Raw genomic sequence first — 140,916 nt, 5'->3', positions numbered from 1 at the left:
CACAAGACAAAAAGAGACCTGCATCCTGGTATCCTTCCTTGCATCCTTGCATTTGTTCCTAAACTAGGGCTGCAGATTGTAAATATGGTTAGCCTGCATGGGTGCTAACCATGGCTAATGGTGAGAAAGGAAAAGGAGAATTGTACCCCAAACCTAACCCCTGTCTTCTGCTGGTGTAACTAGCATTGCGCCAGCAGAGATGGCTTCACAGCAGTCATAAAGCAGTCTCTGCCAACGAGCGCAGAGGGCTCACTGGCAGAGAGGCCAAACCAGCCTCCCACAAGTTGGTAGACCCACAGAGTCCTTCCGGAGCAGGTAAGCCCACACAGAAGTTTTTTTCTGACATATGTAAAAAGAAAAAGAATCATAATTCCTATCTATTTTTCAAAAAATATTTCTAATTTCCTTTTACAACCTTCCCTTCCCCCTTTGTTACAAAGATAACCTGAATGCCTCAGATTCATAAGCTCTTTATTAATAAAGGATCTGTTTTCATAAAGGAAAGAAATAGCACCAAACATTACCATGCTATCAACCAACATCGTTTTCAGAGAAACACTTGTTAGCAGTGACTGCAGTTAGTGCTGTTTGGACTGCAGCACAGAAAAATATCATGTGGCTCAGATGCACCGGACCAAGGATAGGCAGCTGCCAGGATGAGATCCTGATCTGGTCTAGGTTTGATGTCCCACCAACCAAGCCACTATGAAGCAGAATGTTTGAGTGCATAAGGCTGTAGAACCTGTCGCCATGTCTCCCTCCACCCCACCTGCCTATCAGAGCCATTCCACGGGCAGGTGAAGCCCTGCATGGCACTTGACAGGGTGCGAAAAGCCTCCTGAGACTTCCTGTGTGATCTTAAGCAATGTTTCCGGTTTCATTGGGAAACCGGAAGTATTGTTTGAAACTGGGCAAGAAGCCTTAAAAGGCTTCTTGTGTCCTGTTGAGCGTCACACAGGGCTCCATGAGCCTTGGTGAGTATTCCAGGGTGGAGTGATGGAGAGGGGCAGCATGTTGTGGACCTGCCTCGGGGCGCAATGGGGGCAGGTCAGTTACAGGTATACACACCAGTTGCAACCGTTTTCTGTGAACTAGTGACATGAAAATGGTGGTTCACTGCAGTATATTCTAACAGGCATTTTGCTTGTCAAAATGTAACACAGTACTTTCAATTTCTCTTCACCACCAAATTTGTTTTTTTCTTCCTCATTCTAAAGCAGATTAACAGCCCAATCCTATGCTTCCCTGCTGCCCAGGACTACAGCCAATCAGCAATTTTCACTATGTGATGATTGGTGGACTGTTGCTTGCATGTTACTGTGGAGTCATTCCAGGGGTTAATAAAAAGAGACAAGCTGGGCCAGACCTTTGGTCCTCCTTTCTCAGCATTCTTCCTGCCAGCGGTGACTTCAAATTCTTTAGGGAGGTTTGCAAACACATCGCAATCTATCCCTCACTCATCCCAGGGCAGGTAGATTGACAGAAATTTAAAGATAGCACTACTATCTCACGAAGTCCTGTGGCATAACTCTTGAAGGCAATGGAGCACCGTCCCTTATAGAACGTGGCAAATCCTATTTTAGAAAGAGAGCATGCAAGAGATGAGATCTGGAAAAACAGCTTTTGGACTAATATTAGTACAGCTTGTTGGGCTATCATCGCATGCACCTTTCATTGCAGGGTTAACTAATTCTGTAGCAACTAGATCACTTCCCTACTGTTTGTTCTTTGCAGAAATTATTCTGGTCTCCCCCCAGCCATACTGAATACTAGGATCCTACTTTATGACTGCAAATAAGTTTCTCCAATGCACCATTGGAAAGGAGCTTTTTTTCTTTGAATGTCTATCCAGGTGGACAGAACTAAATTGCTCCTGTCATTACTGATTTCCTAATACTAAAACTCTGGTTGATAGAGAAGAGTGTCTCTGACCAGGGCTGTGCTAGCCTAGGGACAGTTTCCCACATACTTAGCATGAGACTCTAGAGCTAGTATTTCCTGCCTGAAGGAAGCATTAAACATGTAAAAGAAGTTAACATTTTATCTGAATGCAGCTTTGCTATGTGGTAGGCAGTCTTGGACACTATAAGATGGGCTCACTGAGGCAGTAAACACATCTACATTGTTAAAAATTGTGTTGGGACTGTAAAGAGTGAACAGGTGTATAAGGTTACCAACTGTAGAAACAGGCAGTTTGATTGCATTTGCAATTCCTTGTGCGTCCATCCCCAAGTTATGACATGCTGTGTAAATAGCATTGTACTGTTGGTGACATTTTTGTAGGCTCTGATCTCGAGGTGAGCAGCTGAGCTTTTGTATGAGAGGGGTGTGTGTGTGAAGCAAGTATCAGGTTTTAAATTACACAGACGTGCTAGATCTGTGTAACCTCTCAGTAGCATCGCAGAGTGACACCTCTCAAAAGCTCTCATTCATATTGCATATATTAGTTCATTTATAGATGTGCAAATTCATATCCACTCCCAGATATTAAGATGAGCTAGCGTAGTATTACTCAAACTGTGGGTCATGACCCACTAGATAGGTCACAAGCCAATTTCAGGTGGGTCACATAGCACCTAGTTCAGTCACCATTGAAAATACAGGGGACAGAGCTGCTGGGCAGAGAGGCATGGTGCTTTGCCCTGAATAGGTGGGAAGTTGGGGCTTTGGAAAGGGAGGAAAGCTGTGTGGTTGGAGAAGGATCCAAGTCTGCATTCTTGACCTCTGAACAGGAATGTTTGAATTCTGAGCTATACAAATTAACAGCATGAACATGCTGGATCCTGGGCCCTTTGGATGGTCGTGGCGTAGGTTTGAAGCCTAAATTGATGGTGTCACTTCCAGTGATGATATCACTTCCTGTGGGTTCCGACACAATGCCTTTCTAAAGAGTGGGTCCTGGTGCTAAAACGTTTAAGAACCATTGAGCTAGAGACACATAGATTCATCTATGTATAGAAATGCTATTTACAACATTCTTTCACACCCTGGTGTGACCAAGAACCAGGAATATGGCTTTGCTGATGAAGGAGGCAGTCTTGATTTTTTTAAAGTCACTGAGGGGAGGAAGCGGGTTCACAACAGCCCTTTAGTTTCTCCTGTATAAGCAAGTGTTTGCCATTCACTCCTATGAGGGAAAAGTATAGTACTTGTTGTGATGGTAGAGCTTTGCATGTTGCAAGGACCTCACAGACAGGTGCGTGGGTGCAGTGTATCTTGGATCTTGCATTCAGAGAAACATTGCATCCCACACTCCTGTGGAATCTCTTCCAGGAAGGGCTAGACAACTTTTGCAACCACATTCCCAAGATACAGCACTGCTTGTAGGCAGTGAAAACTTGGCCATAGAAGATGTGGTCTTGTACTGTGCAGATCCTGTAGATAGATAGATTAGAACATTTACATGAGTGCATGGTGCATCAGTCACTAGAGACCAACACTACATGCCCCTCATCCTGACAGCCAGCCTGATTTAGGCTAAATTTTAGCCCAGTTGCAGAGTTGTGTCGGTCTGCTCGACAGCACTCAAGTTTGTTGTGGTGCATGGAATTAAAATATTTTTAAACGTGTGTCTTTTTTAATTCCTTAAGAAGTAAATTATGAAGCTTCCATTTAAACACTGAATGAAACAAAGTTGGCTTCTGCAGGTTAACCTGTATATGGTGGCAGTTAGTCAGGGGCGTTCCAGGTTGGGGGGGGGGAAACGGTAAGTTTTGCAGGCACCCGCAAAGTCCTGTAAGCTGCCCCTCCCCCTTGCCATTGGAGGCTTGGTAAGCAAGGGAATGGGTAGTTTACAAGTCATTTGGGGGGTGCAAAACTTACCATTTGCCCCCCCTCAGAATGCCTCTGGTTATGGTCATGATGTTCTGTATCTCTGAATATGAAATTCTTTCTGTTTCTCTCCCCTTTCCCTGCTTTCTTGGTCTCCTCTTCAAGCCCCATCTTCTTATTCAATACACTGCCTCCATTTTGCAGGTCATATGCCTCCCATTTTTACTGCTGCAGATATAAGACAAAGGAATTGAAGATAAGGTAGTCAAATGACTTCAAAAATCACTGGGCCTTGGCAGTAACCCTCCAGGATAGATTTATTCATGTGTTTTTACGCATACCTTGCTCTTCCTTCCAAGAGCTCACTTGTGGCTCCCAGTCAGTCACCCAAGAAAGGAGCTTCATGGCGGAGTGCGAAGTTTGCATGCAGGTGATCCCAGGTTCAGTCCCTCACAGGCCTGGGAAAGACTCCAGTCTGAAATCCTGGAGAGCCCATGCCTCTCAGACACCATCTCAGTATCTTAGGGCCCAGTCCTATCCAACTTTCAAGAGCCAATGGAACCATAGTGCAGCCCTGAGGTAAAGGAACAAATGTTCCCTTACCTTGAGGAAGCCTCCGGGACTTCCCCTACTCCTGCAGGATACAACACATGCTCCATTGGCATGGCTGCATTGGCCCTGGAAAGCTAGATAGGATTCGGCCCTTAGTCAATAGCACAACTGATTTTGAGTTAGTTTAAAGCAGCTTCATGAATTCACCCAGCCAAGCAGTGACAGGGCCAGACCTGCTTAGTTTCAACCATAGAAGTGGTTGAAACCATAGAAGTAGGCAGCAGCATGTGTCTGTAGGCCAGAGATGCTCTGTGGTTGACAGCTATTTGCTGTGTTGGGATTAGTGGCAGAAAGATTCTGGTGGGCTGCATCCTCTGTTTGGACTGCAGCACAGAGAAAAATATCATGTGGCTCAGATGCACCAGACCAAGGATAGGCAACTGCCAGGATGAGATCCTGATCTGGTCTAGGTTTGATGTCCCACCAACCAAGCCACTATGTCAAGCAGAATGTTTGAGTGCATAAGGAGGCAACTGGCTGTAGAACCTGTCGCCATATCTCCCATTCACGACATGTAGCTGGGTCATGGTTTGTTCCTGGTGATAGACATCCCTATTGAGAAAAATTGTGTGTGTGGGGGGGGGGATATGGCAATATCTCAAAAAAATGGGCATTCTTGTGGCCATCACACTTGAATACCTTTCTCATTCTTGGCTTGCCTTTCACAGCATTGTATGTTTACTTGGTTTGAGTACAGTTCTTCTGTTTGAATGGCCACAGATCAGTAAATTGTTTCAAAGCTCAGTACAAACGGGAGCCTGTGTTTCCAAAGCAGGCAATTGCTCATAAGCAATTTGGTGCTGTGTTCTTTTGCTGTTATGGCTTTGGTTCCTCCAAGATGAAAGTCATTCCAGGTGTGTACTTGGACCGCCACACCCAGAACAGATTGCTGGATCAGGGTGATAATTGACTAAGTTGCCATGTGATCTAGCAACCTGTGTGCACACTTGCATCACGATCACGCTGTTGGTCATGGAAGGCCATAATCCACACAAATTGAGCTTTAGAGAGAAACTGATTCTAATTACCCACGGCTAACAAAGGAGTACTTGTGCTTTAAAAATAATAATAGTAGTGGTAATAAATCAGATACTCAGATACTGTTATTAAATAATAATAGTAATAAATCAGGTGCCCTGAAATTTATCAGACAAGACACAAGACATATATGTGAAGTGTGTGTATTATAGACTATAGGAAAGCACTTGTTTATATTCTTTCACTGCAGTATCATGATGTTGCTGTTGTGGGTCAATTGCATTAATTTGTCTCCATCAGTGGCTTTGTTATTTTAAAAGAAAACATGCCTTTTTCTCATCTGCAAGTGTCCCCAAATATAGTACCCAGGTTGCCAATAGCAACCAGAAATTTAATTCTGGTAACGAGCAGGGAAAGCCTTCAGTGCCTCCAAAAACAACCATTTTTTTTAAATGCCAGGAACACGGGAAGGCAGAGAACACCTCTTTCAAAATTGGACCACACTGTCTCTTGTGCTGAGCTGCAACATCAATGTCATGGACTGGAAGGAGGGGTTACCCCCCCAGCTATCCCATTGAAATATATGGAAAAAATTTTGAGTTTCTTGGCTGAATTTCTTGTTGACCTCTAGAGGTCAGTATAAGCTACAGTTTGTAGTTGCTTCCTCCTGAAGCTCTTTGCATTCAGCCCTAGCACTATAAGCAGAGATGTGATTTTTGGGGTGAAACCACAAAACACCACTTTCTGCACTTCTCAATTTGTTTTAAACAAAACAAACTCTATAAAAAAAATAAAACACCTCTACATACTGATCACTGTAGTCTGGTTGGGCTGAACTGGGGGGGGGGCATGCATGGGTAATGGTTGTGGCTGCATCTGCTGACACTACATCAACGACATCACCTACCTAGTACATTTTTTAAGTGATTATAATTTATAATTGTAATTTATAAAAATGCACCCTTGGAATAAAAACTCATAGCACAACTTTCTGCACTAACTCCGTGGGGAAAAAAACAAAATCTGTGAAAAAGTAAAAACATTTAAGAACACATCTAACTATAAGCTTTGTTTGGATCTGTACTCTGTCCTATAGCATATATCAGTACGTTAACTGCAATCAGTGTCAAGCCTGCTGGAACCTCAATGTGCTTATGGTTCTACCCATTGTGGCTCACTCACACTCAGGCACAGAGGAATCTGTGCCAAACTCACACATTGCTGAGAGAGCTCTGACACTAAATGGTACCTGGCTGAAGAGCTATAAATTGCCCTCCTGTCTTCTCCTACTCCCCCTGCAACGCAGCCTCTGTGGTCACCAGCATTAGATATTGCTGGAGCATTCACTGGGCTGGACAGCAGAGGTGCAGCTGGGATCATGGGAAAGTAGTACCTCAGTCAGAAGTTTACAGTGGTTTGGGGTTCACCATAATATGCAGGAACAAAACATTAACGAATTAGTAAAGTTTGGATTAATTTTAAGAACATTGAGTGATATGTCCAGTTCATCTCAGCGCCTTTGCACTCATTGGTCAGAACACTGGAAGTGGGAGCAGATTTACTTGTCACTGGCCAATTTGGATAGAATAACCACCAGCACATTTATATTTCTATGGTGTTGGAAAGGATGGTGTATTCTCCCAGTCTAGGTCCAATTCACATATGTAAACCACTACTTGTGACATTTGGCTTGACAGTTTATTTAGATGTGAGCCCATGCGTGAGGAAGTCATTGTGACCCTAACTCCAACCCCACACTTCACTGGGACTGACTTACTCCAAATGAAGCTACCTGGATTGATTTGTCCAATGTATACCCCACTTTTCTCCCAAATGGGCAACCAATGCAGCTGAATACAGAGATCATATTCAGAGACCTGTTTTGAAACTCCCTAGCCTCTGAAGTGAGGCAGGTGGTGATAGAAGAGAGGATCTTTTTGGTGGTGACACCTGTAATGGAAGATCAGAAGATCATCAGGTGGATGATGTGGTGTTGACAGCTATTCCCATGTTTTGACGGCTGTTTGACAGCTCTGGGAAGGGCAGGGGAGGGCTGGCTCCACAGCTGTAATCAATCAAGGCCAATGGAGACTCTGATGGACACCTGAGCTTCATTTGACCTTGATGGGACTTTGCATGGACATTTACTGAAGAGATGGCTCACCTGAGCCGAATTTGGACTTAACAAGGGGCTGCAGGATAAAAGGCAGCTTCAGAAGGAGCAACCTACCTGACCCAGAGGCTACCTGGCTAAGGGAGAAGGGGACTGCCAGGACCCTGCTGGAGGACACAGAAGAGAGGAGGGACTCTGCTGCAGAAGACTGGACTGGGCTTTGGAGATTAGACCTTGGACTGGAGGCTTCAGACCTTTTCCCACTGAGTTAAGTGGAGTTTTTGGGATGGAAAGCCTCTGGACAAGAGGACTTGCAGGGAGTGTCAGTGTTTGTAGCAATAAATTCTTATTAATTGCTCAACTGATAAGGAGTTCTGCATTTCTTTGCACACCACAGCTGTTGTTCTTGGAAAAGGAGGGTGTTAATTAGCCAAAAAGTGGGCATTAGAAGGGAGTTGGAATAGTTGGATGGGACAACACCCTGCATCATCCATGTGGAATATCAACCCTGAGAAGAACTACCTGGTGCTGAAAGAACATCATGGGTTTTTGTTTCCACCATGCTGCCTAAACTAAGCTTTAATCTTATTCTTTTTACTAGTAGTGTGGGTTGTTATCATTCTGCTTTGGGTTTGACTGTTCTGATGTTTTTATATAGTTTTGTTTGATCAGTTGCTAAGCACATGTCAGTCCTGGAGGAGGAGGTAGCCACTCCCAGACAGGAAGAAAAGCTCAGTAAACAAACCCATGTGCTGTCCTTTTAGTAATGGCGTTTGTGTGAAAAGGCTGCCTGTAAAATGATGCTTCAGCAGCTTTTAGATGCTGTTCAGGGGCTTCTAGGGGGCTGAACGTGTCCAAAAATACAGAAAAAGAGGCAAACAATAGGGGATACAACACTGCATTCATCAAGCATAGTGAGATGGATTGTAATCATGTCCACCCATTTTAAAGTGTATATTATTGATGCATTATTTTTTGATGCAACACATTTTTAACTACACACGTAGGGTATTGCTGCATTTACGAATGACATCTCTTTGGAAGGTTCCCCCCCCCCCCCGCCCTTTATCAATCTGTATGCCATGATGCGATCTGTGATGTTTCTAAAGGAAGTTGTAAAATAATCTCCTGGCCAGCACTTCAACTGAGAGTCAAAGGCAAATAGATGCCTAGGCAGTCTCCACACGCTCTGTCACTAAAACAAACTGAGGAAAAATGGTGTTGGCAGAGGTGATCTCAATATATTAGCGATATGAACACCAGGCTGCAATCAAGCAATAAACAAACACACAAACCACTAAAAATTCACAGATAGCTTTATGCAACCATAACGCATCTGCCCTGCCTTTCTCTGCTAGAAATTGGCTAACAATTCAGAAAGATTAAAATAAAGTATAAAATACAGTATGAAATGCCATTAAACAACAATCACCAGTAACTACCACCAAATCAACCATGGAAAATAAGATGAAATAAACAAGGCCTCAGGTGCCTCCAGGAGCAAAGCAACTACAACCCTGATGTGCCACAGAGAAGGTCCTCTCTCACGTCACCACCACCTGAATCTTAGACAGAAACAATAGTCTCAAGAGCCTCACCCAGCTGATCGTAATGGACAGTTCATATGGGAGGAGGCTGTCCTTCAGGTACCTTTGTCCCAAGCCATGTGGAGCTATATGGTAATAAATGACACCTTGAATTGAACTTGGAAATGAGCCACATCATTTCAGTGCAAGTGGAATAGCAATGGTGTGATCAAGTCACACCATCTGGCAGCACTAACAGTGCATGCAGCCATATTCTGCACCAGCTGTAGTTTCCACATGTTCCTTAAGGGCACATAGAGCATGTTGCAAGAATCCAACTGGATGCATGGATCATTGTTGTCATGTCTGCTTCAGGTACGAATACATTTGGTGCACTAGCTTAAGCTGGCAAAGCCCCTCCCCAGTCACTGCCAGTCTCCCAGTACTACCCTCTGGAATCTGCCTGCCAGGAAAGACCTGAGCACTGCAAAACAGTGCCCCCTAGCCCCATTCCAGCAAGGCAGTCCAGAAGGAAGCCATGGTCAATGATGTTGAAAACTGCTAACAGGTTCAGCAGAGACATTCCCTTTGTCTAGTTCCCAGCATCAATCATCAACCAGGGCAACCAAAGCCATTTCAGTTCCCAGAAGCTAGACCCAGAAGCTAGACTGAAAGGGATCCAGGTAATTATTTTCATCCAGGAAACACTGGAGTTAAATGAACACTACTCACTTGAGCACCCTTACCCAAGAATGGGTGGTTTCAAGCTGACTGATCTTTACGCAGAATGGTGGGATCCAGAGAGGGCTTCTTAAGGAATGGTGAACTATGGCTACTTTAAGCAAGCTGATAGCACTCCCTCCATAGCTTGAGGAGGATTTCTGAGATGGAATGCCCTGGTCACACTGAGATGGAATTACATGGTCACACATGTAATCATGCCTGCACATGATCCAACCTAATGTGAATAACTACCATGAACTACCATGAAGTTGCAGTGTTTTGTGCTGGTGTGTCTCAGCATATTGGTGCACCATGAAAAGTGTGCAGGTAAGCTATGGGAGTTTGGAGCACAGTGCTTGAAAATTGCTGAAAATCACTACTGGGTTCTATGGTTCTGTTTCCAGGGCATCTGTACGAGTCTATCCCTCTTCCTCTGCCAGCTCTGCTCAGGACAGACAATTTGATTATACAGGCAATTGCTGTAAAAACAGAGCCATAAAATCTAGGAAAGTCTCCTGAAAACCAAAAGTGATATCGCAAGAGGTGAAGACCATAGAGAAGACCATAGAGGTCAGTTTGCCATGAGAAGAAAAACATTGAAAATTACTGGTTTTAGACTGGATCTGACTGTCAAGAGCCCCTTGGGTGTTTTGTTAAAATGGACGGAGTCATTATAATGTTATAAATAAATAAGAAAACAATTTTTCAAATTTGTTGCATGCCTTTTTTCCTGGCATGGAAAAGGGGAAAGTTGTGTGTGGAAGTGGCTGTCAGGATCTCATGGCATTCAAACCTCCAAGCTGGGCACTGTAGAGGTCAAGCAAGACATGGTATATGGGGAACAAATAAGATCCGCTGGAGCAGGGGTCTCCAAACGTTTCGGCACGAGGGCCACATTGTATATCTGACACGGTGTCAAGGGCAGTAAAAAAAATAAATACATGGAGAACCAATAAATGAATGCAATAAGTGGATGGGGTAGAAGGAGGAGGGGAGCAGAGGGCAAAATTGACTTGTACAGGAAGGGAGAGGAATCGGTTTTTAAAAGGTTTGGGGGGAGCAGAGGGCAAAATTTATTTGCACAGGAACAGGGCGGAATGGATTTTGAAAAAGCCTCAAGCAACCTATGATGCAAATCATAATTTTTTTGGTCTCAGTTTCTGCTTCATATCAGTTTAATGTACACTTTAACTTTAATTTATATTTATATTCCAGCTTCCTCAGGTGTAAGGAGAGCCTCCTTGGGTGTAATCAGGCAGGGCAGCTGCCTTGCTTTTCCATGGACTACTATGGGGAGATTTGGCCTCATCTGCCACACCCGCACCGCACGTCCCTGAGTATATTTCTTATTCAGCCGCTAGAGGTGCTGAATGTAATGCAATGTAATGGAATAATTTCTTTCCATTAGATTGCATTACATTCAGTACCTCTAATGGCTGAATGAGGAATACACCTGAATGAGGAAGCCCATCTTTTGAGTAATTTTTAGCCCTGAGAGGCTGGGGAACCTTGGGAGCCAGATAAAATCCTACCAAGGGTTGGATTTGGCCCCTGGGCTGGAGTTTGGAGACCCCTGCACTAGGGTGAGGATGGGTGTGTTAGCTACACCGCCCATGCTAATCTCTCGAAACTGCCCAAATTGCAACAGAAGGTATGAAAGGAGGTTTTGACGGAAATATGATTATTCTCATTTAACTCTGGCCAGAAGGCAAATGTAGATGTTATTCAGGAATGTGGCTGTGAACAGGAGTTAAAGGTGGGGACACGATAAAATCATATGGAGGTGTGAAAAGACATCTGGAGCATAAATGTGCCCTACAGCCAGATGGGTGCATTTTGTAGATGCCTGCAATGTCAGTCTGTGGCTGAGGCTGCAGCATGTTCGTTGGCAACAATATTTCGGCTCGGGCAGGGAAGCTGGCTGATGACTTCATGTCAGCTTCCTGGGGAGCTGAAGCAAGTCCAAACTCAAAGGGGTTCTAATTAGTGGCACGACGCCTCCAGCGAAGCCCAGATCGAGACATTGCCTCTCCTTCATGTGCAAGAAACAATACCACTCTTGACAGCGCAATGACAGGGTACTCCCATTCCCATTCCCCAGGGCTAGGCCTCTGACAAGAAGAAAAACACATGGCGAGAGATCTGATTGAAATGGCTTCTACGAGGTAAGGGATGAGGGGCATGTCACTGGAGCGGGACTGACACTCCCAAGACCATTCACTCCCTACCATCGCTGCCTTCCTGCTGTGCCGTTGCTATCATGCCTGTCAATTAGACCGCGGGGGTGGGGGGGAGGTGGCAGCCTTTGTTTTGTAGCAGTTGAAGATGATAGCCCTTCAGGATCCTTTTTGCTGCTACTCATTCTTTTCCCAGATGTGCAGGTTGCTGCCAGGGTTTGCTTTCACTCTGGCATTTATTTGGAGAGAGCAGGAAAGGCTGCTGCCACCACCCTGGGCATTAAAGGACACTCTAGGACACTGAGACAGGAGTGACCAAAGGAGTGCCTCCTTGTTAACTTCCCAGCTGTCCAGGCCGGGGGGGGGGGGGGCTGGTTGGCTGGGTTGCTTCTCTCTTAGCATCCCCTCTTTTCCTTCTCAGTGAGGAAAGAAAAAGAGGCTGGTCATTTCTTTCTCAGGACCTGCTAGCACTGAGCAAGAACCAGAGGCATAATGCACTGATGTTACATGTTGTCATCACTTCTGGGTTCTCCCTAGAGGAGGGAACCTGCACTACAGTGGCTTTGCACCCCCTGTTCCTTCTCCTGTGGAGACTCCCCTTTGAAGGAGAAGGAATGGGGAGGTGCAAAGCTGACAGTGCTTCCTCCACAACTAGGGTGAGCCTGAGGGGCAGCCATGCTCCCCCTTTGCATAGCACTTGGGGTAGGTGCCCCACAGGCTCTGCCCTCATTACACCTCTGCAAGGAGCGACCAAATATCTCTGCGGGGCATTATTTGCATGAACACAAGTACGTAACCTTCCAGAGCGCTTTGACAACACAAGTTTTGGAGCAAGGACCACTTTGAACATAGTACCTCCACCAGCTTTTGATCAGGTATGGCTAATTGTGCACATCTGCAAAAGTGGCCATCTCTGGTTGTTGTTCTCCCTCCTCTCTGGAGTGTTTCAAATGATGTTTCGACTCTGACTTGAACAAACAGGACAAAAGAGGGTTAATCATTCATTTTCCTGACCAGCTGCTCCTATGCCATGAATGCGACTGGACAGGGGAGATCTCTGAAGCTGGATGCCAAACATACAGCCCCAGCCTTCACTCCCTGTTGGCCTCCAGCTGTCATAAAGCGCAAAAAGCTCTGCTCGTAAACATCTAGGCTCAGTTTAGACTTCAGTTTACTCTCAACTGACAGAAGCAAAGTAAGTGACAAAAGCAAAGTCAGAAAAGGTGTAGTTCTCTTTTCTTTATTAAAAAAAAAAAAGTAGCATGGAGGGTAGGAACTGATGCTGGCAACTGAGATTCCTGCTCAATCAAAAATGAACCTGTACCAGAAAACAGCAAAGTCATCACTGCCATGCTAGATAATCATATAGGCCACAGTACTGCCCTCTGCATGTACAATTCACTTCCTGATCAGTTGTCTCACTGCACAAAGCAAAAACATTCAGGAGATGTTGATGTGGGGGGCAATTTCAAATATGCAGTTATTCCCCTCTATGTTCCAATGTGATATGTGCCCCAAAGAACAAGGCCCAAATGCACATTTGAATTAGATCTTGGTCTCTGACAGATAAGATTGGCAGGTCAGCTGCATCCCAAAATCTGGGTTTTTAGAAGCAGGACCTGGTGCGATCACAAGGTGGGACCCAATAATGTCACCAGATTGTCAATCCTTGACAAATTGAAATAATTGGCACTGGGGCAAAGCCCAGGGGTAACCGGGTAGAATTGATCAAGAAAGGGGTGAAGTTAGAGTGTAAAGGGACAGAGCCTAGTACCTGCCTAAAGAGGGCCTGATGAGAGCCAGGAGGGTAGTGGTTTGGGGGTTGAACTTAAAGCTGGAAGAACCAGGTTCAAATCCCCACTCAGTCACAAAGCTTCCAGGGTGCCCTTGGGCCAGTCAGTATCTCTCAGTTTCACCTATTTTACAGAGTTGTTGTGAGTATAAAAGGAAGAGAGGAACCATGTACACCATTCTGAATTCCTTGGAGGAAGGGTGGTAAAAAAATGTGAAAAAGTAAATATTCACCTTGGCCACCCACTTACCTAAGAAATTAGGAAAATGCTGGAGAAACTGCAAAATGCTGGAGGACAAACTGACTGAAGATAAGCAAGGCCAGCATTGGAGATCAGCATTCTTGGACCAAGGGCTATAATCCCTTAGATGGGTGCCTGGTGATGAAACAATTCTCTTGGCTGATCAGATCGCCACTCTGTTACTTCCTCCTCTCTCTGTCCCAGCTGTGAATGGAAAGCTCCCATTTACAGAAGAATATAAACAGCAGTGTAGCTGGAGGGGGTGAGAACCCAGGCCGGGTGACGCAATGAAGCCCCCCCCCATCATTGTATCACCCTTTCATTGTATCACCCATTGTATCACCGCACCAGTGCACATACCCCCTCCTCCGTGCATGTGTGGCCCTGGTCCCGGAAATGACTCCCTTTAGAGCTGTATGAGAACCAGGGCAGGCAGGAGGGCCCATTTTGCAGCACTTCCATGCACCAACAGTTGAGCATTGTCACCACCACCACCCCTAGCAGAGATGGTGGGAAACTGCCACTCCACCATAGAGGAAGCAATGGACCCTCCCCAGCCCCGGCCTAGCTATGCTACTGGATGTAAATGCATCCCAGAAAAGGATGTAAATGGATGGGAGACAGGAGGAGGCAATGGAACTCGACATCCTTTTCACACTCTTTTTCACCCGGTAGGCACCTATGGTGAGGATTACCAATCTCTAGGAATCAGCATCAGTCTCCAGCTGATGACTGAAAGCATCCTGGAGATTTTAACAGGGTCTTCTTGTCTTAACAACATTATGTCATGCTGCCCCATCCTCCCCATGGCAATCTTCCCTGTCTCCTCCTGTCTGGCAACGACATCTAGCCCTATATTTTTTTGTGCCTCTAGTGCTATTCAAAACATTGAGCCCTTGTAAGGAAGAGAAGGAAAAGAAAACCATGGTAATCTTTTAGAATATTTACTTCTGTACTTACTGTATTTCTACCCCACCTTCCTCCCCTTTAGGGAGAAAGCAAAACTGGGAGATTGAGATGTTCCACTCAGCAGAAAGTCGACAGAAGCTAAATTGATAGTATTATATTTTCTAACAATGAGGGTACAGCCATTATTGATTATGATGACCCTTCTTCATCCCAGACACTCTGGCTACAACCTGATCAGGTGTCTACCACCTGGTGAGTCGACTTCTCCTGACTCCAGCTTGAAGCTGTTCTTCAATCCAGCTGTTTGGGGGCCCAAGCCACCAGCTTCACCTTCTTTTGCTTTTCTTACCATACAGCCTGATGATGGATCCTTGAATCCTCAAAGCTGTGCTGCTCAACCTTTTGTGTCATTTTGGTGGGTTCTCGTAAAATTATTATTAGAATGTGCCTTTTTGCCTAAGTGAGTTACCTTTCCATAGCCTCTTCTGTTTCCCCTGCTGAATAGCTAAATGCCTTGGGTGTATAAATGGATCCACCTCAAATATCAAAGCCTTCCTGTTTTGATGGCCTGTGATGGGCTCAATGAGCAGAATGCCTTTAATGCAATCTTATTCTAGCTGGGAATTAAGAATAATGGGGAGGGGTGAATGGGACAGGGACTTTCATGTATTCTGTAGCTAAAATCAAGAAGATGACCCTAGGGCAATTTGAACATCTGAAAAAAGAACTAATTAAAAAATCAAAAGCCAATGTGGCTTTCACAAACCCCTAGGGGGAGAGAAACACTGATGGCAGGGGTGTTTGAATAATGAAGGTTTAGTGGAATTGTTGCTGTGTTTAATACATAACATTGATTTCTCTTGTACTTTATGAAGTTATTTATCAGCTTCGAAGGAAAGTAATTGAAAAGAGGACTTTTTCTTTGGCCTGAAAACATCACAGATCGAAACCATGAGCCCATTGTTGTTTCATGCAACATCTGAGTTTACAGAAAGAGATCTAAATTATGGAAAATTCTGCATTTCTTCAGTTTTTAGGTTCTGTACTTCATCTACAAATAATCAATCCTAGCTATTAATCTTATATTCTAAATACCAAGTTAGGGATATTAGTTCACTGTCAAAACTGTGAATAACTACTGTATAATGTTTATAAATCTGAAGATAACTAACAATACAACTGAGGACCATCAATAGGATTCAGTCGAATCCAATAATGCAGACCAGGGTGGCTGGTTTTGCCAAAATGACATAATTAACTGAATATTAACTGTTAAAGAGAAAAAGCCAGACAGGAGGATAACTGAAGACATCCTCCAGTGTCCCCTGAACTGGGGGAAAGTTAGGGGGAGCAATAGCCCCCCAATACTTATCTCTTGTATACTACAGTGCCCAAACAGACCTAATGAGCCTAATCCTATCCTTTCCTTCTGCCAATGCAGCCAAAAAGGTCCGTGCTATATCCAGTGGAAGTGGGGAATTGGGCGGCTTCAAAAGGGAAAGGGGAATTATTTCCCCTTACCCCTCCTTAAGCTTATTACAGCCCAATCTTATGCTTCCCAGCACCCACTGGGGCAGTGGCACCAAAACCGCTAGCACTATATCCATCAGGTGCCTGGAAGCTGCCAGGAGTCTTCCATCCCCTTCCCTCAAGGAAAGCCCCAGTCCTGGCAATGAGTCTCCTTGCATTTGTGCCATCTATTTTGCTGGTGCAGACATAAGAGCCTCCTTGTCACTCCCCTGGCTGCCTGCCAGGTCCTCTCAGTAGGCTCTTCCTCCCTTTCCCAGGACTCTCCTGCTTAATCTGTCCTGGGCTGAGGCTGGTCTTTCTTGTCCCTGCTTTCCTCCTTCCGTTCTTCTTCCATGCTTGGAGTTTCTCCTGCCTCCTTCCTCGCCTCTACTGTCCAGTGTCTGCAATCCTCTCCTTTACTCCATTCCATCTCACCTTGGTCCTTTTCTCAACCCACTTTGGTTTTGTTCTCCTCAGTTCCCTCCATTCCCACTTTTGTCTTTGTCTCCTGCTCCAAACTCCTTCATCACATCTCCCTGCTGGAATCAGTCCCAGCCTTCCCTGGCTATGCACCTCTGACAGCTGAGAGTGGGTGATGACCAATGACGTCACCGGCCATTGCTCTGTTGCACAGGTGATCCATGGGGCTTCATTTCCCACCAGCCGTGGCTCACAAGTTGGCCCAATATATTGCTGTCTCTCAATACAGCTGCATTTAGCAGTAAAGTAAGTACAGCTGATGTGGTTAGTGACCTGTGAAATCAAATGTCAACAATCTGAGAAGAGCTGGGAACTCAGGCTGGCAGAGATTTTCCCAGACTTGAGAAATAAATTGTGGGCGAAGTAAACCTGAAGTGTGAATGAGCAGGGAAGAACCATGTTCTTGTCCCTGAGATCCTGTCCCATAAATCTAAGAGTGCAATCCTTTTAAAAAAAAAAAATCAGTCTGAACAGCAGATGATTTGGTAGAAGCCCCTCACTCCAGCGGAACGTGAAATATGCCCCCACCATTGCCCCAATCCCATGGAGTATAGGGAATATAACAGTAGAATGCTAATACCCAAGTAATGGAGGTGGTACATTGGTAAATGTTGAAGGGCAGGAGCTCATCACAACACCCCTATAGGCAAGGCTCACTATGATCGTACCAAAAAAAACCTTTAAATTTCATGATCAGAGTACTTTGTTCTTCTGTCACTTATTTCTACTTTGAAATATATGCTCTTTCCTTTCAACATCAAGCTCATTTCATCCCAAACTCTTGGAGAGGTGTGCAATTTTTTAAAACCACAACATATGAAAACAGGGAAAGATGATGGTCTAGTCATTCTCACATGCGCTTAGGCAAATTTCTCAGTTTGCCTCCTTCTGACACCTTCTCAGCCAAAGTCCTTTAAAAAAAATTTCAGAAGCAGTCCCTGGTGAAGATGTCACCACACCTACTATCTGAGAAGTGCAGGAACTCTGTCCCCAGCCCCCCTTGACTGCACTTCTGGTTGCATCTCAGTGGTGGAGTGTCTGCATTTTATGCATAAAGTCCCAGGTTTGCTCTCTGGCATCTCTAGGTAGGGCAGAGAAAAATTCCTATCTCAAACCCTAGGTTACTTCTGCGAATCCGTGTTGGCAACACTGACTTAGATGGATCAAAGTTTGGCTTAACAGATACTAAGGGGGATAGAGGGCCTATACCTTTAACCATTGTATAGAAGAGGGGCTTTTGGCAGGGTTTTAAAAACCCTTCCATGCTGAGCTGCACCCAACAAAATTCTCTCTTTTATACAATGGCTAAAGGTATAGGCATCCACAAAGTGGGACAGAATACCATCTGATGAACTACTATTGTGAACTCTAATCGGTGGTCTCTCTCCCCTTTATTATGTGGATGTTAGCTCCTATCTACAAACAGAAGTTAATTCAAAGTGAAAGGACAAGAAAGGCTATGTTTTAAGCCAGGGACCTCATGTATAAATCTAGTTCCGGTCTGGTATCTGTCAAGGAAACTCAGATTTGCTAAATGTGCATGTAGACTCAAAATGCTCAGATTGCTATGACCTTTGAGAACCATATCAAAAAGTCTGGAGATCTTTCACTCTCTGATTTTCTTGCTGCTCTCCTCTTGCCTCATTGCATTCTTTCAGAGACAAATCCATTAATGTAATTCTTTGCTCTATCTAACTACAACATCAGAAGGTACAGAATGATTTCTGAAGCAGAACTCTTTCTCCTAATCACTTTACTTATCCTGTGGAAGGACAAATTCTATTTATAATTGTGCTCATAATGATAAGTGTGTTTGCTTCCTTTGTGGTGGGTTTTTCTATTCAGTTGACTACAGAACATTTGGATGAAGGAAGTCCTGATCTGTACTATACATTTGTTTCTGAAAACAGTACACTGCCCTAGAATAAAGGATTTAGCATTGGCAATCTGACCGTGTACCAGCATGGAACCAGAGCATCCCTCGATGACAGCTCATAAACATTTATCAGTGTATTTCTTACTGACTGCAGTAAAAAAAGAAAGGTTGGATTTGCTGCAAGGGTTAGGAGGACAATGCACTGGAAACTTCAGCAAGATGTATGGACTGTAGGCAGTAATTTACTAAGCAAAGCTTAAATGGCTTGATCACTAACCATCAATACACTGAAATCAACAGTTTGTGGGCTACACTCTGAAGCATTCATTAATGTAATGGTCACTAGCACTGAGGGCAATGAGAATTACCTGTGACAAGCCTGCTGATTCAAATCGAATTTTAGACAAAGCTTTTTCAGAATGGTTTATGGATGCTACCAAGACATACAGGCTTTTAAAATCTTCCTCCACATGATGTGCAAAAGAAAAGTTACAGGAATGTACCTATTGCCAACTTGCATATTAAGCACTTATGTGATACTAGAACAGTAATGTTCCTTTCTTGGGAGGCCTGGAATTTCTTGGAAGCTTACTTGGGCTTCTTCAACAAGAAGGTCAGGAATGGGAGACAACGTTCCCTTAATGACTGTTGGCCACTATTCCTGATTTTTCCTAGTTGCCATGGAGGGTTGAGAGTGTTCTGAGCAGAATAATTGTAACATCACTGTATTGTGTTGGGAGTGTATTATATGGGGAAAATGACAGACACCAACAACATGGGATCCAGGTTGCTGAAAGCCCTGGGACAAAGCCCTACACTAGGACACACCGCCCCCATCACATGCCAGGCTCATAGACATCCCAGCCAACCAGTAGTGGGTAACAGATGATGGCAACTGCTTCTCCTGCCATCTCCACTGGTCAGCAGAAGCAACCTTCAAACACAGGTGCCTATGGGAAAATGCTCCCATTTATAGATAACGGTACTGGCAGTGCAAGCCTCTTGGTCACCCTCTCATCACTACTGTCATCATTACTGGGCTTGCACAGTTGGCCTGGTTGGATGGGCCCTCTGATGGGAATGAGTTCTTGTCCAATGTCTGACATGGTTGGCCCGATTACAGCTAGACTATTGTACTGCCAAGGCAAGAAGAGGAGAGGACTACCAAGGTAGGAGGGAACTAACCAGATGGCAGCTTGCCAAGGATGGCTCCAAACCTGGAGCTGGCCTTGGGCGCCAGTACTAAAACTGCCCTTTTCGCAGCCACCACCTGCTTCACCTCAGAAAGCAGTGGCATCTAGATGAAGATTATCTTAATACTGGGACAGTTGTGTGTCAGGCTAGGTGGTCTTTTAGCATTGATCTAGGTGCTTGCATGCTCCCCAAGGCTTCGCTTGCAAATTTGAAGGGTGGGAGGGGGATCGCAAAGTACACAGACACTACAATCCTAGAAACATTCACTCAGAAGTAGGTTGTACGGGCCTTGCTCTCATGTAAGCAGGTATAGGATTGCGGCCTTACATAATGCAAGTGTAAGCAATCTGTTCAACTGTAGGACTTGTGTGGTGCCAGCTAACTAAACACAGCTGATAATTCTCACCAGCCTCAAGCAAATGGCATGTGCAAGCCTGCTTCAGTATCAAAGGCCTGTTTTTCATGAAGAAATTATGTCCCGTTGTCATAGAAACAGGTATAAGATGATCCAAGAATTACACAAAGTAGGCATGGACGTATTCCCAGCAACGTTCCCTTCATCTGTGTCCCACTTAGCAATTGCCTGAGGATCTCTCCGGCGCTGCTTGGCACCACCAACACTGGAATGAGCCCAAAATGCTGGAATTCTCCAAAACGCTGGAGAATGAGGTCTCCAGGTTTGACAACCATTCTCTGATTCGGTCTCACAAGCAAGCTGGGACAGAGCACCCACTACAACTGGCCGACTCAGAGCAATGCTTAAGAGGGGGACACAGTTAGAAAGGCTCTGAGATACACGGCAAGTTGCCTTTCAAAGGGATCATGCACAAACTCCATTGATTGTCTGATCCACCAGGCAATTCAAAGTGGTGGACACATCTGTTGTCAGTAGGCATGGTTCCACTTCTTCTGCTTTTTGGGGAAGGCTATAATCAAGCACCACTATTAGGTTGTGCTCCATGCTGAAGCATAAGCTAGGAGGGCTGAGAAATAAGGCTGGGTGTCCATGGCAGTTTTTGCATGTCCTTACGTTGGCAGTCTAGGATTGCTAACCCTCCAGGATTGTCCAGGAGCCTCCAGGAATCCACATCCATTTCCAGATGACGACTAAAAGCAATCTTGGAGATTTTAAGGAGTTTCCAAAATTCCAAAATCAATCTCCAGGAATAGCTTCAGTCAGCATTGGCCATTTGACACACATGTAAACAATCCAGTCGCCAGCACTGGACTTCTTCAAGCATCTCACATTTTGCAGTCATGCCTTTGTTCCATGGCAAGAGAGCAGGGACTTTGTTTCCAACGGGGGAGGAAATATAAAATCCCTGAGAGCCAAATGAACAGCAGACTAGCTACAGTTCCCTGCCTGCGCATGAGATAAGACATGTACAGGCAAAGCAAACAAACCGTAATGTGCAGCTTAGAAACAAATGGGAGCTCCATGCAAGCACTCAGCAGAATGCCCTTCTAGTTATCAACCGATCTATGACTTTGTCTGCAAGAGAACAGGTCCACTCCTGGGGAAAATGAAATGTCCTTTCCTTTCAGCCAAGTAGTAGCTAAATGTTGTCCCTGCATGGTGCCTCCACATTTCCAAGCAGGACTTCAAAGAAGTGAATAGAAAAAACAAATGATTATTCCTTCCTCACAGAAATTTCTGTAACCCTTTCGCCAAGCCCAAGTGTCTATGTATATGGAAGCTGTCATGTCACACATTTAAGACTTCAAAAAAATCTTAAAGTAAACCAGACCTTATGGGTATAGAGTAGTGAGGCCCATCCTAACCCTGTCCTCCAAATAAAATCTTCTTTGCATCCTTACCGGGAGATGCTCCAAGGCTTTCGGAAAACTGAAGCAGAAAATCCAAATGGCACCTGCCCCTACTGTGGAAAATAATCTAATAAATTATGAACTTGCCATAACCTGAGGCAGACCATTGGTCCACTGTGATCAGTGTTGTCTCTATAACCAATGATTTTTTAATCAGTGGCACCAGTCTTTCACTGTAGGTTTGATGGCATTTGGCCCCACTGTCACAACAAACACATGGGGCACTGCTCCACTGGGCCTGACCCTTCTAGAAGTCAACATGACTGGAGTGGCAGTGCATGACATCTGATGATAGTGCTTATTGAACGTGCCCAAAAAAGTTGATCAGTTGGCATGTCAGCTATGGCTAATAAAGAGCTATGCTATGGAGAGGGCTAGTACAGCATAGGACCTAGGCAGTGGTGTAGCTAGTAGGGGGTGGGAGCAGTCCGCCCTGAGTACCACCCTGGGGGGTGATACCACAAATGCCTCAACATCACAAAAATCGTGGTTGTTTGGAATAACCCCATTATGCTATATACCGTTGGATGTGGAATTTCCAGTGGAATGCAATGCAAAAAACTGGATTGAATTATCTCCTTTCAATCCAATGTTATGGCCAAAAAAACAGAAACAAAAAAAATGCATGGAACCCTATGGAAAATGAAACCAAGCCATATCGCGTGTTTACTAGTGCGTAAGCGAACTTGCCATAGTTCGACAGAAAAGGCAGGCTGAGAGGAATCCAATGACACCAGAATGGCTGCTATCCAATGAAAGCAGCCCCCAAAAAACACCCAAGAAGGAAGTCCCTCCCTCCAAGCAGACGAATGTATTGAGCTCTATGGAAAGCAAAAGTAAGCCACGTGGTTGTGTTTACTCACGAGTAAGCAAATGTGCCTTGGCTCCTGGTCGAGTCAGGCAAAGGGGAACGCAAGGCTAGCTGCATGGTCCCCATCTGATGAAAGTGGAGCTCAACAAATGCTCCAGAAGGCAGCACCCCCCCCCCCAAGAATGAAACAGAGGCTTGAACTGGTAAGGTGGGCACTGGGGAGGGCTGAAAATCTCACTGATTTTTTTTTATTGGGGGGGGTGTTATTGCAGGCAGGCTACAGAGAAAATTCACTTGGTGAAAGAGGGCTGGCTTTCCCTTATTTAATTATCTGTTTTTCTTTAATTTAATTATTTATAATTATTTTATTTTGCTTAATGATGTCACTTCCAGCCATGACATCACTTCTGGTGGGTCCTGGACAACCTGGTGGGACAGCTACTGGATATCTTCGGATTGAAACCAGGGAGTGTGTGTGCATGAATGGGGGGGTGGGTGAATGGGGGTTGGGTTGATGCTCCGGCATCGCCGACTTTATGTAATTGTGTGTGTAGGCAAATGTGGACAAGGCAAGTGGTGCTTTGCCCTTGGGAGCTGACAGAAGTTGGCTTCCAGGCATCCCATGTGCATGGGATGGAGGAAAGGAACAATTGGTGGAGATTCGTGGGTGGAAGTTGGCGTGCGGAAGCCAGGCATAAGGCTGGCAGGCAGAAGTCGGTGGATGTGCCTGGTGATGCTTGTGGATGACCACGACTCCCACCCCCCTCATGCTGCTTTTCTCTGTCTTCCTTCCAGGAATGTTGGAGTTTTCCTGCTCAAGAGCCCCTGAATTTCCTGCTAGCTGTGCCCGTCTCATCTCCACGGATGTGCCATGGATGATCCTCTGGCTTTCCATACATCCTCTCTAGTCCTTCAGTCTCTTGGAAGGAAGAATAAAATATGCAAAGCAATGCTGGAATTATTGTTTTCTGCCTTTTTGATGCATGTTGTGCATTGACCGGCTTCACAAGCAGGGCATCTGGTCTCAACTGAAAGATCCAAGCCCTTCTTCATGGTTTACAGAACCTCCTTAGATGCCACCTCAAAGGTAGATTGGGACAAAATGCCCCCAAACCACTAGCTCAGGTGTAGCTCCAAAAGCTCTATCTCAGGAGTGTCCAAAGTTTTTGGCAGGAGGGCCACATCGTCTCTCTGACACTGTGTTGGGGGCCGGGGGGAAAAAAGAATTAATGTACATTTAAAATTTGAATAAATTTACATAAGTTTACATAAATGAATATATTAAAGATGAACTTATATGAATGAATGAAGGTCTTGCAATAGCTCAAGGCTTATAAAAGGCCTTGCACAAAGCAAGGCTGGCCTTTCCTTTGCTGCCGCTACTGCATCACAGGTGTGAAACAGCAAGCAGTGGAGGGAGCCCTCATCCCACAGCTAAAGTGAGAGGTCAAACAGTTGCCCTCACGTTGAGAGCAGTTGCGTCCGGTCAATGTGGGCTCCAACAAATCTCTGGAGAGCCAGGCTCATTGAAGACTGGGGGCTCCCTGAGGGCTGCATTGAGAGGCCTCAAGGGCCGCAAGTGGCCCCAGGGCCGGGGTTTGGGCACCCCTGCTCTATCTGAATATTTAGGTCTGGGGGAGGGGGAGCACAGGAGGCAGCCCTGTGTCTTCTCATTTGGGGGGAATCTGTGATGGTGATTAGGGTGAGAAGCACTTTTAATGGGGATGCAACAGATTAAAACTCTGACCAGTTTCAATTGGAGGAAAACTTCATAGATCTCAGAGGACCAACATTTCTTTAAAGAAATTGTCCAATCCAAGAATTTAGGTTCCAAACTTCTGCAGGCTTTACTTGACAGTAAGCTCTATTGCAGTGGTTCCCAAACGTTTTAGCATTGGGATCACCTAAAAAAAAGTTTCACTTTACCAGCCACTCAAGCCTCTGTGGCTATAATGGTGACTGGGCAGCAGTGCCCCCCCCCAAAGTAGCGGGTTGTTTAACCCTTGAGGTGCATAGCCTAATCTACCCATGAAATGACCAAAAACTGGGTTGGGACCCACTGATGGGTTGTATAGTTTACTGCAGCATACACTGAGCATTTCTGAGCCATCTGTGACAGATCAGGAGAGACTGTGAGGTGCTGGCAGACAGCCTGATAAAAATGTCAATTCGGCTAAGAAGGCCAATTCCATGCTTGAGAGAATGTGAAAAGGGATGGAGAATAAAATGGCCAATATTATTATACCATTTCACAAATCAATGGTAAGGCCACATCTGGGGTATTGTGTCCAGTTCTGGTCAGCGCATCTCAAAGGACATTGTGGAACTGTAAAGAGTGCAGAAGAAAGCAAACAAAATGATGAGTGGGGCAGGGGCACCACCCTTGAGAGAGAAGGTTACAATGGAGGTCTGCAATTAGAAAGAAGGCACATGGGGGCAGAAATGACGGAGACATACAAAATTATTTAGGGGATGGATAAAGGGAAGTTCTTTTCCCCCTTCACACAACACCAGAACCAGGGGACAGCCACTAAAATTAGGTGTCGGGAGAGTTAGAACACACAGAAGGAAATTTGTCTTGACCTAGTGAATTATTAATCTGTGGAACTCCTTGCCACAGGGTGTGGTGATGTCACCTGGACGCCTAGATCAGTGTTTCTCAACCAGTGGTACTCATACCACTGGTGGCACTCAAGGTGGTGTCCAGTAGTATGCATGGGAGCCCCCAGACTCTGTAGCGAGATTGGCAATGCGACAAGTAACTGTAGGAGGCTCAGCTTTGCAGTGGCTTTTTGTGCTCTCAAAAAAGCCCTCCCATCCACCCTGAGCCTCTTAGCCGTGTTGCGTCTTAGCCATGTTAGCCTCTTAGCCATGTTGCATCTGACCTCCCACGCCAGAAGTACTGTAACTAGCAATGACATCCCTGTTACTTACACTGTACTTCCAATAGGTAGACCATGTGGAGTGGTACAATAGGGAACAAATGCTGAGAAACACTGCCCTTTAAAAGGAGATTGCTTAGAATTGTGGAGAAAAAATCCATCACAGATTACAAGCCTTAATTATGCATCATCTGGGTTTCCGAGGTAGCCTGTTTCTGAATGCCAGATGCAAGGGAATAGCAAGAGGATATTTATTTTATTTATTTGAGAAATTTATATCCCACCTTTCCCATGCCAAAGCAAATGCCCAAGGTGGCTTACAATACTCCATCATAAAGTACAAAGTATCATAAATGCTAAAATGTATTAAAATATTTTAATATTAAACATTATAACATAAAAAGCCAAAACAAAACAAGACACGTCGAGAACAGATAAATCCAGGGAGGCTGTCAAGTCACAGCCATAATTCAGAAGCCCAGAAGGCCAATATCTACTCAGCAACCAAATGCCAGAAGAAACAGGTACGTTTTGAGTCCTTGCCAAAACCTCATGGGGGAGAGTAGTTCTGAATTCCACCGGAAGTGAATCCCATAGTTGTGGCACCACTACAGACAAGGCCTGCCCTCGAACTGCCACCCCTCTCACTTGGGACAGAGGCAGAACCTCCCCAGATGACCTAAGAGAGTGGGCTGGAGTGGATGGAAAGAGCCTGGACCCAGATCATGGAGGAGGGTCTTAAAGGTTAGAACTAGCACCTTGAACTGGGACCGGAAGCAAATGGGCAGCTGTGTTACGTGAAAATCCCCCCCTTTTGGTCTTTTAGTTCTGATCTTCTTTTTCTATACCTGGTTATGCTATTATGGGCTATATAATATCATGCAAGCTAAACTGTTCTCCCAGCCTACAGGCCACATTTCCAGGACTTTGGTCAAGACATAAGCTCATTGTTACACAAACCCCCACCCCCAGTCACACCTTATGGGAGGAATTCTTGTGTCTTAATCCAATCACTGTTTAAGCATCTCCTAGACTACTGTATGCAAACTTGAAACTGCCTTCCATGATTTGGGTGTTGAAATGTAAGTTTCTGATTCATTGTATTGTACCTACATTATGTATTTTTTCCACACAGTCTTTGTTAAGTTCCCCTTTTGAGGAAGCCAAGCCCTGATTGAATTTTGCTGATAACTGATACCTACACCCTTATCCCCATTCAGACTTATACATATGAAAGCAGTACCCCAAGCACACTTGTGAAAAATTAATCAATAATTAATTATGTCATATGGGGTGACAAAAATTTATGGGCCCCGGGTGTCAAATGACCTAGCTACGCCATGGATCTAGGTGACTAATCAGTGACGCAGGACTTCCCTGGTTCAGACCTTGCCTTTGCCATAAACTCAGGGGATGTAACTAGGGTGGAGCCTGTGGGGCACTTGCCCCAGGCGCTCTGCCAAGAGCATATGACTGCCTACAGGCTCCACCTCAAGTTATGGAAGAAGGTGATATGGTTGTTTCGTGTACCCCATTCCTTTGGAATATGGGAGAACCCAGCCATAGCCTTCAGTTGAGAAGAAATAGGGTGCATGGAGCAGCCACAGCACACACCCCCTCAATTGGAGAGAACCTGGAAGACATGTTGCAATGTCATATGACATTGGGCGCAATCCTGTCTGGCATTTGGCCCAATGCAAGTCCCTTGCACCAGCCTGGGAGTGTTGCAAAAGTGCCATAAAGCATGCCATAAAGGATGTGTGCACGGATGTTTGCCGGCCTCCCCACACTGACACGCGCCCTGGGGAGAAGGTGAGTTGCATCAGCCAAGCTCAGTCAACACAGGGATCGGGGGGGGGGCATGAGGAAGTTGGGGAGGAGGCAGGAGGGAGGTAAGAGGAGGGCGGGTGGTGGGCAAGCCACTCCCTTTTAGCCTCAGCTTTGCAGCTGCAATATGGAGATAATACGAGGGTCACCCAGAAAGTAATGCACCACATTTTTTTTCTCAGCCTACAGTATTGGTACAAATGCGAAACTTTAGATATGATGCCAAGAGGCAGCACCATTAATTCTGAAGCTTATGTGAAGACATTAACCAAAGTCAAGAAGCACTTCCAGCAACTTCGGCGCCATAACAACCCAGGTGAATGTTTGATTCAACATGATAACGCTCCGCCTCACACAAGTTTGAGGACTTCGGAACACACCACTAAACAGGGTTGGACTGTGTTACCCCATCCACCCTACAGCCCTGACCTAGCTCCCTCAGACTTCCACTTGTTTGGGCCATTAAAGGATGCCATTCGCGGAAGACATTTTGAGGATGACGAAGAGGTGATTCGCACAGTGCAGAAATGGCTTCGTGACCAGAACAAGGAGTGGTACTGACAGGGCATACATGCCCTTGTGTCTCGCTGGAGGAAGGCCATAGAACTGGACGGAGATTATGTGGAAAAATAGGGAGTGTAGAAGAAACATCATTCTTTCTTGTGTGTAAGTTTCATTGTGTTCAATAAATAATTGTTGAAGAAAAAAAATGTGGTGCATTACTTTCTGGGCGACCCTCGTAGTTTGAGCTTACAGGTTTGTTGTAAGGATTACATCAATAGAACAACTTTGTTCATGCAGAAAGTGCTATACTAATTTATATAACTTCTACCTGACCACCAAAGAGCAAAGCCAAGTTCAGGAACATCCCCTTTAAACTCTATAAAACTAGATCAGAGTTGAGTCTTATTGAGAACAAAGAATTCATTTTTATTAGCTATACAATTTATGTATAGGTTTTATTTTAAATAAAGAATTTTTCACATTGTGTATTTGACTTTCTTTAAACCAACATGCAAATCACGATCCTGATTTTCTTGTTTTATCCTTATAACGCACTGATTTGAATTTTGATGGGGAAAATGTCACACATACCAATTATTTTCATGCACTGAAGTCCAACAGGGTGGATATGCTCTTGGCATTTGCATGCGCATTTGTTACGTGTCTGCACTGGTCTGATGTAAGCCTGCTGGCTCCCTGTTATTATTGCTTCCAATTTTTACATCCCTTTACAGTGCAGATCAGGCATTGTCTCTTGATTGGCAAAAGGGTTCAAGAATTCCTCCAGGGAAACCACACTTCGTTCCCATGTCAATCACTCTTTTCTCCTTTAATGTTTGATGTTTAATCACAGGGGATGAGACTAAAGCAGTGCACCTGACCCAGAAATGTCAAACCTTCTGTTCAGCCTCATTAGCAGGAATCATTCTTCATATATTATGTTACTCCGTCTGCACCCTTGTTTGTCTTGTTCTAGGTAGTTCAAAATCCCACCTAAAATAAAATAAAATAAATGAAGCCCTGAGAAGCCAAATATTTATATGTTAAAATCATGCTCACAAACTGTCAAAGTGAGACTAACTGCAGTCTTAAGCATGTCTACTCAGAAGCAAGCCAAACTGAATTCATTGGGACCTACTCCCAGGTACTCCCAGGTGTACAATGACCAAGATTGTCAGGGCAGCAGGGGAGGATAGCCTTTGCTTTCCCCATAGCAGAGTGGCACAGGAGCCTAGGGAGGCAGCACAAGAAGCAGGCAATCCCAAACAGAGCAAAGAGCAGACACAGGCTTATTTGTTGCAGAAGCATGTATTGGTAAAGGAGCAGGCAGAAGAGTAGTCAGTCAAACGGTCCAGAAGTCAGGGATACAGAGAGGCACAGTCACGATACACAGTCCAAGTCACAGAACAAACCAGCAGCACGACACGCAGAAACTCCACCACAGCAACCCACATTTGGAGTCTGCTCTTGCCCCCATATATACCGGGACCAGCCAATCGGAGCAGGGCGACCTCATAGTCACAAGACAGTCTTGTGACCCACTCTGATTGTCTGTCCAGTGATGCATTGCACCACTCCTCCACTGCCTACATGACTCTGCACACATCTCCCAGGTCACATGGCTCCCACCTAATACAGGTGCAGTTGATTGCTAATCATACACATACACAGTGCAGCTGTTCCTTTACTTGCATTTCTTACCAGGCCTGGACATCAAGGCCTCTCCTGCCACTCTCTGGCTTACAATAATTCAGGGCCTGGGATGCCAAAGGCCTGACAAAGATTTAACAAATTTGGGAAACAACTGACATTTTCTGCTGCATTAAAAAAATAGTCAAAAAGAGTCACATGCATTTGCACATGTGCATCTCCATTGACTTCAATGTACTCAGATTTTACAGACTTTTGGCATTAACAGACACCTCTCTCCCCTCCCCCCATCTGTTAAATTGAGGCTTCACTGTACGGGATTGCAACCTTACCAGGGCCTTCGCTAGAGGGGGGCCAAGATGGGCGTAGTTTGCCCACCCTTGCATTTATGGTTCTTTGATGTTTCTCCATACTTGTTCTTTAATTTTGCACAGCAGTATAGATACCCAACACAATTGCCCACCCTGAAAAAACAGCTGTCCGCCCATCGCTAGAATCCTGACTGAAGCCTGAGTTTACAGTCCAAACCTATGCATATTTACTCAGAAGGAAATCTATATGAATTCAATTGGACCAGTGGGAACTTTTTTCCCTTGACTTATCTGCTACCCAGATCTGGATCGAGTTCTATAGAGGTAGGGTTAAAGCCACACACACCCCAGTGGACCCATTCTTCAGTCTCACTACTATGTATTGTTTTTAAAAAGTACAGACGCACAAAGCACACACTTCCCGAAACATCTAATTTGACCTTTACTCTCAAGCATAGAATTGCAGGGTCTTTCAGGTAGGAGGTAAACATTGCTTTCTGTTAGCAGCAACTAGTCATACTGAGTTATATCCTTTCTTCCATCCAATCTTGCTATAGTGACCCTCATTTTTAAGTCTAGGTCCAGGAGGTGCGCCCTTGGGTTTTGGACAAGGGGAGGACATAGCCTCTGAAGAGGAGAGGGAACAATTAAAAACAAAAAAAGAAATATTTTATTTAAAACATTTATATACTTTCTTTCCTGTCTATATGCATATTAAGGATACTTAAAGCCTAATCCAATGCAACATCCTTTGTGCTGATGCAGTGGCACCAGTTGAGCTTGGGCTGCATCCTATGGGGGAAGTTTGCATGCTGGCAGGCTCCTTGAGGCAGGGGGACGTTCATCCCCTTGCCCTGGAGCAGGGGTGCCCAAACCCCGGCCCGGGGGCCACTTGCGGCCCTCGAGGCCTCTCAATGCGGCCCTCAGGGAGCCCCCAGTCTCCAATGAGCCTCTGGCCCTCCGGAGATTTGTTGAACCCGCGCTGGCCCAAAGCAACTTCTCTCAGCGTGAGGGCGACAGTTTGACCTCTCATGTGAGCTGTGGGATGAGGGCTCCCTTCACTCTTTCTCATCTGTGACGCAGCAGCGGCAGCAAAGGAAAGGCCAGCCTTGCTTTGTGCAAGGCTTTTTATAGGCCTTGAGCTATTGCAAGACCTTCATTCATTCATACAAGTTCATCTTTAATATATTCATTTATGTAAACTTATGCAAATGTATTCAAATTTTGAATGTAAATTAATTCCTTTCCCCCCCCCCCGGCCCCCGACACAGTGTCAGAGAGCTGATGTGGCCCTCCTGCCAAAAACTTTGGACACCCCTGCCCTGGAGTAAGCCCCAGCTGCTACAATGGGGCAACTCAGACCTGCACCTATTAAATTGCTGGTGAAAGTTCACGTTGCCCCATGTTGACAGATCAGGCCCAAGAAGGGGAATAGGAATTGGCATGCACTGATGCTGCCAATCCTGCCCCCTTCTCCTGAACCCAATCCATCTACCCCTGCCCCTATCACCAACTTCCCCCCCTCCACTCCACCCTGCCTCCCACACTGGCTTACTTGCTCTGGCCTATGCTGCTTCTTGCTCTGGGGTTGGAGGGCCAGCAGAGGCCTTCCCACTGACGCTGAAAACAGGTGTGTGGTCACAAAGCGCTTTATGGCACTTTTGTAACAGCCTGCACCAGTGGAGCGCGCAACTCCACCGACACAAGAAGGGGATAGGATTGGGCCACTAAAATATAAATATACTGTATATCATGACAAGGCATTTAAACTGATTTGGGTAGGCGAAGGAGAGGCTTGTGATATGTCTTTCAGTAATGTCATGGGCTCTAGCAAAGGCAGCCACCTTCCCAAAGGGCAATTAAATTCAAATGAAAGTGTCTTCTGAGTTGATGCCATTTGGATGGTTCAGTGACGGCTGTGCAGTCCCACAGGGGTAAACGACAAGCATTCTGCACTTCGCTGTGCAATTGCAGCAGATCCATGCAGATTTGTAGAATGCATGGATATAAACAATGGAAGAATTCCTGCAAGGCTTTGCTGATGGATGCAGAAAGAGTCCATTTATTTTTGGAAAAGCTTTTAACATTTCTTTCACTTCACTGTTCTTGAGAGAACACTTTCCAGGGTCTTTCCACAGTCCATTCCAACAATAGCTATGTTTAATTTCATACACATCTATTTGCTGATATATAGTCAATACATAGGCTTCCTAATAATGCCATAGATTTCCTTCAAGAACTTGGCAAGGATCCCAGATCTCTGATCATGAGCCAGGCAGCAGAAGAACCTCATGGGCTCTATAAACTTTCTGAAAATGCTGGCAGAGCCCAGTCCTATCCTGGGCCAGTCTACATGGTGCAGGGTCGCTGATGCAGTTTCTTCTGGATCTGCAGGCCAGCTGGGGACCAGGCCAGCCAGCCAGGAAAGGTAGGTAAAGAAAATTTTACTTACCTCCTTGGCTGCTGCCTCATTCCCTATGGCAGGGGTCTCCAAACTTTTTGGCCAGAAGCCTGCATCAAATATCTGGCACAGTGTAAAGGGCCAGAAAAAATTTTTAAATATAAAATTTATATAAATAAATTAGAAATGGAACTTAGATGAGTGAATAAATGAATGAATGGGCACATTCATTCATCCTCTCTGGTCCTTAGAACACCCTCCAGATGCAACCAGAGCACAGCTCCAATCATGTTTGGCCAAGTGGGCCAGAGGCTTTCAGGGGACAAGAAGCTGGCTGAGGGCTGGATAGAGGCTCACCATGGGCCACATCTGGTCCCTGGGCCAGGGTTTGGAGACCCCTACCCTATGGGATTGCTCAAATCTACACCAGCTCTTTTGCTGGTATAGCCTTGAGGAGTCTTCTGGGAGTATGTCCAGGCTGGGAAGGGGGTTCTTGATGTGGCTGATGTGATTGCCACCAAGATCTGCGCCATCCTCCCCCCTGATCTGCTCCATCCATGCCTGATACACACCCCAATCTGTCCCGATCCACCCCCACCACTGGCATAACTCCATCAGCATCTATCTGCAGGATGCTGTCAGCAGCATGTGTCCTTCTGGACCTTGCACCAATGGCGGTGCGCCACAGACCAGCAGAAAGGCTGCTGCAACAGGCTTCCGCTGGTCCTCCAGTATAATGTGTGGATACGAGGATTGTGCCATTAACCTTTGGACCACTGCCAGGCTGTAACCTTCCGAAAGAACGTTAATGCCTTATAACAGTGTTTCTCAAACTGTGGGTTGGGAGCCAATTTCAGGTGGGTCCCCATTCATTTCAATATTTTATTTTTAATATATTAGATTTGATGTTGCCATGGTATGTGACTCCATTTGGGGAAATGTTACAGCTTTTAACAATGATAGTCAATAGGACTTATTCCTGGGTAAGTGTGGGTAGGATTACAGCCTAGGATTGTTAAAATTTCCCTACTTGATGATGTCACTTCTGGTCATGACATCACTTCCGGTGGGTCCTGACAGAATATCATTTTCAAAAGTGGTCCCGGTGCTTTTTGGGAGTCTCTCACATGCGCTATTCACGAGTTGCTGAGTCACCCCAAATCACGCATTTTTGTGACTCAAGTTTGAGTCACTGACTCGAGTTCCCAACCTTGATAATCACAATAGAAAACAAAAACAAAACAGCAACTCTAACAAAAGCCAAACAATACCAGAAATCCCAGATCAGCAATCTCTACCCAATTCAAAAGTCTATGCAGTGGTCCCAAAGGTTTACTGGAACAGCCTAGACTCTGAAGGGGGAAGTGAACAGGTCCTTACGCTTCTGACAGTATGGCATACTATGCTACAACTTCGAAGGCCTTGCTCTGTGCAGAGCCTCAGATAATGATCTAAGTATGCTGGAAGGAATGTATGGGAGTCATACTGTTGTAATATGTCAGTCACACTGTTGAGGAATCCAGGAGCAATTCGGTGGTTGTAGTTTTTGCTGTGTATGAACTAATCCTTACTCACCATGCTTACGTTTTGCAGATGTCAAATCAAAGTGATTTTCAGGAGTCCTTCTATGTCATGTGACCAGGCCCGTAGCCAGGATTCTAGAGGTGGGGGGGGCAATTTTAATTTTTCAAGGCGGGCAATTATGTCAGGTATCTATACTGGTGTGCAAAATGAAGGATAAGTATGGAGAAATATCAAAGACCCATAACTAACCCAAATTTCATTAGGAGGAAATATTTTGGGTTGTGTTTTTTTTTTTGAAAGATGCATTCATTATCTGTAAAGCAATCTAACAATGATCTGCATAGAATAAATGCATCTCTGTATGCAATGTAAAATCTATTTGTCTACATAGAAATAACATGCAACTTGTCCTTTCATCTTGGACACCAGTGCAATACACAGACTTGCAACACTGCAAAAGTAAAACATATTACTATGATACAGGTAGTATTTACTTGTCTTGAAAGCCTTTCATTTGCTGATGACACAAGTAAATTTACTTTACCTAAAAGCAAGAGGAAAGATGTTGAAGTAAAATATAGCAACGCCATGGAACATTAGTTTTTTACATTATTCACTACTTTTAAAAAGCAGGGTACAGAAGATTTGAAACTACCTAATAGAGCTGAATTCTCCTATCTTTCTGAGAACTGAATCTTCTTAGAACCTTTTCCACACTTAAATTCTTGGTTCTCTTTAGCTCAAAAGCTAGGTATACTAAATTAACCATTCCTGAGTGAGACATTGATAGTCTTTGAGGTCTGTTAATTCGTGCAAGCACTGAGAAGGTCGATTCACAAACTGCTGTGCTACATGCAAAAGTTCTTACTGCCACTAACATACTGTAACAATCTTCAAATGCACTTCGGTGTCTGTATATTTCACTGAATAAATTTCGCTTTTCAATTTTGTTCTTCTCAAGAAAATGTTTTAAACTCTGAGATCTCTAGGAAAGATTCAAAATCTTAGAGGCCAGACCCTTGCTTTCCTCTCCCCCTCCCAAGGAGAAAGGCCCTACCAGACCCAACAGCAGAAATGCTCCATCCAAAATCTCAGCATCCAAACTTCTGGCTGGGGGGGGGGGGAACCCCTGGCCCTCGCTAGCTACGGCCCTGCATGTGACACAGATGTGACCTTGAAACTGATGACTGGTGCTGCTAATTTAGGTAACCAGAAGATTTAGCTCTAATTTTTACTCAATTGCTGAACATTCATAATGTAATTCATGCTGTAACCTGAGCAGCTTCTCTGGCAGGGAAATCAGAGTCACCTACTGTTCATCCTTGAGATCCTCTGTAGCAAAGCCTTCTCTTGTGGACAGGGAAGTGACTCCCTCAAGCTCACCAAGGTAAAGTGGGAACACTGAAGATGGAACCCCTGGAACCTGCCTTGAATGTCTTCAGTGATGGCTAATGAACCATGGTGAGCCTTGGACTCACACACTCTGCCTCTTCTCTATTCTCATTGTGTGAAGAAGGGAGGGCAAAAGTTTTTGCTTTCAATTTAGAAATAAACTGCATTTCCCCATTACTTAAGGACTTGGGCATCTGTGATTTATTAATGTCAGAAGCTGCTTGGGCTACAAATGAGAGCCTTGGGTTCTGAGAACAGCTCCCCAGGCACCCCATGACAAGAGTCTAGAACTGCAGCCCAGATCAAAAGGCTCTTGAGGTTTGGACAAGCTACATCCACCCAAGCTGGCAAATGGATCCCTCTGGAACTGGAAGGACTATAAAGGGCTTCTGGTTTGCACTGTGACCTTGCCTGAGAAGCAAGGGATGTAGCAGGCTCAAAAGAAAAAAAAAATGCTAATTAAGGTTTCGATACCTTGGATTTTTTTCCCCTAGCACACTGGCTCCCTGATTTACAGACAGTTGCGTCTGCACTTTCGCACAGGCCCAGTACATCCTTTGGTGGTGCTTTCATGCATGTAGGAACCAGATGTTCCAATCTACATACATTTCAACTTACGTACAGGCCCCTGGAGCCTAACCTTCATGTACATAGGGGACTTAGGGCACAATCCTAATCCCTTATGTCAGTGCTTTCCAGCACTGACTTAAGGGCAATGTAGCTCTGAGGGAAGGGAACAAATATTCCCTTACTTTGAGGAGGCCTCCGTGAGTGACACCCAATTGCAGGATGCAGCACATGTCCCATTGGCACCGCTATACCAGTGCTGGAAAGCACCGACATCAGGGGTTAGGATTGCGCCCTTAGTTGCAGAAGCAAAAGCACTCTGCTGCTAAGATCATTCTGACTATTCAAGTCTCTTCCTAAAATTCTTCACTGGCTTCCTGTCTGCTCCTTGATCCAGTGCAAACTCTTTGTCCTTACTTTCAGTGACTGTGGGCGCAATCTTAACCCCTTATGTCAGTGTTTTCCAGCGCTGACATAAGGGCAACACAGCTTTAAGGTAAGGGAACAAACATTCTCTTACTTTGAGGAGGCCTCAGTGAGTGACACCCAACTGCATAATGCAGCACACGTCCCATTGGCACCGCTATACCAGTGCTGGAAAGTACTGATATAAGGGATTAGGATTGTGCCCTCAAAGCCCAATTCTATACATGTCTACTCAGAAGTAAGTCCCATTGAGTTCAATGGGGTTGACTCCCAGGAAAGCATGCATAAGATTGTAGCCTTAGGGTCCAATCCTATCCAACATTCCAGTGCTGATGCAGCCACAATGAAGCCCTGAAATGCTCCCTTCCCTTGGGGAGGCCTCCATGACTGTCATTTCACTGCAGAATGCAGTGTTTGCCCCATTGGCATCACTACATCAGAGCTGGAAAGTTGGATAAGATTTGGCTCTCACTGTAAATGATGGAAAATTAAATACCATACTTCAACGCCACATAGCAAACAGAAATGTTAATTGAACCATAGCAATTTTAGCCACTGGCGTTTGTAGAGGGGTGTGAGCCGCACCAGGTGACGCACGGGGGTGTGTGACGTGCCCTGGAGGGAGGACGCGCTAACATTGCGGGGTTAGGAGCTGCCATGTCATGCCATACACCGTTGGATGCAGAATGGCCAGCGGAGTGCAGTGCAAAAAACAGATTTGAAATCGCTCCTTTTGTTCAAACGTTATGGCCAAAAAACCGGAAGGAAAAAATGCATTGAGCCCTATGGAAAGTGAAAGTAAGCAGTATTGCGCATTTACTTGCAGGTAGGCGTACTTGCCAAAGTCCATGAATGCAGCCCAAAAAAACACCCAAGAAGCTGCCCCCTCCCAGCTGCTAGCCTGAGCCCAAAACGAAGCCACATGGCCGCATTTACTCACGAGTAGGCGAACTTGCCTTAGTCGAGGCAGGCTGAGAGGCTCCAAGGACATCGGAATGGTCCTCATCCAATGAGTGCAGCCCCCCAAAACACCGGAGAAGGATGTTCCTCCCTCCCAGCTGCCTCCCTCCCAGTCTATGGAGCCCTATGGAAAGTAAAGCAGCCTCACAGTCGCGTTTACTCGCAAGTAGGCAGGCATGCCTTGGCTGGTGGTCAGGCCAGGCCAGGCAAAGGGGAATGTGAGGACACTAGAAGGGTCCTGATCCCATGGAGCTGGAGCGCAACAGAAGACAGTGTCCCGTCCATCCCCCCCCCCCACTAAAAATGACAAAAAAGAGGCTTGATCTGGTAAGGGGAAGTTTTCTGTTTTGCCCTTGCAAAGCCAGGTGGGTCTTTGTATAGATATGCCTGAAATAGAAGCACTTTAAACTGGGCACTTGGGAGGGCTGAAGATCTCACTGATGATTTTGGGGGGGTTGTTATTGCAGGCAGACTGCAGAGTAAGCTCCATTGACCACTATGGGACTTACTTCAGAGTAGACATGCATAGGCTTGGGCTCACAGGCTGCAATCCTACCCACACTTTCCTGAGAGTAAACCCCATTGACTACAATAGGACTTACTTCAGAGTAGATTCACTTGGTGTGAATAATCCCATCATGTTATATATCAATCAATGCGTAATTTCATGTAGAATGCAATGAAACAAACCACATTGGAATATCTGTGTTATAACAGAAGGTACAGTCAAAAAACCGGTGGGGGTGGGGTGATGGTAAATCACCATGCCCACCTGGGGCATTACCCCACCCACTACATGGGGTGACGCGTAGGCCTCCCACACCGGGTGACGTGAATCCTGGTAACACCGCTTTATTTTAGCTATGGTGGGACAAGATACTGTTTGCACTACTCGAGTTGAAACCTCTTCATACTATTGGGCTTGAAAACAAGCCTAAATTCCTGTGCCATGGTGAGAAATGACTGAGACACAGTCAACATGTGAGTCATCAGGTTAATTTTTTGTGAATGCTACAATAAATAGTTAGTCTTGCTTGACTGAACAGGCCAGCAATCAAGTTAAAGAAAGCGACCTGACTGATAGTAAAGGCTCTAGCTTCACTTACAAAGAAAAAAAAGCAACAATGAAATTACAGCACAAACCTATAGGCATAAAAAGTTTGCATCTTTGAGGACTAAAGAAATAACAAATGCATATTAAAAACTAACTTTGGGAAGATGATGAAAAGCTCTGTACAGTATAAGTATGGAAGGGAGGAGTGGGGTTATGTGCAGTCACTGACCCTGCCCCAAACTCTATGCATGAATCAGCTTTGCTGCACTGAGGTACAGGTTGTTCAGACAGAGGCTGAAGGCTCAATGCAGAAGAGGTGATTAGCACATGTATAAAATGTCTGGGGCAGGCCTGCCATCACAATCCTAATTCATCTTCCATTTTGCACAGATTTTAGTTGGTTGCATGGGGCTTTTTGTAGGCCTGCATACACAAGAAAAATTGAAAAACCAATTTTCCTTCATGGAAACAATCCTTTTAACTAAGATTTCTATTACATCGGATGCTGCCAAATTGTGTCATTCAAAACCCTGGAAGATCTCCGGCTGTAACATGAAGCCTATACATAGCACCAGCCTTCTGCTTTGCGAACATGTTCTCTGTGTTGAAGAATCTGAAAAAGGACAAAGAAGGGACTCTGCTTTTGGAAACAAGTTAACTGTTAAGGTTGCAGTCCTGAGCTGAGCACTCTTGGAAATACACACCAGTGAAATTAATGGAACTGAGAGTCCACTTGACACACATGGATGAGATTCATCCCAGTGTACGTACCTCTGGCAAGCAGCAAATTTTCATATGGTTGTGGAAAGCTCCAGAATGTGTTTAGGAACAGGGCATTAGCTGCCAAACACACAACCCACATATTTGTTGTTGCCATGCTTCCTGGTGAGCCCAGCAGTCTTGACTCTTCTCAAGGGGGTGTTGCTGGAAGAAGCAGAATTTTGTAGGTTCTTTGTGTAACAGAATTCAAGAAGTGCTGACAAGTCATTACAATTCATGTTCCCTATCATAATGATAGGCCTGGTATCATAGGTGGAGTTGTTCTAGAGTCTCGAGTCAGATAGAGGCGAGCCAAGGTCAGGTATCCAGTGGAATCTGTCCAAGAAAAAAATAGAGAAAAGCAGGTCAAAGGTAGAAGCAAGGTCAGGGCAAAAAAAAGGAGGCAGGATAACCATTCATAAGTAGTATGGTTACACCCATACATCTGAAGCAGACAACATATTATGGGCAGAGATCATAAAATATGAACAATACATTAGCAGAAATCTTATTATGTCCAGGATTTTTACACCTGAAAAACATTTCAATCAGTTACGCCTTAAATTTAAAAAACATGCATATGAGAAATATGCTTCTGGTTAGGTAGCCTTTCAATTACCATTTAATTCTGATTGCATTTCTGAACAGGAGCGTGTAATGCTGGCGGGAAGACAGTGTGGCAGGCTGTAATTGGATTCCCTACCCATTTTGCTGGTGAAAACCCAGTGCCTGGAAAGGTTCTTCAGGACAGACAAAGTATAATAGACCCTTTTAATGCTTTTAGTGACTCGGGGTCCAATTCTATCCAACTTTTCAGCACCGGTACAGCCACAATGCAGCCCCAAAGTAAATGAACAAATGTCCCCATACCCTGAGGAAGCCTCTCAGCTGCCCCCCAACTGCAAGATGCAGCATATGCCCCATTGACATGGCTGCACCAGTCCTGAAAAATTGGATAGGATTGGGCCCTTGTGCAATAGGAATAAATTGGAGGTACTGCAAGTTTGCAGTATATGTGGTTACAGCTGACAGATTAATGTATGTAAAATATTGGAAAATAAACAAGGTTCCAACAGAAAAGTAATGGGAAAACAAACTATAGGCTTCTTTTACTGTATCTAAATTAACAAGGCATTGAAGACAAAAAGAACACCAAAGCTAATAGACTGGATAAAATTGGTTACCTTATTTATATGTATTACTGGATGAACAAATGACCAAATCTCAATAGATGTTATACATGTATTCAATTTACTTTGATTTATTGTGCAGTATTGTATGTGGTCACAAGTACAGTAACATTCTGTCTTTTATATGCAAGTTAGGTACTATATATTACACCATTCCAATTAAAGGAAAGATATAAAGACTGTAACTCAGTGGCTCAGCATTTCCTGTCTTCCTTCTTTGCCTGTGAGCAAATGTAAATCCTGCTGAATTAGTTCCCCACTATAACTGCAATTTTCAACCAGTGTGCTGCAGCACAATGGTCTGCAGGTGTGCTGGGGGAATTTGGGTGAGTCATTTATTAGTAGGGCCATTAGGGGATGTGAGCCCCCTGCAAGCAGTGGAGGGGCCTTGTCAATTGTCAAAAAACTGATGGCATGCCTTGACAATTTTAGCACCTTGTCAATGTGGCGTGAGATGAAAAAGGATGAAAATCACTGCTCTGTAAAGACTGTGGAGATCTTATGGGGTATTGTTTTCCAGATCCGAACTCTTGATACATTTCAGTACAGAGCCAAGCAAAGCTATTATCACTAGGTGTCAGTGTGGACTAGTTTATTGTATAAAAATACGAAGTACCCTTTCTGAAAAAAAAAAATGGTTGTTTGAATTGGGTAGAAGGACAGCTGTCTAGTTAGAATGGGGGACAGCCCAATCCTATGCATGTCTACTCAGAAGTAAGTCTCACTGGAGTCAATGGGGCTTATTCCCAGGAAAATGTGGATAGGATTGGGCTGATAGTCTGTGGAAGTAACTAGTATATTTAGATATTTTTGTAATCTTCCAAACAACATCCTCGTTGAACAATTCATATTTGTTTCTGATGATTCATACACATTCTGAGTCAATTTTTAAATTTTTTAAAGCCATTCTGATCAATTTTTCTTCCCTAGCAGCCATCACAGTGCGAACAAATTAATAAACTGTGAACTTTCATCAGAATATGTCTGTAATATGGCTTTTGAGTTACTGAAATGATTGACACTTCTTAAGTGCTGCATAAACACATTTCAAGAAAGTGTGTTCCACTCATTATCTTTGCAAAGGTGTGGTTAGGGTTTTTCTTTTTCCCCCTGTAACCAGCATCCTTGTTTAGACTGTCATTGAGGATTAGCCGAGGTGAGATGATGCTTGACAAAAAGCTCTGTTCAACTCTAAAGCTTGCATATTTCTTCAGTGCCAACAAATGGTGGTCCAATAAGAAATATCACTTCCCCCATTTTGTATCTCACAAGCACACTGTTGCAAACTGCATTTTGCCTTGAAGCTTGTCTTAAAGGTTTGGATGTGGAAATCCAGATTCAAATTCCTCTCCAGCCAGAAAGTTCACTGGTTGGCCTGAGGCAAATCAGTGATTCTAAACATAATGTACTTTGCAGGGCTGTGGAATATATAACATCAAATAAAAGTTCACTGCAAACCCACTTTGATTCCTTGAGATATGGTGGAAATAAATATTTTGCTCACATTCCCTGTTACCTTTTCTTCCCCTGCTCCTCCACTTTTTTTTACTGGTCACCCTTGCCTCCTTTGTATCTTCCCTCCACTGATCAAAATTTAGACTGCAAGCTCCTCAGTGTAGCAACTTTTTTTTGCTTATTAACTCTATAAAATACCATATAGACTGATTGTGCTAACATGTAATAAAATTTATCTAGCTCCTTTTAAACATGCTGAATAAATAGTGTAAACCAACTAATTTTCAACAAGTTTGCACAATTTGGAATGAATTGCCATGTGACTGCCATGTGAACCGGAAAAACTGGCTTTTCAGATGTCAAACTAAACCATGGTTTAATTATGGTGTGATGCAAAGATCCTAAGCCTAATGTTCACACACTCCCTTTCCCCTTTGCACACAAAGAGGTAACAATGTCTACTTCCTGCCATGCTAGAACACGAGACATGTCACAACCTCTGAACTGAATTCAATCTCGGTCATAAACTGTGATTTAAAAAAGGTGGGATTTGGTGGATTCAGACATCATGATAAATCCTGGCCTTCTCTAAAAAATTAGAAAATTTTATTTAACCAGGTTTTAAAATTTTAACCCCAGGTTAAAAAATTGAAAATTTCCTTCCTTTTGTGTTCAAAGAGAGAAGAAGAGCGCATGAGCCTGAGGCTTGCAAAACCATTACTGGATTAGGAAATGAGTTTTGGGAGTTATAATTTCAATATTTGACCAGCTGCTATTACAGGATAGAATTCTAGTTGGCTAGCTCTTTGTGTTAAGTATTCAGTAGGCTGGAGTTCAGGCAGAGGATGGGGCCCAAACTTTTGTTAAGCTAATAAACCAGGTTAGGTAATGGTTCTTAACAATTCCCTGATGGTCCTGAATGGGAGTCATATATATCTATATATCTACCTGGTTGGGGGGGGGGGGAAGAGGTGCCAGCATTGGGTGACTCACTTCTCTCTGTATGTAGTCAGTGAGAAAGCAGCATGTGTTGTACTCATCCCCTCTCACAGGAATATATCCCACAGAGAATGTCTCTCTTCTCTCTTTTAGGTAGTCATCCTGCACTGTTCTCAATCTCTCAGGTACTGTACTAATCTCCTTCCCCTACCTGTGGCAAGTTCCAAGGCCTCTCCCCCTCTCATTAACCCTCATACTCCCCTTTTGAATGTTTCTAACTTCTGCAAACTTCAAGTGTTCTGTAAACATCTGTGCATCTCTGTGGGTGGTCCTGTTTTGGATATACAGTAGTCTGATCAGTATGCAAGACATGAGTTTGCTGTTGTAGGGAAAGATATCCTTGCCAAGTTAGGCAACAGGCACAGGCGAATGCAGGATCATCCTCCCCTTTACTCAGCCAAGCCAAGCAGTTCAGAGTAGACAACAAAAAGTGGTACTTGGTAATCCCTCCAAACTGGACCCTTACTCTTCAACAGCAGCTCATAAAGCAAAAGGAATTCAGAAAAATCTCCAACCAGACAAAAACACTCACACTGCATATGCAGTCCAAAATTCAATTGATCCACACCCATACCAGAGTTGCAAGTGCATTTGGCTGCTTGCAAACACATCTTCTCCCTTACATCAAAGTCGGGTATTCCTGGCATCTGTTTCAAGGAGGAAAGAGTGACAGCACTCAGCCCATGTTCACAAGTAGAAGGTTAACAGCTGTTATAATAATGAGCTTAGCTATACTGGGAAAATTCAGAAGTGTGCCTTGTCACCTTTTAGAGCACAGCCATTAGTGCTGAAGAGCTTTCCTCTTCTGATCTATCAAGTATCTGTGGTACTGATTCCTAACAATTGCATCATTATTCAAAATTGCATCATTATAGAAAACTATAAGAAACTGTCATAGCATATGTAAAATTGCACATGCTGCTGTGGTCAGAAAGCTAACTGCTGTGGTCAGAAAGCTAAATGAACAGCAAACTACAGTTCTTCAGGAGCCAGTTACAAAAGACGTTGTTGGTAGCAGAGTCAAATACAGGAAGCAAATGAACTCAAACATATCTCTGATAGAACTAAGGTGCTTCTTTTGGTTTCTGAAACAGGAGCAAAGGAACATTTGTGCTTGGCTGTTGTTTCCACTAAACCACCATATTGGATTTACCGCAAAACTGATGATATAATTATGTTTCTTTGTATTTATTCCATTTATTGTTAGCACATTTTAAAAATGGCTTTCTGTAACAGAACCCACTGTGCACTTGAAGTCACACCCAGTTTGGTCTCCTCACAACTCTATGTATGTTTCCTCAGAAGTAAGTTCTATAGCATTCAATGAGGTTTACTCCAAAGGAAGTGTGCATAGGATTGTGGCCTTAATGATTAAGCAGAACATGAAGTAGTCAACATTTTCTTGGAAAACATTTCAGTCTGACTGATTTCAATGAGAATGAAACATTTTAGGAGTGCTTTAGAAGTCTTGGGTGGTTTTGTGAATTGTCCTGATGATTCAAGACAAAACATTATATTCTCTTACCTATTGTTTTGACAGAATATAATTGCCTTCTTTCCCTGGAAATGTCTGAGTATAAAAAAAGACTTAGCAAGAACTGCCAATTTGACAAGTAAGGCCTGACACATGCTAAAGGAAAACCAACAAATTGGTGGGTTGAAAATGGCTATGGGTATGATTTTCATCATCTGAATATTCAGTGCTTACCTGCATTTCAGAGAAACTATGATTCATGTGACTAATGAAAATAGCTCTATCGACAACAAAGCAAGAACCTCTCCAGCCAACTACTACAGTACTTGCAAGTGGATCTGCATGGAATAGAACAAGCCTGCCCACTCAGAATACCTGCCCACTCAGAATAGAATACCTGCCCACTCAGTTGTGGGCAGGTATTCCAGTCTGCTGCTGAAGTTTGCATATTCAAAGAAACATTGTAAGGAAGTTAAGAACAAATTGTAAGCCCTAATCAGAGACATTGCCATGGAAAAAATACACAAGTCTCATTTTTTACTCCAGATCATGGAGAAAAAATTCTTGAAACCTGTGTTGTAGTGGTATTTTTAGGTGCGCAATTTTGTCATGTGCTTAAAACAGCCTCCCCTGTTTGTGGCTCTCCTTTCACATTCTTCTCCTGTTCCAGCAGTTTTCAGGTATTTGGCATTCGGCTCTGCGCTGCACCACTTCGCACATACTTTGGTGCTCTGGGGCTTCTAAGACACCTAAAGGAAAGGGGGTTAAGTGCTCCAGACACCAGGAACATATGGTCATTGGAAGCAAGTGAGGCAGAGCCTCACTTTAGCTTCCAGACCATCCAGACCTGAGCTCCCAGATGCAATCAGAGATGTTTTGGTGAAAACCAGAAGTGCTTTTAAAACACCTCCGAGGGCTTTCTGAGGCCTATAGAGAACACATACAGTGTCTCTGGGCCTCAGAAAGGCTCTTGACACCACCAGAACAAGGCTTTGGTCACATTTGAAGGCCTAGTGACCTGGAAGTGTTACATCACTTCCAAGTCACATGACATGCTGTGCCTCACCACCACAGGAAATTATCCAGTTTCCAGGCAGCCCAGGGCAGTCCGAAGTGCTTGAATATGCGCCACCTCATAAGGTGGCGCAGATCAGAGTAGACCCATTGGGGCTGCTGCAGCGCAACATGCGGTAAGGGGAAACAATTCCCCTTGCCCTGGGCTGGCCTGCAGTCAGCCCCAAACTTGTGCAGGATACAGCACAGGGCTCTGGCCTGCCTGTTTCCAGAGCAAGTTGGGATTGCGCTCTGGGTCATCTAAAGCTTGTAAGAGATAACATGAAAGCTGTGTGTACAGTGACAACCACTCTTGTACAAAACAATAACACACAATAACCAACACAATACAACACACACACACACACAATACACATACACAATACACATCTGGCCCAACTTGCTGATGTTTCCATTTATGGGGATGTAATTCAGGTTTTTGCTGCACAGCTAGCTGATATGAAAGCACAACCTTGATTTTTAATTAACTTATGCAATAAAGTGCACCCCTTCCAGCACCATTCAAACACACATTATCAAGCTTCAGAGTTGCAGTGCTACATTTGCCCCAAGATAACTGCACAGGTGGTTTATCTGCTATTTTATTTATTTGCTTGATTTATATCCTGCCTCACAGCCAAATTTATTTGCTAGTATATTTTGCATAATATACTATGCAAAACTGTAAGCAAAAATTGAGTTTGAAAGAAATGGACTGATTCTGAAAATACTTGTGCATCATTTTTAATTTACTTTCAATTAATAATTCCTAAGTGATTAGGGAAACAAGAAAGCGAAGGGAAGGGCCAGGACACATGCGCAGCATGAGCATGCATGTCTGTTACTGAATGGAGCTGCACTGTTCTTATGTTGACACCTATAACATAATGAGCAAGAACAACAAATGTGTAACTTTCAGTGTCAAGTATCTAAGTAATCAGCATTATTTACCAATCTCTGTAATGGCCAGCTGAATGGAAACCTACTACACACACACAGCTTGCTCTTTATTTTATTTATTTAATGACATGTACATCCTGCCTTTTTTCCATCCTGGAACAGAAGGTGACATACATATGCAAGGCTCACAAACCGTTCCCCATTGAGGCACTGACCAGATCTAGAACTGCATCATACAGCTCAGTCCATGCCCTGAGACCGTACCGGTATGTGGGCAGAACTGGTTGTTACAGATTGCCTGTGGCTTTTTAAAAATGGTAACAAGAGAGGAAAAAAAAGGGGTGATGCATTTCTGGGAGAAGTTCCAGCACACCCTCAAGGCTGTATTGTGTACTCTTCCCATTCTTTATAGCTGGTATCTTACAGGATTGGCTAGGCAAGTTGAGCAACACTAGTCCAGAAGGCACACAGAAGGAAAGCTCCTACCAGGAGCAGTACTCTGCATACTGTAGGAAGAGCAACAAGTCACAGTGATTGCCATGTGAATAAATTGCAGTTTTGATCTGTTAAGTCTTAGGTGAACCTGAAGGGTCTACAGGTGTGGTGGCCATGGAGGCATCCGAGGTAGTACTCAACAAGGCTTATTCCCAGAACCTGGTTTTAGGCTTACTTAAAAGTAATGCCTGTGAATTTGTACAGATTACATTTCTCCTCTCTCTGAGTAGCAACAACCTGTGCCTCTAACACAGTGTTTCTCAATGTTTTTACTCTGTGGTACCACTTCACATGGTCCACCTGTTTGAAGAACCACCAAAAGTAACTAGCAATGACCTAATCACCAGTTACTCCTGGGTTGGGAGGCCAGATGCAACATGACAAACACCAGTAAGAGACTCAGGGAAGGTTTTTTCAGTGCGGAAAAGCATGCTGTGGAGCTCTGCCAGGTGAGCCTATGCTTGTCTACTCAGAAGTAAGTCCCATTGTCTTCAATGGGCTTACTCTCAAGAAGGTGTGCATAGGATTGCAGCCCCAATTACATTTTGTCTTAAGCATGGCCATTTCAGCATCACCAAACCAACCACCATTTCCCTTCAGCCACAGGCAGTAGCAGACCCATAGTGTAAGCAGACTTTGCCTGTGGAATTTCCGCCTGCAGCTGTTTCAAGGCATGCAAGGTCTGTATGGGGACTGAGGGAGAATGGGCAGAGGGCAGCAGGGCTTCTGGTGCATTCAGTCGCCTCACAGACCAATCCTGCGCATGTCTACTCAGAAGTCAGTCCCATTAGAGTCAATGGGGCTTACTCCCAGGAGGCATGATAGTCAATGGGGCTTACTCCCACTGCCAGGAAAGCGCGGGCAGGACTGCAGCCTCAGTCCCGCGCGCCGGCTGCGGTGTCGAAGCGAACCCAGCTCCAGACGAGGGGAGGGACGTCGCCCGAGGGGCTGAAGGGAGACAGGAGGCGGCGGGGCACAGGAAGGCGGCGGCCTCCGCCTCCCTCTCCTCCCCTTCTCGCTGCCCGTGACGGCGACGCGGCGGTAGAGGAAGCGGGGCGGCTGCGCAGAGGTGCCGCCCCTTCGCCTCACACGAGCGGCTGGTGGCCGGCAGCGCGCTCCTCGTCGTGGTGGTTCCGCCGCCCGGCCGCCCTCTTCGGTCGGGGGCACGAAGGGCGGGATGGCGGCAGCGGCGGGCCCGAGCCCTGGGACCGCGGCGGCCGCCGTGGCTCTGAGGGACTCGCAGTGGTGGAGGCGCCGCCGCAGCCCCGGGGCGGCCGCCAGCTGAAGCGCCTCTCGTGCCCTCTCCCGCCACTGGGACTGGAAGGGCGGCGGGCGGGCGCTTCGCTCTGCGCCACCCCGCCCGGCGGCGGGTCCCTGTGAGCGCAGCGCCGGAGCCTGAGAGGAGCCGCACAGGAAGGAGGCGCGAGGAGCCATGGGCGCCAGGCAGAGCGGCCCCGCCGCCGCCAACGGCCGCGCCCGCGCCTACTCCGGCGGGGACCTGCCTTCCAGCAGCGGCGGCGCTAACGGGACCGGCGGGCGGGCGGCCGGCGGCGCAGCGGGGAGGTACACGCACCTGGCGCCGGGAGTGTACCACGCGGGCCCCGCCAGCTCGGCGGCCGGAGCGGCGGCAGCGGGTGCCCCCGCGGCGGCGCCCCGGAGCAGGTCTCTCGGCGGGCCGGCCGCCTCCGGGACGCGAGCCGCGCACTCCGCCTTCAGCATCCCCAACAGCAGCGGCCTCTACGGCTCCCAGGACTCGGTCAACAGCACCCTCGAGGAAGGGGGGCGGGAGCGTCCCGCGGCTGGAGGCGCCGGCGCCGGAGGGTACAGCGGCGGCGGGCCCCGGCTAGTCATCGGCTCCCTGCCCGCCCACCTCTCGCCTCACCTGTTCGGAGGTAAGAAACGCTCCCGAACTTGCCGCTGTTTCTGTTTTTGTCCGCAGCCTGAGGCCGGGATGGGGGGAGAGGAGAGCCTGCCCGACAGCAGCGTGCTGTACAGATTAGAGCCCGATCCTAGGTGGGTCTACTCAGAAGTAAGCCCCATTTTAGTCAGTGGGTCTTACTCCCAGGTAAGTGTGGCTAGAATAGCAGCCACAGAGCCCAATCCTAAGCTTGTCTACTCAGAAGCAAGTCCCATTGTAGTCAGTGACTGACTACTTACTCCCAGGGAAGTGTGGATAAGACTGCAGCCTTAGAGCACAATCCTATGCTTTTCTACTCAGAAGTAAGTCCCACTGTAGTCAGTGGGGGTTACTTCCAAGAAAGTGTGCATAGGATTGCAGCCTTAGAGAAGAGAAAGTGAAAATGCTGTCTTTTCGAGCATCCGATCTGTGTATGTGCATGCAGGGAGTTCTCAGTGTTGGTGAACAGAGCTACTGCTGCAACCAAACTTTGACTGTGACTGCTAACCTTGTCTAAATGCCACTAGTAGTGCTTCCCCCCTTCACTGGTTGTATGTGTCTGGAACAATTGTAACTCCACCTGACAGGTAAGTATCATGATTACTTTGTGCGGGAGGGTCACCGATCACATACCCTGTAGCCCAGTGATTCCCAAACTGTAAGTCATAGCTCCCTAGGGAGCCACAAGAAACCAGCCAGGGGAGCCATGGACTCCTCACAAAAAATCCACTGCCCTATACAGTGTATAGCAGTGATTCTCAAACTTTTAGCACTGAGACCCACTTTTTAGAATGAGAATCTGTCAGGACCCACCAAAAGTGATGTCATGACCAAAAGTGACATCATCAGGCAGGAACATTTTTAACAATCCTAGGCTGCAATCCTACCCACACTTACCCAGGAGTAAGTCCCATTTACTATCATGGTTAAAAGAATATACATAGTCGGTTGTTCAAAATACAGGTCTGTAGCATTTCCCAAAAAGCAGTCATATACCATGGTAGCATCAAGTCTAATATATTAAAAATAAAATATTGAAATGGAGACCCACCTGAAATTGGCTTGTGACCCATCTAGTGGTATCAGTTTGAGAAACACTGGCATATAGAATTGTAGCCCTTAATGTCAAACTGCGGCTAATGGCCCAGAGGGTCAAGGGAGCTGCTAGTTGAAAAAGTTTGGGAACCACTGCTGTAGACCAATAGTTCTCAAACTTTTTGATCTCTGGAGTCCTTTATGCTCCTAAACAGTCTTGGGGAGCCTCTCTATTGCATTTGCGGAGTCTTGGGGAGCCCCAGATTGCATGCAACTCAGTGCCAAGCTGATGGTGACCGCTTATGGGGTTCTCCTGGAGCCTCTGAAGAGGTCTCAGAGAGCCCCAGAGCTCCTAGAAGCACATTTTGAGAAATATTGCTGTAGCGGAATCCTTTTTTAAAAAATAAGTAAGTATGCATAGACTACTATTGTCGTCTATTCGTGGTGTAAGAGTGCTATGGGTTGCTCTTGGAAATGTTCCATACCATTACAGTTTGCTGCTGTAGTGTGTAGTTATTGTACGTATATCAGAAACTGAGGACACCACTTGTATACAGCCTGTAGTACAACGATGTGGTTGTGCATGGAGGCTTTCTAGAAAAATATTCTCTAATATCATCCTCTAAAAGTAGGAATGCTAGCCTGTGTCTTGGTTGCTAATACCCAATAAATATTGCCACTTTTCACAGTTGTACTAACTGATTTCCCTGTCTGCACTTCATCTTGAATATAACTTGCTATCAGTTCTCCTACCCCTTGTAGTGTAATGTGTTCTTCTTTTTCTTCCTGTTCTAGGAAAAAATAGAATAATTTTTCTTTCAAATTTAGCAGACTTGAATTGGTATGTTGGTGCTGTATTCCTCCACTGTTTTTTTAAATGCTTCTGAAACTGAACAGGAACTGAAAAAAAGAAGCAAAACCTTCACACTGCGCTTGGTATCATAAGTGTTTGTTTGGCCTTCAAGTTCAGTAGCTATTATTGGTGGCTCTTTAAATTATCCAGCCTACTACTTATATAATTAGGATTTAATTGGATAATGTATTTGTGCATCCATGCAGTACAGTATATTTAAATCTGACCAAAGTCTCTCTTTGGATATGGATTTGGAAAAATAGAAGTACTACTTGTAGAAGAACTTGTTCCTTTTTTTAGGTTAACAAAATTGCCCATGTTGAAGTTACTTAATCACTGAACAAAGTGATTGCAGCTGTGAGTTGAAATGGCCCTCACCATAAGCAAAATTCAGAATGGGGGGGGGGCACAAGTGATATTGAAGATTGCTGAAGTTGTGGCCAGATTCTGTGATGCTTCCTTGGGAGTAAGTTGTCACTGAACTGAGTTGACCTTGCTTTCAAGTTGGCATACATAGAACTTTTGTCCAAACGTGATATGGTCTCTTAGGCAGCTTGTACCTTAAACCTTGTACCTTGTGTGGTGGCTGGGTCTTGAATACTTATGGATATTGTGGTTTTATTTTTGTAACAGCCTTGTATAACAGCTTTGTAACAGCCTTTTAGTTAGGACAGGGGCTGGTAACATGTGACTAGTGGATCCCTTTCTCCACTGTTCCTCCCCCCTCCCCCAGTCTGCAGCAGATCACTGAATGTTATCTGTGATGGCAACACTGTTACATAGCAGCATGCTTCACCTCTTGATACACTGTTTGAAAGGAATGAGATTTTTCTTAAAGCTCTAGGAGCCTTGAATGAATGGTGGGAGGTGTAGCTATTTGGATCAACATCACAGTTAATTCTCCAGAAAATACCTCTGACAAACATCCTGTCTTCAAAAACCAGTTCAGTATGCTTTTTATTTTTAGAGAACGTGCTTAACCAGCATAAGGACTAATAATTTTCAAGCTAACAATATTGTTTATCATGTATTTTGTGCAGTGGTAATCTTGTTCTGTAAAATGGGTTGTTTGCCACTGTATTCCATTAGTTTTTTTAAGTAGCATAGAATCGTTCAGCAGAAAAAGGAGGCAAAGTGGAATCTATCTGTAATATCTGCAAACTATATGCATGTATATATGTACTCAGCAGATAAACAAAAACCTATTTATGAAGGCTGGCAACTTCTCATTCTTCTAACTCTTTGATCCATCTGATTGTGGCAAGAGAGAAATATTTGGCTTAATATCCATGTTCATGAGGAACTGCTTGCCCTTGAAGGAAGTAGTTGATAGGAAAATGATACTGCATGAATAATATTAGGATTTCTATGCCATATAGTTTTTCATACATTTAAATACATGTTGTGTCATTCTTTCACAGCTTTTCTTGGTGTATAGGTGTATCTTAATTATTATGGACTTTGGAAACCCCTATTTTGAAGGTGTGTTTAAAGATTGCAACCAGGTCATTTGTAAAGTACCTGGGGTATAGTGGACTACATGCAGAGAGTTTTATGTCTTTCTGAGCACTAATGCAGTTTTCATGAGGAAAAATGTAATGCTCTTCTAGATAGCAGTAAATGAGTCATTGAAATTCCTTTGTGGAATGCTGTTGTGCAAATGTTGCTGGTATCCATTGAACATTGTAACATAATTAGTGATAAGTGACTCTATTCGTTCCCCTCACTGCCATTCCATTTTGTAATAATTTTCTTGCTCTTATTTCCTTGTACAATGAAGATGTATACAGGCTACATCTGTTAATAATATTGGTTGGTTAATGTTTGAGTAATATGAGACTTGAGAAATTTGTTGACAATGTTGTTGCTTAAGTTCCTCTCAGACTCTATATATTGGGGATCTGTTTTGGTGTTGTTGACTCCAGGTAAGCACTGGTGAAAGTGCATTCCTGTGGTGGTGCTTCACATAGAAATAATGTTTAAATCAGTGGTTCTCAAACTCTCAGGGAACTTCTGCAGAACTGGAACTGGAGTGCAATCCACTTTCACTTTTAGAAGCCTGGGGAGCCATGCAGATGCTTGCGCAGGGCTCCCCGCAGCCCTGGGAGGCTGCAGGAGGCTCTGGTAAGTCCAGCCAAGCCCCTGCAGCCCCCTGAGCAATGTGATCCTGGAGATCAGTCCCTGCCTCCTTGCTGCCCCCACCCCTTAAGGGGGTAGAGGTCTTCAGGCTGGGGCCCTTCGGCATCCCAGTTTGGAAACTACTGGTTTAAATGTTTCACCATGTGTTGCCCTTCTACATGGAGTTGGTGAGCATTTGCATGGGGATATGGAGTATTCAACTGTATCATTTCTCTGTGGAGAACATTTTCAGATGTGCCTATCTGGGAAAAGTAACAGTGAAACTGGCTCTTTAGGTCTGTTAGGAAGAGAACAAAAAAAATCTGCAGATAGAATAGTGAAAATAGGAAGCAAACTCTGCAAGTTTTACAAACCAATTTTGGTTAAACTTCTCTTGTAAGATTTTACCTTTTTTCTATTCTTATTAAACAATGCTCATGTTTATCTTTTATAGTCTTTGTGTAAGATAATGATACTGTCAGAGTCCTCCTTAGGGGAACACTATTATAGATGTGATGTTCCTATAACAGTGGTATCTTGCAACCCATCCCCTCATGCCTGGAGGCTTTGCTTTAACTACTATTGTATGTTTTTATATTTCTTTGACCTTCAGAATGCCTGTTTGGTTTAGAACCATACAGTGGCATGTGGAAAAGATAGGTCATGAACTGCTGGCTCCTGCTGACTGCTGATTTCTGGCTCCAGCTGATTGCTGAGGTTCTTGCAAAGATTGTTGGAGTAGTGGAGCTTGATCTGGTCTAGCAAAGCACTGCTTAGTTCTTTTCTTGAGTTCTACCCCATAAAGTACAAAGAGGAAGCAGGCTGATGTCTCCCAGTCATACCAGGTAGTGTATTCCACATTATGCTGAATATGTGGCTGCTGAGGAGGCTATGGCTATTAGGTAGCATGTCAGCATTTGGGAGACTAGACAGCAGCTAGGGTCCTGCTTCTCATTTAAACAGTCATGGAGACATGACTGTTGACCTTTCAGTAGGCCCCAGTGGATGCAGCCATACAAACAGGGTGTGCACTGTTTCCTGCACAAAGGGAAGGTAGGTTATGGAAGCCTCTTCAAGGTAAAGGCACAATTGTTTCCTTACCTTATTGTTACTTTGGCACTGGAAAGTTGGATAGGATTGGACACTTAGGGTGCAATCCTAACCCACTTTCCAGCACTGACATAAGGGCAATGCAACTCCAAGGTAAAGGAGCAAATGTTGCCTAACCTTGAGGAAGTTTCCATGACCGCCCCGCAACTGCAGAATGCAGCACATGCCCCACTGGCACAGCTATACCAGTTTCCAGCTATACCAGTTATACCACAGCTAACCAAAGCTGGAAATTTGGTTAGGATTGTGCTCACAGTGTGACTTTGTGTATAAAGGAAAGGTCTGTGGATGAACAAGCAAGTGAAAGAGACTGCATCACTGCTGCTCAGGCTGAGCTTCTGGGAGGGAGGGCTTTCTTTTGATATTGATCCCCATGTATTTTTGAAGCAAGCCCTTTTCTGTTGGGATTATTACTGCATTGTTTCTTAAAATGTTGGTGACCATCTGTTCTGGCCGGCATGTATTTGTTTTTTTTGTTTGTATCACAGGAGTTACTGGCCATGAGCACTCAGGATTTTGTCAATATAGTAACTTAACCCAAGAGAAATCTTAAAAAAAAAAAAAAAAAAAAAAAAGAGGAGGGAGGAGCAGCAGCAGCAGCAATTAAATTGGTAATGAAAATTCTGACAGAAGGATCACAACACAAAATGATGCCTCATTCTGGTGTATGAGTGAAAATTTTACCATGTTCTAATCTAGACTGTGTTGGGAAGAAAAAAATATCCAGGTTATTCTGTTTTTTAAAATGTTGACCATGTGTTGTGGCTAATGTGAGTCAGAAAAATTACTGGGTAAACGTATTTGTTTTTAAAAGCATTAATATGTGCTTGCATTCTTTTTTTGGGGGTGGGGTGATGACCCCTCAAGGTATTCTTTGTGCTTTTGTGGTTGGTTTAAAAGTATTGGACATGTGCTCTGGCTCTTTTTTTTGGGGGGGGGGGGATGTGAGTTCTGTCCTGCTGGCTTTGCTCTGTGCTTTGGGTGTGTTTTGTTTGATATTATACCATATTTTGTCTTTTTCTTACATTTAAAGTTGTAAGTCATTGTAAATATCCCTGTCCAGCCCCAGGGCTCATCCCAAGGTGGGAGGACTATCATAGGGTTTAGAACCCAACATATCTCTTCTGGGGTGGGTAATTGCCTTAAAGAAGCAGGTACAGTTGTACACTTGTGTTCATAACATCTTTTATTTACACACAGTAGCAGTACACAGAGGTTCCTTCTTTACTCTCTGCTTTCGAAAGCCTGTGGTGTTACTTTTCACTGAGTGCTTGCAGTCTCTGTCCAGGGACTGTAAATTGTCTCCTGCCACTGGCTGCTCCTGTGGAACTTTGGCCTGCCTCATTTCTCCACCTAGCCACTGGCTTTGTTTTTTACTTTCTCCTGTTTCCAACCTGCTTGCCTATCTTGTGTATTGATTGAACTTTGATTTTCTTCCTTCTTGTACTGCTTTTCTTAAATTCCCATCACTTTCACCATCTATGCCTATCCTGATCTGTCTCTCTTGTTCTTTCTCTGGCTTCTCCAGTCCTTTGTAATACTTCTTCCATTTATCCCTCTAGCCTCCCCTTCAGTCCCCATTATCTTAGCCCACTGCCTCTTCTTTTAGTTCCTTAACTTCCCCAGCTTTCCTTCTGCCTTTCCTGTCATCCCTCTGCGTTCCTCCGTGGGTCCTCACTTTATCCTCTTTCTCCTATGTTGCCCTCAACATCCTCTTCCTCCTTCTCCTCTTCCTCCTTTGCTCTCTGTGTCCCCACTCTGATTCTTTTCCTTCCTTGTCCCCATCTCTGTCTCTCCCACTTCTTCCATCACTGTCCGCCTCCCCATCCAGCTTTAGCCCCCACCTTAAATCTCCTGCTTTCCTTGCCTCCCCAAACAGCCTTGTCCCCATAGGATTGTGTGAAACCTGGCCCACCCACTTCCCATAACTTTAACTGGGTCTTGTGAGATCTTGTTGTTCTCTCATCACATGTCTCTGGATAGCTCGTGAGGTTGTGGCAGTATTTTAATGATTGAAATGTACAGTATTTCTATTTTTGTTCTAGTCTCCAAAATATCCAAATTACACATAAATAAACCAAATGGGGGTGAAATTCTCGTATAGTCTTTGGTTTGCACAAGATTGTATATAAGCTTACTTCAAAAGTCCACTAGAGTTTATATGAGGCAGCCTATATCTTTTATTTATTCACTGTGTTTCTCAGTTTCACAGCCACGTTGTATCAGGGGTTGCAATACAGAAGTCTTACCCTAGTACAGGGGTGTCAAACATAAGGCCCGGGGCCAGATGTGGCCCATGGAAGCTTTTTATCTGGCCCTCAGGCTCTCAGATGCTGAGCAGTGCTGAGGTGTTCCTGCTATAAGGGCAACCCACACGAAAATTGGGCTTTCTCGTACCTTGAAATATGATAAAGATTAGTGTATTTTCTCTTCTGTCATTTGCAGCTAATGAGTTCCTAAGTGAGAAAAAGTGCTTATTTTGGTTATGACCTGTTTAATGACATCATTTCCTGCCTAATGACATCACTTCCGGCCCTCAGCAGACACCATGAAAGCTGTTCAACCCTCCCTATGAAACAAGTTCGACACCCCTGCCCTAGTACTTGTGTTATAGTTCACAAAACAGGACTAACAGTGCAATCCTGTGTATGTTTACTCAGAAGTAAGTCCTATAATAGTGGGTTTTACTCCCAGGTAAGATTGTGACCTGATGGGGCTAATCCCCAGTAGATGTGTATAGGATTGCAGCCCAGTTTGTGTTCTCCTTCTGCTTGCTGTTGAATCTGTCAGTATTTACAACTAACCAAGCACCTCTTATAAACATTTTAAAATTTAGACTATTCAAATAACTATCTACCTGTTACTTTTAAAATTGTGTATACACTGATTCTCTGCCATTCTTGTTGCTGCATTTTTCTTTCTCTCCCCCCATCCCCATAGTTCAAAGGTGGCTGGTATGAACCTGTAGAATAACTTTCAATTTGCTAGTACTTGGTGCTGTTTTATTGCACAATCTGTTTTGTAATTATGTTTTGGGATCAGTGTGGTAACAATGTATCTTCATTACATTGACTAATACTGTATTAACAAGTGTAGATTTTTTCCTTTAATTTTTTTTAAATCCAAAGGAATAGCTTTGTGCATTACAATCCTGTGTAGAAATTGGTGGTTAGTGGTCTGTCGAGCATGTCAGCCTGCATAGGATTGAAGCCTTAGAATTCAAAATGTGTTTTTTTTTCTAATTGTGTAAATATTCTGTGTTATTCCTTGCATAGCACTATGTAGGTTTATTCACAGCAGTTTATTGTAGTACTTGGTTTTTCATGATCTGTCAGTAACTCATAGGTTGTTGGAAGGCTGCTTTTCACTTACTTAAGCTTGTCCAGTTTTGGCACCTTGCAGTTGCCTTGTGTTTTGTGAGCATGCTTTGGGTGCCCCCTTGTTTTGCAGTCTCAGTTTAGATGCAGTACTTACTCTTTATACTGAACATCCTGAGATGGGCTTGTAATTTGCTCTAAATGGATTAAACAAAGACTTTGGTTCTTGGGCAACAAACGTATGGTGTTTACAGATATGGGTGGTGCATTAGTTATAAGCAATTAATTTTGACATTTTACTGAAGAACGTCTGTTTGGGTTTAGAAGTATAAGAAAAAAACTGACCTCTAATTTTGTCTGAAATTTAAACTGTGATATGAAAAACCAGTGCTCTGCAAAGGGACCAAATCAGCAAGCACTTCGTTTGGAAAAAATGTACAATTTCTACTTTAAAGTACTGTATATTTAGACCACATCCCAAATCTTGGGGTAGGCTTCAGCAGTTTCTCTTAAATGAGACTATCACATCTCCAAATGTAGTCTGTTTGATAGGGGTATGGAGGTTAGAAGGAGTCAAAAAGAAATCAGAAGAAAATATGGTATTCAAACCCTGGCAGAGTTCCAAAATGTTGTGTTCCCACTCATGTGCATAGGCTTTTCAGTCATATAAACTCAGAGTATTATTCCCTTGCTCTTCCTATATTCCTTGAGCATAAGCATCCTCTGTATTGCACTATTTAAGGTAAATGGACATACAGCATCTTGTATCTTACAATTCCAGGTCATTGTAAACTGAGGAAATGACAAACATGGTAGCTGTGAAGGGGATAATTTGGGAGCAGGAATGCAAGGGTATCTTCTCTTGCCTCTCTTCCTCCTGTCGGATTGTTGGCCTTACAGATGGTGTGAATGGGTTGGGTTGTCATTCCAGCTGATTAAAAAGAGGTTGTGTGATGAACCTCTTCCTTCTCTCCTCTTATGACATCCAGAGTCTCTTTATTAAGACTGAGCTTAGATTTTCATACTCATAACTACCATTATAGGAAGAACTCGTTGGCTCTTGTCATATTGACCATTCTGGCTATCATCATAAAAGTTTCTGGCATTATATTTGTGATAATAGATTCCTGTTGGCTGACAACTGTCCTGGAATAGCAGAAGCAGAGCTACTGTAATCGTGTAGTGCTTTCATCAAACTTCCTGTTTCTCTCCCTCTTTGGAAAAAAAGGTGGTAAAAGCCTGAAAATGAAAATTACTTATTGCAAAAACTAAAATCCCAGGAGGGAGACATGTCTGGCAAAAATCTAAATTTTCTCTAATAGAATTTGAACTACTGAACAGGTGTGGAGGGATGGGGACTTCAACTTAGACTGTTGCTATTTTGAGAATGCAAAATGAACTGCTGGTAGTCATGCTTTTTAATGTTGCACCTGCAGCCTCTCGTCTACATGACTTTTATCTTTGTATTTCTATTTACTGTCTGTAAATTACATGGTTTCTTAAGTGCGGAAAGTTCAGTGAATAGTAGTTAGGGATGTACTGGAAAAATACAGTGACTACTTAATGTGCAGTTTTAAAAAGTGAATTGGTTTTTCAGATCGGTTTTTGGCATTGGCATTTTGTCTACTCTCTTTGGGTGCCAAAAACAAATGTTTCACACAGCTTGGTGACTGCTTGCCGACAGGACTGTGAAATTTAGTGCTGCAAAACGAATCAGTAAGTATTTTATCTTGGACAGAAATTCATGAACTTCATTATACTTAGTTTAATCAAGTTTAGAAACAATGATTGGAATCTCTAACAAGGAAGAATGTATGTTGTATGCATGAGAATAGGAAAGATCCAAAATGGGAAAGATGCCGTAGATCTTCTGGGTGTATGCATGAGAAGAAGCTGTTGCTTCTTACTGGAACAATAACACTGGGGAATGACTTTAAAACCTTTTCTGCTGTGATATTTTTCTAATATCCCTGTCCTCATGGACTCTGTTGACAATTTCCCCTCCAATAGGAGCTTTGGCAGGTCAATTTAGGTGCAAAGAGAAGAGTTAAAGTAAGACCTCTATCTCAGTGGTGATGCAAAATCAGAGTCCTAGTGACTCCTTTGAAGGGTCTTTTGCATTTTATTTTTAAACCATTGGGAGTTACCATGGAGTTTGCTCTAACATCTGTTTTGACCCAGAGCATGTAAAGAAGGGTTCTGAGGGAAGTGGCACTAGACGGGAAATGATGCATATACTTGGTCCCCAGCAAATCTTTCCTCATGTATGGAGAGATAGGTTTAACCAGTTCCAGTCAAAAAAGTACATGATTCACATTCTTGTGATAAAACTAGTAGTGAGCATCTCTCACATTTTCATATATTGGAAACTCAGTATTAGACCCCAATGAAAATCTCTGTCCTATTCCCTTTCACAAAAATTGAACTCTACACTAGCAGTTTATGATTAAGAGCTCCTAGGTTAACAGTTCCTCCTGTCTGCCCCAAATTATTTGTCTTGGTATTTCTAGAGACGCCCTCTGGTTTTCTCTCTCAGTTCACCTGGGCCAAAGAACATATTTTTGGGCTCCACCTGGGCTTAATACAATGATAAACACTGAAGATATATTTTTCTGCTGCCCCCTCTACTTTTTATAACCTTAACTTCAACAGGCATATTCAGGTTAGCAAAACCACTATAGTTGGATTTTTCTCTTTAAAAGGGTATGTTGTTGCTGAGCACATGATGATCTCATAAGTCAAAAATTAATTTAGAGAGATTTCTAACTTAAATGATTTAATAGCAGTAAGGAAAAAAGGAGGCAAATTAGTTTCCTAGAGAGATATTTCAGGCACTAATACATTGAATTACAAAGTCTTTACTCTTTAGGTCAAGTTCATGGATTAGATTTTTGAGGTGTGTTTGGTCTTTTTCTGTAGACAGAGATCCTGTCCAGCCACCAGCATCTCTTGCTAGTACCATCAAGATCCTCCAAGCTTGCCATCTTTTAACTTTTCCTTGTCTGTACCTATTTCATTTGCAGTAAAACTCAGTAATTTTCCGTGAGTTTCTGCCAGAAACTTTTTAGAGTTGGTCATTGTGCATGTAACCCCCTAGGATTCCCTAGGAATAGATCCAATGGAATAAAAATGATTGAATCTATTTACATATTTATAGGTACAGTATAGCCTCTGTTCTGGCAGAAATGACATCGTAGAGATGTCATCCAGCCTAAATGTAAACAGAATCAGCATTTGACAGTCTCCCAAAGAACACTATTGCAACAATCATGGGTATAGAAACTCTGTATGCCAATATCCCCATAAAGATGAACTGCATAATTCAGTGTTTCTCAAACTGTGGGTCAGGACCCACTAGGTGGATTGCGAGTCAATTTCAGGTGGGTCCCCATTCATTTCAATATTTTATTTTTAATATATTAGACTTGATGCTACCATGGTATGTGACTGCATTTGGGGAAATGTTACATACCTATACTTTGATCAGGCCACTATGTATATACTTTTAACAATGATAGTAAATGGGACTTACTCCTGGGTAAGTGTGGGTAGGATTATAGCCTAGGATTGTTAAAAATGTTCCTGCTTGATGATGTCAAGTCTGGTCATGACGTCACTTCCAGTGGGTCCTAACTGATTCTCATTCTAAAAAGTGGGTTTTGGTGCTAAGTGTGAGAGAACCACTGGATAATTAGTATATCTGATGAAGAAGGCCTTCACAGATGCTTATGCTGAAGTAAATTGGGTAGATTTTAGGGTGCTACAAGACTCCATGATTTTCTTCTGTAGACTTAACATGATTGCTGGTCTTGCCTTCATAAATTGAATACAAAACAAAAACTCATCACCAACAAGAGAATTATGTTGCTACTGCGTGAAGTATTTGCATTTTTGCTGGTCTTTGATTATTGAATTTATTTGATTTTAAATTGTTTTATATTCTCAGTTAGCTGCATTGAGACTAATTAGTGGTGAGTGGGATAGGAATGAATGAATACATAAAATTTTTTCCAGATTACTTCTGATGTGAAAGTCATTTTACCACGAATTCACTCGATACCTACATTCTTAGGAAATGTGTGAATGTACAACTGAATGAGTTTATATCGGCATAAATGTTTGTCTATGAAGTAAAGGCTGAAGGTAAAGCAAAAGCTATCTATAGTTTTCTGAAATTATGGCACATAAAGTTACAGATGTTGCTAGGGGTGGTCTTGGAACTGAATATGGATCAAAAAAGTGGAGGAGTTATGAGAAGTGAAATAAAGTTCATCAATTAGGTAAGCAGATATGCCGGGAATCCAACAAGATAAGGCTATAACTGGTAGGAAGGAAAGGAACTCAGTGTTTTAATATTGTAGCTTGTCGTATGAATGTTTGTTTTGGCTACTCAGATGATTGTAATACCAGATTTAATTGGCAGCTCAAAGTCTCCTTACTAATCTTCCAGAATTCTTCACAGATGTGCATTTGCTGCATTTGAAAAGTAAATAAAAGCTCATAGTTAGAGGTGGTCTTAAACATTTTTGTTCGCAGGTTTCATTTTTCCCAAGGAGAAAAAATGCAGAAAGCGGTGTTCTTGTTTTTCTATCACTGAAAACTGATTCAGTTTGGCTGTACTTGTCGTAAGAGGCGACTAAACAGCCACTGGGTAGATGGGACTCGTCAGCCTGGGAAGGCAGCTCATCTGAGAGAAGGAAAACTCTGATCTCAAACCTCCACTGCCTTGTGGCTACATCCAGTTATGGAAAAGGCTTCAGGAGTCAACCTCAAGGCAAAATCAGGAGCCGGAGTCCCTGAGGCAGTTCATGGCTGAACACAGTCACGTTCTGGCAACTCCTGCGACGCCGCTGGAACCAACCGTATTGGCCTCTGCCTTTCCATTGGACCATTTCAGCGACGTGGAGAGGGGGGATTTGCTGCATGGGTAACAGCCTATCCTCCATACCTACTTTACCCAGGCTTCGCGCACTGGAGAGGACACTCTGTTCCAGAATCACTATTCGGAGCGTGACACCATAGTCTTCTGAGACTGAAGGATGCCAACAATCACTGAAAATCACACCACTATGCCATAGTGCAGGGGTGTCAAACATAAGACCCAGGGGCCGGATGCGGCCCTTGGAAGTTTTTTATCTGGCTCTCAGCTGCTGAGGTGTTCCAGCTGAAATGGCAGCCCACATGAAAATTGGGCTTTCCCAAATCTTGAATGATGATCAAGATTTGTGATTTTCTCTTTTGTCATTTGCCATTAATGAGTTTTTATATGAGAACAGGGTCTGATTTCTGGCCATTAGCTGCTTAATGATGTCACTTTCTGCTTAATGACATCAAATCCGGCCCTCAGCTGGAGCCCTAAATGCTAACTTCAGCCCTCTGTATGAAATGAGTTTGACACCCCTATCATAGTGTGTGTGTGGGGGGGGGGGGAATGGAGTGGGACTGGAAGTACAAGGGTAGCAATGTTGAAAGTTAAAATAAAATTCCATCTGTCAAAAAAAAAAAAATGAATAGCCTTTCCCCTCTGTTTTTCCTTCACACAAAGCTGTGTGATCCAAGGTGCTGATATTCTTTCAGGCAGGATTTTTTAAATCCCATATGAAATAAAGGTAGGATAATTCTCACAAGATAATTATTGGAAAAACCTTGAGCCTAACTTAGTTCTGAGGTGTTTTGTGCCTTGCATATCTTTCTCCTTTCAGCATCACCTCAACACTCTTAGTTTTGATCTGGTATTTTTTTTCATAAGCTTCTATGTTTTAATTCCTTCCACACAGAGGGTAGTACTGGAGAGAGTTATTTTCTTTGGGTAACTGCTTCCCAAAATTTTCTTAGTGTGTGGAGATGATAATCTGTCACTTGATTGAGTCATCAAGTGACAGATTATCTTCACACACAGAGAAAATATATTTCATGTAGCTAGCAATTAATGAGAGTATTAATATGAAAATGTGAATGAGCAGTAGTTCATCTACCCTGAGTGAATTTTCTGTGATCTTCAAAACTGAGTGTATGTGGCTCAAATTTCTATGGATTCCTAGTACCTCTAGGACTCCACCCTCCCTTGCAATTTGCAGTGGACTCAGAAGCTCCCATTTTGCTGACATCGGTGCCATTTTACAGAAGTACATAAATGCAATGATCTGGAGACAAGCTAGGGTTAACCTGATTTATAATCCACATTGAGATATTACTATTGAAATTAGTATTTGGAGAAGTTGAAAACATAACAGCCTGCTGAATCAGGCCCAGGGCCAATTTAGTCTAGCTTCCTGTATCTCACAGCAGCCCACCAGATGCCTTATGGTGCACACAAGACCACAAATTACTTGCATCTCACTGCTACTCCCCTGCATCTGGCATTCTATTTACCCTTGCATGTCCAAACGAAAATACCAAACTACACTTGGGTTTAACTTGGGCAACTTTCTTAAACAAGTGACCAATTTAACACATTAAACCTATGGAACACTTTCTCTCCTTCACCAGTCTGGGGTAGGCAAATGCGCTGGAGGATATTGTAGGGTGCAGGAGCTCTGCTTCTTGGTTCCTCTTATCAGAATGACTATTACACTATATTTTCAGTATTCGATCTCTCCTTGCATTAGAATTAGATCGGTCTGAGAGTAGTTCTTTTTTATTCCCATCTAAAATGTAGAAATCTGTTTAGCCTTGAATAGTCCCAAGTATATGGGTATGCTGCATGTTATGGTAGATCCTTTTTTTTGTAAACTTCCTTTAAGCTCACTCATTGAAGAGTCTCATTGTGCGATCTGTACATCCTTCTCTAGAAAGTGTCTGTGAATGTGTTTAGATTTTCAGTCACTTCAGCTGGGAATGCTTTTTGTCTTCTATAAAATAATTTAGTATGTAAACTACTATATTTTATTAACAGTGATCTTTAGCTTACTGGACTTTCTTTGTTCTCGTACCAGTAGATATCTTTGAAAAACAAGTACAAGAATTGTTCCCATGCTACTGTTTGTTCAGAGTGGATTTTTCTTGTGCTATCCAATGCTTTGGAGCCAGAGGTAGATGGAAAGAGGGATTTCCATTTGGTGGGCCGCTGTGAGATACAGGAAGCTGGACTAGATGGGCCTATGGCCTGATCCAGTGGGGCTGTTCTTATGTTCTTATGTTCTTATCTTTCATGTTTCTATATTGTGTGACTGAGATGTTGCCAGTGCTCTTTTCTGTTGCTGCTTCTTCCTTCCCTATCTTCTCTGGGTTAATTGCCATGGTGAAAAGGAATAATGAATCAGCAAGAGTGAGTTTTTTAGTTGCTCCAAAGAACGGGGAAGGTACCTCATTTTACTACTGAGCATCTTTGGTGTGTTCATGCAGAAGATAAGAAGTCAGCAAAATGCTAACATTTTTCCTGAATAGTTACTCTCAAGCTATGTAATTTGCTTTTTCATTTGCTTGTTGGACTAGCAGAGAGGCTGGGGTAGACACTAAAAGCAGTATTGTACTGTACAGGGGGGACCTCGGTATCCACTGATTTGACTCGCCCCCAATACTGGGATCCACCTTTAAATGCCTCGTGACAAGGAAAAAAAACCCAAAATCCAATTTCCTACCTTTGCACTGTTTACTTACTTTTTTTACTTTCTGAAACCTTTATTGGCATATCAAATGACTAACAATTGTACTTTACAATTGACATGACAATTTGCATAACACACAACAATTTAAACAAGATACTAGAATTATTTAAATTCTAACAGCATTACTTTAAGGATCTCGGATAAATAACCAGCAACAGCTGCAGTCAAGGAATCACAAACATCACTTATAAACTTGGAGAGAATAATATCAGAGGGGATAAGGTCAGAAGGGATCCAAGAACCAAGGTAATGATTCCGAATATCAAAGTGTGCTGGGCAAAGAAAGAGTATATGAAACAAAAAATCAGGAGTCTCATGACAAAAGAGACAGAGCCTTTTCTCCCAAGGAATGTTAAAAAAAACAGCCAGAATGAACTGCCGACGGGAAAATGTTGAGGTGAGCTAACATAAAGGCTCGTCTATGTAACGGATTGGTTAATGTATAAAAATAATTAGATGCATGATTAAAGGATGGGGCCAAACCAAGGGAAAGAGGGGAACAAACAGAATTGAGACTATTACTTAGATAATTCAAATGCTAAGAGCTTGTCTTTTATGAATGAATATGCTCTTGGAAGACTCATATCTGCCAGGGATTCTAATGAGAGGTCGAGAGAAGCAAGTTTATTTTCTACCAGCCGAGACCAAGAAGAAAAATAAGAATCTCTTAACAAATCATATAATAAGGAACCGGAATGAGAATTTAAAAACAGTTTAAGCCAATATTTAAAAGTAAGTAACCAGGCAGTAGTTGTTGGAAGATGGATACCTAATTCAAGGATAATTGTGGAAACACGAATTAAATTTGGAATCCCTAGAATTCTACAAAAAAAAGATGCTGCTATCTGATCAATATCCTTATTAATTACTCTAATCCAAATTGGGGCACCATAAAACAAATGAGAAAGAATTTTGGACTGAAAGATCTGGATAGCAGCAGGAACATACTGGTTACCTTCATTATAAAAAATTTTTAAAATTGCTTTAAGTTGGGGAGAAAGAGATGAAGTGATAGCTTTCTTATGAAGAGACCAAGAAAGTTTATAATGAAATATAAGACCCAAATATTTATAAGACTGGACTTGCTTATATATATTTGGACCTATCGTCCATGTTATAGGGGACCAAGAGCGGGAAAACACCATAATTTGAGTTTTGTTTGAATTGATTGTTAGGTCATTTATTGTACAATACTCCTGAAATTTAGCCAAGATGCAGCGAAGTCCAGATTTAGTTAGAGATAATAGTACTGCATCATCTGCATATAAGAGAGTAAAGACAGGGACCTTTGCACTGTTTAATAACTATAATTTCATTCCATTAGCTTCCACTATTCACCCCATCTAATGGCCGAATGTGGTATAGCATCTATACCAGTGCATTCTGGGGTGACAATTAAGGAGCATTGTCCTGGAAGTGTGTCTTTTAAAGCTGTTTTTCTACTGTTTTTATTCACTGGGGCTTTCAGAATTGAACCCCAGTGAATAACGAGACATGATCTATATTCTTACTTTTCTGTATGTGGGTAAGCCCTTTATCAGCAAAAATTTTTTATTTATACCTTGCTTTTTTGCTAAGAGTGGTTTACAATTAAAATGCATGAATAAGTGTGCATGCATGCTCACATGCAGAGAGAAACATCTTTTGATTCTCTTCAGTTAATGATATAGTTTAGGTTATAAGCTCTTTCCTTCAGAGGAATAGGGCAGAACAGGTTGATGGTAAAGAGATCAGCCTAAGAAAATGACCCGTTATGGATCTGTGGAGTCACTGATCAGTTCAGATCTAGCAAAACATAATTTGTTGGACTGCCCCAGGTGTTCCAAGCCTGCACACTATATCCTCTGGCAAACAGCTCTGAGGAAGGAAACTTGGTTAATTAAATAACCCAGAAAGCTTCGTGGCTGAGTAGGGACTTTGACCTGGTGGATCCAGGTTCAACTTTCAAACCACTGTATACTGAATTGGCTGTTGTATGCACTGTTAATGGGTACTATGTTCTGTGAGCAGTGCTATTTTCTTTTGAAGTAATCAAAGTACATTGTGTATAAAAGCAGAGTTGTATAATATTGTGGCTGGGATATACCATACACAGTTACTATAAGTAATTGAGGGAAAAATAAGCAGATTTACATTGTATTTTAAAATGTGGTCAGTTAATCTTGTCAGAGCAAACCAGAAAGGAAAATTACTTAAACGTTTTGGAGTGCTGCTTGCAAATATTTATCTGGTAGTAATATACTTGGGCTGTTACAGTACAGTCATATTAACTTGCATTACTAAATAGCAAAACATGTTGATCTGAAAGCTGTTTAATAATCAAAAATTCTCTGCACTGTAATGAACCAAAAGAGTTTCCATTGTACAAGGACTTAACCCAACAGATTATTTAAACTTGCCATTTTATTGTCTTTAATCTTAAAATGTTCCTGGAAACCTTTCATTATTAACTCTTGTGGCTAAATCCAAAATTAGTAGTCTGCCTAGCCATGTGTGTATATCTTAATTTGTGGCCTAAAAGAAAGCAACTCATTTGCCTCAAAGCTGCTGTTCATCTACCACTGCTCTTCTTTGAACTGTGTCGTATTCAGCTGTTGATGTTTCCCTTCTCAGGCTGAAAGTACCTTTCAGGATCTCTAAACCCTGTATATTGGAATTTGGGAGTGACAACCTCTGCAGGCATAGGAGTGGAGATTGCAGCTAAAGCAGGTTGAAACTAGTACTTAGTTGGCAATTAAAGATCTGCAAAATGGATCTGCGCACAAAATTCATGGTTATAAAAATTAGAGATAGCAGTCTGACTAAGTTGTCAAGTATCAATTTAGTCACACTGTAATAAGCCTTAAAAAAGATACAGTGCAATCGTATCCTTAAGTTAACACTGACTGGATGAGGATACAATTACTAGTAATTCCCTTGGACTGGCAGGACTCCTAAATGTGGGCGTAGTGCTCATAACAAAGTTATGTTATATTGGTGTGACCTTAAATTGGTGGAGAATTTTTTTCTGGTATAACGACACCAGGACAAGGTAAGGGGAAAAAGGTGGAGATTTGAAATATGGTGGCAGACTGGATAGATGGCTAGCTTAATTGATATTCAACACTTTGCTAGTTGTTAGACGTGCATCTCTTGCTGTATCTCTAAAAAGAATCAGTAAAGTGCCCAAACTACCACTTCTTCCAGCCACATTGGTGGATAGAATAATGACTGCCAAGTTAAGCATCAGGATGACACAAGCCCTGGCAAGGAAACATAGCTGGTATATTGGGGTGTACAATATGAAGATAAGTGAATTGGCAAAGGATAACAATATAATAGAAAGGACAGGTGCTTAGATCCCTTTAGCTAAACTGTGTCTGGAAACCTGAGGCAAAGAGCCACTAGAGACCTTAACACCACTGGTGCAATTGGGGCTACAAAGGTAAAGCATTTCACATAAATGAATAGAGGGGCTCACCAGGAAGTGATGCAATACCATCATCCCTTCCCCAAGTAAGATAAACTACTGATGAAGCAATTCTTTGTGCAGGCGATAGCAGAATCTCCCTTAAAGATAATATAGGATAAGTATGCAGTTTTGTCAGGATTATTTGGCTCAACATACCTGAGAAATTTACTGTCTGAATAGGGCAAGGCCTTGATGTCTGGGCCTGTGTATGTAAGCCCATGTAAATGTTTATGTGAACCAGTATGCAACTCTCTGTATCCCAGGTGAGGCCAACCTGACCAATGAAATGCATGTAAAAGTGCTGAGTCATGATGATTCAGCAGCTACAATACAAGTGAATGTAAAAGTGTAACCAGTGCACCATGGGAGCTGATGCAGTCAGTCATGAGAGGATGAGATAATGGGATGAGGTCGTCCTAAACGCGATTGGTGCATTGGACTATAAAAGGGAGGCAGGCACAACCTACCTTTGTGGGTTGTTGTGAGTCATTGGGTTGTAGTGTGGAATCGGTGAGAGTGGGAGTCTGTATTGGAGAGTTGGAGATCGTTGCTGAAAATACGTATGCTGCTTTTGCTTCTGGAGGGACTGCTTATTCGTGTATATTTTGTAAATACAGCTTGGTGGTGGACATGTGCCTTGTCCGTTGTTCCTTCCTGGGACTTGCTTGGAGCCAGCAATCAGCTGCAGTCTGCTAGGACTTGGCCCAACACCACAGGTGCAATTGGGGCTGCAAAGACAAAGCATTTCACATAGATGAATAGAGGGGCTCACCAGGAAGTGATGCAATACTTTCACCCCTTCCGCAAGTAAGAGAAACTTCTGATGAAGGTACTACTGATGAAGATGAACTACTTATCTACACATTCCTCAACAAGTTTGCACAAAGGGTGCAGTCACAGGTAGGCTCCCACCATGCCCTGAGAATGCTGCTTCTGTCTAGTCCTATTGCTGCATAATTACGGTGTTTGCTTTTTGGAGCAGGAGGCTTGGGTTCTAATCTTGTTGCATCTTCCTTCTCTATCAAATTGTAATGGGACACAAAAGGTAGACTTTCTTTTGTAGAGGTCCTTGTCATTTTCCAAAATTGGGAATCAAATCTATATCTTGTTTCCTGTTGAACTGCCAGATAAGTTTCATAATGCCTATCATTTTCCTCTTGTGAATTTTGTTCATCCATACGACCCCTGTCTCATTCTCCTGCAAATACTTGTTCCCATCAGGGAGTCACCAGTACAAACCTGTTTTGTGCTGTTTTATCAGCCTTAATATTGCCTATGTGATGACATTTGTTTAGTAGAGGAGTTCAAACCCTTTTCCTGTAAGCTTGTTGCTTAGGGTTCTGCATAGAAGAGTTCTGGTGACTGCTGTGGGAACTTGTAATGAGAAGAGTGCTGTGGGCTCTGCTGGCAGACTACATGTTTTGTGAGAGAAGGTGTAGAACTGGTTCTGTGATGATATCTTAATGTTCTGCCATGCCACATGTTTGGATGGTCTCCATGTTTAGCTAATATGGGGGTAGTTTGTGAGTGACATGGTGATTGGCGATGGCAGGTAGTAAAATAATTGCAGTGGACTCTGGAAAAGTCTGTAACTGTTTATCTTGGCTCCCCTGCTGGTGGCTGTTTTGACCTCTATTTTGGGAGACCATAGGATCCCAGCTACTTCTGCCAATGTAATTGCTGGCTCTTTTGACTATATAAGCTGCAGGTGCCTGTTGATTGTCTTGTAATGGCTTAAATTAAAACATGTTCAACTACCATTATTTAAAAGATTTTTACACTGCCTTTTCTCTACCAGAGCAGATGCCCAAGGTGGCTTACACTTTCTAGCTAAAATATACAATATATAAAAACAATAGATAAAATCTCTCTCTCTTGCATGCACACACACAAAGCCAATTGGAGAAGGGCAAACTACTTACAACCAAAGTACTGCCTACAGAGACTTAGGAGGCAGACAACCCATCGCCCAAATGCCAGATGGAATAAAAATGTTTTCAATTTATTATTTATAGCTTTCCATGTTGTGAAAATATAAGTGTGTGTCAACAGAAGAGGCCAAATGTTCTTTTGGACTTTTTAATTTTGCTTAAAACAAAATTAAATAAAAAGCACACAGCAGCAGTAAAAGACAAATTAGTGTGGTTATGGTTATGGTGCAGGGCAGGAAGTTTGTACTCCATGTATGTGAGAGAGCACCTTCCTCTGTCTTGTAATCAAATGTCACCATGACTCAATTGGAAAGGTAGGTGGCCAACCTACACAAGGGTATTTTTGGCTTCACAGGCTATTTATTTTAAATTTTACAAGGTTTATACGTCATCTCATTTTCAGAGCAACGCTGGACTATCTTGCCTGCTGTCTAATATTGTAATAGGCAATTGTTGTCCCAACCCTAGCATATGTAATTACCTCAAGGTTTGAATATTTGAACAGGCAGCATGTACTCATGCTTAACTCTGTAACTTTTCCTGACACATTGCATAAAAGGAAGGAGAATGGCTTTCAGTTCTGATCTGCATTGCATCGACTGGATTGCTTCCATGATTCCTGAACATTTGCATTACATTTGGGGTGATGTGTTTGTGTTTCCTGATGTAGTCTCTCTCCCAGTCAAATGGGACAAACCACATTTCTTACAGATTATCATCCATTGATTCTAGTGATTGTAGGCCCATCCAAAATCTTCAGGCATCTTCAAGCAGTGTGATGCCAGGTTTGCCTATAAAGCGTGGGTCCCAACCCACTTGGTAGGTCACAAGTTGGTTGCATAGTGCCTAGCCCTCTCTTCTGCACTCCTGAAATTTGGTCACATGTGCCAGCTCTCAAGACTGGTGAGTGTGTACAAAGGAGCATAGAACTCTGAATTCTTAGAATTGAGTCAGCTGTTGCAGAAGTCCAGCTTCCACTGTGCTACTGGAGTCTGTGTTGGATGGTGATCAGCAGTGAGTAGCAAGGTCCTGTTCTAATCTATCAGCCCCTTGCCCAGTTTGCAGTATTGTCCTCTGGCTTGGAACACAATTGATCTCTCCCCCCCCCCATCCCCACCTCGAAAAAAGTAGTCCTTGTGTCTAAGGCATTCAGCAATTGATAAGGGTGGCAGGGTGAGCCACCCTCCTCCTTCTCTCCAGGCTCCCATGGCAGGGAGGGCAGGAAAGTGACCAAAGTTTTCTCTCGTGTTGGCAAGAGATGGGAAGATGTGTGCATGCACTCCCTCTCACTCTCCAAGGAGCAGCTCCTCTGGGTTGGTCTGTGTTTGGGAGCAGTAATGAAGTTCTCTCCATCTGTGTTTGGGTGGGTTTTTTTTACTACTGGTCCTGTGTTAGGCTGCTAAGGGTAATGGGCTTTCATGAGTGCATGCAAAAAGCTATTCCTACTTGAAAGAGACAAAATGTGGACAAATACCTTATACTGAGTTCCTTGTTTCTGTTTTTATGAAAGTGCAGTCTGATTAGCAGTTCGATCCTGTGCCTGTCTGCTCGAAAGTAAACCTCATTCATTTCAATGCATTTTATCCCCAGCTATCACTTTTTGAGGGTAATGGTGGTAGGAGTGCAGCCTTTGGCATTCAGGCTGTAATCTGTGCCCACTTGTTTGGAAGTAAACCTGGTGGGGCCCATTTTCCTTTTTTTACATGTTTGGAGGTGCAGGGAGCCCTATGGAGGACTCCTCAGACCCCCTCAGGACACCAAACAAGGATCACCTCATATCCATGAATATTATTGAAGATTCTTGCCTATAGGGTGAAGAATTTCTGCCAATAAATCAAGCTCTGATCATAACCTCACCTTATGTGCAAGGTCACTCAGGGGTCTGGGCTTTTCAAGCAGCTTGCAGCACCAGAGAAGCAATAGGGCTGTTAATCTCCAGGGCAACCCCTCCAGGACAAAGCTGTAGCCTAAGTTAACCTTTTATTTTCCACCTGATAAAAAAGCAAGGTTTCCATTGAAATCAAGCAAGCGGCTTTCTCTTCAGCATACCCTGCTGCAGCCTCATTCCATTTTGCAAATGGTTGCATTTTGCAGAGGTCTATTTATTTTAAACACCAAGGTGTAATCCTTGTTTCCATTTGAAACAAAGTCCAGGCTATAATTCAAAGCACCATTACTTAAGAATAGCATCCATGGAAAGCAATGGGTCTACTTCTGAGTAAATAGCGTTGCAACTATGTGCAGCTGCACTTGCTCACAGTCATTCCTTGTTACTTGTCTTTCCACTATGAGTTGAATTGCACACTCCCAGTTATGTGTTATAAGTTGTGTGTTATATGTAGAGTCTGTGGCTTGACACATCAGGCACTTTAAAGAAGGATTTGATTAATGATTCTCTGCAGTGGTTCCCAACCTTTTTTCCTTTGCATACCAGCCCATTTCCATAAATTGTACCCCTCATATTAGCTAAACGTTTATAATTCGTATGAATTACATAAACCCACATTTCCTCTGTATGAAAACCCATACTTCATGTATTCATCACAGTATTCTCTCTTTTTATCTCTCTGTTTGTAGAACTGAAGACTATGCCTTTGCACTGTTTTGCACCAGAAGTGTCTTGAGAAATTCTTGGTGTTTGATCACTTTCCATATTATGTTACAGCAATTTTACTGTGCTGGTTTTCAGTCATTGATTCATACATGAATTGATGACCAAAAACTAGCTATTGGTGAGGCTTTCACAACCAGCTAGCTTTCTCCCTTCCTGCCTTGCTGGCCCTGCTAGGCATTCTGGAGCACTACCTGCCTTTTTCTACCATTATTCCGTTATTCTTCTCAAGTACCCCTAAAGGTCCTGTTGAATGCCCCTAGGGGTATGTGTAACCCAGGCTGGGAACCATTGTTCTACTGGTATGTTGTTTACAGTGCGCTTACTCTGATAGTGTTTACGAAAAGGTTGTTGAAGACCAGAATTTAACAAGTTAAAAAATAAAAATATATCTTATCTTTATTTTTTTAATAAATCAGATTGTACATTTCTTAGGTAACAATTACTGGCAGGTTATTTTTGGGAATTTGGCCTTGGGTAAAATCATACAACACTATAGTCAGACAACCCCTAAGTTTAGCCCCTGACTTATCCAAGGGTCATATAACATTCTGTGATTTTTGTCTCAAAACCTGCCTTCGACTTATCTGTGAGATAGACTTATAGGCGGGTGTCTGTGGTGCTCTTGCCGAGTTCGCTTTTATTTTCACAAATTGTATATAGGATTGCTTCATTATGGGTGATGCTGTTATGATGGGCAACAATTGAAAAACTTAAGTGGGAAAAGACAATAAGGTATCTACAAAAAAGGAACTCCAGATGCAGGGAAGAAGAGGGGGTACTTTTGACCCCACCTCACTGTTCGCTAGCTCCTTCACATGCTTCTCCAGTGAGTTTAGGTCAGTGGTCTTCAACCTTTTTATGCCATGACCCTAAAAAAAAGTATGAGACTGGGGATCCCCCTCCTCCTGGGACATTATCAACCCATCCTCCACCTACTCACCCTCCCACGCACACCAGCCCTGGTTTCCCTTAAATATTGTGCCCTTGCAACAACCTGTGAGGTAGCAGCCTGAGCAGGGCTGGCCTTAGGAGATGCAGGGCAAGACAGTGAGATTATAGGATTGTGCAGGATTATATCAATAATTCAGTTTTGATAAGACCATCCAATTATTGGTTTGGATCCAAGTCCTTTCTTGCACAGGCTTTGAAAGGTTGCTGTGACCTCCCCCAGTGAGGCTTTGCGACCCCATTGGGGTCGTGACTCACAGGTTGAAGAATGCTGCTTTAGGTGAAAGAAAGAAGTACTTACTAGACAAAGACAGCAGTTAGATTTCCTGCTGAAATGCTGGAGGAGGCAAGGAGGGTCACCACAGTTCATACCCTCAAACACTTGTTTTATGGGCAAAGTGGGAGTGAACAGGCCCAGCCCTATCTGCCTCTCTGGGGTGGGGATTGGGCTCAGGCTCAACTGAACTGCAGTAATGGGTTTGGCAGTGTTTTGCTAAGCTGAGGGGAAGCAGGTAGTAAAGTTATCCTATCAGGAAGCAAAATTTCTTGTTCTGGCGGGCTATGAGTTAGCACCTGTGTGCTGCTCTCTACTGCTATGGTTATTCCCAGAGATACGGGGAAGTGTGCACGTGCCATCTTTGGCTCCATACAGTTTCGAGGAGGGCTTTGGGAATATTTTCACCCCCATCCAGTTGTTCTGTAAAGGCCCCTCTGTGAACATGCCAGCCCCACCCCAGTTTTTCATTTCACACAAATGTAAGAGGTAATGAATAGGTACCTTGAAACATTTGCTTAAGATTTTTCTGCTCAGAAAACTTGTTTGGCAAGCTATTTCTCACAAAAATCACAACACTGAGAGAAGAGTGAACTCTGACATAATGCAGAAAATAAGTGCTGACTCTTCCTCTTTTCCACTGAATTTCATGTGTTCAGAGTCCAGTGGGCTTTGCTGACTTCCCTCATCTGTTTATGCTCCACAGATCAGTAGAGCACTTGCTACAGATTTTTATGTTCCCCTTTCTCTTTTTTATACCATTTGACTTCTTCAGTATTTTTATTAATGCTTTTTCAAATTGTTTTATCATGCAGAGCCTCCTAAACTTTATAAATCTTGGGGACAGTGACTGCATTAAAGCAATCAATCTGTGTTTTCTGTCTTTGAGACTTCGAATGAAGTACATAGGTTAGAAGATTTTAGCCTGAAAATTAGGATAGAAATTGATTTCTGACTATGTATATAGATGGATTGGCTTTCAGAAGGTATTTGGTACTTATGTTTTATAGAACACATGTTGAATACGCAGGCTAGGATCAACTATCAATTCTATTGATGTCTTGATACATTCTACTGTACAGACTCTGTGGCTGCTTGCTAAACTGGTTTTTGAGATGGTATTGAGGTTGTACAGATTTGTTCTAGACTACTTCAGCTGACATTTGGGGAAAGTTCTGATTTTTTTTTATGACCAGCATAACCATGGTTTGTTCTCAGATTATGGGTCTTTCAAGCATAGCAGATGCATGCAAAATTTGTGCTGGGTTGGAAACAGATTATCTGATTAGTATGTAGTGTTTAGTAAACTTTGAAGTTCTTGTCACACTCCCAGACTGGCATACACTTGAACGGATAAAGCAATACAATGATTTAAATAATGAGAACTTACTTACAGAAATGGCAGCCATTGCCATTCAATTAAATTCGACTGCAACCATAAAACTACTACTAAACCAGCTACACCACAAGATAGAAAGCCTAGGCAAACTGGGGGGAAAAACAGAAACAGCCATTCAGAGATGATACTAGGTAAACAACTCTAGAGAAGGTATCCCAGATACTATTTTTTTTTCTTTATTCCCTTTGGGTTGTGAGCAAGTTAGGATAGTCAGCTGTCTGCCCAAAGACTTGTGGAGTGAGTTCTAGGGACTTATTAGTTATTTAATTTCCTCTGTAAACTGCTTTGTGAACTTTTTTTGATGAAAAGCTCTGTATAAATACTATTAATATTGTTGAAAATGGCTTTATAGTGCAAAACAGAAGTCAGAAGTCTTAGTGATTTTTCTAATTTCTTGAAACTGTTTTTTCTGTCCTACAAATGTGCTTTCTCTTTGCTTTGCTATAGGCGTTAAAATGTGTTTGGTAACTCTGAACAGTGCTGTTACGGGCTTCATTTTTCATGTAGAAAAGGAGCAAATGGCAACAATTACTTTCCTAGAAAAATACATAATTTCCATTTTAAAAACCAGTATCATTTAACTCTGTGCCTGGAAAAAAATACTTTACTAATGAGGAATTGGGGTCAGAACCCCCCCCCCCAAAAACACACTGATATCAATTTCAGCTTAATGTATGCAAACAAGTATTCCCATGCATGAAGCAGAGATTCTTAAGTTGGTTGCTAGGGGTGGTGTGACTACCATACATATCTCTTTAAGTTGAACTGTTTGGCTTTGCTTGTGTCTGTCAAAGTAGGCAGACTTTATGGAGTGTGTGTGCTTGTACTACTTTGGGAACAACTTCTGTCATTGTCATTAAAACTGCTGTGAGCTCTTGCAATCCCATTCCTTTTTAGTCCTCTTTCAATCTCATCTTAACAACATTCCAGCAGGCCCCACTAAGTAGGATTGTGCACACCGGGCAGTGATAGTATTACCCAGGGCTTTTTTTCTAATGGAACGCGGGGGGACGGAGTTCCGGCACCTTTTTACAGGGGCCCCTCCCCTTCAGAGGCATTCCAGGAGGGGGAGGGAGCAAAACAGAGGCATTAGTGGGTGGGTGCTGGGGGGTGCAGGGTGGGCGGGCGCCTGGCCCCTGCCTGACCGCACAGCGACCCCCTCCTGCCCTCATCTCCAAGCTCTTGCCTGAGCCCAGCCCGCCTCCCTCCCCCCGCGCTCTGCTTCCCAGCCAGTGGAGGGCGTGGGGGCACGCGCCGACGCAGAGGAGGAGGACGGATAGCCAGCCAGCCAGGGAGACAGGCTGCGGCACCCACAGAACGCCCAGGTACTGGCTTGGCAGAGGAGGAGGGGAAGGAAGCTGGCTGGTGCAGGCCCCGTGCCAATCTGCAGCACGAGCCTAGGCGTGTCTACTCAGAAGTAAGTCTCATTGTGCTCAATGGGGTTTGCTCCTGGGAAAGGGTGCATAGCCTTGCAGCCTGAGATCCCAAACCTATGCATGTCTACTCAGAAGTAAGTTCCATTGTGTTCAATGCGGCTTACTCCTGGGAAAGTGTCATAGCATTGCAGCCTGAGGAGACAGGTAGAGGAAGGGCTCTGAGGCTGCAGTCCTCTCCACACTTTCCTGGGAGGAAGCCCCACTGCCTCTAGTGGGACTGACTTCTGAGGAGACAGCCATAAGCTTTGGCTCTGAGGCTGCAGTCCACTCCACTTTCCTGGGAGGAAGCCCCATTGACTCTAAATGGGACTGCTGAGTAGACAGGCACAGGATTGGGCCCTGAGGCTGCCATCCTAACCACAGTAACCCCCTTCACTAAAGTGGACTTCTGAGTAGACATGCATAGGATTGGGCTCTTAGGCTGCAATCCTAGGCACTTTCCTGGGAGTAAGCTCCATTGACTAGAACGAGACTTACTTTAGAGTAGACATACCTAGGATTGGGCTCTTAATCTTGGCAGAGATATATATCTGCACCCGTTTTCACTTGCTAAGGGCAGGTGAAAAGGGATTCTACGTGTGTACAACGTGCTGTACAGCCTTGCCAGAGATCCTCCTCATCCTTCCCCCACAAGCATGCCCTCCGACAGCCAGTGTTTGCAGCTCCTCTCCAGCAATGCACAGCAGCTGCTCTGGGCAGCAGAGAACATACAATTGCATGCCAATCGCCTCCCCAAAGACACAGAGTATTCTGATACCTGAATTAAACCATATTTAATAGCTTGTTTGCAAACATAGCTGTTTCTGTGTGCACCTAAGGACCCCTCTCGTGTAAGAATTCCTTTTTTGTTCTTACTCCCACAGTTGCTTAGAGTAATTTTACTACATGGAACTCATGTAAGCCATTTTTCGGAATCCATTCACTGCTTCCTCTCCTTGAAGTAGTGCCACCCTACATACTACCCGCTACAAGTGCACCTGTACAGTATTTTTCCCCATGTGTAGAAAAAGTAGCTAGGGGGAAGGGGATGTGGAGATTGACAGCCCAATCCTATGCATGTCTACTCAGAAGTAAGTTCATCTTTAGGGGGGAAGCACATAAAAATATTTTATTTCTCCATTAAAAAATAAATATTTATGCCTAATAAAGGTTTGATTGATTGATTGAATAAATAAATATATAAAAGATTAACAAGTTGTGAGTTCCTGCACCTTTTCTTTTACAAAAAAAGCACTGGTATTACCACCATCCCATTATCTTGTGGGGTCTCAAACTGATGGTTTTGCCATCTGTGGGCAGGAGGAAACTGCACAGACTTGTCTCATGCATTTCTGGAGTGCTGAGGGGAACCACTTCCCCATAGGCAGATATAGTACCACTCCAATAGCATCTGTAGAGAGGGATCACATGGCATAGGAGTGTGATAGGGCCAATTATGAGAAGTGGTTCCCGTGCGACTGTAATGCATGAATTGGGCCTCTGTAATGCTGTTTTTCTGGTTGATATGTCCAGTGAACAGTAAATGAAGCATTATGTCCTTGATCAGTGCAACTCAGGTGGCTGAGTGTTGGTGTTCATGTATCTTGCTTTTTCAGTTTTCTCTTTAGGGACACTAATGTGGCTCTGTTGTGTTCTGTTTGGTTTTTTTCTAGATAGTGCAGGGCAATAAGGAAACAGTCCTCTCATTCTATTTTTATGTAACTGCTTTATAAGTTTTTGTATAAAAGTTATACAAGTATTCTAAATGTGATTATTGATTATCTGACTTTGATTTCTACTCTTTCTCCATTAAAACCGTGGGTTTGTTAGTTTTGCTTTCAGATTGCTTTCACGTTAAGAATATTTGTTAAGTATTTAGGTAGTAACATGAAGTTTTGGTGTGTTAAAAGGCCATTGGTTTGATACTATGTGTGATTGCCAAGGTGACAGAGAAAAGAAATGTGATTCTCCAGTGGTACAGGGGCAGCTCAAACGAGCATCTGGGAAGCTTCTCCCTCTTGTGCAAACATGATCCAAGTTGTTTGAAAGGGGAAGGGCTCTCCCAGATTCCCCACATTGACCTTGCCTCAAGATCAAGATTCAGGGTTTTGCTCAATTAAATTGGACACCCTCTTACCCCACCCCTGCACCCTAGTAGCACAGTGGGGAGAAGATCTTTAGTTGTCTACTTCAATAGACTAAGATATTCTCAGCACCTTTCCACAGATCTTGAGGAAGGATGAAGAAGATGTTGACAGATCTCAGGATGACCGCCATGTGTAACAGGCAAGGCCATCAAGCTGCAGAGTGACCTCATAGCTGGCATCCACCTACCTTGCTAGTCTTTCCTCCCTTCCCTATGGTGGAAGATGGCATATGAAGTGCTCCAAGAAGCATGCTACAACATTTCTAGCAGTGTGGCCCCTTTCCACAGGTTGCTGCCTTTATTTCTCTCCAGGCTGTTGCAGACCAGGAAGTCCCAACTCTGTTTCTCCATCCCAGGGCCAGAGGGGTGCTGCCTCCCAGTGATGAGTGTCCTCCATAACTGAACACCCCTTTAAAACAACCCTTCCACTCTTGTCCAGTAAGTGGCTTTTCAGGGGCAGGAGGTAGGAGCCAAGGCATCTGCCTCAGAGCCAAGCAACCAGCAGGGCTACCCTACCTTCCTGTCAGCTCCTTAGGGTTTCCGAACACTATTTCTGTTCCACTTCTCCAAACCAAGCTGGGCCATTTGCCCCTGGTAATTATGGGGGACCAGGCTGCAGTCTGCCCACTATGGAGGGCTTTGTGGCATGGTTATAACTAGGGAGGTGTGCAACTCCTTAGCCACAGACATGCCCAGAGACCTTCCATGGCATCAGACTTTAATTCATTAGGTTCAAACACAAAGATGATCCCAGCACCATCATCCAGACTCCCAGGTGAGCAAAGGCCATGAGCATACCTGCCACCACAGGCCTTTGACCATAGCTAGCCTTGAGTTCTCCCAGAAAGCAGATGACTTGGAGAACCAGTCTTCCATGGAAGAGGGGAAGCTGCTGGAGGATCAGAAGGAACCTCATATGTTCCTGCAGGGACCCCATATGGGACCCCACTTTTAAGAATTCCTGCTGAAGGTCATCAGTGTCCTAGAACTCCCGCAGGGGAAGAAAGAGGAAGAGACTGCCGCTGGTCCAAAGCCCAACAGTTCCAGAGTGCCTTCCCACAGTGTCTTGACTCTCCCACAGAGGTCCTATTTCTCTATTTCTTCCAGAGGATCGTGGACAGTGGAAATAGTAGCCAATCTAGAGACTTGTATTTAAACGTATCTAAAAATACAGAAAAATCCAAATATGCATCCACATATGTGAAGTACATGCATTAAAGGTAGAGGTGTTTGAAAAACAATATTTATCCTACTCAGAAGTAAGCCCATCTTGTTTAGTAAGACATAGGCTGTAATCCTGTCTTACTCACTGAAAACGAACACCTCTAATTATAGGTGAGTCTCTCTTCATCTGCTAATCAGTTCTAAATTGTTGAAGTTTTTCTAAAGCTATTCTGCTCATATTGCACACTTTAATAATACCCAACAATGAAGGGGGACTGATAAATAGTGGGAACAATATTCTCCCAGCTTTCCCCTTTGTCACGGGATTAGCTATTGACACTATAAGCTGGATCAGATAGTTTGCCATTCCTGAACTCCCAGGCCTTGGGGATTGACTTACACAGGCTTGGTAAAACCAAACTTTATCAATTACACTTCTAGATATTACCTCCCCACTGCAACATCTGAGAGATTTTCATCTGGTGCTATATGCCCTGTATGAAAGTTGCAGACTTTGTATATATTTACTTATATTGCATAATTCTGTTTCTGTAGAATGTAACAAGGAAGCTGTATAGTGCTCAACAACCTTGACTGCTAGAAGTATTCCTCATTCTCTTTTGTTGCTTCTGTGAGTTCATGCGTCATTAGTTTTGCAACCATAAAGAGAACAGTTTTTGAAGCAGACAGAGTTCAAAGTGTTCAATTGTGTAGTGAAAGAAATTCTGCACCAAGTTCCATGCTTGGGTGGTTGCAGGTATGGAACATGCATAGACTTGACTGTGCCACTTCTGGTACTGATATGACAAGTGGTATAAAATGCACAGATATTTTAGGCTATAGTATAGTGGCTAATATGCACAAAGGACAGTCATTACAGGTAAGCATAACTCTGATTTACAGGATATAGGTGAATGCAGCTATACTTAAATGAAGTATATAATTGATTTTATAGCAAACTCTGTAGGCAAAAGTTAACACTCAAAGTTATTTAAACCATCACAGTGCTCAGATTTCAAATTTTAGCAAGTTTTTCACTAGTTCTTTAGTTCTTTAGTTCACTTAGTTTTTTCTTAGTAAGTCAAACCTTGGTCTTTGGGCAGGAGTTCTGAGAAGTAGTTATGTATAGTTTTAAAGCAGATTGGAAAGAGGCGTAGCACAAGACATGACGGAATTGTAAGCTTAGGTTAGTTAGGACCCAACTGTTATATTGTGTTTTGTTATGTTTCTATTTATTATGCCAGTAAATGTTCTGATTATTGGTTGATAGTTTTGACTTATTTGCTTTGAAAATTTCTGGCAAGAGTGAAGCAATTGACTTTTTGTGTTGGTATATGTAGTGGTGAAATTTCTGAGAGAATGAAACTGATACATCATGTAGTTCAAGTTTATTAGGCTGATCAGCACATAAGCCATACACCTATTTATCTAAAAACCAGAGTTTAAAACCACATAGAAACAAAATTTGGCTATATCCACAACACACTCTTTGCAAAGACTCCTTAACAATAATTTCAGTCTTAAAGAGTCCGAAAACATAGAAAATTTATGTATCCATTTCTTTAAGAATCTATCTCTTCCTGCTGCATATTTGGGGCATTGGAAAAAAGATATGCACTGCGGGGGTCTAATTCAGTTAAGGGACAATCACAATAACGCTGCTCAGGAGGAATCCTTTGAAAACTACCTTTCATTTCTGCCATTGGTAAAGCATTGCATCGTGCAATCATGTAAGCACGCCTCAACTTGGGAACCATCAGTACATTAAAATAAATGGGTAAAGAAAATTTATTGAGAAATTTAATTCCAAAGTAAGAGGGGAAGCATTTATGCTTAGCCTCCTTTAGAAGGTAATCCCAATTTTGAATGAATAGCTTTTCAACAAGCAGCGAATGGCTTCTTCCACTGAATTTTTCTAGTGACTGTAGGCCCAGCTCACATATTTTCATGTTAACGTTGTTATTCCATTTTACCCAGCAGCATTCTTGTGCTGCTAGTTTTGTGAAAATAGGAAGATTTTCAGCAATTGTTTGTAAGTCTGTATTTAAATCCGATAATAGCTTTCCAAATCAAGATTGAAATCTTTGGAAGTCCCAGTTCCAAACAATAACTTCAGAGGTTATGCATGGGGGTAGGGCTAAAAGCTTCCAAAAAAAGACTTGCTGGATTCGCTCAAGCTGTTCTATTGGTCCCAAAAACCAGATCGGTGAGCCATATAACATACGTGGCAATACCATTACTTTATATGCCATTAGGAGTACTGGCACGTACTGTTCTCCTTTGATGTAAAATTTTTTTCTCAATGCTAGTAGCATCAATTCAGTTTTCCCTTTAAGATACTGTATATGTTTGGACCATGCAAGGTTAGATTGGAACACTACTCCAAGATAGCGAAATTCATTAACCAGCTGCAACTTATATGGGCCAATTTTCCATCTTTCATTGGTCCTTCTTATTGATTTTGTAAAAACCATTATTTTAGATGTATCCTCATTTATTTCTAATAGTTCTTCATTACAGTAAGCAATAAATGCTTTAATGGCACATTTAAGACCAATCTGAGTTCTGGACAATAGATCAAGATCATCAGCGTATAATAAGGCAGGAACAGGAACCGGTTTGTTATCTAGTCATGGTGCATGTATATCTAAATCAAGTAATTTAGGAACAAAGTCGTTGAGATAGAGATTAAATAAATGCAGCACAAGAACACATCCCTGCCTAACCCCTCTTTCAACATATATGGGACGAGAAATAGCTCCATCTTTGTTTAACATATAAGGAGTTTCCAGTATATAAATTCATTATTAATTTTCACAATCTTTTAGGCATAGATGTAGAATTGAATTTGTTCCAGAGTCTTGTGTGAGACAGAGTCAAAGGCAGCTCTTAGATCTATAAATGCTGTATATAAGGTGCCAGGAGCATTTAATGCATATTTACTTATCAATGATGCCAAAGTAAAGCAATGATCGATACAAGAGTAGCCTTTCCTGAACCCCGCTTGCTCATCTCCTAGTATCTTCTCATGTTCTATCCAATCAAGCAGTTTCTCTTGCAATAGAGATGCTTACATCTTGCCAATCACTGTTAAAAGGCTGATTGGCTGATAATTACTTGGGTCTGTCCTGTCCCCTTTCTTATATATGGGCGCTACTAAGGATACTTTCCAAGCACTTGGGATAATTCCGTCCTTATTAATCAGCGTAAAGAAGGGTGCGAGTACCTGTGCCCACCAGATTGGGTCTATCTTAAAAAAACTCTGCAGGAATTGCATCTATCCCAGGAGTTTTCCTCAATTTAAGCCTGTTGATCAGCGTTATGACTTCCTTGCTAGTAACAGGTTCCCATTCAGTAAACTGTGCAGGATGGATCTCAAAGTTCAGATCTGGTTCATGTTCATGCTTCTTGTAAAGTTTTTTTTAAAAATATTTTTCCCAATTTACCACAGTTACAGATGATCCAACAACACTTTTTGGCTTCAGCATTGGAGTAATTAGTCGCCAAAGAGATATACCAGACGTCTCATTGGCTGCCACGATTATCCTATCCCATGTGGATCTCATAAATTGCTGCTTCTTTGTTTTCAAGAATGCTTTATATTCCCTTCTGGCTCGAAGCAAGGAGGCACGTGCATCTGGTGTAACAGTTTCCTTAAAAAATTTGTAGAGTCGTTTCCATCGATTTTTTAGCTGTCCTACAATCATTATCAAACCATCTCTTTGTCTGCCAACAAGTTTTTAAGATTCTTCTATTTCTCTCTTTAGATAGTAAAATAGGATGGAACATTCTAAAGAGTGATAACATATTTTTGGATATTATAGTTATGTCTGATTCAAATAAAATTTCTTTTTTAAGCTCTTGTACCTTTGCTGCACAAAGAATTTCTTTGGCAGCTTCTGTGGTTTTGGTTGTCCATTTCTGCCTTAGAGGCAGCATCTGAGTTTCTATTTGACCAATATCGAAGTGTAACACATCTTCAGCTTGCACCTTAATGGAAATAGGAAGATGATCACTTATTGCCTGATCATTCACTGTGCAGTTCAGTACTTTAGGATAATTTACATTATTGATCAACATACAATCAATGATGCTAGCTCCTTGTGGTGAGATGAAGGTATATTCACCACATGGATCAACTAAAGTATTCCCATTTATAATGGTTAGTGAAGGTTTAGAAGTCATATTTACCAATCTAGCTCCTGCCTTGTTAATAATTTTATCCTTAGAAATGCGTGATCCTTCTGAGGCCTTATAATAGAAAAAATCTTTTTTCCAGAAATTAGACAATAATAATTGATCGTCACTTGCACCAATTCTAGCATTAAAATCTCCCCAATTAGCAAGATAGCTTGGGGATAGTTGCCTTGCAAACTCTTTATATATTCTTCCAAAATTGTCCATTGTCTTTCCAGGTCTGGACTACAAATTGTAGAAGGGAGATACTCATTCACCATCAAGCTTTCTATTGAGTTGATAACTACCTTGACTGCCATAGCTAGTTTAAATGGGCGGGGGGGGGGGGAGAGATGACTTCCCTAATTTGTTAGACACAAAACTCAACAATCCCCTCTGCGGACGTCCTTTGCATTTTTCAGTTGACAAACAGAAAGAATTATATCCATCTAGATCCCAAGGAGTACAAAGTCAGGATTCTTGTATCATAATACAGTCAAAATCAGCTAAAAAGGGGATAGTCACAGGATCTGTCATAGCTTTATTCCAAACATTTATGTTCCAACCAAGAATTTTTAATGCTCTTGGGGAAGCAGTCCTACACTTCCTAGACTCCTTTAAACTAAAAAAATTAACCTTATTAGTTAACTGATTGGGAACATTTACAGTAGTTTCATTAGAAATAGAAGTAGGAATAACTGATCTCAATTCTTATAGATCCTGATTTGTATCCAAGTCAATAGATGGAAAAAGCCCAGCTCTGTGAACTTCTCATGGGCAAGGGTCTGAGGAAAAGGCATTGCTATTTAACACTATGATACTATCTACAGGCTCAGCAGTGTCACCAGCACTGTTGTTCACATTATCCACATTGTTACTTACTCCCGGAGTCTCACCCAGCCCGACGCAGGACTGGCTGCTTTCAAAATGACAAGGGCCTTCTGCAAGATTCAATATACAAGGCTGGGGAGTCTGTGTTGATGTTAATTCTGTTGTATCCTCTGGCTCTACATGTGTCCTTCCCTTTAACTCTACCAAATTTGGATTTGAGAATTCTGCAGTCAAGAGAGTTTATACTAAAGGATCCTCAATCTGCTCAAAATTTTCTACCATCTCAGGCCTTCTGCCCCCTCTATCCACAGTGCCGCTCTGTGAGCTGTGTATTGAAGTCAGCACATCTGGAACAAGAATAGCTGATACACTCTCAAAATGTGGGTCCATGGCCAGCAGCATCCCTGGCCGATTTAACTGTGGATCTATAGCTCCACTTTTTAGTGGGGAAGACAAAGGTGGCCTTTCCCAACATTTCCTCCTTGTTTGCATTTTCTGTACCTGATTTTGAGATTGTAAGCATGTTTTCCAAACTGGAATTAAGTTGCTTTTTTAAGGGTGAGCACCATCCTATAGAAATGTCCAAGTCTATTATATCACTTGTCATTTCAGGCTCCAGTAAAGCATTTTCCAAACTACAGCAATTCTGTTTGTTCTGCTCAAAAAGTTTCCCCAATTTGGCTTTCAGATCCATCAGCTCCACTTTCCCAGGAATTGGTTCATCTACCTTCTCAGTATTCTGGGTTCCTATTTTCTTATGGCTTACTGAATTGCATGTGTTTGTTAAATCTGGGTTCCAAAAGTGACTACTATATGGTCGTTTAGCATTCATTAATTTTTCAGGACCCAACTCTTTAAATACAGGCCGTGGAAAGATACTCATTCTTCTGAATCACCATATAAATAGAAAAATCTGAGATGGTACAGTTCTGGACCTAAAGTCTAGAAACAGCCTTTTATAGTCCTCCTGAGCAGGTAAGAAGTAGAAGTAATTAAGTTCTGTTGAAGCTATTCTGCAATTTAAAAGCTCTGCAAGAGAGACAAGAATTTTGTCCTTCTCCAAAGGTGAGCATCCCTTCTAGGAAGACTAATTAAAATCTGGTGACTTTGCAATATTCTGTGTACACCCCTCTGCTCTACATGCTTTGTACAATTAGCGCTTCTTGGTTTTACTGTTTCATCCAGGAAGGGAGATAATTTTTTGGTGTCCTTGTTGTTTGCCAAAGGTTGAAGCCTGTCCACACTCTGATCAGGTTGACTCAACCTCTGGGTCAGGATTTCCATTTGCCCTTCTATTTTATTTAAGCGTCCCAATATCAATATTAAGGTTTCTGCAGATATAAAACATGCTTCTCCCAGTTGTTGAAGGGTGAAGTCTGTAGTTGTTTGGGATAAGGTTCTACCACTAGTTGCACCATTTCTCTGAGAAGTGTTATGCTTGTTAGCCTTCCCCTTCCACTCAGCTGTGGATTTACTGCCTTCTGTCATTTGAGATACTAATACATCTTTAGATTGTGCAAGTTCTGACACCAGAGCCTTAGAATTGTTGCTGGTACTCACAGCATATGCAGATTCCAGAGAGGGGGAGGGAGAGAAGAAACTTTCAATTCCCAACTGCTTCTGTTTCTTCTATTTTCTCAGGGATTTCTCATCAGAACTCTCCAGGCATTTTGTGTGGGGGCTCATCTGCAATCTTTTCTGTCCCCTGTTAGGTGTTAAGTCTTTATCATGTTTACCTTTTGTGTTTTGAAGCTGGAGGGGAAGAGTGGAGACACCAGGCCTTGGATGCCAGCTGAGTCCAAAAAGAACGAGAACTCAAATTAGAGGTAGTCAGAGGGTGGGGTTGTTGATAAAATTAACTGATTGAGTTAAAAATAAACAAGGAGGTATAGATAAACAGTAGACCAAGTATAAGAATTAAAAGTATTCAATATAAAATAAAAGCATATGTTAAAATACAAGATATTAAGGAGTAGGGATCCAGTATAGCACTTCAGGAATAAAATTAGGAGTACAAAAACACATAAAAGGCAAACAATCAGGATCTGGACAAGTTAAAAATCAATTATAATGCTACCTAAAATTGATTTTAAAAGGAAAATAAAGCACAGCTTAAATATTAGTCATTATCTCCCGTTTGTTGTTGCTTTGTTCCCTATCACTGGGCAGAGTCCAAAACACAGTTTGCAGCTACCTCTTACAGCACATAGTAGCAGGCTTATTCCTCCTTCCCCTTTGTTGCCATCACCAACACTTCTTGGTCAGGTCTATCAACATTGTTTCTGAAATCCTTCACACAGCACCTTCACTTCGTTTGCTCTGGTTCGGAGTTTCCTCTTTACTCAGCTAAGAAGCACAGTAGTAGAGATTTTCCTCCTTCTATCTCTTTCTATTTGTTGTGGATGGATTGGTTAAGGTCCAATGGATTGAGGCAAGATCAATGGGCTAAGAGCCACAGACCAAGAGCCCTTTGGCTCTTGCCCTTTGGCTCCTGCCTCTAGGCAAGAGCCTGCTGTTAACAGCTACCTGTGGAGGTGAGGAGGAGGAAACAGCAATCAATCAGTCACCACCCCAGCCTATAACAAGCACAGCTGAGTCCTATGTCCACTCTTCCCAACCTTCTCCCAGACCCAGACTCCTTGAAAAGAATTGTACTGGACTGAGCATGCCCAAAAGTATGTCATACATCGTGTAGAAGATGTGTACCTTTTGAAGGACAATACCCAACAGGTCTGATTCAGGCAAAGTTTTTCTGGGGGGAAAATGTTACTAGTAGATGTATACATGTGAGAACCCCTCTATCAAAATGCAAGATGCATAGCATTTTGCCTTCTGGTTGTAGAACTTTCAAATGCCCTTTTCTCTGTAGATGTCACGTGGGGTTTGCAAAGTGGAAGTCTGCTTAGGAATGTGTGATTCCTGGGGAGCATGGTCCTCCTTTCTTTAACCATAGTTTAGTGCAGGGGTCTCAAACTCATTTCATACTGAGGGCCACATAGCATTCATGATGCCTGCTGAGGGCCGGAAGTGATGCCATTAGGCAAGAAATGATGTCATTAAACAAGTCATAACCAAAAATAAGCACTTTCTCTCACTTAGGAACTCATTAGCTGCAAAGGAGAAAATATATGAATCTTGATCATATTTCAAGATATGAGAGAGCCCAATTTTCATGTGGGCTGCCCTTTCAGCAGTAACACCTCAGCACTACTCAGCAGCTGAAAGCCTGAGGGCTGTATAAAAAGCTTCTGCGGGCAGCAACCAGCCCCCGGGCCCTATGTTTGACACCCCTGGTTTAATGCATTTGCACAGACACCAAACATGATTAATTTCTCTCAGGCTCTTTCTTAAATGAGTTTTTGCATATCATTTCAGATTTACTTAGGATAGAAACCTGGCTAACCTTGACCATGTTACATTTGCAAAGATATTAGTGCTGAAGCATCAGGAAAGCTGATAAATGAATGAGAGTAAATGCATGCCCTGGAGCGGGCTTTCTGATTTGCAAACTGCAAGTTGTAACACTGGCTCCTGCATCTGTGCTAGGTCTCTGAAGAAAACTGTTGTATTAGAATCTGCTCATTATTTATGTAATGGAAGTTTCCATTACCATTGTGTGTGTTTAATACTGAACTCTGATTTTTTTTTTTTTTGCCATTGATAAGGTTTTCCTCTCTCTCTTTACTGCTGCTGAGTTCCTCCAGGAACCAATAGGTACTGGTAAGTATTTCAGTTCAATTAGATTTTACAAAGTTTTGCCTTAGTGAGAACATTATGCCCTCACTTACCTTGGTGAAAACTTTGTAGACTTGCAGACAAATTTATCTCAGTGCCTTCTCTGATCTCCATTATTGCCTTGTTTGTGTAGTGATAGTATTGAGACTCTATAGGACACTTACTCTTTGCACGCTTTACAAGGGCATCCATTTATTAGTGGTCACAGTACATTGATGCCTGGGGTTGTTGTCTTTGTCTGCTCCATTTTCAAATGTGGAGTCCTCGGTGTTCTTCTGTTTTTATCAACATTGTACACGTTTACAAATAGCGTGAACATAAGCTGTCTCCTGTAATAGTGCTGGTTGTTATCATAAACCACTATTGCTTTTGTTAGCCATATATTGCAATATTTGTCCTACTGCATCTTTTACCATGGTACTTTGGTCTTTTCTGATACAGATTTCCCAAAAGCTGCTCCTGAGGGAACCCTCTGAAACATCTGATGTGGTGGAGGGGGCTGCAGTGGGGTGGGGCATTGTAATCTGGAAATGTGAGAGGAACCCTTACCTTAAGTGCTCCATTTGAATTCAAGGAAGTGTAAAGCAAGTGTAGCTAAGGCATCAAATAACTTTACTGAAAATTGGCGAACTCCCTTTTGTTGATCCCAAGTGCAAATATGTTTTTCATTGACAGAACTTGTTTTTTAAATTCATGATTTTTTAGGTCTTTATGATAACTCAGAATTCTTATCAGTCATCTTTTGTTTTTGTTAAGTATCACTTCTGTGGCAACTGAACAGATGAATGTGTGGGGTGGATTTTTTTTTTTGAAGTTTTTGGTACAACTTTATAAAAGTATCTTAAGATTAAAAAATCATGTTTACATGCAATTTTTAATGCACATATTTAAAGTTTGAGTGCATTCAGGCAGACCCCCTGATTATTCACTAATACCTTATGGAAACTGGAGAGTAGCTTCTAGGAATATACATCCCCTATTTTAAACAAGCTGTTAATATTTTAAACAGGATGTTAATCTGTGTTGGAAAGTATGCTTCTGGTATAACCTGCAAGAGAAACCACTCTTCATCGCATAGCTACTGAGGCAAAGACTATAATGAGCACTTGCACTTTCAAGTTCTAAATCAGAGTAAAAATGTCAGTTTTGTGTAGTTCTCTGTAAGAGAAAGGGGGGCACTCGTTACCCTTCAGGAGATGCCCGTACCACCACTAGGAGGCAGTCCAAAGTGTTTTTCACTGGACCAATTGAGTTCCAGAGCTACTGTCACTTAACGTTGTGGCTCAATGGAACATTTGGCTAAGGCAGTGGGAGGTAAACCCATGTTCCCAGTCTTGTCTGGTTAGGATCCCCTTTCATGCTCAAACCTTTTGGGGAGACGCAAGATACAGTCCTAATAGAGAACTGGGGTAAGAAGAAGGTGCTCCCAATGTCAAGGAAAGAAGTACAAATCTTCCCATTGCTTTTGAGCCTCCCTCCAGTGCTAATACTCCGGGGAGTAGGGCAGGTTCCAAGGCAAGTGAGGTAGAACTAAATTGTCCCGTAAGACCACCAGGTCTGTAGGGGGATGGGCACTTTTCAACAACCCCAAAGGGGAAAAAGGATCAGCAAAACTCATGATGCAGGGCTGCATGCAGCCATATGCCCATCAAGGACCTAAATGTGGGTGCTGAAGGCAGTGAGCACAGGCTCTTTGAGTTTGTCAAGACTCCCATGACAGGTTCTGGAAGGTGCCCATGTCCAGAAAAAACCAGAAGCGCATCCCGATGAAGGCAGTAGTTAAACACCTGGTGAATACCAGAGCAATAGAGCCAATTCTGTGAAGCTAGGCAATCTGGACTCTAGAACCAGGTACCCTATTAACCTATAGCATTTTGTTTGAGAATAATAATTGATATAATCAGTAGCAAAATATTTTGCTACTCATGTTCTTATTAAATCAAAGGATTTAATAAGGATTTAGGAAGCAAACTTTGTCTGTACTCTTTGTCTTGGACTTGGCTGGCAGAAAAATGTGTACTTTCTGGTTTGGATTCAAGACTGGGAACTAGGTTGGAGCTTGTCCATTGTGTTGTTCAACTGCCTGGCCAACTGCCAAGTTCAAGAGGCTGAGTAAAAGTTTGTGACTGTCACTAAAGCAGCATAACAGAACAGAAGAGGATAGTTGGAAATTGGAGAACAGTATAGCAGGTTAGGCCAATGGTGCAGGAATTTGGAGCCCTGCAAGCATATCTACTTGGAAATTCCATTATAATGAATTGGATATGATTGCGGTATCAGTGTTCATTCACAGTTGAAAGTTGGGATTTGCATTGAACTAGACGCAGGGGTGTCCATTGAACTTTTTGGCAGGAGGGCCACATCATCTCTCTGACACTGTGTTGGGGGCTGGGGAAAAAATTAATTTACATTTCAAATGCAAATAAATTTACATAAATGAATTTTTTGAGATGGAGCTTAATGAATGATGGTCTTGCAATAGCTCAAGGCCTATAAAAGGCCTTGCAGGAAGCACTGCCAACCTTTCCTTCACTGTTGCATCACAGCCATGAAACAGCAAACAGTGGAGGGAGCCCACGTCCCACAGCTCATGCAAGAGGTTGAACAATTGCCCTCATGCTGAGAGCAGTTTATTGGGCCTGCGTGGACCCCGGCAAGTCTCCGGAGGGCCAGAGCCTTATTGGAGACTAGGGTCTCTCTGTGGGCTGGATTGGGAGTCCTTGAGGGCCGCAAGTGGCCCCTGAGCTGGGGTTTGGATGCCCTTGAACTAGAGTGTGCTTAAGGGGTTGTCTGCCCTAGTCCTCTTTTTCTTATAGGCTGGCTGAATCATGAAGAAAATCCCAGTCAGAGTCCCATACATTTTCACTTGGTTTTGGACTGAGCCATGGTTTCTAGTTATTAATGAGGCCGTGCTGCTTGCTTTGCAGAAACAATGTAAACAACCTTCTGTACCTGTTGCCTGGTAAGGGGGTTTTACAGGGGAGAAGTAGTAGGTAGGGTGTTCATGTATTTGTAGGAACCCCCTCTAAGCATGTGGAAGACCCTTGTGCTGCATCCTGAGATAAAATGCAGTCTGGCATCTGTTTGAAAGAGGCATGCTGTGCCACCTTGTGTTGGTCCCATGGTGCTGAAGTACTACTGATTAAATCTTATGGCATCCTGACAAAGCATATTTGTGAATTCCCTAATCTTGGTGAAGGAGTCCATGGCTTCATTGGCCTCCAGGATGGAAGTTTCGCCTTCATACTGAAATACTTCAGTTGTTGTTTAATTAACTGTTTGTCACATTTCATTGACAACCAAGCATCTGCACACTTCAAGATGGCTGCTTCTCAAGCTTCTTAGAAATGCAGAAATCCTTGTTGCTAACATGGATGCAAGTGGATTTGATGAAGCCTGCTTGCAATGTTAGTCCCTTAACTTGTACAGGTGACCCGTCCCATCCCCTTATTGACTGATCCAGTATCCATGGATTCTCCCCATAGCCTCCTGCATGCCCATTAACATTGTATAGATCCTTATCACTGTGAAAATGTTCTTCCCTTTACAGGTCGCTATAAGCTTACACACATATAGTGCCTGCAGGCAGCCTGAATGCTTGAAAAATTTGGATTGAATGCTAAAAAGAAGTTTACTGTGTTATGTTAATATTCAGGCTGTCTTGACTGCTGTAACCTTGCACTATGAACTAACTAGCTTTAACTAAAAGGTAAAGTTTTGTTAATACATTAGTGATGATAAACAAATATGCCTGAAGAATTGGTGGTTACATTCCTGCTATTAGTTGATTAGTAGGAGTTTGGCATTCAGTTGGATGTAACTATTTCTAGAAAACTTGGTGGTAGTTCTAAGAATGAAAAGGAAAACTAGGATTAAAGGGCCAGTGTGGGTTGTTCTCTACTTTCATCCGCTCAAGCAAAAATAGTGTACATTGTATTTCCACATGACAGTCTTTTGTAGACTTTAAAAGAATTAGCATCTTGAAAAGGACTATTTTTAGGTTGCAAAAATTAACCCAGGTATGTGTGAATGCTGACAAGATACAAATAAATTCATTAATATTCTTATCTTATTGCTAGGCACACTAATGGTTTTGTATAGTAATGGATTTTATCACTGCCTCGCTGCATGTTGTGTCATTACCAGAAAGCACATGTCAATATTACAGACTTTTATAATGTTTAACTTTGTATGGCTAATGCAGTTACCTTCGTGCTAGTTAGTACAAACTTCTGATTAAGAGGGAGGAAAAGGGGTCGTGAATTTGTTGGTTCCAAGCTATTCAAAAAATTCACTGTTGTGTGATGTGCAGAAGCAGGTCTGTCTGGTGGGCAGAAAGACTCACGCATGTACAAATGTATGCAAAATTTTCTAAAACGGCTAAGAGTCATTGAGGTACAACATGTTTGGATTTGTGCCAATCAGTGTAAAAGTGAGAGTGTCCAGCATTATGATACTTTTTTATAGCAGCCAGCAGGTCTAAATACTTTTCTTCTTTAATAAAGGTTCTGAGGAGCTTTAAGTATAGAAACCAGGCATTACAATTTATTGTGATTGAGGCTGTGCAGATGTCTAGTCTCCCTGACCTAGTTTTGAGAGAAACTGATTTAATCCCAGTCCTAATTATGGAATTGTTTCTAGTACCCCTGTGTAGTGTCAGGGACAGAGAGATTCCTGCCTATGTAGGGAAAGGTCATGGCAAGGATTTTCAGACTGCATATCCATTCAGATCAAGCTGATCCCTGGAGTGATGTGCATCTACAATTGCAGATACCAATTTTTACTTCTAACTTTGATTTTTTCCAATGGAAACTGATACCAGCTAGGTTGTTAGTCTTTTTCTTTTGAGTACTTCCAAGCTTTATGAAGCCTTTTGAGCTCTTTGCATTGTGAAACTTTGCTGTCATATGTGTTTCTGTTTCTGTATTTTCTGAATATTTTTTCTTAACAAATCAGTTATCCATGTTTGGAACTATGCATAGTAAACTATTGCACACTTGCAGTCTTAGTCCTGCTGTACCCTGGACAGGACTTCTACTGACACAGCTATATAGCAACCCATTTAGCATAAAGATGTTTTGTAAAGAAGGTGGTGTGCGTATATTGTTGACATTACATGGCAGACTCAGTTAGTCAATCTCCAAGCATCTGTTTTCTTAAAATGGTGGTGCCCTGGAATACTTTTGCACAATGACCTTTTAAAAACCAAAAGAACTAGTTTGATTTATATAGAGCAATTCAGAACTGTTGGCAATGATTTTCTGGATTTAAAATGTTATTCTTTTCTTAACTCTTTAGGTTTCAAGTGCCCTGTCTGTTCCAAGTTTGTATCTTCAGATGAAATGGATTTACATCTTGTGATGTGCTTGACGAAACCAAGAATAACCTATAATGGTAAGAAAGTAAGCTAATTGCTACATGTACTAGAGCAGGGGTGCCCAAACCCTGGCCCTGGGGCCACTTACGGCCCTTGAGGACTCCCAATGCGGTCCTCAGGGAGCCCCCAGTCTCCAATGAGCCTCTGGCCCTCTGGAGGTTTGCTGGAGCCCACACTTGCTCGACGCAACTGCTCTCAGTGTGAGGGCGACTGTTTGACCTCTTTCATGATGAGAGCTCCCTCCACTGCTTGCTGTTTCACATCTGTGGTGCAGTAACGGCAGCAAAGCAAAGGCCAGTCTTGCTTTGTGCAAGGCCTTTTATAGGCCTGGTGCTATTGCAAGACCGTCATTCATTCATGTAAGTTCATCTTTAATATATACATTTATGTAAATGTATGTAAATTTATTCAAATTTTAAATGTAAATTAATTCTTTTTTTCCCTGGCCCCCGGCACAGTGTCAGAGAGATATGGCCCTCCTGCCAAAAACTTTGGATACCCCTTTACTAGAGTAACTGGTGTTTTTCATTTTTAACATTTGATTTATAATTTTTATAAAACTATAGAAAATTTTGTAGTTTGCAAAATTGTAGATAATTTTTAAAATTTGTTTTATAAGTTGCTTGTGTTTCCTGTGGAAAGGCAGGGCATAAGCAGGCCCGTCCCTTGGGAAGGGCAACTGAGGCCACCTTGAGCCCTGCACAGTGGTACACCTCACTTCTGGTACACACTTCTTCCTGTGTGGCTGCCACGAGTAAGCAAGAAACTGCTTTAGAAGCACAGGGGAAGGCTGGGGCTGGTCTTGCCCTGCCCCCAGTGCTTTGCTACAGAAGCAGACAAGAGTCAGAGGAGGAGGGGCAATCCTATGTGTGTCTACCCAGAAGTAAGTCTCAGTTATTTCAGTGGTACTTACTCTCAGGTAAGTGTGTACAGGATTGAGCCATTAGGACAGGGAGGCAGCAGTGGAGTTTTGCCCTATGTTGTAAACAGTGTTCTCATAATTGGCCACCTCTTTGTCCTTTACCATATTGCTACATATCCAGGGCTGTCACAGACTGAAATTCTGTACATGCAGCCTCCTCTGATCTTTACCAAATGAGAGAGAAATCTCTCTTAAGAGGCTAAGCACAAAGTTGTGCATGGGGGGTAGGGAAGATGCAAATTTCCTATTGCTGAGATTTATGAAAATTGCTTCTTTAAAATGGTGTTTTGTATACATCATAGGATATGCATGCCTCAGGAAATTTCCCTTATTATAGACTTTTCCCCACCATTTTTTCCTACCTTGCTTCCTAGTTGGTGTTTTGTTCCCACTTTTTTCTTCTTTCTTTCGTTGAGGTGTTTGTTGTTTGCCTCTTCATAGAGGCAATATTATTAAATATATGTTTAAAGATGGATCCTGTCCCTTAGGAAAGGCAGCTGGGGCGGCCGCCCTGGGCCCTGTATTAAGTTGAATTTTATTTCAAGGGCTTTAATTGGTATTTTATATTTCAATTTAATTATTATATTGTCATGTTCGCTGGGTTATTTGAATATATATTTAAAATTTCAATAAAGGGAAGTGTTTCTAACTTACTATTTGAGTCTCCATGGGCCCTGCACTCTTCTAGGGACAGCCCTGAGTGTAGGTTTTGTAAATCAAGAAATTATCCAAGCCTTACAAATTTGATAAAACTTGAGCCAGCATAAACACCTGTTTACCCAAAAGTACTCAACCTTGCATTTTGAATGACGCCCACCCTAGTCTTTCCATAATGCAACAGTTCAAACTTACCCTGGTTGTGGCATTCTTAAAGTTTTGCAGAGCCCCTGCAGTTCTACTGCTGTAGTACTTGCATGCAGCAGAAACATTAATTGTCAGGACTGTTGTATCAACTTTAAGGGGAAGTGGTCTGTGGAGCACATTGGAAAAGAGAAGATAGGAGCTGGATGTGTGAATAGCAGCAAAATGTAAATTTTAGGTCACTTAATAGGAGTTAGTGGTCTTGGCTCTCCTTGCCCTGCCTGGCAACCCCTCCCCCCACCACACACCACACACCATGTAAAGAAGGTTTTGAGGAGAGTGAGGTTTCCTTTACTTGCACTGTGGTATGGAGTGAGCAAGAAGCAGTAGGGGTGTATCTTGCCATTTCTTCCCTTGTTTAAATTTCTGAGCAAGTCAGAGCAAACTCTCCTTCTCTTCCAAACCCTCCAGTTTACTTGAGAGGATTTGAAAAGGGGGCATTAGCTTGCTGCACTTGTGCAGAGATGTAGATAACAGCAGGCAACTCCTTCTCAGGAGTTGTACATGTCCTTTTCAGGACATGTATATCATGTCCATTAGAAATGGACATGATATACAGTGGAGAGCCAAAAAAAAGTCAGAGTTCCCACAAGTCTGCACAGGCTTCTTGAAAAATTTGAAGGGCTCATGTAATATAAATGTTGGACCCATAGCAACTACTCAACTGCTGTTTGTTGTAAAAAGTTGAGACCTCAACAAGTCAAACTTGTTATCTAAGATTTTTTTATCTTCTAATTTTTGAGAGGGTAAAGCATAAAGTAACTTCTACTAAGTTTTAAAACTGGAAATTCATTTCCTCTATGCCTTACTGACAGCCTTTTTTATTCTCCCGTCTGATCAATTTCTATTTGTCTGAGCTGCATTTCATGCTGCCTTGTCATATGCTCGCCTAAATGTTTTTAGTGTGATGTGCTATATTATATGACAGAGAACAGCACAGATTTCATCTGTGGTGCTCTAGGGCCAGCTTACTGTGTCAACCCACTTTGTACTAGATTTACACAAAATGTTTTGCTTTTATAACCTTGAATCTGTCTGTCTTCCCTTTCAAGTGAAATCTAATACCCACATATTAAGTGGTTACAAAAAGCACAAAGTGTTTAACTTTTCTTTCTCCCTTGGAGACTCTTGGCACACCTTGATGAACTGTTTGAACAGCACTGCTCCTTGTGAGATTCTCTGGGAGGTGGGGGGAGGGAGATGAACTGTTTCGCTGTAATCCCATATTCTTGGTTATGAGAAATGTTTCAAATGCTTAGGCAGCATCATTCATTGTTTTGGAGCTAATAATCATACATTTATATGGCAACCCTTTTCAAGCCAGAATAAATATTTCAAATTCCTTGGCAGCAGCATACCATTTATGCTACCTGGGTAGCTTGACACCTGATCTTTTTTCCCCAGACAGTATTTAATGCTGCACCTGCTGGCTTGTTATTGAGTTGAGATCTTTTAGAAGAGCATGAATAACATAAGCTATTACTACAACTTTGATGAAATCTTTTGTGTTTTGTGCTAGAGATAGAAAGAGGTGGGTGTGACTGGTAGAGTTCTGCTACACTTAGAGGTGGGCACTATTGTCTCTCTGATTTGAGGCAGTAACAACCACATTATGATCTTCAGTGTGGTGACTTGCATTTGTGCCAGATGCTAACTTGTGGTCAGGCTAGTCTAAAATGTGTACTTGGAATTGTGTATAAAGTATGTGTTCTTGAAACATGCCTAGAGAAAAAGATGGATCAAAACACATGGCAGTTTTTAACAAGGCTTTATCATTAACACTTCAGTCCATTTAAATTCTTTGTGCAAATTTAGTGAGAGCAAATGATATAATGGATCAGCCTGTAGGTGAGCTTATCGGCTCCTTTTGTTGTAGCTGAATTATACCAGACCACTGGTTGGTCTGCTATGCACTTTTGTAGTTGTGTGCCCTTAAGACGAGATGATATGAATTCATTGCTGGATCTCTGTATAAGCCATGGTTTACTTGCTCTTTGTCTGTGCCACCATCTAATGTAAACACTCTGGCTGTAGTCTGTCTTCATGTGACCTAACTGTGTATTAAAAGCATATTTTTTTCTCACCTGTTTACCCCTGCCTCCATGCCTGTTTTTCTCTGTTGTCTCCATGTCTAGATTTTTAAGCTCTTTGGTCATCTTTCCACTATATGTAAAGCTCCATGTACATTGATGACGTTCTGTGTAAATAATTAGTTGCTGTGTGTCATCTAGTGACTTTGCTGCTTTTTGCCTTTGTGATGCAGCAGCTGCTTCCACTGGTTACTACTCCCAATTTATTTTGGTTTCTAAAGTACTATCTGTACATGGATGTAACTGTGTTCATGTGGCCCATTTTTTATTATACATATGTATAGTGTTCAAAAACATGGCAGCTGTGACTAGGTATTTGCATTCAGAAAGACAAAGCATCAATACACAAGGGTGGTGGTCACTTATGGGAAGAGTCTTAGGCTTGATGATCAAACTGAGGGCAAGTTGTTGAAGTTTGGCAGACCTGATGAGAAAACCTGTTAAGAAATTGATGGGGGTGGGGGCTGAGTGGATGGATTTGACATTGAACTAGATTAATTCTTTCACATTTGTAATTGGTCAAAAGTTGAAGGAACTTGCAAAGTCTGAGGGGAATGTACAAAAGGCATAATGATAAGTTTTCCCTTTTATCACAGTAGTCATTAAGTTACTGTTTATAGCACTGGTTCCCAACCCATGGTCCATGAGACCCTGAGAAGTGGTCTGTGAGATCTCTAGAAAACAAATGATCTTTAATCAAATTCATTGTCTCCTGAGCGCGTGCTCCCCCATGAACCACTGGAGAGGATGGAGAATGGACCGCCCACAGCTCCAACCAGCACTGAAGTATCAGTTGCTACTGTGGGCAGTTCATCCTCTGCCATCTCTGGTGATCCATGGGAGAGCAGTTGCTTGGGAGTTGCTTCCACGTGGACCACCAGAGAGTGGACCAGCTACAGCTAGCAACAACAGCAGCAACCTACAAATCTAAATAATAAATCTAATAAATCTTCTCTAATTATTAGAAATTGAATTGAATTTTTGGTGTGCAGGGGCATAGAGGTGGAGGGAGGTCCACGGTGATTCCAGTTTTGCCTCAGTGGTCTGTGGGTTCCTAAAAGTTGGCAGCCAATGGTAGCAAATACAACGCAGCTGCATAGATGACCTGGAAGCAAAGTTAAAAGAATTCAATACAAGGGTTTATATATTTGGGTACATACACAAGTTACTTGAGATTTTTTCAAAGCAACTTTCAGGAGAGGGTAGATCTACTATTGCTATCAGCAGTTTTCAGCCTTCTAAAAACTGAAGGGCCATCTGTTATATGTGGATTTTTTTTGTTTGAGAAAGGTGAACAGAATGCACTGAAGCCCATTTGGACACTTAACAGAATTCTGCTATGGAAACCTGTTCTAACTACTCTAAAATGGATTTAAGTAGTTGGGGAGATAGAAGTGGGGGGGGCAATAGTTTCTTCAAAATAAAGTCTCTTTAAAATATAGACTATGGGACATGGTTTAATTCTAAAGTAGCTGAATTCTGAAGTAGCTGGGTGGGAACTGAAGTACTGTAATTCCTTCTCTAAAGCGTGTTCCAGCTGACAAGAGCAAGAGTGGTCAAATGACTCTTCTTCCTGACTGTCCATTCATTAAAATGGGGATAGCAGTAACTGTGTTTGCTGTAATGCAAGACCAAGCAAACTGAATATCTTATGGCTGTTTCTGTTTAAGCTTTGAGGAATATCTGTGGAATCTATCACACAGCAGTGGTTCCCAAGTTGGGGTATATTTACCCCAGGGGTACTTGAAAAAGAATTGAATGATAGGAAAAGGCAGGTCTGTATTAGAATGACTTGCAGAAATGACAAGGCAGGAAGGAAGGCAGCTGGTTGGCTGTGAAAGCCCCAGCAACTGCTAGTTTCTGGCCATCAATTCATTTATTGTCAGATATAGCTGTAGTTGAAAACATATAAATCTGAAATAACAGCAACTATGTTAATTACATTTTACTAATATGAGGGGTACAGTTTATGGAAATGGGCTGCCAGGGGGTACACAAGTGAAAAAACATTGGGAACCACTGACATATAGGCTTCTAATGCTTTTGTAGTGACATCTGCAAAACATTACCTCTATATTGTTGTAGAATTGGTCTGCAGATGTATACTAAGCCTTATTACTGACTAGAAGTATTAATACTTCATAAAATTTTTACCCCATCCTTTAGGTAAAACTCTCAAGCCACTTTAAAAAAATTGATAAAAATCAATAATAATAAACACAAACACAAATCAAGCAATATAAAATCAGTGAGCCCCTGAAACACAAGTCGTCGACAAATAGAGTTTTTCACCTGGCTTTAAAATGGACTTAATGGTAACGTTAGGTGCATCTCCCTAGGGAAAGCTTTCTACAAACAGGGCACTACCACAGAAAAAGCCTTCTTGGAGATCCCTAATCACTGCATCCCTTAGATGAGATTGGAACTTGGAGCAGGGCTCCATGGCTAATCTTCTATCCAATATGGGAGAAAGGGTTTCTTGGGGTCAAGTGTTAGACTGTGAACTAGGCATAGGTATAAGGCAAGCACATAGCTGTAGGCCTGTTATAAGTGTTGGAGAGCAAACCCATGACAGTATTTGATTTACCATCACTGCATGGAATTCCTGACATCAAATATACCAATGCCACTTGCCCTTCAGCAAATACTTTACTTGAACAGTCACCTGAAGTGCTACCACTATTCAAATTGATAGTCTCTCAAAATACTAATGAAGAGCTAATGAAGTGTCTACAAAAAGCCATTGGAAGACACTTCAGAAAAAATTACTGTGTTTTGAATGCAAAAGTAATTCTGCTCTCCAGTGTCTGTTGGTAAGAAAAATCTGATCATGTTTCAGCTTCATGATTGCAGTCAATGTGCACTTGCTCTCTGCTGGATAGGAACTACCTGAAATGTCCTACATTTAATCAGTTGTTAGCTTGAGAGGTCATTCAGAGGGTGTCATAAATTGCATCTGCAACTGCTGCAGTCTTGTGACTGCTGGGAATTGCACTTTAGGGTGGACCTTGAGCTTTATTGTTCACTATATTTATGCAGTGGTTTTTATATGATAGCCCCTAAGCATCTCATAAGAGAACATAATTATTTTGCAGATTAGCTCTGTGATCCAATAAAATAGGACTGTTTTTTCAAGGAGTGCTCTGTCTTAAGCCATTTGTTGGTTTAGAGTGCTAACTTTCAAGTGATACTTCAAAAATATGTTTAAAGGCCAAACTTAAGGTGGTTTGTTTGTTAAAACTTAAGTCCTAAATCTGTCATTCTTGATATTTGCAGGGTGGATTTTGTTTAGAAAGTGATGAGGTTTGAATCTGTAGCAAAGAACGTTACTGACTTGTGCATTTTATTTAGCAGCTCCAGTACCATGCAGAGTTGCCGTTTGTTCCTGCCTTGAGTTTTCCCCAGGATTGGAAGGGACAATATTTTTTTCTATCTCAAATGAAAATATATTACTGTTAATTATTCCTACTTTGAGTTGCAAAACCAAACAGTCTTGGTTTGCAGTAGGGGGAGGTTTTTGTTCTTTGTCATGGTCTCAATGCAGTTGTACACAATAGAGTTCTGTGCTTTTACTGAGCAGAACTCTGACATTTTCTAGAACTCTGTGATCTCTATGCCTAAGACTGAGAAGAAAGACCCCTTCCTCCTTTCTTTTTGACCAGGGCAGTAGCAGCAGCTAAAGCAACACTGCTGAGTTTTGTGGACCTTGGAAATAACCTGATGTAGCAAGAATAGTGCTACGTTAACTAACAACTTGTAACCTTCTGCATGCAGTACTATTGCAGTTTACATTTAAACAGCAGTGAAACACCATGTTTTCTTAATAGTGTTAAAACTGTGCCTACTTAATGCTTTATATAGTGATACGATTACAGGGCTTTAATCCCGGCCATTAACCTTATCTTGAAAGCTTTACATAATTGTCTTGGCCACATTCTGTTGTTGAATTGAATTTATAAAATGCCAGCACAAAGTGACATATTGAAATATAGCACTAGGTATCCAGAATGCTTGTCTAAACAGTTCGTAAACTAAAGGAATTGAAGAAATTCCATAATGTGGATGGTTGTGAAGTTTGTGAACAATCTACAGCAAAATATTTTAAACCTTCTAAGACCATATCTAGTCTTATTCCTCAACAAATAAAACTTCAAAAGGAGATTCTTAAAACTAAACCAAAATTTATTAGTATGGTTCTATTCCTTCATGAAACAATTGAAACGATGGTTTTCTCCCCCACTGCGAGTGCTTCAATTTAGTAGAACAAAGCTATGAAGATTGAGCTATTGCTAGTTACTGTGTTGTGATAGGGCTGGCATGCCTGTCAAATGACTAAATATTGTCAATTGATCACCACTATGTAGGTTACACCTGTTTTATTTTATTTTATTTTATTTTACACCTGTCAGATTGCCTCTCACCCTTCAGCAATCTGAGCAAACTTGACATTGTTGCAGAGATTTCTCGCTCTGCTGCTGTCTGTGATAGCTCTGGGCAGACTCACAGCCGAATCCTATTCAACTTTCCACTGCCGATGCAGCTGCATTGGAGCCCTGGGGTAAGGAAATAAACAATCCAATGAATGCAGCCCCCCAAAAGCACTAGAAAAGGAAGTCTCTCCTTCCAAGGGAAGTGATGACTATATTGAGCTCTATGAAGAGTGAAATTAAGCTACACACTTGCATTTACTCATGAGCAAGCAAACATGCCTTGGCTCCTGAAGGTTAGGTGAAGGAGCATGCAAGGTTTACCAGAGTAGTCTTGATCCGATGAATGTGGAGCTCATCTAGTGCTCCTAAAGGCAGCCCCCCATAGTATAGTAAAAGAGACTTGAGTAGGTAAGACTTCTTTCCTATTCTAGTCCTGTAAATCTAGTTGGGTGCTAACAGGTTTGAGAGCCATTGCATTTTCCAGACTCCTTTCCCTCTCCCCTGCCTTGTGGAGCCTCATTTCCTCTTCTCATCACTTGGGGTTTTAATGCTGTTCAGAGGGAGGCTTTGAATCTCAATGTAGCCCCCCACCCCCCAAAAATGTTGGGACTTTATACTGATTTCATCCCAAATCACACTGAACTGGTTTAAATGTAAGATCTTAAATTGAAGTGGGCACTAGATAGGTCTGGATGTCTTAACTGATTTTTTTTTTTTTGGGAGGTGGGGTTCAGGTTATTGCAGGCAAGCTGCAGAGAATTCACTTGGAAAAGGGCTGGCTTCCCCATTTCATCATCCCTTATTTGTTTTACTTTAATTATATTTACAGTTTTAGTTTGCTTTATGATGTCACTTCTGGCTATGATATTACTTCCAATGGTTACTGAACAGATTGTCATTCTAAAAAGTGGGTCCTGGGCTAAAAGGTTTGAGAACCACTGGTCTAAGGAATACAGTGTACTATGGATTTTATAGCCATTGCTTGCTGCATGAACAGTGAAAGGGGATTCTTAAGGAAGTGTACTGCAAGAGGTTAATGCATACCGGAGAGCAGCTATTTGCTTGAATCTGCCTTATGTCAAGCTCTTAGTGATACTGAAGGATTGTCTTAAAATAAGCTGGTGCAGATTTAATAGGGAAGCTGGAGCTTTTGGTGTGAACTAAACTGTACTTTTATATTGTGTATGAAATCAAAATATTTATGAATCAGGGTATGAAATGATGATTGAGTTGTAGCCTGCAGGTTGAGTCTCATTATTCGCGTGGGTTCTGTTCCCAGAACTCATGTGGATGGCAAAAATCGCACTATAGCAAATCAATTTAAAAAACAAAGTCTGTTTGCTCCAGTGATTTAAAAACAGCCTTGCTGACCTTTGTGATGTTAAGATAGTCATTAAGACAACAATCCAACAATCAATCTCTCTCCTGACTCTGGAGAGAGACGATCTTCCCCCCTTTCTGTTCAGGGGAAGGGAGGGGGTCTCTTGAAAAGAGAATGATTGATGGATTGTCAGCTGGCTGCCCTCTCTCCAACTATTGTAAAGGACTGTTTTCCTTTAATTTAAAGGGCCCTTCTCACCATGTTAAGATAAAAATCTCTACAACATTACGAAAAGCAATTTTAAGGGGTGCATTTTTTCCCTTCTCCAGGGATCAGCACGTTCCTTCTCATTTGCAATGGCCATTTGTGTTGAGTCAAATCCATGTATAAAAAATCCGTGTATAACAAGGTTGGACCTGTATATCAAAAGCACAGCTTCCCAAGTTGGTGCATAATACAGAACTGCAGTTTAGTTCAAGCCAGAAGTGGAAGCTTGAAATCCTTCTTCCTGGATTTCCTTGGAGGGGGGATGTGAGCTCTCCAAGGCTTTTTCTTATAATGGAAAACCTTGGCTTCCCATTTAATCTCTCTTGGACCACTGGCTGTAGTCTCCTGTAGAAATAAATTCTGTAGATATGAGCCTCTTGCCTACAAAAGCTTGCGCTACAACAAACCAGTTAGTTCAGTGGTTCTCAAACTTTTAGCACCGGGACCCACTTTTTAGAATGATAATCTGTCAGGACCCACCGGATGTTATGTCATGAACAGAAGTGACATCATTAAGCAAGAAAATTTTTAACAATCCTAGGCTGCAATCCTACTCACACTTACCCAGGAATAAATCCCATTGACTGTCACTGTTAAAAGCATATACAGAGTAGCCTATTAAAAATACAGATCTGTAACATTTCCCCAGTGCAGTCACATGTCATGGTAGCATGAAGTCTAATATATTAAAAATTAAATATTGAATTGAATGGGGTACCATCTGAAATCGACTCGCGACCCACCTAGTGGGTCTCGACCCACAATTTGAGAAACATGAGTTAGTTTTTGAATGCCAGAGAACTTTCTGTCTGCCCCCTACCCTGAAATACATTATGCCTGACTGGATTAAGAAAACCTCGTAGATTAAAATGACACAGAAATTGATACAGAAATTGAAGTGGAATTTGCTGGTCTTTCTTGCAGATGTCATGAGGCACTATCTTATTGGTATCTTTTATAGTGTAGGACTGTCTAGATGGGCTGGCTTTTCAGGGTCTTGGGTACAGACCCCTCCTTCAGACCTTTTACTTTTGGAGACAGTAAGAGTTGAACTTCATACATGCATCACTTTTCTGTCATATGACTTGGAACTTTGCTTATCTCTATTTCTGAAGCTTTTGGGGCAGCCAGATATTTTCAGTGGTATTTGGGTTTTCATTGTTTTTCTTGAACTAGTTTGCATTTGACAAAATTGATAAAGTAAATGGGACCCAAGAGAATCAAATCTGTCCATTGCTTTCTGAAGCCCACCGACTCTGTTCTCTACATTTTCTTATAACTGTTGATATGGTGCATGTGTACATTGAGGTCCTCAAACAGTGAATGAATGATCCTAAACTTATTCTGGGAGGTAGAAATCATTGGGAGCTTTTGGCAGATACACCTGTCAAAATGAGAAAGTTGGCACAGGCACAATCCCATTAACCTGCCATTGTCACTGTACTCATTTTAACAAAAAGAATACGGCCTTGCAAATGTCTTTTGTCCAACTACTGCACAGACAGATGGTTAAAACTAGTCTTTTTCCATTATGAACAGTAGTAGTCTATCTTCCCATATTTGGAAGTGTAGAGAAAATAGGTTTTATTCAGGGCTTTTTTTCTAATGGAACGCGGGGGGACGGAGGTCCGGCACCTTTTTGTAGGGGCCCCTCCCCTTTGGAGGCATTCCAGGAGGAGGGAGCAAAATAGAGGCATTCGCTGGGTGGGTGCTGGGGAGTGCAGGGTGGGTGGGCGCCTGGCCCATGCCTGACCACACAACAACCCCCTCCTGCCCCCATCTCCAAGCTCTTGCCTGAGCCCAGCCCGCCTCCCTCCCCCTGCGCTCTGCTTCCCAGCGCAGCTTCCAAGCCGGTGGAGGGCATGGGGGACATGCGCCGACACCGAGGAGGAGGACAGCCAGCCAGCCAGCCAGCCAGGGAGATGGGCTGCGGCACCCACGGAATGCCCAGGTACTGGCTTGGCGGAGGAAGAGAGGAAGGAAGCTGGCTGGTGCAGCCCCCATGCCAGTCTGCAGCACGAGCCTAGGTGTGTCTACTCAGAAGTATGTCTCATTTTTCTCAATGGGGCTTGCTCCTGGGAAAGGGTGCATAGCCTTGCAGCCTGAGATCCCATACCTATGCATGTCTACTCAGAAGTAAGTTCCATTGTGTTCAATGGGGCTTACTCCCGGGAAAGTGTCATAGCCTTGCAGCCTGAGTAGACAGGCAGAGGAAGGGCTCTGTGACTGCAGTCCTTGCCACACTTTCCTGGGAGGAAGCCCCACTGCCTATACTGGGACTGACTTCTGAGTAGATAGGCAGAGGAGGGGCTCTGAGGTTGCAGTACTCTCCACACTTTCCTGGGAGGAAGCTCCACTGCCTCTAGTGGGACTGACTTCTGAGTAGACTGGCACAGGATTGGGCCCTGAGGCTGCCATCCTATCCACAGTAAGCCCCATTCACTAAAGTGGACTTCTGAGTACACATGCATAGGATCAGGCTCTTAGGCTGCAATCCTTGGCACTTTCCTGGAAGTAAGCTCCATTAACTAGAACGAGACTTACTTCAGAGTAGACATACCTAGGATTGGGCTTTTAATCCTGGCAGAGATATATATCTGCACCCGTTTTCACATGCTAAGGGCAGGTGAAAAGGGGTTCTACGTGTGTACAATGTGCTGTCCAGCCTTGCCAGAGATCCTCCTCATCCTTCCCCCACAAGCATGCCTTCCGCCAGCCAGCGTTTGCAGCTCCTCTCCAGCAATGCACAGCAGCTGCTCAGGGCAGCAGAGAACATACAATTGCATGCCAAGCACCTTCCCAAAGACACAGAGTATTCTGATACCTGAATTAAACCATATTTAATCGCTTGTTTGCAAACGTAGCTGTTTCTATGTGCACCCAAGGACCCCTCTCGTGTAAGAATTCCTTTTTTGTTCTTACTCGAACAGTTGCTTAGAGTAATTTTACTACATGGAACTCATGTAAGCCATTTTTCAGAATCCACACACTGCTTCCTCTCCTTGAAGTAGTGCCACACTACATACTACACGCTACAAGTGCACCTGTACAGTATTTTTCCCCATGTGTAGAAAAGCTAGGGGGAAGGGGATGTGGAGATTGACAGCCCAATCATATGTATGTCTACTCAGGAGTAAGTTCATCTTTAGGGGGAAGCACATAAAAAATATTTTATTTCTCCAATAAAAAATGGTTTATAAATATATAAATAAGTAAATAAAAGATTAACAAGTTGTGAATTCCTGCACCTTTTTATTTACAAAAAAAGCACTGGTTTTATTAGTAAATTTGAAGCAATGCAAAGGCTTACGGTAATGGTTCCCAAACTGTAGGCCATGGGTGTGCAGGGGGTCACAGAAACTAGCCAGGGCAGCAGTTGAATGATGATTGGAGCTGTGGAATCCTCGCGAAAAACACACCACTCTATAGAATGCATAGGATTGTAGCCCTAAGGGGGAGCCATGGGCAATGGGCCCAGTAGGTCAAGAGAGCCACCAGTTGAAAATGTTTGGGAACCACTGGCATACGGGAATGTCAGAGCCTTTAAGATGAACTTGATCATTGTTAAAATAATGCTGCTTGTTGTGAGAGGTTCGCTGAATCTATGTAGTGGCAAAAGTACATAAGTACAAATACAAATTTTTCATGAATTTCTCCGCATGCCATCCTATAAACATACCTGAGAGTAAGTCCCATTGAAATCAATGGGATTATCTATGAAAAGATATGCATAGTTTGAGCTGTAAGTTGCATGTAATATATTTTTGGACTGAAGCTGTTGGAGCCATTGTTGCTTGCCCTAGCATGTAAGGTACAAAGGATGTGGTTGGGATTAACAGTAATCAAAATGTCTATATATAAAGATCTAAATTTTTGAATATTAAAGTATTCATACAAGTTGGGGCAGTTGTCATTGGCCAAAAATAGCATTTTATGCTCTGTTGCTTCTATACTATTGCCAATGTAAAGCATATTATTACTCTTCATTTTCTAGGCGCGTGCACATTTTGTGCTGCTTTTGTGTTCTGCTATCATTGAGGGCTCAAGAACAAAAATATACTCAGGTAACATGCCTGATCTTTAAATGGTCAAGATTATAGTGCTTGTTTCCATCCTTCTCTACACTTTCCCTGCCCGCTTCCTTTCTTGCTGAAACTGTTTGTTTGTTTTGGATGCTTTGTCTGAATGGCAGCTATTCCTGTTATGCAGCAGAGCATGGACTTTCATTGGATGCTTTCATAAATGCTATATTTATTGAAGGCTCAAACTTTTGTTTTGCTGTCTGCCTTGTTCATGGTACCTTGATCTCTGTTAAAACTATAGATACTTACTTAGAAAAGTTGACTCGCATTGCATTATGAGTGCATGAAAGCTGACACAGCTAGATTTGAAATAACTATCCACAAAAGCACATAGTATATTTGAATTATTCAGAATGACTAACAATAGGTTTTGATGGCTTTTTAAGTGGCTATCTCCTCCAGCGCAAAAATCTGTTTTAGTCTATTAAATAACCAATCGACTTATTGAATATGCTCAACAGATAGAACTGAAAAATGGCTAGAGATGTTTTGTAACCATGTTTGAGTCATTGGCTTTATTTCATATTGTAAAACATTTTTGCTGAATGAATAGAGGAAACTTAAGTAAAACAGAAGAACTGACTTTAAGAAGAAAAATTCTTCCAAAGCCTGACTTCTGAAACAGCAGATTTAATGTGTTTTGCCCAACTTTAATAACAATAGTGGCAATTTAGCATGTGACTCTAAATGTCATGTGACATCTTATCACTACATTGTACTTCACCTACAATCTAAAGTAGAAACTGTTTTTCTTCGGCTCTTATTGAATGACATGCAGTACATTCTGTTTGCAACCTGATATCTGTTGTAGTTCACATAGTTTGTCTGTAAAATGAAATCTGAATTTCTCAAGTTCAGGGGGAAAAAGAGATACATGGCTCACATAAGCAGTAGATAAGGTTTTCATTGTGCTGTACCATATAAGACTGCGAGTGAGCAAATATGCTCTTTCATATAAAGATCTACTACATGGGAGAGGTATTCTAGCGTAGCAGTTGCTCTTACTTGCTACTTTTATATGCAGTTTTTTAAAAAAGATTTTCTCCAGAAATTTGTGAAGTATGACAGCCAAACGAGATGATAATGTAGATGCTAAAAATATTTATTTATTGCTTTTTCACAAATGATGTTGCATGGAAGACTTGTAATTGGGAAATTCAGTGTGTTTGCATCATGTGGTATATTCTATTAGATGATACAATGGTGGGAAGAGGTTTGGAGCAGTGCTCGCTCAGTACTCCTTAAAGCTTCTAATTGACTCTTGAGAATTTTGGTGTGTGTGGCTTTTTTCCCTAAAGAGTTCCAGGTCATACATGTACAAATATAGCCTGAACATGCATGGGAAATGTCTGTGAAAATTTGGAGCTTGAAAGAGGTATGTAAGAGAAATTGCACAGCTTTGGTGCTCCATACTGCTGCTTACTTCTTCCCATAGCTTTAGAAGCATAATAAAATACATATAAAATAAGCATATTTGAATATTGCTTATTTTGCATAATGGCATACCTATAATGGTTCATAATCCTGCTTTTCTTGCCATAGAATGGCTGTGGTGTTGGCTCAGAATGTTCAAGGTTGTCATCTATTCCCCCCCCCCACTATGGTTCTGTTTTCTAAACTAGTCCTGAGGACAAGTTCCTTTGTTTGCACTTGATCAAGAGGAAGTAAATAGTTCAAATTTCTTAAGTACTACAGTGGACCATCTTGCTACAAGGAGTTTCCATTATAGTGCAGAAGGTTTTTTAATTTTTTTATCAAGTTCGTCAGATCTTAATTACTACAGTTAATACCATAAATGTTTATTAACAAATGAGGTACAGAATAGCTAGTACGTATTGCATCACTGGAATAAAATTAGCAGATAGATGTAGAATGAAGCCTGTAGTTCCCTTTAGGCTATTTGTGGCTCAGGGACAAAAGCTGTCATGAAACTGCCTCCATCCTGTTTTGTGGTCCTGACAAAAGTGCTCCTGGGTACTATGACTTTCCCCCCAAAAGTCTCCAGAGTAAGGGCATTGCTTTCACTCTAGTTTGGCTTGGAGCTCAAAGTAGAACTCACATTTGTCTTTTTTTTGGGGGGGGGGGGGGAGGATGAGGATGAAATGAGCCTACTTTTTTCCCCACTCCCTCCCCCCATGTTGGCTATTCTCCTGGAAGCCCCAATTTGGTGGAAGAAGCTTCTGCCAATGTCTGCAGTCTAGAGTTCAGAGTATCTAGGGGCGCGCAAGACTGAACCTGACAGGTTCCCTATATCAGATAATCCTTACAATGAAAACAGGCTTGCTTTATTTTTTAGCTTTAATTGGCCCACATTCATCCAGTCATATCAGGTTTTAAGAGATTGGGTGGGGGGAGCACAATTACTGCCAGTAAGTTTATCTCATACTTTGCCCTTATTCATTCCTTCCCCAGATTTTGAAGTAAATGAACAGGATAGGCAAGAGGGGGCATTTGGCTTGGCATAAGTTAAAACAGTAACAAGAAATTAACATGCCTATTCTGTTTCTTTATCACTGTGGCATTTGGGGAACCTCCAATAGAGAAATTTCTAAAGCATTTGCCTTCTGTTGTACAGGAGTAAGATCAGCATTATGTTGCTGTGGGACTCAAGTAATTTTTGGCATTTATATCATTTGCACAGTGTTGTAGTGAATGCAAAGTACTCTTTAAACTACCTACATAATTCTGACAAAGCTAGTTAATGAATTCCCAGCAGAGAAGGTGATTTGAACCAGGAACTTCCAAGCTCATGTTATTAACCATTGTGCCATATCTCAAAGATAAACATGAAAAAATACAGGCACTTTATGTGAATATTGTATGCATCTGTATACAAGGCAACTTGATGACCCCAGGCAGATGGCTCTGTCATTACCCATCCAGTATGCAGCAAGCTGGACGGGAGTGGTTGCCTCCCAAGCTGTGTTCTGTGCAGCCACTTTAGGTGATTGGCAGCTGCAGAGTTTAGCAGTGACATGATGGCACCACCGAATGACTGGCCCCTTTAAACAAAAAGGTTGCTTACCCCTGCAATAAGGGGCATTTTTCTGAATCGATTCAGCGATACTGTTAAATTTACTTATTCCATTTATTTCTCCATAATAGGAAAGTTACTGCATAGGTAATGCAGTTTTGTTCTGTGATGAAGTACGGTGAATCAATAGGTTCAAACGAAATAGTGTTTCTTTGTAAAATACAGACAAAAAAATCTAGGCCTGCCTGTTCAAGGCAATCAGATTGCCCTTAACTATCCCACAAGAACTCGGAGATTAGAGTTTACCAGTGTGTGTTATTATTTTACTTAAAATTAAAAACACATAACAAGAAATAAATCTAAGAATCACTTCCGTTCTTGCAAACCAAGGGTGTGCTATCTTGCAGATACTTGGCAAATTGGCAGATACTTAGTTTTCTATAATTGGAGAATTATTAACCTTCATATATCATGTTTTAAATTGTCTGAAAATTAATATTCAGTTTTAGACGTTTTGTGTCATGTACAGTATAGTTCTTCAAAATTATTTGTTCTAACTTTTGTTTCTTCATGGACAGAATTAACCACTCTTCTTGTGTTGCTATATTTTACAACAATAAATGTTGAAATGAATTGAAAAGATTAGTAACAGAAGCTGTTGTATCATCTGTGATGTAAACCTCATTGTCTCCCTCTTAAAATATTCTTTAAAGGATGCTTATATCCAATGCAAATGGTTCTTTTGCTTCAGTGAACAGAAGCTTTTTAAGGATGGAAATCCTTGTATTTGTCTCTGTATGTGTCTCTAAACCTGTGGTGTCCTTTGAAATGCATATGAGGACTGTTTTAACATGCCTTCCCTATTTTTAACCCTCCAAAACAGATTTCTGCTGATTCTGTCCAAGTCTGAATTCAAATTTTTCACAAGTTTCTGGCAGGGTGGAGAGGATTATGGTTTGGGATAGGATAGGGGACTAATCCCAGCAGGCTCTAGTAGGCCCTTATTAACATTGGCTTGGCATATACAGTATTCTTCCCACCAATCTTGCTGCCTTAGAAAGTAATGCAAACTGGCCCCATCTATGCCAGTCCTGGCCCACCCTCATTGCAGCCGTTGTAGTTGCTTTACACAATGTAGTTGGAAGTTGACTGCTAGAAGAGATTCATATCTTTGCCGTCTCCATCATGCATCCCATGTACTTGACAGAGGTGCCCAAGGAACACTACTGTCCAGTTATAGCTAAGAGAAAGGGCTAACTTATGTGGGACATGGGCCCTCCATGTCACTGTCATCTTCCCCAATTACACAAAAAGAGGTGTGACTCCCGAAATCTAGCACCTGAATTCAAGCGCATGAGTTTATTTTGTAGAACTCATCCCTTAGGTTTCACCCAGCCTTTCCCACAAATTATTAGGAAACCATAAGGCACAATTTGCAATCAACAGGAGAGCAGATGTCTCATTTCTATATTTGATTTTGAAAGAAGTTTATAGTGACAGCTTTAGCAGTAGGAAGCCCATTTGAGTGATAATTGCAAGTACGTCAGCCACTTTTTCCCATGTTGACAACATGTGATAAAGGTCTCTGTTCCATAAGGGTACACAGTATAAAGCGTACACTCATTTTTAAATTTTCTGGTCTGTATGTGATTTGAAGTATTTATGACATGCTGTTTGTCTTGTTTCTGCAGGGAGGAAAGTTGGTGTTCCCAACATGTTGGGAACCCAACATCCCAACCCCTTGTTTTAGGACAGATTTCCATCAGGCTAAACCAAAGTCCCAATCTTCTATTTTGTGAGGATCTTAACTTCATTCAGTGTTGATGTGTTGGAACTCATTTGGCCTGTTTTATTTGAGAATATTCTTAAGCTGATAAAATTGTTTTGGATGTTTCTATAGAGGATGTGCTGAGTAAAGATGCTGGAGAGTGTGCAATATGTCTGGAAGAACTGCAGCAAGGGGACACAATAGCAAGGTTGCCTTGTCTATGCATATATCATAAAGGGTAAGTAAGAGCACCGTTCAATAACCCAACATTATGAGATGCTCTGAGTTTCCTGTGATCCCTTAGAAAAGATCAGGACTGCATTAATGTAGTTTCTTAAACAAAATGCATACTCTCAAAATTGATTCTATCATTGTTTTAGGACTGTAATGTTGGTAAATTCCTTTTTTCCTTTCCACTTTGCTACCCTGGTAACACGTTAGCAACAATCTCAATGAAAGGAAAAAATGGAAGACAGAGCTATAATAAAGATATACAGGTGTAGCCTATTTATCCACGGATTTTTATCCATGAGAATGGGGTGGGGGAACTGAAAGTCACACACACCTTTGCCTCCTTTGCTCTGCGCTGGTGTCTTGATCCATTTCCAGGCAGCCCAAAACATTGTAAAAAGGCTCTGCCTCACCCATGGAGGGAAATTGTCCTGGAGCCCTAGAAGAGGTTCCCCTTGCAAAGGAACAGTAACACTCCTGGAGCCCCTGAACCAGCAAAGAGGCTGAAGAGGGGAAGGGGGAGCTGAATATCTCTGTAGCCAGAACATGTGCAGCAAGGTGGAGCGCGCGCTCTCTCTCTCTCTCTCTCTCACACACACACACATAGGGGCAGGTGTGGCAGCAACAGAGGGGATCGCTTTAAAAAAACCCAGGGAGTGTTTGCCAAATTTCCCCTCCCCCATTGAGATGGTGCAGGCAATCACCAACACAAGCAAACCCCTCCCCCCCCTGCAGGCTATCACGGACACAAGCAAGCCTTCCCACCAAGCAAAGCATGAGATTTAGCCTACAATCCTCTCCACACTTTCCTGGGAGTAAGCCCCATTGACTATAATGGGCCTTACTTCTGAGTAGAAACGCATAGGGGTGGACACTTAAAAGATCAGCATCCCATGTGAAAGAAGCCAGGCAGCTGGCAATGGGGAGGGCTGAGTACGGAGGGGAGGGGATTGATAACAGCTGCCTTAGTTTCCTTCCATCTGGAAGTGTCAGGCTGCAGTGTATTTGCATAACTCTATGGAATTTAGCCCAACGCATTTTTTGTTAATCATGCCGAATCACGGATAAATAGGCTCCACCTGTACATCACATATATATAACTATTGTTAAATGGTTGGAGTGGGGGCAGCACTTCCTTTCAGTCTCTCTGAAGTGACCTCCCCTTTCATGGTCTCTCTGAAGTATAGCACATGGGAGCTGATGCTTATTTCCCCCTTCCCCACTAGACGACTTTGAATGTCCTTATGCTTTTCTAGAGGGGATTTAGCAGCAACTCAGGGAACATCCTCTGAGAGATTTTTTTCCCCACTACAAGTCTTTTGTGTCTTGTTTCTGTTTTAGATAGGAAGCCTTAAACATTTTTAAACCATGTTGGTTTTGCACCATTTCTTAAAAATATTATGTATTCCCTTACTTTATGAATAAAGTATTTATTCTTCCAATGAGTGGTACACTTTATGTATGGTATTGTAACCTACCACACTTAACAGCTCTAATGCTTTCCTTGGTATGTGTTAATGCTGCTTTGTTATTTATTGCATTGTTCCAGTTGTTTACTGCAGCCTTTCACAAACCGTGGGTCAGGACCCATTAGGTGGGCTGTGAGCCAATTTCAGGTGGGTCAGCCACCATTGAAAATACAGAGCTGAAAATACAGGGTACAGAGCTGCTGTGGAGTACAGGCCCTGGGTGAGAGAGAGGTATGGTGCTTTGCCCTGAACAGGTGGGAAGATGGGGTGTTGGAAATGGCGGAGGGCTGTGTGGTTGGAGAAAGAGCCAAGTCTGTATTCTGCTTTGACTTCTGAGGTGGAACGCTTGAATTCCGAGCTATTCAATATAACAGCAGAAGCGTGCTGTGTAATAGGACCTTTTGGCTGATCAGGGATTAGGTTTGAAGCCTAAATTGGTGATGTCACTTCCAGCCAAGATATTACTTCCAGTTAATGACATCTGGTGGGTCCCAACAGACTATCATTCTAAAGTTTGAGAACCATTGGTTTACTGTATTGTTGTAAACTGCTTTTGAATAGACTCTGACAAATTTATTACAGCTCTGTCACAGGATCTTTGAAAAGGGGCCTTCATTCAAATTTGACATTTTGTTATTAACAGTATTTATATACCGCTTTTCCTTGAAAAGTTCACAAAGTGGTTTACAGAGAGAAATCAAATAACTAATGGCTTCAGTTTATACATAGAAGTGTTGAAAATGGTGTTATTTTTTTACTCAGAAGTAAGCCTTTTGTGTTCAATAAAACTTGGACTGTAATCCTTATTCACTGGAAACAAATACCTCTACTTATAAATTTAATTCATTTATTCATCAATTAAGTGAAATCATTAATTGGGGTAGAATAATGTAATCAGTGACACTCCTATTTACTGTGGTCACTGCATTCTGATAGTGCAAGCATTTACATAGAAATTTCCTGCATTTAGTAGTATTAACCATTGAGTAACTGTATTTCATATTTCAGGACTGAATTTTATTTTTCTTGTCTCTCCTTCTAATAGATGCATAGATGAATGGTTTGAGGTAAACAGATCTTGTCCTGAGCATCCTTCCGATTAATGATGGAAGTTCCTGTTTTTGTAGGTAACTCCTGTTTCTTCCCCCCCCTATTAGACCATTCCCTATCAATACCATGCTAGTTGTTTCCACCTTCTAAAACACTTTCCTCCCCTCCTCTGTGTGCAAACCTCAGAAGTAAAACAAGAACTTTTCATGTTCAGAAGAATCCTCTAATTTGCCACTTTAAACCCTTTCAGTCAGAGCTGGCTTAGTTCAGGGATATTGCCCATCAGAGCTGCATGTGTGCTCAGACTAAACAGTGACCATAGTGGTAGAACGTGAATTACTGCTCTCGTTTTTCCTAACTACGATGGAAAATACAGGCGGCTTTGTCTGTCGGCTGCATCCCTCCTGTGGAGCAGTTTCTGGAAATAACTCCATGGGAGGTTCCAAGGGCAAAGGTGTTCTTCCTCAAAATACCCAGCAAAGCAGTGTTACAGTGTGATGCAAGAGGTTGGCTTTTGTCAATATTGGCCAGCACTCATGATTGTTTTTATAGCACATTGCTGGCTTATCTTTAAATCTCAAAGTTAAGTGGTGTTCAGAGAGAAGGGCACTTTTTTTTTTTAAAGAAAAACTGCTGGGGCTTACTATACTGTGCTACCAAGGAATATTATTTTCTTCTCTGTTTTCTTTGTAGTCTCTTACACTGGTTGGCAAATGTAAAGGATTTGAAATTGCGACTACAGGAGCTAATTTGAGAGTGGACTCGTGTTCATTTTGGACCGGAAAGGCTAAGATGGAACACTGCAGATGGACACTGCTAAGATGGACAAATGATGCAAAGTTGGAAGCCCAGTGTATTAAACACTTATCTAAAGGAGACACAGGGATTCTGAAAATGCTGCACATCCTGTAACAATCCACTTCCCACAGACTTTACAGACAATATTTTTGTATCTACAGGCCAAAGTTACTAATTTTCAGTTTAATTTTTTTAAGCTGTTCAACAGAAGCTGGATGTTGTCACATTCTTCCTTGAATGGAAGCTGCGCTGGAATATTATACAAGGAAGATAACATTTTGTGAGTTGGAATTCTTTCTTCTCCTCTCCCCTCCCCCGGGGGCCGCAAATGGCAAATGGCAAACTGAAATACAGTCAAGCAGTGTGAACTTGTCCATGAAATTCCCCACCTTGTTACCAGTATGCCATTCACATTTTTTTCTGTGAAAGAATGAAACATTCCTTGACCTGGGAATTTTGTTTTGTATGTAAAGCTTTGTCAGAATGCAGCCCAAAGAGCAAAATGTAACCAAGGCATATTAATTGACGTTGTTGATCAGGCTATAGAAATGTTGAAATTTGCAAACTGTGTTCATTCCTGTATAAGAATACTGAAATCCACTCTTACTACTTGTGGGTATCAACGCAGCAGCAAAAAAAAAAAAAAAATTGAGAGCATAATCTAGCAGCTATGCAATTTTTTTTAAAATAGGGAAATAAGAATTACCATCTCAAGTGCTGCCAGTTAAGGTAATTTTAACGGGTATTTTTTAAAATGTTTCAGGTAGTTATTTCTTGTACATTTTACTGTCTAGGTTGTCCCTCTCTGAGGAGCCACAAGAGGGCAAGCAAAGTGAGACATGTCATGGGGATGGGACCTAGATTGACATTGTTTGTCTCTTTTTTATTGAAGGTTGTCTCAATGGCAGATCATAATAATTTGCATCTAACCGCATTGTTTGGGACTTTGACAGTAGTTATAATTATGGGCTCAGTTGCTCATCCTAAGCATCCATAACTGGGCATAGGATTGAACACCTCTATTTCTTCAACCAATAATACTTTATTATACAACTGTGACTTTTCATACGTTGTAAAGTGAGGTATCTGGAATGGGGTAGGGAAGAACTCAACAAGTTAAATGGTGAGTTAATATTTGTCCCCACAAAGAAAGGAGACCTGTTTGGAAACTATTAAAGTATCTTGTGAAGTTTGTTATAAGATGGAAAGTGTTGAATAAAGGTGACTGGAATTTTTAACATATTTAAATAGCAAAAATAAGCTGTATGTGACATTATTATCCGTAAAGACTTATTTTAGCTTTCTTCAGCTTAAGAATGATTTTTTCCCCTCTCCCACTTCTTTTAACTATCTGTGTTTTCATTTGCAAAAATCCAAGTATAAAGACTGCTGTTATTTACCTAGTGTCTGTGTGCTCTTGGGTGGGCATAGCAGGTATCCCGCTAATTCTCTACTTCCATCAGAAATAAAAGAAAGTGTACCCATCCACCATTATCTCTATTCATCCATCCACCATTATCTCTAATTATCTCTAAACTGATTTTAGTCTCTAGTGTGAATAGGTGTTCAGTGCTATAGCCAGCAATCTCTGACAGAAGAGAAAGAGCGCACACTATTCTGATTCTGAATTCTGATCGTATTCAGCATGCTGTTGTAAACAGTTATTTGATGGCAGTCTTGGAATTCCAGCCTTTTTTGTGCCTTCAGTATGCAGAAGAAGGGCGCTGTGGGGGTTTTGCCGAAGAGAAGCAGTGAATGGAGGAAGAGAGGATTGTGTAACCTTTTACTGGCCCACCAATTTTCTTCTTGCCCCCCACAGCTAGTTTTGACTATGTGATTGTGTTCTTGGAGCATAGTTCACATAGAAAACAAGCCAGAGAGGAGTTTCAGAGGAAAAGCAGGATGTTGGGGAAGAGTAATTGCTCCCTCCTCCCATGTTTGCCCTGAAGTGTCGTCATCATTGCCTCCCCTTACCCTACCTGCTTTGCCCATCAGAGATCCTGTGTTTGGCAGCAAACATCTACTTCCATCATAGGACAGAAGCAATGTAGGAGTTTCTGTAGGTTTATAGTCTTGTATTTTTCAAAATGGGGAAAGATATAGCATGGAGTAAAGGTTTTTTAGCCTATAGACAGTGGCATCAAGATACTGCAGCTCTTCTTGTGTTTCAAATGTTCTTTATCTTCTGATGGTGAAACCTTGAAATAACATTGGCTTTAACTTCTGCAGCTGCAGCATGTACTTCATCATACATTTCAGGGACATCCCTTCCCTCAAAAATAAATGGTGTCTGCAGTGATTGTTATAACTTTTCAAGGGGTGTTAGTACTTTATCCCAGCCACAGCATGTGGTATTGTCTAAGCCAGTGGTGCTCAAACTGGTAGGTCATGTTTTCCAGAAATTTACAAGGGTCACTTTTCCCTTAAGGGGAGTGACCCAGAAATGAGTGTCCTGATGGCATCACAGTGATTGCAGCACTGCGGGCTCAGCAGAGCATTTTAACGTTCCTTTGCAGGATTGTGCAGCCTCCCAGAGGCTCACAACCCGCTCTGCAAGCCTCCCCTCTGCAGTGGTGAGCTCCAGTCTGTGGTCAGAGCCCACTTCCATTCTGCAGTCGGAGCTCAGCTTTCCAAAACCAGAAGTGGGCTCCGACTGCAGACTGGAGCTCACTGCTGCAGGGGGGAGGCTTGCAGAAGGGGCCTCGAGCCTCCAGGATCATCCGGGAGGCTGCATAGTCTCCCCGGTACATTAAAATGCTCCTGGGTACCCTCAGTGCTGCGATCACTGCAGCACCCTTGGGACACGTCCCATCTCAGTCCCCGCCCCTGTCAAGACTTACCAGTGCTGCTCAGACTCCTGAAGAGTTTGAGAACCACTGGTCTGAGCACACCAGTACTTTAAATATAAATACAATACACTTGCAACTTAAAGTAACTTTTTGGGTTCATGTTTTCCGTAATCCTGTTAAGTCTACACCTAAAAATGTCAAAAGTTAATACTTAATATGTGAAGCAACATGTATCAGAGAGAAGCTCCTTGAAGGAAGAATGGAGTATAAATACACCAAATAAATTAGGGAACCAGGATTGGCTGTTTTGTTGGCATCCTTCAGTCTTGGAAGACCACGGTATCGCGCTCTGAATGGTGGTTCTGGAACAGAATGTCCTCTCCAGTGCGTGAAGCCTGGGAAAAGTAGATATGGAGGACAAACTGTTTCCCATGCAGCAAATCCCCCCTCTTCATGTTGCCAATGGAAAGGCAGAAGCCAATACTGTTGGTTCCAGCAGCGTCACAGGAGTTGCCGGAACGTGACTGTGTTCAGCCATGAACTATCTCAGGGACTCCGGGTCCGGATTTTGCCTCAAGGTTGACTCCTGAAGCCTTTTCCATAACTGGATGTAGCCACAAGGCAGTGGAGGTTGGGGATCAGAGTTTTCCTTCTCTCAGATGAGCTGCCTTCCCAGGCAAAGGAGTTCCATCTACCTGGTGGCTGTTTAGTCGCCTCTTATGACAAGTACAGCCAAACTGAGGGCCTGTTCTTATCCCCAGCCCTCAGGGGAAGATTGGCTGTTACTGTCTATCAAATATGTAGTCAGAGGTAAATGTGGTGGTGATGCCATGCAGTGTGTACTTGAAACAGGAATCTTTACAGACTGAGGACTTTTCAATCCGGCTTTGACTTGTGTCCAAAGTCCTTCACAGACTTGGGAAACACTCTCATTCATTTAATTTAAAAGCTGCTGTTCAATTTGCTTCAGTCTCCTAACAAAAGCAGATACATTCAGTTAGACATGTTTATCTGCTCAAATACATTTTTTAAAACTGAAATGCCCATTTCAGGTTCCTGCCTCAGTATTCTCATTTCCTTAGCAATTTTTTTTTTTTGCCAGATTGAAAAGGTCCTGGCAATATATAGCATTTTACTTTGGTAATGCAGATATACTGGTATGGAAAGTCCCCACTCTGCCATTGCCAACAAGATAATCTCAGTGCTGATCTACTTGATAGCACAACTTGCTATTTATACTTCCTTGTCTCAGAATTTAAGCTTCAAATCCCTTTCCTCCTAAGCCAGCACACTCTACAGTCTCAGAGCCTTGTCCTACCCTGCCACTTTGAGCAACTCTCTTATTGACCTCAATTAGCAGTTCAGGACACAGTCCTTGCCAGACAAGGAACTTTTTCCATAACTTGGGCTACATCCACTCTCTTGTGTCCAAGCAGCATAGCTTGCATCAGCTGACTCTGGCTTCTGATCCATCCCTGCACAGTGCAACAAAAGCTCAAAACTGGCCAGGTTCTCTATTAAATACACTGTCTGTACTGTGTTCTACTGGACATATGGGAGGGGGGACGACAACGACAGAAGTGCATTGTTCTAAACTAGTTCAGTGAAGAGGCCAAACTATGATTGCAGTACCAGAAGTGGAAAAGGAACAATGGAAGTTGTTACTCTTAAAAAATTCTGAGACTATTGGAAGGCATTCTATAAACAGAACCCTGATATGTTGGTGCCACAGTTGGTAAAATTATAAATGTAATGTGAAGCAGTGCTGGACATTAATTAAAAGCCACCATGTGTCTAGCGTTTGTTTGAAAAACAGACTTGATTTTAGTAGTTCTGAGTCTGTGAGTGGCCAATCCACAAGGCAGCCGGTCAGCATACTGTTTCTTTAAAAGAGCTCCCACCAATGGAGGCAGTGCTTACTTGTGGCAGCCATTAGTCCAGGCAGTGGCGTCACTACGATTCAAGTCACCAGGTGCGGGAGGCCTGTGCGTCACCCCATGCAGTGGGCGGGGCAATGCCCCAGGTGGTGGGTGTGGTGATGTACCATCGCCCCACCCACACTGGTTTTTTGGCTGTACCTTTTGATAGAACACAGATATTTTAATGTGGTTCAATATTTCAATATTTCAAAGTTCTTCTATTTCAGGCATATCAATACAAAGACCCTCCTAGCTTTGCAAGTGCAAAATAGAAAACTTCCCCTTACCAATTCAAGCCTATTTGTCCTCCTTGGGGGGGGGGGAACGCTGCCTCCTGGAACATTTGTGCTCCAGCTCCATCGGACTGGGACTCTTCTGGTGTCCTCACATTCCCCTTTGCCTGGCGTGACCACCAGTCAAGGCACGTCTGCCTACTCACGAGTAAATGCGACCATGTGGCTGAGTTTGCTTTCCATAGAGCTCAATAGACTACAGGAGTGAGGGAGGGACCTTCTTCTCAGGTGTTTTGGGGGCTGCACTCATTGGATCGGGACCATTGTGGTGTCGTTGGATTCCAAAGGAATCCCTTTCCGAAGGACTATGGCAAGTATGCCTACTCACGAGTAAACGTGTAATACGGCTCACTTTCACTTTCCATAGGGCTCCATGCATTTTTTCCTTCCAGTTTTTTGGCCATAACATTTGAACGAAAGGAGCAATTTCTATTCTGTTTTCTGCATTTCACTCCGCTGGCTATTCCATATCCAATGGTGTATGGCATGACGGGGTAGCTCCTAACGCTGCAAAGTTAGTGTGTCCTCCCCCCATGGCTTGTCACACACCCCCGGCGCATCACCCGGTGTGGCCCATACCCCCCACACCCCTCTAGCGACGCCAGTGAGTACAGGTTCTGGAACATTTAGTGTTCTTGTTTTGTGTTGTGACACAAAGTAGTTCTTGTGTCTATAGGATATTGCTTTGAATCCTAGGGCTGTAAGCATTAATTGGCAGATTGACTAAAATTAACTGGGGGCAAACTTTAACCTATTTGTGAAAATTTTAATGGACAACTGTGAGTAAAGGGATACTTGTGCTTATTTTTGCAGCTATTTTGATTTTGGCATGTTAATGATGGTGTGGGATAGAAACAAATAGTAAAGATGGACTTTTCACTTGAATGAAAAGTCAAGATTGAATGGTGGTGCTCTTATATTAGGGTAATTTGCACTTCCTTCCGTATCTCAAAAGGCACTCAATATGAGGTTTTAATCATTTGGAAATATCTTTAAGTTTGGTTGATTAGTCAAAAGACTTGTTATAAACTAGTTAATTGATGGCCCTAAATCTCTGTGCACTGCAACCTTTGAAACTTTGCTGTGCAGTGAATCCTTAAAATCCTTTTTTCTTAAAACCTTTCTCTACCTCTTAGTGTTGGTGGTAGCAAAGTATTCTTGAGGTAAGCTACAACTGAGTAGGACAATTCCAGAACAATTGAGTGTTAAAGTGAACACTGAGAGGTATGGTTTGACATAGTGGCTTTCTGCTCCTTACTGACAGGAAATCTTAGTCTTCTTGATTCTTTCTATTCCAAGGAACCCCTCTGTGTTGCAGGGTATCCTTGGAAGAGTTATAGGATGCTCAGTTTCAACAGTCCTGTTGGGGACTCAGCATGGCTCTGTGTGAACTGGGTGTGTCCCTATAACGCATGCACGCACACGGTTTCCTTGCACTGTTTATATTGCAAGGCAGGATTGGTAGAGGTAGACAAGTTAAACTTAAAGGAAACTTGTCTGTTTACTGATCCTCTTGTTGAGGAACATGTGATGGGTTTCCAAGGATTTCCTACAACATGATTTGAAAGCCACTGTCTATCGTGTATATATATATCTGTCAGAATGTTGCAGGAATATTTATTTTGGTTTTGCAAGTAGAATTGTGTTTTCACTGGCTTTGAGAAGATACAATAATAGTTTAAAGTACAGAGATGGGAACAAAGATGCTAAACAAGTGATGGCTTGGGACAAATTGTACCAAGGCTGCAGTCTTAAACTCACTCATAGGAGGCTAAGCCCCGTTGGACACAGTGGAGTTTAACTTCTGTAGGATCACACTGTAAGAAGGTGTGAGTTCTTAGGCCATTGACATTACTGTGGATAAAGTCCCTACTGTGAATCCCTTGTTCAGATTAACCATTTCCACAACATTAGATGGAACTCTGAGCATGAAACAGCTGATAGGAAATGCTATAATGTCTGGCAGTGGCTATAATGGTCATGCAGTCTTCCTTCATTACCCTGTTGATTAGACATGAATGTAATTAGTGGTATCTAATGTAAAATATGTTTGTAATGTTTTTTAATTGAACGGTATGATTGAGAAAATGACTTGAGAATTTTTTTAAGGTACATCTTGTTCTTGGTCTGCCAGTATACAATCATGACTTTTTTTTTTTACTGATCCAGGTTGTATATGTTAACATTCCATTTGTGTAAAATATGTACAAAGACATGTTAATAAATCTTTTGAAGCACACTTTCTATCATGGCTGAGTATCCTCTGTGCTTTTAAAAAAATAAACAGGAAACTGAAGTTAGTCAGATTGAGCTTACAACAGCATCAGCTATGTCTTCCATTCTTAGAAGTTTTCATTGTGGTGGAAAGCTTTCTCATGAAGGAAGTGTGTATGGTGAGTCTTCCAGATGCAGATTGTTTCATTCTAGTTCCAGTTCACTAGCTACTGTGGCACAGTGGTTTAGTTGGGTTAATTGCCCTGAGCTTGTCGCACTGTGTCCAAGTATTCAGCTCATGCCTTCTCCTGTGCCAGGAACCAGCAGAATCCAGCACCTTTTTCAGACAGCTATAGTTTAATGGAAAATATTAGTTTTGCAGTGTTTAACCCATTTCTGTCCAGCTCACAGGTGTACACATTTGATCCCTGCTGTGTATATGCAGTGTTGGGCAGAAATGTCTTAAGGCCCCAGGCTTCAGCACCTGTCGTTGAAAGGTCTTATTTACAGCTGGGAAAAGCTGAATGGAAATTAACTGTTCTTTAATAGGATCTGCAGGTAAATGGCATCATCTGTGCTCCAGATTACTTCTTCAATCTATTGTCTAAGCCAGTGGTTCTCAAAACTTTTGGTCTCCAGAGCCCTTCACACTCCAAAAAGAAGTCACAGGGAGCCTCACTGGTGCATGTGCAGAATCTTGGGGAGCATCACAGTACTGCACATGTGCAGAGTGGTGCAGCACCAAGCCCAACTCGAGTGAAACAGGAGGAAAATGAGGAAGGGGAGGGATGGATGAGCCAACCAGGCAGGGGGCAGATGATGACCATTTATGGTGTGCTCATTGAGTGCCTGAAGGGGTCTCTGGAGCACACTTTGAGAATAAGCCATCCTCATCATGCAAATAATCTACTGAAGCACAAACAATGTGGATCCTTTTACAGTGCACTCCTATTGGTTAAGTTGATGACGGCATGTTACACAAGTATGCAAACTCTCTAGCTCCTCCACCACTTAAAGGTAATGCAAGAATTGTCTCAGTTTAACATGACATGGAAGGTAAAACCTTTTCATAACTTGTCAAGTTGGATTTTCACCTTGAAGTTCACTTATCTTCCCTCACCCATTAAAAACTTCTGGAATTTGCCTCCCCCAATTCCACCTTTGTAGGACATCCTGATGACAAATGTAGTGGAACAACAACAACAAATCAGTGGCCTGTTGCTGGTGAAAGTGGGCATGATCCACTCCAGGTCTTGAGTGTAGTGAAATTTACTGGAGGTGAGCTTGATGATCGGAATAGCCACCTCTGAATTTGCAATAGGAAGTCAAATGGAAATTATTCCAGTCCAGTATGTGCAGAAGTTCATGTGCAGAATTTAAATGAGCACCTGTTGGCTTAATTCTAAGCTGGACTATGTCTCACTGCTATATAATGGCTCTGTCTTCAATTACCACAGATGTGCTTCATTGGTCTTGAGTTAATGTAATGTACGTGCCTACACCAGGCTTGCTTTCTTGGAGATTGCATTCCAAATCCCCCTGATGAAACATGGTCTACTGACTGGATGCAGTCTCTCTGGAATGGGAAGGCTGCTTTGTCTGTGATGCAAACCAGGACAGACTTGATCATTAAGCTAATGGAGCAATAGTTCAGGAGCTTTCTGCATCCTTGTATTTCCTTCTAGAACAAGACTGGGAAACACAAGAAGCTGTTCTGTGCATGATGTGATGAGACAACCGTGTCATCAATTTACCTGCCCCTATGTGGAGTTGTCTCTGGATCCTCTCCATATTGCTTCTCAAAGATCTGAAAATTAACCTGGCTTTTAAAAAATGTGGGTGAGAAGTGCAAGGTGCAGGGCAACTTCAAACAGTCTTGCAAATAGCTGTTTTGTACAAGTGTTTGTACTTCAGAATACACAGGCATCATGTCATATTACAAAATCCATAGCCACTGGCACTCAAATTGATCTGCAGAAACAAGTCCCTGACCCCAGGCTCACAATCCCTTAATTTAATTTAAATGAATTAAAATTCCCATCTTGCATGTAAATACACACTGAAAGATTGGAGACAGAATCTGCCCTTTTGTGACTCCTCAAACACGCCACTTGCTACAGTGTCATGTGTACAGGTGACAGTGTCACCCTAGGCCAGCAATTTTCAACCTTTTTCACCTCACAGCACACTGACAAAGCGCTAAAGTTGTCAAGGCACAGTGTCAATTTTTTGGGTCACAAGGCACACCATGTTGCAAGCAGGGGCCTTACATTCCCAATGGCTCTATTACTAAACAACCTTCCCCCAAACTCCTGTGGCACACCAGTGTGCCATGGCTGATCAAAAATCACTGATCTAGGCAGTTAAAGGATGCTGAAGAGTTATTTGTCTATAGTGCCTGATGTTGTGTATATATCCTAATTCTTTTTAGTACCAAATATGGGGTATCAAAAAGCCAAAGGCAATTGTGTTTCATTTCTGGAGTGAAGAGCAACCTGCTTGCCGTTTTAAAAATGTACACAAAGCTAGGGTGTAATTGCATTTGCAATACTTTGTGCAGTTCTAGTTGCCACATCTTAAGAAGGATATTTCATAGCAGAAAAGGTAAAAAGAGCATCCTAAATCATGAGCCAGCTGGAGCACCTCTTTACAAAGAAATGCTACGTTTGGGGCCGCTTAGCTTGGAAAAAAGCTATTGAAGGGGACATATGAGTGACGTTTAAATTGTGCACCAAGGAGCTTGTCTTCCTCTCACAGTACTAGAACTATCCAATGACACTGATTGGCCAGAGCTGTAGGAGAGACAAAAGGAGGTGATACTTCATATAACACAGCAGTTCCCTACCTGCCGGTGAATGCAGAATGTGCCCACACTTGGGTCTGTTGTGGCCCACCAAGTGCACAGATGGTGGAGGATGCATTGAAGCCACCACCAATGGCTGCTGGATTGCCCCAATTTCAGGCCACGGGAGGGCCCACACAAATGCCAGTGCATGATGTTTCACTTGCCTACCCACAGCTGGGTCCAGCCAGCTCATGGACCACCTTCCTTACTTCCCAGACCACATGTGGTTTGCAGACTAGATGTTGGGAACCCCTGACACAACACATTTATTATTATTATTATTATTATTATTATTATTATTATTATTAACAGTATTTATATCCCACTTTTCAACAAAAAATTCACAAAGCGGCTTACAGAGAAAAATCCAACTAATGACTCTCTATTCCAAAAGGGCTCACAATCTAAAAAGATGCAAAAGAAACACCCGCAGGCAGCCACTAGAAAAGACACTGCTGGGGTAAGGAGGGCCAGTTACATATTTAGTATGTGGAATTTGTTGCCACAAAATGTAGTGATGGCCACTAACTTTGAATAGCTTTGAAAGGGTATTGGATGTGGAGGGCAGGTCTATCAGTGGCTCCTTGTTGTGACAGCTAATGCACAACTTCAGGTTCTGTGACCGCATCCCTTTGAATACCAGTTGCAACGGTGGGAGAAAAGTACTGTATACCTTTCTCACCTGCTTGTGGACTTCCTAGAGGCAGCTGGGGGGGGGAAGGAAATGGTGCTGGACTATGGGTGGGCTTTTGAGCTGATCCAGAAGGACATGTATTGTTATAGCACTTTTGAATATTCAAAGTGCTTTACATGGGTTATCGCAATAACCCTGTGATGTATTATCTTCATATTGCAGATGGAAGGGTTGAGGCTGGAAGGGAGAAAGAGACTTGCCCAAAGCTACCTAGTGAGTTAATGGCAGAGGCACGTTTCAAACCAGGGAATTCCTAATTTTCAATTGGTCTCCTAGGCACTCTTCTACAGTGATTTTTCATATTGCTTTGCAAAGCACTATGGGGGAGACACATTTCTGGGCATTGTTTATCTGTGGTCTTGCCTGCAGGGATTTTTCAGTACCTCTTCAAAAGACAAGAGTTTTGACAAGCAGTAGCTAGTGGCTTGTAAGTTCTTCTTGGAGAGACACTGATGCAGTGCATGTGTTTGTTCCATTTCAGTCTTGGTAATGCAAAATGTCTTCTTCCCAGTGACGGGATGTATTTCTGTTTGCAGATGTGCCCAAGTTTGACTCTTCTCAAACTTTGCCTCTCTTCTGTTTAGATTTTGGTGCTCCTTGAAAAATGTGTGTTTTTGCCAATTGATTTATAGCTCTTCATTCTCCTGCTGCCCTTTGAGCAACACATTGCAGTCTCGAGCAATGCTAACTACAGTACAGTAGATTCCTTTGAATGTTGTTTTTCAAAATGATTCTTCCCCTTTCTCCCCTCCCACCACCAGATCAAACACAAATTCTGACATAGCCACTCCACTTCCAGCAAAAGAACAAGCTACTTATGAGTGCAACAGAGAATTGCAGTACTTGTGGGTCTTGACATTTCCTGCTAAGGTAGAATTTCAGAAACCACACAGCCTGCCTGTGTGATAAGTGTTGAGCTTGCCTGCCAATACATGAAAGGCTCTTTGGAAATCTGTAGCAGCTAATGCTCCTCATGCTTGCTGGAACTTTGCTCTGGTGTCTGTATAGGACCCTTTGTTCACCAGGAAATGGATATGAGAGCTTTGTATGCTGAAAGTCGCAGGTTCATGGAGTTAGAGGTGACCTAAGGATCATCTAGTCCAACCCCCTGGCTATGGAAGGAGAACCTCCTAGAGCAAGGGTGTTGAAATAGTTTCATACAATAGCATTCATGATGTCTGCTAAGAGCCTGAAGTGATATCGGGTTGTGACCAGAAATAAACACTTTTTTCTCACTTAGGAACTCAGCTTCTCCAAATGACAAGACAAAATAGGCAAATCTTGATCATATTTTCAAGATATGGGACAGCCCAATTATCATGTGGGCTGCCCTTTTAGCAGTGACACCGCTGCACAGCTCAGGAACTGATGGTGGTGCTGGGAGAGCTTGAGGGCTGGATGAAGAGCTTCTGGGGGCTGCATCTGGCCCTTGGGCCTTATGTTTGACACCCATCCTAGAGCATCTCCAGCAAGTGCCTGGTAAACCTCTGCTTGAAGAGCTCCAGTGAGGGATCCATAATAAGGATTGGCAAACTGTTCCACAATTTTGGTTGCATTGCTAATTATGAGCCCAATCCTATGCATGTCTACTCAGAAGTAAGTCCCATTAGAGTCAATGGGGCTTACTCCCTTGAAAGTGTGGATAGGATTGGGCTGTAAAGCATTGCTAGTTAAAAGACTCTTGCAAAGGAAGGCTGGGAAGAATTGCCTGACACACTGCAGAGCTACTGCAAGCCAAAGCAAACTTGGAGAGCTCTGCATTAACATGAGTTTTGGGAGTACTTAAATTGGCTCTGTGGAATCTTGTAGTACACTGAATTGAAAAAGATCAAGTGCAGGTCACGGGGAGGGGGGTTTGAAATTGCCAGGAGTGCCCAGGCTTCAAGGAAATGTCAGCTATATGTACAGAGACCACATTATCTGCCTCTTGTTCTCCATCCTGTCTAGCCAAATGTAAACGTTGACCCTTAGAGGCTCCTAATCCCTTTTAATAGAAGCAGAGCAAAGAGGAGCTCAGACTGTCAATATGCCACCCTCTTAAAATCTCTTTCTGGTTAAAACAAATATTGGATTTGATCTTTGAAGCAAAGCCAATGTGCTGGCCAAAGCACGTACGTCTCAAAGGCTGTTTTCTTTGTGCTGATAATTTCATTGATTAAACACTGATGGCCTGTCCTTGGGGGTTGAAGAAAGCTACAGGCATTCCATTTTGACTTTCTTTTCTAAAAAAAATAAATCTTGCTGGGCCCAATATCAGTCTCTGATTGAAGATGTATCCCTGCCAGTGAAAAGAAGCCATTATGCCAGCAGAAGGCTGTGCTCATTTGTCATGCAATTATATTCCCTAACTTGAAGGACTTTTTGACCACTAGAGAATTTCTACATGAAAAATGTGGCATCTGGAGGTCTCTTAAGAGTCCTTACTCTGACATTCCTAATGGTCACAAGAAAATCCAAACTGGAGAGGTGTCTAATTGGCCCAGCTGTACCTCTGGCACAAGCTCCACCTTAAAATATCTCAGACAGCTATAATCTACTGCAGAGATTTTCAACCAGTGGGCCAGGACACATTGGTGTGCTATGAATGATCTGGTGTGCTGGAAGAGTTTGGGGGAAGGTCATTGATTAGTAGGGCCATTGGGGGATATAAGCCCACCAGCAGTATGGTGTGCCTTGTGAGTTGTCAAAAAACTGATGGTGCTTCCTGACAAGATCAAAATGGCACGTTAAATTACAACTTTGCCGGTTTTCAATATCTGCTCACCCAACTCCTTTAGAGGCTCGGTGCACATTTAGTATATTAGCTTGACTGAGAGGACCATAGTAGCAAGGTGGGTGAAACAAGGTAGGTGAGAATCCTCCCCGCAGCACCACATCAGAACACACCACTTCTAATTAATGAAACAATTTATTGACAAAACACAGAGAACATCGGTTTGCAGTCAAAGAAATAAACAGAAATGTTTTAATGTGTCTATTGACTTCTAATATTTGTCCTTGGTGTAAAACTAGGCAGGTAGATCACACCTTATTATACTGCAGAGGATCCCTAGCGAAAGGCAATAGTTGAGTCAAATATCAACAGTCTGCCTTGGCCCTCCTGATAGAAGAGGCAGTTCAGAATCTCTAACTCTAATTGAAATCACTTAATACAAGACCTGCCTATATGAATGCAACATGAACATGAATGCAAAATTGATGTAGGGGCATGTCCTGCTTTTGGACAGGGAAGAAGCTGAGTTCAATCAGTCAATCAGTGTTTGTCCTTTTGTCCCTCCAGAAAGCAAGCTGGTTAGGGATCTAGGTGAAATAGATTAAGGTTTATAAAATACACTTTCTACAACCAAACATCTTGCATCCCTAACAGAAAAGAATCACTAGCAAAGTGTGTTCCCTTGCAGTGCAGTTTGAGAAGGGTGAAATTTTCTGGATTTTCTCTCCTGCCTGACATGCATTTGTCTCTTCTTGTCGGATCGCAAGCTGATTTTTAGCTTCAGCACAAAGTGTAACTTGCTCTTCTTGGATTGCAGCCCAGTGCCAAGTAGATCAGTGTCTTGGCCTTGGTCTGTTCCTCATGAGGCAGTGAAGCCATCCCATGGGGCAGCTTTTTTCTTTTTGGCTTGGTGTATTGAGGAACTGGGTGTGACAGCACAGTTTATGAATATAATTCAAGGTAGCGTGGGCTGGCTGAGACACAGAGTAGATGCCAAGAAAAGTGGAGCTCTGTGATGAACCTATTTAATTTTTGACTGTCAGGCCACTGATCCATCTCGTACAGATTGTCTAGTATACCTGACAGCAATGCTCCAAGGTTTTGGGCAAAAGTCTCTTCCACCCTGTTTACTTGAGATTCTTTTAATTGGAGATGCTGGGTATTTCCAACTTCCTCGTGTTTAGCGGGAATTATAATTGCATATCTGCTTGATGTCTTTGCTGTGAGCAATGGCAGTGGTGGCTTACACATCCAAGTCTCTTAAAGCAGGGGTTTTCAACTCATTTCATACAGTGGTCTGAACAACATTCCTGGTGCCTGCTGAAGGTAGGAAGTGACATCATTAAGCAGGAAGTGATGTCATTAGGCAGATGATAGCTGGAAACAAGCACTTTATTCTCACATAGAAACTCATTTGCTACAAATGACAGAAGAAATAATGTACAAATCTTGATCATATTTTGAAGATATGGAAGAGCCCGGTTATCATTTGGGTTATCCTTTCATGAACGCCACTTCTGCCATGATGTCAGTGTGGCTCAGTGGCTGAGAGGTGGTCTGTGAAGTGATGCCTTGACAGAAGCAGAACTGCTGAAAAGGAGCTCTGGGAGAATCCAATTATAATGGGAGCTAGATAAGAAACTTCTGTGGGTCACATCTGGCCTGTGTAATCTACACTAATCTAACAGCAGCAGTCCATGGGTCTAGTTCAGCTCTTGCAGTTAAGGTTGAGCCTGATTATCTATGGGTTTTCTATCTGTGGATCTGGCTCAACGGGGATCCCCCAGACCCATGATGAGCCAGACTTGGCCAAACCTGAACCCTCTGAAGGCTTCCCTGACCCGCTTAATGTCTTTTAAAGACATAAAAAAAGACCGAAAACCAGTCACTTTTTTCGCCTCTAAGAGGCATTCCGAAAGCTGTAGAAGCTGTGGGCAGATGCACACAGCCTCTGTGGGCTTCAGAAAGCCCTCCAGAAGCAACTGGGGCCAAAAGGGGCTGAAAGCCATGGAAGTGCTTATCCATGGTTTTTGGTATCTGCAGGGGACCAAGGACAGATCCCCTGCAGGTGCCAAGGCCCCACCTGTATCTGAATTCATCTCATTACAACCTGGGAATAATCAGTGCAAAACCCAAATACGTTCATGCCTGAAGATTTTTATTCTATTCACTACCTGGGTGCAGATTTCAGTGCTTCAGAGTGTGCTTGGATTGGCTGAGAAGACTCAAGTGTTCTCAGATGTGCAGCAGCCTTGTTTAGTGACAGATCCTTTCAGACATCATAGATCCTGATTTTGGTAGAAGGAGATGGGTGAGAAGAACCATCATTTGATCTACTACAGTAAATGTGGGATGCTGGTGATGTTAATACTGATTCTAATACATTGAATCCCTCCCTTTCTGCAACTGAGAAGAGGGGAACAAATGACTGTTGGAACATTGTATTCTTCTGTAATACAACCTTATGGTTTTTTATGATTAGTAAAGCAGCTGACAGTGGAGAATGGTCTGATTTGAACCATTAAACCACAACTTGTTGTCATGTATCCATGATGCTTAACGTAAACTCTGTGTTGCATCTGCAAACTATAATCTTCCCTCCTGCTTTTTTTTATAAGACACCTTCCTGCCTGCTTTTTGTAAAAGAGAACCGGTGTGTCACCTAACCTGCTACTCCTGTTGCTGGCTGAAAGAAGTTGGCATGTAACTACCTCAGGATGAGCCACAGAAATCTCTCAGTGCAGGCAGCCAAACTGACAGCTCGTAGATTGGATGCTTTACTAATAGATATTTGTAGTGGCACTTCATGATTACCTTTACGCGAGTACTATGATCGAAGATGGATCTTTTTCTACAAGGAAATGGAAAGAATGTCCTGATGAATTCCTGGTAAATTTGAAGAATGTGGCATGAAACAGAACTGATGAAGTAATAGACCTTGTATGTGCTACACAATATACTTCTGACATGTCACACCCTTTTTTCCTTGTGAAAAAAATAGATCACATTAGGATGTTGCATTGTCCAATACAATGACAGCACATGTTGCCATCCAGCACTTTGATGTGCTGAAGATGTTAGGAAAAGATATTAAAAACCCAGCCTCGTAGTTCTGGAAGCTTTCCTGTCTAGTCGCAATTGTTGTTTCACATCAAAACAATAAAGCAAATAGCTGTACACAAGCCAGAATAGTAACTAGATTCAGGTAGCCAGATGCTTTTGAGTGTTGGAACTACTGCTCAGTGGCATGTTTGCCTCTGAACTAGAAGGTTCCATGTAGCCATCATGACTGCTAGCCATTCATCCATGTTCCCTCCTTTATTAATTTGACTAAGCTCCTGTAAAAGTCATCTAAGCTTATGGATTCCTCCAAGGGCCAAAGGTACACATTGTATTAACTTCAGGTAAAGTTGTCAAAAGTAGCAGCCATGCAAGCCATACACCAATGAAACACCACGTACCATCAAACCCTGTTGTGGTACATGGCATTTTACGGCGGCAGTGGGGTTTCCTTTATGCTTCCTGCAGGCACTGCTGATCTCAAGCAATTGTTTTGCAGCATATTTTCAATGCAACACTCAGTTGGGCTGTAGAATAGTGCTACTTTCATTTCAAGGACACAGGAGGAACTAGGCTCAAAAGACCTACTGAGAAGAGTGGTTTGGATTTGTTGTGTGACAGCAGCCTAAATTTCCATGCAGGTGTTGTAATAATAGTTCCTAGTTCAGCACTGGAGTGTCTACGGCAGTGGTTCCCAAACTTTTTAGCACCAGGACCCACTCTATCGGGACCCACCTAGCTTTACGAGATTTTTAAAAAAGATCTAGAAAAAAATATCTATAAGTAATAATAATTAGAAAAGAAGACTCTCAAACTTTATTTCTCTATATTTAAACACGCTTGCAAGTAGCTGGAGCTCAGCTCTTTGCAGGGCAGTTCACCAATCTTGCAAACTGCAGGAGCTGAGCTCTTAGCAGGGTAATTAGCAGTTACAGGATCTAACTTTTCAATAGCCTCAGGGTTTGAGGCAATTAAATGGGCAGCAAAATGGCAGATGCGCTTCAATGTCAGTAAGTGTAAAGTCATGCACATTGGGGCAAAAAATCAAAACTTTAGATATAGGCTGATGGGTTCTGAGCTGTCTGTGACAGATCAGGAGAGAGATCTTGGGGTGGTGGTGGACAGGTCGATGAAAGTGTCGACCCAATGTGCGGCGGCAGTGAAGAAGGCCAATTCTATGCTTGGGATCATTAGGAAGGGTATTGAGAACAAAACGGCTAATATTATAATGCCGTTGTACAAATCGATGGTAAGGCCACACCTGGAGTATTGTGTCCAGTTCTGGTCGCCGCATCTCAAAAAAGACATAGTGGAAATGGAGAAGGTGCAAAAGAGAGCGACTAAGCTGATTACAGGGCTGGGGCACCTTCCTTATGAGGAAAGGCTACGGCGTTTGGGCCTCTTCAGCCTAGAAAAGAGACGCTTGAGGGGGGACATGATTGAGACATACAAAATTATGCAGGGGATGGACAGAGTGGATAGGGAGATGCTCTTTACACTCTCACATAATACCAGAACCAGGGGACATCCACTAAAATTGAGTGTTGGGCGGGTTAGGACAGACAAAAGAAAATATTTCTTTACTCAGCGCGTGGTCAGTCTGTGGAACTCCTTGCCACAGGATGTGGTGCTGGCGTCTAGCCTAGACGCCTTTAAAAGTGGATTGGACGAGTTTCTGGAGGAAAAATCCATTATGGGGTACAAGCCATGATGTGTATGCGCAACCTCCTGATTTTAGGAATGGGTTAAGTCAGAATGCCAGATGTAGGGGAGAGCACCAGGACGAGGTCTCTTGTTATCTGGTGTGCTCCCTGGGGCATTTGGTGGGCCGCTGTGAGATACAGGAAGCTGGACTAGATGGGCCTATGGCCTGATCCAGTGGGGCTGTTCTTATGTTCTTATGTTCTTAATTAGTTATTTGATCTATCCATCACCCTTTGGAGACCCACCAAAAGTCAGGACATGACCCACCAATGGGTCCCGACCCACAGTTTGGGAACCTCTGGTCAATGGTTGTTCTGCGCTTTTCCCCAATGCAAGGTTGTAGTGCAGGTTCTTAGAGAGAACAAAATGAAAACTTTCAAACAACCTACTCCTTTGTCTAATGCCCTACAGACTGTGGCTCTGGCTGTTTATCTTTCAAGAGAAGGAGATACTTAAAAGCAATATAGCAAAATGGGGAGCGGCTTCCTAGTAGGACTTCAGGACAAGTAGTGCCCAGTATGCTTTGTTTTGCCTAACCATTGCTGCTGTGGCCCACTCTGGGTATGTGTGAGAGTAGTAGTAAGATTGCTGCTCTCACAGAGGAGCTAATCTGCCTATATTAGTGCTAACCAGTGGTACTAGTGGCACTTCACAGTGGCAGGTGGTACTTGGCTCCACTGCCATGGTGACCACATATCTGCTCAGCTTGCTGGAAGTGGAGGGTGGTGGTGATAATGGTACATCAGTGGGCAAGATGTGACTGTGTGGCTTCCTGGCCCTTCAAAAGAGGCATGAGTTGGGGAAGGATAGTGCAGAGCAAAGGCCCACCAGTGGGGCAAGCCTCCCACTCCTGTGCACTGCTGTCATATCTGGTAGCAGTGGTGGTATCTCCCCCCTCCCCGAGCCAGCTCAAAATGGCTCAGTTCTCATGCTCCTTTCATTAAATCAGGCCAAGATGCACATTGTTGGTTTCAAACTGCAATTGTTACCCTGCACATGCCCGATCTTGTCTGATCTCGGAAGCTAAGCTGGGTCAGGCCTGGTTAGTACTTGGATGGGAGACCGCCTTGAAATACTGGGTGCTGTAGGCTTATACCATAGTCTTTCAAGACTGAAGGTTGCCAACCAACCATGTTACACAGAAAAATGCTTTATTGGAGCTGTCGCCAGAACTGATGTTTCTTAGAGAGGTGTCAGCATAGTCAATTAGTTTCAGATGACTTGAGCAAAGTGGTTTTCAAAGGGACAAGAGGTTCATGGCAGTCCTCTGAGGCCACATTGTTTACATATTTAAGGTGGATTCTCACTGTGATGTCCTCCTGGTGAGTCCCTTATTACACAAACACCATATCCTAGGAATCTTTGCATCAGGGAATAGTCTGTAGTATGGTGTGACTTGTGCCAGGCTTGTTTTTCAGATCACAAGCGACTATTTTGTGCTCCAGCCCGGTTGGGAGTCGCAGGGAGAGAATTTGCAGGCTTTGGGTCTCTGCTTTTAGTGACCAAAAGACTAATTCACTACTAATCCTTACGTCATCTCATACAGTTCTCTTAGTCTTTGTCTTGGGACATCAAGCCGTGGTTTATCTTCTCTTGGCAACCTGGCGATGCGTGGTGGTGAGCCAATTAACTTGATCAAAATAACTTTTGGGAGCTCAGGCCAATTGCGACTTAAATGGGCAACATGTGATGGGCCCTCAAACAAGACATTGTGTTTGCCTGAGGACAGAAGCAGCATGTAATGAAACTGCTTCTCAGGAGCAATATTCTCACTAAATGGTCTGCGCCACTGCGCATTGGCTGTGCACCAGCACCTCATTGTTTCTGGACCTATGGCAATGACATCAAATGTAATCACTGGACTTCCAGGAACTCTGAGCTGCACAGAGGCCTTTGAGAGGTGTGGCTGTGCTGCTTTAAAGGTGCAGTGCTGGGGAGCGGGTGATATGCAGCAATCACATCAGAGGTCAGCCAGATGGACCACTGGAGGACTTGCCCAGTCTAACCCTGGTTGCAGTACTGCTGCACCCATGGATAGGAGCTTGGTTTGCCCAGGACCCACAGCAAGGTGGCACCAGCTATGATGTTTTGCAGCAGGAAAAGGATAGAAGGAACTGCTTAACTGTCCCCGAACCAGAAAAATCCCCCCATTTGCTTTGATAATCCTCCATTTATCCCTTCTTTTATCCTGTAGAGTCCATTTGTGGAGTAAATGTGGTCCTGGAATACTAATGGAGACTAAAATTAGCTAGGAGAATTTCAGAGAGCAACTGGCAGCAATTCCTGCCACTTACCTTATGCAAGTCTCCCCTATCTGAGGATTCTTTGTAAGAAGGGTTATTGGAAGAACCGTATTAACAGTGCAACATGCCATTTATCCCCAACTCATTTGTTTCTCAATGGCCTTTACTTTTTTTGTGGGGGGGAGTCACATTCTAGAGTCTGATATATGGGGAGGAACATCTGGTTGAGATCAGATAAAATAAAACATCTAATATGAAAGCAAAAGCTCCCAGTCACATGACAGTGCCCAGTGTACATATAGTTGTATGTATATTGACTCCATGAAGATATTCAAGTGAATGCACAACATGAAGATAGTCAAGTGAATAAATCCATGGGGTGGGACCTACCAGTGTGACTCTGCTCTCCCCTCTACATGACTGTACTGTGTTCATTCTAGATACATTGCAAAAATAGGGCTAGAACTACGGTACTTTCTTTTTCCCCTTCTGCAGCCCCTCTGAATAATGTCACCTAAGAACTTCACTGGAGGCCCCTTCTGTTTTGGTCTTTAGAGGCTGAAATTGGGTCCTGGTTCTTTATTTACTGTTTCTAGTTCTTTCTCCAAAGGAGAGATGAGTAACTGTAAGCCCCAAATCAAACTTTGGGTATGTCATGTTCTGTGCTGGTTGATTGTCCTCTCCAAGGAAGTGTCACTCTTTCCCAGTAGCGCTATGCCACTTCAAAAATGGTTTGAGGTAGTTTATGTTAATGCACATCTAGGGGCACTTTAGCCCCAGCTGGCAAGTTCTGGAAGGCTACATTTTTCCTAGATGAAGGATACAGTGCAGCCAGCCAGTGGACGACTTGAATTGTGTTGGCTAAGTCAGTCTGATTTGACTGGCTCTCTGGCTGGCCGTAAATCTAAGCAAATTGGATGGCTTAATCAAATTCTTGATGATGAGTTTATTAACAGAATGATGGACAAAGCCCCAATGAAAGCAGTTTCCCTCTGTGGAAAGTGCGCTTGAGCCAATTGCTGGACTCTGCAACGCACTGATCTGTGTTGACTTGGAACGTCCGCCTATTTTTATTTCCAGGGACTTGAATTCTGGTGAACAAGGACCCATTGTAGGCTGCCAAGCTCGGTGCACTGGAAACAGCCTATTCTCTAGCGTTGTTATGCCAAGATGCCAGCAGTTCAAAATGATTCAAGAGATCCAGCTCTATTTTCCAAAAAGCACAGAGACAGAGCTGCAGAAATGACCCTGGGACTTCTCAATAGATCACCCCAGCTGCGCTTGCTGTCAACATGATCCCTCTGGCTTAGTGATTCTTAAGCTTTTTAAAACAGCAAGAAGTTGTATTAACCCATCATGCGTTTTTCCAAAATTTCAGCATAGTGGGCACAAGCTGAAATCATCCACTAACAACGCTTGCTGCATGTAGAACAGGCTGGCACATCGATCAACCTATGATCCACATCTGAGACTAGCTTACATAAAGTTTAAAATGCTCTCTTCTTTGACCATGAGGACCAGGAGTGTGATTCTTGCATGTATATGAGAGGAAGAAGGGGCTACCATTGAGGTAAACACAATTCAGAGTCAAATTTTTGACCACATGTCTGGTAAAAGAATGGCAGCACTTATCCCATCTGTGTTTTGTTTCTCTGGTGGATTAGCTCCACGTACTGCTTAGGAGGAGTCCACAGATTTTGGCTGGCCTTGGTAGCCAGGCCAAAGCTTGTGGAAGTTGGCACCTAGCCCTTTCCCCTGTCCCAATCCTCATGCTGTGCTTCCAAACATGACTTATCTCCTCATCTCCCAAAGTGTGTATCTTCAGATGGGAGTGGCAATTGTCCATACAGTTGTAGTAGCCCAATGCAGTTGTGGACCCAATCCCTGTTCCCTCTCCAATTCAAAGCTGGAGAGGGGGACATGGGCATGGATCTGCCTAGTATCTACTACAGAGTGCAGTGTGACTGTGGGGAGGAGCCTTATTCCTTCCAAGCTGATACACTGTGACATAGAGGAGGAGAGAGGCCGATGTAAGACTGAGGAAGGGGAGAAGAGGAACTGCTGGGGAGAAGGTGGGAGCTTTCTTCACAGATCAAGATGGTGGATTCTTCTTTCTTGCCTTCGTACATGCTGCCACTTATTCCATTTCAGTTCATGCTTAGGCCCGCTCAAACTGGCTGCTTACCTGTCCAGAGATTATTGCTAATCCTGTGGTTTGTAGTGGATGTAGCTGTAACCACAGGAACATCTTATAGTTTCTAGAATCAGATCATTGGTCCACCCAGCTCTGCTTTGCCTATACTGACTGGCAGTGACTCTCCAGGATTGCAGACAGGAATGAGAAGTGAATGCCAAGGATTATTCTCGAATTTTCTGCATGCAAAGCAAGTGCTCAGCTATGGAGCTCTGCCCCCCCCCCCCGAACCATGTTAGCAGTGGTAGTAAGATGATATGTTTCCAACCATGTCTCAAGCGCAAAAAAAGGCCCAAAGGAAAAGGCAGTGGAAATGCACCATTGCATTCAAACATACATTTTGTGCATTTGGACACTCCAAAGAGGACAATGAGTTCAAGGCCTGTTTATTCTGAGGGTCAAGCTGGATTCAATAGGATACCCTTCATGAGCACCTGGAACAGGGATGCTCAAAGCACCTGCTAACACTCAGCCTAAGTTCCTCAATTCAAAGTGCTGGTGTTAAAGCTTTAAAGCCTTAAAATAGTTTGAGACTAGGACAGACACCACCTGAGTGACTGGTGGCAACAGGGCCTTTTCAATGGTGACACCAACCTTATCCAACAGCCTCTCCAGGGAGACTCACTGGGTATGGGTGCTACATTGCCTCCTACACTGGGGCAAAACTTGGTTTTTCTAGGCAGCCTTTGGACTTAAATGATTTGGCTCATGTAAATGGTTTCTCTGGTTTTGATTTTCTGAGGTGCTTTCAATCCTGCCAAAATGCATTGTTGGCAGGCGGTCTGGTCTAGAGGGTAGAGCCTCCGTTTGCCTGAAGATAACATCCACAAGGTCGCCAGTTCGAGGCCACCGGCACCGTGCAACCTTGAAGCAGCTGGCAAGCTGAAGCCGAGCTATTCCATCTGCTCTGAGCGTGGGAGGATGGAGGCCAGAATGTGAAGCCAGATTGGAATGAAACACCTGAATGTAGTGGTTCTTGAAAGAAAGAACCTTCTTTCAATTGTAAAAATCCCTACAGGGATTTAAATAGCCTGCCTATGTAAACCGCCTTGAATAAAGTCTTGAATAAAGACCAAGAAAGGCGGTATATAAATACCTGTATTATTATTATTATTATTATTATTATTGTTGTTTAAAATGGTTTTTGCCGTGGTTACTTATGAAGCTGCTGCATTTGCTTATTGATTATGTATTCCTTGGTGTTTGATCATTTTAATGATTGTTCTCGTTTGCTGTGAGCTGCTTTGGGTAATTTTTGTAAGAAAGCAGAGGTTCATTTTTTTTTAAAGTAATAAATAAAAGTCAGGATTTTTTGGGGGGGAAGCTGTAATGGTTAAACTGGTATAAAACCAATGTACATCTGTGGTGTTCATATAGACCTTTAAAATGTTCACTGGGGACTCATTCTCTCACTTGCATTTATTTGCAATTAAGATAAGCATGCTGAGGTAAAGGGAATTAGTGTAGAAGTAAATTTGGATTGGTACTTGGAATGTGATGTAAATTCAGATGAATATAGGTATTTGTAAACTACCTATTTGTTAGTTATTAAGTGTTTTGCTTCACTGGGACCAACAAATAGGATTGCCAGTCTCTGCCTAGGAGCTGGCTCTTATTCCATTAGAAGCTCAAGACCAGACAGGTGCTCTTAATGCTCAACACGTCCTGCTAGAAAGCTGGAGTGGCCCATTGGGAAAGGTATCCTACAAATTAGGAGTAGTGCAAAGGAAGACCAGGTGGCTTATCGGCCCCAAGAGGGTAAATAGGCTTGGAATACCTCTAACCACAGACCTCTTAATGAAACAGGTCCCTGAATCTCGGCAAGAGTCAGAAACTCTGACCATAGCAAGATTATTATTGCCATTTGTTTCTAAACTGGTTTGGTACTTTAGAACAAGGCAGTCAAACATACAGCCCGTGGGCCAACTGTTACCCCCAGAAGCAATTTACCTGGCCCCCATTAGAATGGAGCTCTCCCTGCTTGGTAATTCGGTTCTCTCATATCTTGAAAATATGAAAAAGACTTGCACATTTTCTCTTCTGTCACTTGCAGTTTCTATGTGAGAACAAAGTGCTTATTTCTGGCCATCACCTGCTTAATGATGTCACTTCCAGCCCTCAGCAGGCACCAGTAGCGTAGCTAAGGCTATGCAGGGGGTAGCAAATGCACCGGGCTACAGGGTGGGAGGGGTTACAGCGCGCAGGCTAAGGGAGGGGCTACAACA

The 140,916-nt window shown here is 42.7% G+C and overlaps 1 protein-coding gene across 4 annotated transcripts; it reads left to right on the top strand.

The window, feature by feature from the left end:
- Positions 1–47,396: 47,396 nt before the first annotated feature.
- On the top strand, positions 47,397–116,347 carry ZNRF2 (zinc and ring finger 2). Of its 4 annotated transcripts, none has more exons than XM_066628886.1 (5): positions 47,397–48,254; positions 93,682–93,777; positions 112,608–112,713; positions 115,221–115,298; positions 115,919–116,347. In XM_066628886.1, the coding sequence occupies exons 1-4, from the start codon at positions 47,795–47,797 to the stop codon at positions 115,276–115,278; spliced, it is 720 nt and encodes a 239-aa protein (XP_066484983.1). In that variant the 5' UTR covers positions 47,397–47,794; the 3' UTR covers positions 115,279–115,298; positions 115,919–116,347. The 4 variants fall into 4 exon arrangements, with proteins under 4 accessions (XP_066484983.1, XP_066484982.1, XP_066484985.1 ...); XM_066628885.1 differs by having other exon boundaries at positions 115,221–115,302; XM_066628888.1 differs by lacking the exon at positions 93,682–93,777 and having other exon boundaries at positions 115,221–115,302.
- The last annotated feature ends 24,569 nt before the right edge of the window (positions 116,348–140,916 follow it).

The sequence above is a fragment of the Tiliqua scincoides genome, chromosome 5 (assembly GCF_035046505.1).
Source record: "Tiliqua scincoides isolate rTilSci1 chromosome 5, rTilSci1.hap2, whole genome shotgun sequence".
NCBI lineage: Eukaryota > Metazoa > Chordata > Lepidosauria > Squamata > Scincidae > Tiliqua > Tiliqua scincoides.
Note: the sequence above shows the minus strand (reverse complement) of the source record. Positions and strands in the feature narration are given on the sequence as shown.

Excerpts from the sequence above, each read along its gene's own strand:
- ZNRF2 (XM_066628886.1), top strand. The coding sequence starts at position 47,795 with ATGGGCGCCAGGCAGAGCGGCCCCGCCGCCGCCAACGGCCGCGCCCGC. Across the intron at positions 93,778-112,607 it reads ACCAAGAATAACCTATAATG|AGGATGTGCTGAGTAAAGAT; the intron begins GTAAGAAAGTAA and ends ATGTTTCTATAG. Across the intron at positions 112,714-115,220 it reads CTATGCATATATCATAAAGG|ATGCATAGATGAATGGTTTG; the intron begins GTAAGTAAGAGC and ends TCCTTCTAATAG.